This window comes from Ruditapes philippinarum, unplaced genomic scaffold (genome assembly GCF_026571515.1).
Source record: "Ruditapes philippinarum isolate M1 unplaced genomic scaffold, ASM2657151v2 ctg1055_1_1_1_1, whole genome shotgun sequence".
NCBI lineage: Eukaryota > Metazoa > Mollusca > Bivalvia > Venerida > Veneridae > Ruditapes > Ruditapes philippinarum.
The window spans coordinates 1-144,179 of NW_026856538.1; the positions used below are offsets into that span (position 1 = coordinate 1).

At 31.7% G+C, this 144,179-nt stretch overlaps 3 protein-coding genes, 1 long non-coding RNA gene and 1 pseudogene across 6 annotated transcripts; 4 read left to right on the forward strand and 1 right to left on the reverse strand.

Moving 5' to 3' along the window:
• Positions 1-2,452: 2,452 nt before the first annotated feature.
• LOC132746902 (complement C3-like) lies at positions 2,453-32,272 on the reverse strand (the record flags this gene model as incomplete). Its single annotated transcript, XM_060736175.1, is given in 26 exon segments — positions 2,453-2,518; positions 2,992-3,180; positions 3,809-3,916; positions 4,295-4,388; positions 5,029-5,250; positions 5,908-6,074; positions 6,565-6,632; positions 7,943-8,087; positions 10,796-11,011; positions 11,397-11,499; positions 12,296-12,370; positions 13,038-13,187; positions 13,579-13,776; positions 14,282-14,365; positions 15,010-15,108; positions 15,490-15,660; positions 15,892-16,125; positions 16,565-16,667; positions 17,197-17,293; positions 19,847-19,889; positions 20,956-21,090; positions 21,677-21,756; positions 24,231-24,428; positions 28,807-28,867; positions 29,843-29,948; positions 32,015-32,272. Coding segments are annotated over 26 exon segments (3,268 nt in total), but the record flags the coding sequence as incomplete, so codon positions are not given.
• A 12,379-nt stretch (positions 32,273-44,651) lies between these two features.
• Positions 44,652-46,703, forward strand: LOC132746900 (uncharacterized). 2 transcript variants are annotated; one of them, XR_009628050.1, is made up of 4 exons: positions 44,652-45,403; positions 45,786-45,914; positions 46,219-46,306; positions 46,495-46,703. It is a non-coding gene; the product is annotated as an uncharacterized LOC132746900 (long non-coding RNA). The 2 variants fall into 2 exon arrangements; XR_009628049.1 differs by having other exon boundaries at positions 45,786-45,868.
• A 263-nt stretch (positions 46,704-46,966) lies between these two features.
• Positions 46,967-50,146, forward strand: LOC132746905 (uncharacterized). The gene is made up of 7 exons (XM_060736178.1): positions 46,967-47,481; positions 47,741-47,951; positions 48,233-48,844; positions 48,984-49,193; positions 49,398-49,567; positions 49,686-49,816; positions 49,953-50,146. Exons 1-7 carry the CDS (start codon positions 46,967-46,969, stop codon positions 50,144-50,146), a joined length of 2,043 nt encoding a protein of 680 aa, XP_060592161.1.
• An 18,580-nt stretch (positions 50,147-68,726) lies between these two features.
• LOC132746901 (protein disulfide-isomerase A4-like) lies at positions 68,727-84,246 on the forward strand (annotated as a pseudogene).
• Positions 84,247-109,602: 25,356 nt separating this feature from the next.
• On the forward strand, positions 109,603-117,575 carry LOC132746903 (ras-related protein M-Ras-like). Of its 2 annotated transcripts, none has more exons than XM_060736176.1 (6): positions 109,603-110,012; positions 112,025-112,178; positions 112,513-112,612; positions 114,089-114,168; positions 116,075-116,162; positions 117,037-117,575. In XM_060736176.1, the coding sequence occupies exons 1-5, from the start codon at positions 109,823-109,825 to the stop codon at positions 116,145-116,147; spliced, it is 597 nt and encodes a 198-aa protein (XP_060592159.1). In that variant the 5' UTR covers positions 109,603-109,822; the 3' UTR covers positions 116,148-116,162; positions 117,037-117,575. The 2 variants fall into 2 exon arrangements, with proteins under 2 accessions (XP_060592159.1, XP_060592160.1); XM_060736177.1 differs by having other exon boundaries at positions 116,075-116,150.
• Positions 117,576-144,179: the final 26,604 nt, after the last annotated feature.

Below are 144,179 nucleotides of genomic sequence, written 5' to 3' on the forward strand. Positions count from 1 at the left end.
TATCTTATATAAAAAATGCAATAATTTGAATAATAGATACTCAATATTCAAAACGTAAGAAAAATAATGTGAAAGCCACTTCAACCCCAGATGGTAAAATGAAAACAAAATGAAATTAAATTTCAAGTAAAAGGTAAATACTAGTTAAATCAGGTTTAATATATAAATCCATTACTAATTTATTGACATCTATATTCCAGAATTTTTTTTGGCAAAAGCGTCAATATATCGTGTTTCTTTGCATATTTTACTTTGTAGCGTTTCTAGCGCTGCAGCCATTATAAATAGGAAATACAATTTATTCATCATGGTCACGTGTAACAACAGTGATTCGCAAAAATCCCGGAATCCGGTACGCCCGAGGTCGTATATCACTGTTCGTTAATGAGTAGGCCCTAATCACATTTCAAGCTTAAGTTTAAGTCGATATGCTATATATGATACAATTAATCAATTACGATATTTTGTGCCACATATTACTACAAATCAGTTTTTTCGTTTCACTTTATGCTTAATACACAATCCCGGATTCTGTACTGAATCACAGGTCGCGAGATTGTCCTGTTATATTACGTGGTGCTAGAAATAACCCAAATGCAATAAATCCGTTGTATAATAAAAGTAAACCATGTCGGCGGAAAAGCAATCAAAAGTGTTAAAATAAGAACATTTTAAAATGTCATTTCAATTTCATTGTTTTTGAAGACAGATTTTGAAATATTAGTAAGACGGTAGTTTTTCTGTTGTGTCACTACGGTACGGAAATAGACTCAGCACGCTGTAGTTCAGAAAATAGTTATGTAAAATCTGAAGTGGCCCATTTCAAGTCATCCTTTGTTTATATTTTCAATTGTGGCATTTCGGAGTACTTAAAAGCTTGTTGCACCTTTGCAGAATTTTATTTCTGAGTGGAAGGATTCAGGAAATTGAAATGACATTTTAAAATGTTCTTTCATTCATATAAAAATGCAATTATTTGAATAATAGATTCTCAATAATTCAAAACGTAAGAAAAATAATGTGAAAGCCACTCACCCCCAGATGGTAAAATGAAAAAAAAAATGTATTAAAATTTCAAGTAAAAGGTAAATACTAGTTTAATCAGGTTTAATATATAAATCCATTACTAATTTATTGGCATCTATATTCCAGAAAGATTGTTGGCAAAAGCGTCAATATATCGTGTTTCTTTGCATACTTTACTTTATAGCGTTTCTAGCGCTGCAGCCATTATAAATAGGAAATACAATTAATTCTTCATGGTCACGTGTAACAACAATGATTCGCAAAAAAACCGGAATCCGGTACGTCCGATGTCGTATATCACTGTTCGTTAATGAGTAGGCCCTTATCATATGTCAAGCTTAAGTTTAAGTCGATATGCTATATATAATACAATTAATCAATTACGATATTTTGTGCCACATATTACTACAAATCAGTTTATTCGTTTCACTTTATGTTTAATACACAATCCCGGATTCTGTACTGAATCACAGGTCGCGAGATTGTCCTGTTATATACAAGTCTTGGTTCGACAATCAACGGTAAATGGCGGTGATTTTATTCATTTTAATTAAAAAATATGAATGAGCGCTTGTTTTAATAATAAAAACAAACAATTCTAGTAGGGGAAAAAGTATAACCATCCATCCATATTTGTGTTCCTTACAGCGAAGTTATATTAGACCTGGCTTTTTTACATGTAAGCGGCCGCCATTTTTTTAAAGTTGTGTATTTCATGGGAGGAAAATATTTGTGTTTGATTCAGAGGAACATCATGGATTTGTTGGTCATACACCTTTTTTAAAGAAAGAAAACTTATTTGAGGATTGTAACACACAATAAATAAGTATTGACAGAAGTGTAAACATTCAAAAAGCGGCTAGGAAATTAGAAAACTTGGAAAGTTGAAAGGCTGCCTAACGAACGCTGGGTTGTTCACTTATTCTTCGGGCTGATGGCTGTCATTGCTTTTCAAGTTATCAAAAGCATACGGCAGTTATTGCTCGTACGATACTTAAATATGCACAAATGTCATCAAGAGCAGTTTTGCATGTGGAAGGAATGTATTTTTCAGACTGTAAAAATGAGAAAAAAAGAGACGATGTTTGGTGATTGGTAATTTGAATGAATAGAAGTAAGCTTTCTTCTTTTTATTACTTTTGACATTTAAGTTATATATCCATTTTAGCTTTGCTTTTCTCTTATCAGCCTGATATTGTCAGACATTGTCAGAATTGTCAGCAATAATAAAATTGAGGTACCACATGGGCAAAATCTTCAAATAAAGTAGTTTCGTCATTAAAAAATGAGAAATTATATTTTGACAATTTTCACTGTGAAATTATCAAATATAATTTTCACGGATCAGAAATCCACTGAAAAGCATAAAATAAATCATGGTATTAAACTTACCAAACACTTGTTGCTCTGTAAATGCCAGTATGTTTGTCATTATTACAACAGGAGTAGGAGCCATCTGAATGTCGGAACATGCTCTTCTCTCTATTAACACCTACAACGATAGATTCGCGTTGATGAAGAACAGTGCTGTACGACGCTATGATGCAAAACAAACTATTGCTTGTTTGATTTTATTGAAAGGCGAAACTGTTGCGAAGGGTTGCGTCCGTCCACTCCGTTAAGTAAACAAAAAGATGATAAACATTACAGAATAACTGATTTACCAGAAACATTCGTATAGACCCTGTGACATCTGGTTATTAAATAGATTTAAACAACAGAATAACAATGTACTAAAAATAGATATACATAAATGTGCAGGTAATGATGTCTATCTGTGTGGCAAACAGTCTTTCATACAAGTATGTTACGATAGTTTCTTAAACTTCTTTCTCAATTCGTTAAAATTGCTTTTAGTAATTTGTCATGTAAATGAAATTATTATTAACCAAATAATGTTAAAACAACTAGAGCCGGGAGATAACATGACTTAACCTTGCATGCATTTAAAGAATGTATTCCTACCATCTCGAATATGAGTATTGCCGGTGACCTCATGATCTGCAGTGACCTGATTGGTTTGCTTCAGATACATCATGGCGTACACATTTGGGGCGGTTGTGGCAATCGTCTGCTCTCCACAACCATGTGGACATTGGAATAAGCTATCAACGCCGCTAAGTATGGTTTGCACTACGTTATCCATGACATTTGCTTTAATGAATTATGTAATAAATTAACGTGGGTTATAGTTAATGTAAAGTATGCATATACAAAACAACTGCGAGATAATCATAAATTATATCACATCGGAATTTCTTTACTTATTGGAGCCTTATCTCGTTTACAGATGAAAACAAATTTGGTTATGCAACTCAATAGAACATTTTCAAATATAGTTTCTGTAATATAAACAAACATTGTAGAAACTAGGACTGAGTCAAGAAGTGTATGCTTTTTATATTGAGAAAGACAGGTTAATGTATCTTGAATAAATTTGGTATCCCGAATAAATATTTAAAGACAAATATTTTAGACAGACTAATAATTTTAACATTCTGTCAAGATAATTTCGTGGTTGTCTTATTATCATTGCTCCGCGCCCACAGGCACAGAACTATTTGTATTCATTATTTACAGTTTCTACCAACAACAAAATGCAACGTTCAACTAACGTTTACCCCATGATTTACATTACTTTACATGCTATATTCTGAAGTTTATTTCTAAAAGTACTTTTAAATGCAATCATAAAAGTACATGATTCCATCTCCATATATATGCGGGTTCCTATAAATTTTGTATGTTTTATTGTCACAATTCGTCATTATAAACGACATACCTTGTAAATATGCTGTAGCCGATCCGGTGCCTTGGATTGCTATATTTGGTAATGAAAGGTCGACTATAGATACTTGCTGTGCATGTCCATTGTCGGAATATTTAACACCTGTGAATTAAAACATCCTTAAAACAATTTTGTCTTGTGAAATAGGTTTAATCAGAAAAATGACGCCTAAACTTGCAGACTTTGTGTTATTTAGCTTTTTATTAAACTTTAAACAATCAATTAAGGCTTTTATTCCAAAACCAGTAGGTAAAGAGCGTCATCAGACAACACGAATGATATGAATTTATGCTGGCGGGAAAAGCTAATGGCTTTCAAAAGATCTACAAAAATAAAGATAATATCATGATAATTTTGTATTTTAAAATTATTACAGAGGCACAAGAAATTTTTAAAAGTATTGCATGTCAATAGTTTATATTTTACTTGCCGCCCTAAAGGGAACCTTATTATTCAACAGAAAATGTTACTTATTCTCACTTGTCTTAACTCTGTCGCTATCTTCACAATCTTCACGTTGCTCGTTTGGATCTAGACAAGCTTGAATTGTTATAATTTCCTGAATACCCTCGTTCTGTAAATAAAAATGTGTGTGTATTATGACATCTTCTCTAAGACTTCTTCTCTGTTTGTGTAAAATGAACATAAAGGTATGTAATCAACAATATGCATACAAGTAGAATCCCTACTTAAGACCAGTCCAGAATTTAGTAGACCACCCGCTATTAGGACCACTTTTTAAATGGACGGGATTTTCTGTTCTTTATGTCAATGTTTACATGATCTAGAGTAAAGATCTCCTCACTTATACTCTTTTAAGACCACCAGGTTCAGTCCCAATTCTTTGTTTTGTTCTTTAAATGACCCCACTATTGAGACCACTGACATTAAAATACAACACCTACCCGATCTGAAATGTGTTGTTATGTTATTATTATATGCTTGAATGCTCTTAGGCATGTCACTTGACTTCACTAGTTGTCAAAACTGTTATTATTGGGATATTGCATGAAGTAAAGTGTAAGTATTTTTTTAGTAATCTAACATTGCTTAATTTAATCAAGAAAGTCTTTCTTTTGTGGAGAAACAACAGTTCTGATGGTTTGCTATCATTCCAAGATAATTGGAAAACAATACTGCAACAAAAGAATATATATTATTGTTACGCATATGATAGTTCTATAGAAATGAATGAAAGCTTTAATAAGACATACCACAACATAGAGATTTTTTTCGATTATGTCAACCATTGGCATTCCCGCTTCGGTGACGATGGCTGTAATTTTCACCGAAAATTTTCCCGCTTTCAATGGTATCAAAGGAAATCGGACAGTTGTGGCACTATTTGGACCTACTTCGATTACTTTTCTTGGCGAGGGCTTACCCGGTGCTGTACCATAACATAAACCTTCCACTGCCTCCAAGTACATGTTTGCCTTGAATGTAACACAAGAGAATGTTCAATGAAATTTAAACTGCAAGTTCAACTCAAAAATAGATCCAACTTCAATATCAAATCATTTAATTAACCACGTTATGCACAGAAAATGTCCTCGAAACACTTATGATGAATAACAACTTTCGTTCAGAAGCATATAAATATTAGTACTTGTTCAGATTTTTAAATTATATATAGCTATTGTGAGTTTCCTCTACTGATTATTTTAATTGATAATTGAAACAGACCCCTTAACAGTTTTGGCTGTGCTTTATTAAACAGTAACGGCGCATTACAAGATGACAATCCTGATATGACTTTTGGAAAAAAAAAAACATGCCTTCTAAAAACACGAAACTGACTTTCTTTTTATAGGATAGATTAAACCCTCTCTAAAAGTATTTTCCTCTGTCATTTTCTATTTGTAAATTCTTTTCAATTTTATATACATTTTTTACGATTTTACATTGATTGAATCCACTGTATATTTGTGCATTACAGCAGATGTGATTTATGGATATCAAATATACTTTATCCAGAGTCGGAAATAGTATGTAAAATTCTGTTTAGAATTGAACAATATAATGTATAATGTCATTTTGGTTCGCCATTTTGATAAGCTGTCACATAGTAATGATATATTTATTTTCCTTACTGACTTAGGTGGATCATTTTCCTGTCCGTAATTAAACAGTGTAGCTTTCACGTCAAATAATTCAAATCTTGTTGCTTTGTATGGAAGGTCTAGTTGGATGAAGAACTTCCTAAAGACTCTAACATCTACTGGATCAGCAATACACATCCCAATGTTTTCAGTTATTCCTTAATAGGAAAATACAAAGTTAGCCTACTCGGTTGACCAAACTAACTTCTATTATGTCGTGAAACATAGTTATACTACTAATATAATTATGTGCATGTATCAACACCAAAACATAATAAATGGCTATAACTGTATGTATAATGTAATAAATGGCAATTAGTATATAGGTATAATCAAGACCATGTCATGATTAATGACAAGTTTATATCTATAACATTAGTTTTAAATTCTGGAAAATGCCTTGCTTAACCACACATATATAAAGGAAGGGCAGCTAAAAGTCGAAAAGTTTCATTCAATTTTCAAAGAAATAGAACTGGCGTAAACCTGAGTATATTTTGGTTACACTGACTTAACGCAAACGTAGCTTAATTACACTGATAAGAGATTCTTTATTGAATAAAAGTACATACGCGTTATTTGATATTAAAAGTCATCTTAAAAGGGGAAATTAAGAAACTAAAGCAGTGAAAGTTTTAAAATACATACCAATAGCTTGTATCATCCATTCTGTTATTGAATCCGGGTATATATATACTTTACTTTCTTGTCCATTTCTAAAATTGAAAGTGATCTTTATAGTTATCAAAGTGTAAAACTATGAAAAAAGAAACCTTTTGAGCGTAATCAGAATGTTTGTGGCATGTAAACAACAGATCAATAAAAACACTAAAAATACATTTTCTAGAAGTTGAATTAAAACTTATACTGTAGTAATAGAGAGATGTTGCAGTTGACAATGAAACTGGTCAGCAAATGTAAACTTGTTCCTTAACAATACAGTACAGGATCATCATTTTATAAATGTGTTCGTTGTCTGCCCCCTGGATTCAAAAATACTTATCCAGAGTTTGCTGGTTCGATCATCGGGCGAGACGATATTTCTCCGTGAAAAGGTTTAGCGGACATTTATTCCGGAATCTTATAGTCATTTGTCTTCCGCAACTGAATCAGACCTCAAATACTTCTAGATGTCGATCACTATCTATCTATCAATCTATCTATCTCTGGATACTGCCAACCCCTCTTACGAGTGTTACAGGCAGGTATACATTGTATACATTTAAGAAACAGCTTTAAGATACAAGGGAATCCGGGAACCAGTCCCTAGCTCTTATTGAATAGACCCCTTGGTTCTTTTACATGCCCAGTGTATAGCACTGATACATGCGAGGATTTCCTGGATTTCTTACCAGTACACCTCTATGTAGGTGGGAAACACTGAAAGTGTCTCTGAAAAATCCCAAGGGTGTAACCCAGGATCGAACCCGGGACCTGAGGAGTGATAGTCAGTGGTTTAACCAACTGAGCTATTTTTATTCACTTTTATTATTTCTGGTTATTTATTCACACGCGCAGCTGTTGCACTTTTTTTACTATGCGATCCCTCACCAAGTATAATATAGATTATTGCAATGACGGTCTGGTAATTTTATTTTCAAAACATAATCCAAATTGCCTCCTACAAGCACGTGAGCAGCATGACGAAACCGGTTTCTTTATACAAAAATCAAATAGGTAAACCAAATGAAAATCGAATAGGTAAACCAAATGAAAATCAAAAAGGTAAACCAAATGAAAATCAAATAGGTTACCCAAATGCTGAATTACAGTAACAGACGTGTATTGTTACAAATGTATGCTAGAATAGTGCGTCTTTTTTATAAATCCTAGCCCTGCGAGTTTTGGCTTTAAATGTGTTTTCATTTTTCCACTGAAAAAGTGCATTATATTACCCCCCTATTATAATTAAAATGAAAGCAGTTGTTTCAGTGATGATAATAATGATAGCATGTATGTTAATAATACATGTTACTATTTACATGTAAGTAAAAAAAACTGTAATGGTAATTTACTATGTACTAACATATCTAACTGCACTTCTTCAAACATGAAGGACTCCCTGAAATCAGTTCGTTTATGAGGCCTTGCATTCTCGTTTGCGAGGAACTCTAAATCTTTTGCATAATGACTGACGTCTTCTAATGACCTGGACGAAAGTTGAGTAACCTCTAAAATGTATAGTAATTATTATACCCTATGCATAATTGTTATTAACAAAAGAAAATCAAAACTTAATAATAATAATAATAATAATAATAATAATAATTTCATTACAGAAACGCTTTATACCATTGATTGCAGAACACTCGACAATATTTTTTTTCAGAAAGATACGAGGGTTGTTCAAAAAGGAATAGGACAGCAGCTCTACTATTCACATTTTTTAATTTACGTACATAATTGTACAAGAAACAAATATCGGAACATGTTCTCTATATACAGTGAAAAAATCAATACAAAATGTTAACAAATAAAAATTCTATAAAATTTTCAAATGACAAGGGGTACGAAACCCGGCGCACGCTGACACTACAATAAATGACGTTCATGACGTCGTCAAATAAGTATAAAATATAACAAGTGTCATCCATCCTGAAAATATTCTTCCTAGTGCTCTAGGTGTCTGAATCATGTAGCCATGATCAGGTCTCATATGTACAGATTAAGCGAGAAAGAAAGCGATCACAATTTCATTCAACTCTCTAAGAAAAATGCCCGATAGCCGGCCATTCTTCACTTTTCTCGAATATCTGGGAACTCAACAAGCATGGACTTAAAATGCTAATGGAAAAGCGATTTATATAGTTAATGTATGTCATCGTACGTTTTTAAAACAAAATGATTATATAAAGTTAAATAAAATTATTTATCAAATTGAAAATTATCATTTATTAAAACAAATTGGGGGGAAATACAACTAATCATTACCGTTAATCATTGTTATATTGATTAATTAAAACCAATCATATCTATCATGAGATACAATAAAATGGTGTTTGATAAAAACGACTTATATAAATCCTAAGCTGACAACTGAATAAGTAGACCCGAAGCAGACAAAAAAGTACCGGACAGTCTGCGTACCGTTTACCGTCGATCCATTTACAGCGCTTTTGCAATTGACGTCACCAAAGTCCCGTCAATTTTCCGCTTTCATCCTCACACTTTCCTGTTACAGATTTTGAATTCGCCATTTTTAAATTGATTGTACCAGCTAAAAACGAGTGTCCTGATGGCAGGATAATTTTCCTTTCTTAATTTTATCATTTTGTATGTATCTGAAAGAATATTGCCAATTGGTTGGCACAATTTAACGATCGCACGAATTTATGTTTGTTACTGAGTGCCGTATTTTTACATTCAACGGCATGACCACAGCTGTTCAAAATTAAATAATTATGCCATTTCATGCCCGAATGTCGTCAAATTTAGATATAATGTCACTTAAATGTAAATTAATGTGTTGGTGGAATATATTGACACACAATGTATAAATTATTAAATAATTAGAAGTACAACTTAGCTTCAATAACTATTTTTATGTGCTGCGCCGGGTGCGTGTTACCATGGTTATTTAATATTAAACTAAATGCTCGTTCATCACAATAAATTTATAAACTTATGCATAAATTGTAGAAAACATTTTACAATTCCTATACATATGAAAATGTTCTAAATTGGATGAAACATGAATATGCAAGACATTCAGTCCTATTTCTTTTTGAACAACCCTCGTATGTGCAGTGAGTAAAACAGTAAATAATAATAAATTACAGCATACAAAATTTTATAGTATGTAATATAAAAAATATTTGACGTTGAATTTCATAATGGTCGCAATAAATGTATTGTCTACTGACATGTGATAGATCAAATATAAAAATAATAAATACATTTTTTTTTGTTTTGGGGTTTTACGTCACATCGACACAGTATATGTCATATCGCGACGTTCCAGCTTTACTGGTGGAGGAAGACCTCAGGTGCCCTTCCGTGCATTATTTCAGGCACGAACGGGCACCTGAGTAGAACCACCGACGTTCCGTAAGCTAGCTGGATAGCTTCCTCACATGAAAGAATCCAAAGTCCCTGTCGGGATTTGAACCCACAGCGGTGAGGGGCAAGTGGTTTGATAATAAATAGATGTTTGCACTTTGGGCTTTGATACGTTTACAAGCAGCGGTGATTTTTTATTAGTGAAAGCAGCGGTGATTTATATATTAGTGAAATATAATTTCATAACAATATCTATTGATCAATATTAAAAGCAATATTTGATTTTCAAAAACACAGAAAGTAAATTTGCATACATGCTTTTTTTAAATGAATTATATTTAAGTTTCTGATAAACATAGAAATGTTATTTTAAAATTGTATGCTAGACAACACCAGGGTAATTTTGTTAAGTCCGACTATTTCAAACCCATATTAGGGTAGGTAGGTTAAGCAATAGTATAGTACTTGATAATGTCGCAAATTATAAGGACAATGCCACGTGAAATATAACAAGACCTGTCCGCGAACACCGCACTAAAGTTTCCTGGTGATGGATAGTTAAATAAAAGAAACAGAAAACTTTGCAAAAAAGGAATTGTATGGTTATCTGCATTTTGAAGTCGCATCCTTAAATGATAAAATAAATTATATATCAAGTTGGAAATTTATAGCTTTAATATTTTCTTAGAAATTGGAATTTAGAAGAAGAATTTAACCAACACGAGAAGGTCATGACAGTTGTTCCACTTTTTTCTTATGCAAGTGGAGCTTATCAAGACATGTATTACATATACTAATTAGTATGAATAAAAAATTGAAATACTCGAAATAATCGAAATAAAAAGTAATATTTACAATGTGAATGACTCAGTATACTTACCGGAAATCAATGACTCCATCTCATCTATACATGAGTGTAAGATAGACTGGATGCATCTGATTTCATAGTGGTTTGTTTTAAATGATTTCTTTGCAGCAGAGTAGCACAATGTGTACGAATCTAATTTTGCCCTTTCTTCTTTTGCAGTTTCGTTGATAACTGTCTCAGCATACCATCTACCATATATACAACATCGCTCATCAGCACCATTGCAATCTATAATAGAGAATTAGAAATAATAAATGTGAACAAATAATGCTACACATACACCATCTCAGTAGTTAAAAGGGCTAATGCACATTTGTCTTGCATGAACAACTGCAGAAGCAAGAAAATAAGCATATATTCCATGATATTTGATAAATCCTAGGGCCTCTGCGCTCAGGTCCTAAAAAATTAAACTTTGTCTAATAGAAATTACAATTCCAAAAATCAAGTCTCCGAAAAGTAGATGTCTGAATACACTTTGCCTTGTTTAAATTTGAGTTCAGATATAATATTTAAAGTACATAAAATTGAAATAAGGTTCAATATGAAAAAATATTTCTGAAACAAACACTTAAATTCCACAATTCTGATTCTAAAGAAAATAAGAAAATACCATCAGCAGAACGTCTTTTACGAGCGTTTGAATCACATCCTTCTTGTTCACGGTACATATCTGGATCAACATCGGCGTTGGTCAAAATAGAAAATCCTGCGTTCTGTAAAAGAGGTTTTATAAATATGCGTAGTCAATAGTTGAACATTATAGTGATAAATAGATATGAATATAATGCAAAACGTAATGACTTGATGTCAAACCAACCATACCCTTTTTATATTAAGGAGTATATTATTTTTTTTTAATTTGCACGACTAATTTATTGTAGCAACATCAGATTAATGTTCACTTTATAAAGACCCTGATCACAGTTATTGAAATAGACGAAATCGGCTCATTCCAAAACATTTTTTAATTTTTTTGTTTTCTTTTCTGGCAAACATATCTTTCAATTACACTAAAGATGACATTAACAACAACAAAAATACATACCTGAGACATAGCGGTGATACTGTGATAACATATAGTAAATAAGGCTTAGAAATAAACATAAAAAACACAGATGTGGTCTATTATGATACTGTAATTTTGTAACGTCAATTATGACGTTTATATAAACTATATATATGGCTGATGTTAATTTATGGATTAATTTCTTTTTCACTTCGAAGTTTGCTGCATAAAAATTCGTTGCAAAAATTTTGGCACTCCGGTAGAATGAACAGATACACAGTGTAACAAATCGAGAATCTTTATAGGTAAATAATGTAATTAGAGAAAACTTAAATCATAGCGGTGGAAATAATTTGTTGATATCATACTAAGGGACAAACGTGAACAATAGTGACTATTATTATTGTAGAAATTACTCGTTTTGCTGGCGGCTTAGGCGGCGCTGTTGTTCTAATCATTTCAAGCCACTATACTATAATAGACACAATTATTGACACACTTACCTTAAAAACATCTCCATTATTTTTACCACTTCCTTCACCGCATCCAAGGTCATGTGACCTTAAAACATCGAACATCTAAAATGTAAATATCACCGATTGTGTTTGTTTCTTTATCAAAGTTTATCAAAGTTCTATTCAGTATCTACAAAAGTTCTTGGTAAGCCCGATTGATGAATTGCAAAAGAAGTATCTGTTATGCATAGTTATATTCTGGCTCGTAAAAAGGAATTGTGAGCCTTTTAAACAAATAGATTAAGTTATTTTTACGGAATGATTTTTGTCACATAATGGGAAAGTATTATTTTATGTTTTGCAAATCAATTTACTTAATGGGAATCGCATTCACTATATTCTGACACTTTTGGGCACTCGAGCATAAGCCAACTCTCACAGTTTTTGGTCATATATCGGTTGTTGATCTACCTAACCGACTTTCCTGAATTTATTACCAATAATTCCCAATTTCTTCATAATTGATCGACTACTAACCCCACATGCATTTTTGACTAGCGTTAAGAAACACAAATGATTGTCATGGAAATATTTCGCCTCACTGGAGCCTCGCCTGGCATATGAGAAGACGATACAGCAAGACGATTTATAGACTTCTCAGAACTGTTTTAGTTTTGAAATATTCACAAATACCTTACATTAAAAAGAAAATAAAGAAGTTATTTATTGAATCAAAGAAATAGAGAAAGTTAACTATCATAGTGCACGTCTCAAAGAAGATTTATCCTACCTTATTTTTCACCAAAATGTTTTTATCATTTAGAAGCAGCAAGGCCTTATCCATGGCATTGAGGCCAACCCAAGAAAAAGGAGTTCCAGTTATAGTCAGCTTATCCGCTGTTCCAGGTAACGGCGCAACAGTATTAGGTTTTAAAGTTAACTACAATTATAAAAGTAATAACTGTCATCTAAGTGGAAATATGTTTAAAACTCTTTGTTATTTCGTGTATTAATTGTGTAGAACAAACAATCTGCAGTAAGCTAGCTAGTTCCAGATAGAACTCAAAAGCAAAGCGGAGAGGTGCATGTGACTTAAAGATCACCCTGCCACGGATTCCCTTAAGCGTTAGATTTGGCAGAACAAATGCCCTACCTATTTGGATTTGATATGAAATAATTCAAAGGCATCGGCAGAATTCAAATTAACAGATATTCGAGGAGGTCCATCATAAACGCATCTGAGGAATGATTTATACCTTTATTTTAATATTTCATTTTTATCTTAGAAATAAAGCATATATGTTGCATATATATTTGCATGATAAACATACCCCTTTTCCTCTACATTTTGCATCAACGTCAATTTTGATAGAGTCTGCGACAACCTTGTGCGAGTTTTCGTCTACGTAAAACACCAACAGCCTTGCTGTGGGATTGATTAATTCTTGCAAAATTTCATCAATTTGTTCGACTGCTTTGTTGCTAGCTTGCTTGAAAACCGCATGGACAACTTTACCTCTTGTTACAACCTAAAACCAGGTCAATAAAATACAGTTAACATACGGAATATAATAATCCTTAACTAAATATATTTTCTCCGTCTTATTGCAGCTGTTGTATCATTTCAATGTAAGCCATTTTCTTCAAATACTTTTCGGAACATTCATTGTTCGAGTAATTGAAACGAAAAAAATAGATATTAAGATTAACACATAGTTTTACGGCCTGACACTTGTACATGGTTAACTAATACCCTGTGTCACACTAAAACAGCCTAAAAAATCAAAGTACCGAACATTTGTTTCGGCATTGTATACAATTATCACGAGTAATTACGTCAGCTAGCAGCCGTGAGTTGTAAATTCAATCGTAACGTTTTATCAACAGCCTATGACAATTCAAATAGTGAAAGTACTGCAAACCGGTAACACATTAGAACTGAATGAATGTTTGTATGTTAAAATGGATTTTAAATACGTTTGTTAAACCCAGTTGCGTTAAGGTTTCATGCAGAATTACAGGAAAATAACCCACCACAAACAACATTCCAGTGTAACTCGACACGGCACTTCCGAGCTGTACATTTGAGAAGGCATTCATTAACATAATGTTGTCGTCCTGAAAATATAATAAATGTTGAAAAGTAAATAAAAGTTATGATTCCACGACAATGAATTCTGGTACATTTACATTTGCGACGTCGTACTACTAAGGCAATAAAAAAGATTTAGCCCATGTCACAAATTGTATTGCGTGTTTAATAATTTATCACTTGTGTAACACTTTGCTGTAGAAAAGTAGTAGTAAACAGTAGAAAATTAAACGTAAACTATATATAAGACCGAGGAGTTGTAGTTTTGGCAAAAACAAATAGTAAAATATTTACAATATTTCAAACAGATAACCGTCAAGGCCATTATATATATCTTTAATACACTTATCTTATCTTGATGTTTTTATCTTATATTTACAGACAATCGCATAACATACACGAATACATAATAAGGTTTAGATTACGTTGTTAAAGAGCATATTTAAAAGGTTATTTCCTTAATAAACTTTTACATGATAATACAACAAGCAAAATAACTAAACACATTATAATCTAACACGAGAATTGTTTTGAAACGTTCATTTCTGAAAGCCTATTTCAAGTCTTAAAACAAAGTCTTGTTAGATTATTACCATTTATACTTTATTATACGACACATTTTTGTGCATGAGTCTTATACAATACTTGTTCTCCTTTAAAAAAAACTCACGGTGATAACGCGCTCCACTAGAATTTGGTTTTTATCATCATACCCTATAACTTCAAATATATCGCTGTCTTGTCTTTGTGCATCACGTGATCCAATGACCTGTTAAATAAATACCTTTATTGTAATTATCACTGTATTCTGTTATGCGAAAATATAATGTTTCAACCATGATAGTAAGGATATATTTTTTAAAAATATTCTTATGTAAGATATGCGCTTCTATTTTTATAACAAAATATGTCGTTTGCTATCGTATCTTCGTGATTTCGCAATTCGTGACAAAAGATTGGATGTAAATCAGCAACAATATTATACAAGAAGTCCCAAAATCACCAACAATTTGTTTTCACAAAAATATGCAGACATAATTATTAGCCTTTTTTGAAAAAAAAACTATTCTTGGAAGCAATGTGTTTTAATTTTATATTGCGTTTTTTCCTTACTAGTAATGTTACATAAACTTATTTTCATCAAACTAACCTTGAATCTAAGACGGTTACTCTGCGCTGTATTCTCAAAAATAGCAAGTGCTTGTCCGTCGCTATCTGTCTTTGCTTCTTCAGTTTCAACAACCCCACCATTGTCATTAATTTGCTCCACTGTTATTTTCTGATCTTTAGCAGGGAGACCGTTTGGCATGTTCACATCAACCTGTAAGCAATGTGTACAAATAATACTCATAAGAGAGTACCTTGTAGATCAATAATCAGTTTGCCTCTAATCAAAAGAATGTGGGTTTGAATACTGCTATGGACATTTTCATTTTTCTCGTATGCCATAACACTTAGAACGTCCAGGGAGTGAACTCGAGAGAAGTTTAATATAGATAGATACATATCCAACTATTTTTCCAATATTAATCAAAATAAATATCTAAGTTACCTTTAAATAGTAACCCATTCCTGGTCTAAAAAATCGCTTAGATCTAGTAAATTTGAAAATGAATGGTTCTCTAGCGAAAACTGTTTCATCGTTATACATGTTTTCCTCTTTCCCTGTCGCACTTTCAAACACTGTAGCAATAGCTACAAGTCGACCTCCATCCGGATATGGTAACTTCTTAAGCTCCTCAGACCCAACAATGTTTACACTGAATTCAGCTATACCCCGTTCAAGCTAAAACAAACAAAAATATACGGTGAGGTGCGAGTGATTGTTTGTCTCTACGAACTGATCAGGAAGGCCCCTCATCGATATGTAACAAAATGCATTTTATACTGTGAATGTGCATTTGAGATCTAATGTTGATTTTCTTCATGAAATGTTTCGTAAGATATTTTCTTTAATATGTTAGTTTCCTTTTTTCCAGCAATATGCATATAACATTTTTTACATACGAATATGTATAATTATATTAACCAGTTTGTCTCCTTCTCTGTTTAATAGTAAACAATAACATTTTCTTGCCAATGCTCTTACCCCTTCGCCACCCACAAATACAAAAATAAATGCAAAAAAATCAAACTAAGTATAAACACGAAGTTTACCACAAACGTACGACATGACAAGGACTTTATTGGTTGTACTTTAAACGACTAGTATAAATTTCACTTACTTCTTTTCGGTCCATGCTAAAGAGATATTTACTTTCCCCATTCGCATATGTTACATTGAAAGACAATCTTGCTTTTCCTGCTACCGGCTTTCCGTACACATATCTTATTTAATAAAAAAATATTTATAAATAAAACTCTTGGTGAGTACACTACCTTTACTTACGATAGAAGCTCATGTTGTTTATACAACCAATAGAAGCTCATGTTGTTTATACAACCAATAGAAGTTCATGTTGTATATACAACCTCTACTTGCAATGATGCCTCATTCTGTTTACACAACCCCTTTTTGTTCTCGCAACAATATCTCGTATTGTTCATATAATTTTTTCTTGCAAAAATACCTTAATCCGTTCACATACGATGCACTTGCAATGATAACACATGTTTTGCACATAAGTGCTTCTTATAAGAATAGTTCATGTTGTTCCTCTTAATGCATATTATTGATGCAAGTGGCGGTAGACATCCAATAAAGCAGGGGATCGGAAGCTACACAAATTATCATCTAACATGAAACAAAAATCAACAAGGAAGGTTGGAAGTTAATGATGTAAATATTGAAAGTTTGTGTAACATGAATTGATTACTGATATTGATTATATCTTTTATAGTATAAATGTGTACATACTTTCCTATGACTGTGAAGTCAATCGTAGAGTCATTGGGATGTTTCATCAAAATGTATGGCTGTGACACGTCAACGGTGACACCGAATGTTGGCAAGACTGAAAAATTGTACTCATTATAAATATTGTTCTGAAATTTAAAACCAGTCTACTACAAAAGAATTATATTTTTAAGGATGCTTAACTTGGCCATCTTTTCTAAACTGGTTTAAAAAAAGTTTATCTTCTAAAGCAACTGAGTCATAAACATTTATGGTTATTGGTGTAGGTTATTTATGGATATGCTAAGTCCTCATGCCAAATAAGGTACGGTTGCGTATGTAAACCACGTGGTGTAAATAACGCATTTTCATTGGATGTTGTTTTTGTTTAGCGAGAACTTTAATCACGTGTCTAAATAAAAGCATTTCTTTTACATTTTAGATTATTTCATCACGTATTTTTTTCATAATCATAATATAACTAAACTATATGCTGATATTCGTTCATGTTTGAAAAAAAATTTAAATGTCAATTCTCGCGAGATTATGCCAAAACAAAATGGTCTTGTGGTTCCAGTAACCTGACCGATCCTGTATTTCCACACCTAACCTAGAACATTTTATTGCAAAAATGGATTATCTTATAGTCTATATATCCGACATACAGTTAATTTTAATAAAGTACTAATTAAAAAAATAAATTGTATTTCCGACATATCTACCCTATATTTTTTTTCAGCATGTTACCAGAACCTCAAGATCATTTTGTTTTGGCCTGATGACGTCAAACACACAGACCAATTTTTCCCCATGAAATTTTTATCTTATGTATACCATATCACACGCTGGCCTGGAGGCCGGCGTATAATAATGTATATGCAAAGGTAATATGTTTTGTTTCTTCTGTGTATGAGGTTCATTTAGAAATAATGAACGCTCGATTGTATAACTTTGCAGCAGACAATAACGAAATAGATGAAGTCCAAACATATCTGTCAAGATATACAGAAAGATTTTTTGTTAACGTTTAATAACATAAATCATCAAAAATGTTTGAAGGCATGCAGTTAAAAAAAGATCCTTAGATTCCAAGCAAGTATGAGCAAATGCCTACAGCCTTTCATTTAAACATACGGAACGCCAAGGTTCTACTAAGGTGCCCGGTTGTGCCTCAAATAATGTACAGAAGGGTACCTGGTGTCTTCCTGTACCAGTACAACTGGAAAGTCGTCATATGACCTATACTGTGATAGTGCGAGGTTAAACCCACCCAAAAAGGGTATTTAAACATCATTCAGATCAGTTAAACAGTAGATTTTACTTCCCCGCAGTCAGTGTGACAACATGATCTCATGATTTTTTCGTATATATTATGAGAAAACCATGTGGTAAATGTGGTTCTCGAATATTTGTTGATAACTCAATATTAACCGTTGATACGTTGTAAATCGAACTGCATGTAATTCACCAGTTCTCTAACAAATTAATTAACATAAAACGGAGAAGATAATTTATCATAATCAAGGAATTCTGAGAATCTCTAACCATTTATTTCTTTTGGACAAAATTATCACGTATGTGTACAAATATATGGGCCTATTGTTAACACCCTCTTTATCTTTAATTTGACATTAATATTAAAATATTAACGAGAAATAAACTAGCGCTCAAGCTCAAATATCGGGGTATGATGATATCTGTATTATTATAATATTTTGATATAAAGGAACTTTTGTGTACCTCGTTTGATTTACTAATCTATAACTGAAGATTCGTTTTTGAAGGCATAATTAAGTCATATATCTACTCTAAGCTCGAAAAGTAAACTTTCAAGAGTATAAAAAGGGAAACGATTCTCAGTAGAACAAGAACATGTAACAGCTCAAGCAACTGCTAAATCAGTCGACTCGTTAACACGCATGCGTGATTTTTTTAATGGTTTCTAAACTGTGGAAAATAAACTCATTTAATCTGCAGAAAAAGATGTTAATTTTATCGGTGAAAAAATAGAGCAACATTTATGTATACATTGCATCTACTTGTAAATTTACATAAACAAATAAATATGAAGCTTATTGCAAAGAAACAACTGTAAAAAATAATTCAAAAACATGAAAATAATAGAATAATTCACAAATTTAATTCATGATAATTCACTAAGTTAATTTAAATCAGAATTGTTGTTTGAAAGAAGTCGGAACGTAATATCACGAGATAAATTTTACTCGTGGGAAAATGTTAAATCGCAGCTGAATTGTGCGCAGATTGGTTAATAGATAAGGGTTTTTCCAAGAAAACGTACTTTGTAGATATTTTTTGTTCTATTTTGACGCATGTGTCTCAAAACTAGAACCAACAATATGTTTACGATGTTTAAGTTAACATCTTTGCCAAAAATCAAATGTTTGGTAACTTTTTAGTATATTAGCAATGATAATATATTTTGTAAAGGTTTGATCCTGTTCAAGAATTATCGGTCGCGGAATTTTGAGCGGAGCTGGCAACAAAACCTTCAAGTTTAATTTAAAAAATTTCCAAACTTTATAGGAAGTTTGTACGTCTTTATAATTTATCTTCAACGGAAGCATTATACAACAGCAGAAATTTGCCTAAGCATTGAAACAGACATGATTATCATATATACATAATAAGAATCAAATAAATACATTACCATATTCCTCAATTTGAAATTGGGATCTTGCTACTGTTTCATACTAAAAAGAAAAAACCGTAAAAATGATCTTGAACAAAATATTCATGTAGCATTTCATTATAACTCAAACCAATGCTATCGTTATTTTTACATGTGGATTAGTCATAAAACTATACTAGTTTTGTTTTGCAGTACGGTAGCTAGTTAGCTCTCAATAGGAATATACATGTACCAAATGAAATAGATCTGAAACATCTGTAACAAAATGGTTATATTGTTCTGCAATATTGACCTGAGACATTTGAAAATTCAATGACGTTTTGTAGATAGAAGTAAATCAGACGGATTGTAGGTAATTATCAGATTGCGAATTTAATTGAATCATAGGGATTGTAGGTAAATGTTGGATTCCGAAGTAAATCATACGGATTTCGCTGCCTCAGGGACAAGATATTAGACTTTCAGTTACAAATTGAAGGTTGTACGTTCCACACATGGTGAAGCATTATAATATTGTTTTTTAATTTATATTAAACTTGACCACAATGTTTTTATGTGTCCCTAATTGAAATTAATAAGCTACATATTTATCAAAAAATTGAAATGAAATAATTATCAGTTAAACTTATGCCTTCATCTACTCTTGCTGTATAAAATCAAAACTGCCAAGAAAAAAAAGTAATGAAAGAAATCTAAAATATGATTGACATCAAATTATATCGACGAAATAGCATTTCCGTTGTACTTACCACTTGGACATCGGGTCGTAATTGTATTATTTAAGTATCGAGAATTATACTTTCATAAACAAAAACAATGCGTAACTCGTAAAAACAATTCGAAAACTACCCGAAAAAGTCTCCCGAAAAGAACAAGCCAATATTCAAAACAATGCAATAGCAAAGAAATATTCGATAGTAGTAGTCATCTACAATGAAAGTCAATCAAAACAAAGGGTTTCAAACATATACTAGAAATATGTACAATTCAAATGTAAATTGAAGGTCATTTGATAACAATAACTGTATCTCTCTGGAAAAGTTACAGTTGGACACTGTGTCGTGAATAAATTAAGCATAATAAAGAATATTGTACTTAATTAATTAATTGATTTAGAACAAACATACATGGCCGCCGTAGAAGGCACGAGCTGTCCATGTTCCAATTTCCGGGTAAGGCGGTAAGGAAAAGGCATTTTGGTAAAACCCGCTTGAACTTGTGCTCGTAAATACTCTTCTTCCAAGAGTCAGGTTTGAGGGGCTCTGTAAATAGTAAAATAAAATATGTATTTTAAAAATTTGCAAATACTCGGAAATATTTAATTTGCATTTAACAATTTTTTAAATCTTTAAATCTAATAAATGTGAAATGTATAAAGTTACGTAATAACAGTTCTGACTAACGGAACATAAAAGCACAATATTTTGATTGGTGAATAATATAATTATCTTTGTCCGAAACGCTGAGTGTGTAATTTCATTAGTAATAAGGTAATATTCCCGCGGTATATCCCATAAAAAAATTATGTCTTACCATTTAGACCCACTCTGATTAAACAAAGATACATGTACATTATGAAAATTGTTTAACATTTCATCAGTTCTTAAAGCTTTTCCATTACGCTTCTTTTTGTAATAGATTTACTCCGGAATAAAAAAATCTTTCCCGGGATTTACATAAATAAGCGCAACAGATGGACTAAACCGTGATACCACAACGGTAAAAGTGTTTATACTAGGAGGTTAGCTGGTGTAAACAAGACATTTGCCTAGTTCCGGATATTCATCACATTTTATTCTGATATAACGATGTACTAAAAATTATTCTTTTCTTCATGCATCAACTTACGACGATGTCCAGATGTAATTGCCATTGATCACCCGACACCCTCTTCAATGACTCATCAAGGGCTAAAACTCTTATCTTCACTAGAAGTAAAAAAAACAGCGCATTATTAGATAAGTTTGCGAGAGGTCTTTTTGCTGCTGTAGAAGATTTGTTTAATTTGAAAATATTTGGACAAAAGACACAATGAATGGTTATAAATTACAATTATTTAACAAAATATAATTTATTATATAAATTGAATATATAGTTTCATAATGAAAGTTTATTTTACACTTCATTTTTTAATGATATGAAAGATTATATGCTGGAGAAATGGACCTTTTTCCTGGCGCATTAGGGATACTTTTTCGTCAAAGGGAACTAAATTTAAGATAAATGATATGGATATTAAAAGTAGTATCAAAATAAAATTTTCTTGTAAAATTCAATAAGCAAATTTTCGGTTAATGTTTTGGTAAGTATATGGAAACATTTCAAAACACGCATAAAGTATGTTAATCAGACAATTTTAAGTCCAGGATTTACATAAAAAATGTTTTATATCATTTGATTGGAATAAACAGAATATGAAGAATAGATGCATGCCTCCAACCACAATACTTTAAGAAAAAAAACTTGTGTCAAATTTGTGTGGTTTGCGCCTGCGTTACTTAGTCATACCGGTTCAAAAGTTTAAGGAGCAGCAAAATTTCGGTACACGGTTCACTCGGTCATATAATAGTGTAGCTATAATGTTCACTGTAGCTATTTATCGTCACTGTTACTATTTATCGGAACATGAAATAGTAAAATGCTATTCAGAAAACAATACTGGAATCGATTTATACAGTTTAAAAGATTAGAACGAAATGAAACATCCACGTAGCGCTAAGTAACGTAAATGATATTTTCCGATTTTTCTATGTACCGATTCGTTCACTTCGATGTTAATTTTTCGTTTAAGTTAAGTCGTATTTTGAAACGGAGCATGCGCAAAACAAATTTTGTAGACTGCTCCTAATGGTTTTAAGCTGTAAATGAGATTCATTCACTACAATCAGATACGCAAAAATGGATGCCGCCAGCAATCAGTCTGAACACTGTGGAGAGGTCTGATGACTTCTCCAATAAGGTACAAATTTTCCCCTTTATGCATCAAAAGACCTGGCAGTGTGTGTGTGTGTGTGTGTGCGTGCGTGTGTGCGTGTGTGCGTGTGTTGGTGTGTGTGTGTGTGTGTGTGTGTATGTGTGTTGTGTGCGCGTGTGCGCGTGTGTGTAACAATATGCGTAACAACTCATTCCATACACGTCTTCATAGATGGAAGCAGAGTTACGAAACGAAATATAGGTTGAAACAAACAGCAAACATCATTGTGAGTGATTCGAGAAACATTAAATAAGAGTCAAAATTTTAGAACTAAGTGCAGAGACCCTTCTATCGGATAATCTTTCATCGGCTATAATCTTTTTAACCTACTTCATTAGGTTTTTTCTCTTTTTTCTACAAAATATTCACAACAGATTTAGTCTATGAAAATTTGCACAAAGATAATGGGAACCCAGAGATTATTTAATTAAACATCAAAAGAAAGTTCCTTCTACGATGGATGTTAAGCCAAGGAAAGTTTTTTCCTACGATGGGGCTTAGCCAAGGAAAATACTGTCTACCAAAGGAAAGTTCTATCTACGAAGGGATTTTAAAAAAAGATAGGGGGTTTAGCATAAAGGAAGTTTTTTTTCTATTACGGGGTGTAACCTAGGTAAGTTCTTTCTACTATTGCATATAGTCATTTTTTTATTCATTTTTTTTTTGGAACAGGGTTTAGATTTTCCTGCAAGGGAATTGAGTCAAGAACAGCTTTTGCACTACAACAAGTTTTATGCATTTAATTCGAATAAAACCTTATTGTTATTTCAAATGATATTGGCGAAATATTAAGCGGAATCTGGGTATTCTAACCGCGTACCAGAGTCAAAGGGCTTGCCACCATGAAACTTTTTACCTCCAGGCAGTCGCTTATCATCACAATTGAACTGATTCATACAGTACCCTATGACTTTTTCCATATTTGGTCGTGTTTTCCATGTTATCGTCTTTTAAACCCTCCAATTTATATTTGCCGCCATTTTATGGACAAAAAATAGGTTAAATGTTTGCGCATCTACACAATATTATGGACAATTTTTAAAGATCCTATAACATATTTTTTATGATTTTATATCATAAATATGATGCTCAATTTAAGATTAATCAATATTGTAAGTTCCAAAAAGCATTATTTTTACAGATATTACCGAATTTAACATTTCATGTAAATAAGAGGAGGTAATTAGAAATTCATTTTCTATAAACTCTAAGTCCAATTTTTCAATAATAAATGAATGCATATATTTTAATGATGACATATAACGTGCACAACTATTTATAGTACATATTTTACATATTCTTCGATGTTTGAAAATTGTTTTATAAGCATAATTATATACATAATTTATATAAAAGTTCACTTAAGTGTGGTAACATCCTCAATTACAACATACAGGATCTTTAGACGCAATAATATGTAAGACAAACCTTTCTGTAGTGGAGTATATATAGGTTTGTCCGTCTGTACGATCAAATACCCCGTCTTGTAGCTGAGTACTACGTCATTGCATATTTTGTTCTCGTTTCCGCGTTGTGAGCAAAGATTGATAATTCTTGGTTTGTCTTTAATAACAGTGTTGAAAATATCCGACTCTGTCACGTTTACTGTTGTATAAACTGGGGATGCTGAAATCAATTGAATAATATTGAAAGAAACATTTACAAATGAAACCAATTTGTATAGAATGAAGCTAGGACAAACATTGTTTAACTTAAAGGTCTGGGTAAGTGAATTTTATCAATGACTGAACCTGTAAAAACACAGCATGCGGTCCACAATTAGAATATATCATACACATACAAACATGATTGATTTATGCCAGGATATAGGAAATTTTTAAATAAATATCAGTGTGTTATTGTAATACGTTTCATCGATATTGTTGTTTCGGTTAAATTATATTCTAACTAATTCGAAATCATCAAGAGCCCTAATGTGTGTAAAAGTTGTAATTTGCGCTTGGGCATTATAACTTTTGGAAGGTTTCTCATTGTTTTGTTAGGCACGATATTCAGGAGTATGTTTTGCGAGATATGTAGACGTTATTTTCGTGGAATAAAGGGAAATTTTCCGAAAAAGGTTTTTATTTGTTTTAAATCGAACAGAACTGGCCTAATACTTGTATAGAGTGCATGCCCATCAAAGCTTAAATAGGAGAAAATAGATTGGAAATGTGGTCATTTTAAGTATCATAAACAAATTTACTAAGAAAATGCAGTTTTGCAAAGTCTATACCAATGACAACAAAACATCGCGCAAAATCAAATAACAAGCAATGCATAAAAGCAGTCGAGTTTAGAAACCTGTTATACTGTTAAACCATGTTTATGAGTATGGCACACGATAGTTATTTAATTTACAATTATAACTATCATTCCATTTGCCAAGTAGTACAGTAGTATAGGGGTCGGTTTGGCCCCAAGAATGCGCATGCGCGGCGCCAAATTGGATTCCTTATTTAGAATGACATCATCGTTCTATATTTAGAACTTCATTTTAATCTCCCGGAAGTATACGGAGCTGACTCGTATACACGATCTTAGGGCTTGAATCGCGGACATCGAAGGTCAGGTCCTCGGCCCTAGACGGGGAGATAATCACCATTATTATAACTACAGATAACCTTTGTATAAATACGTGCTTAACTACACATATCAATTAATAAAATCATTGTTCGAATAAAGTAGAGTCTCTTTTTAAAAAATGTAAACGGCTTGATTATATTTTTAATTAGTAATAAAAACTGACTAAATATTAATATATCATTTTAAATGTGTTTTTCTATAAACATTCCAAATAAAAGAAAATACATAAGTAATAAGATATAATTGAAAACCGACTGACTAATTGACTCTCTATAATACTATAAATAAGACAATTCTTAATAAAAATTTTAACATATAACAAAATATATGAAATTTATTTTCAATTTAATTCGATATTATGACTCTGTCAAATAATGTTTCTATATAAAATAATAATAAGGACATTTACTGTAAAATAATTTAATAAATATCTGCGTAAAATACATACATACGATGTTGACTCCTCGGCGGTCCGAATCCAAATGACACAAATCATCAGTGTATTATTTCTAAATGCTCTGATCACGAGTGTAAAGTCGTCACAATGTATGGCGTGTGTTTATTTAGGGACGGAAACACTAACAATGGCCTATTGAAATGTTAAAGTTAATCCCTTTAAAGTAGCCACTCGGTCTGACGTATGTTTATTTAGGGACGGATATGCGGACAATGCTCCATTCAACTGTCAAAGTTTATCCGTCTAAAGTAAAAGCGGGTAATTAATTATTTATTGAAGTGTCAGTTTACCACTGGGGCATAATTTTAAACTCATTTTGGAAAAGAAACGTTTTAAAACGTGCAAAATTAAAAAAAAAAACTATTATAACCGAACAAAAATACAACAGAAAAAGCGTTTTTCGTCTTTTGTGCAACATTTTACGATATACATTTTGATTTTTTTCGCATCAAATGATAGACCTGACAGAATGCTTCAAAATAAACCCTAGGTTCTCGATTCGATTTTTAGCTGTTTTCGAGTTATGGCCCATTAGCGGTTTTTAAACCATTTTTTTTCATAAAACCCTTAGATTTATATGCCGTTTGAAAGATCTCTGCCAGTAGATACAGAAAATGTATTATTATATAGATCTATCTTTTACTGTTTCTGAGATAGGAGAGTTTCAATATGGCAGACAAAATCACTCATGCGGAAAAACGCGCATAACTTTTTCGTTTATGAATGAAACACAGTCATGTTTGGTATCAAATTGAAGGTCTTGACGAGTACATTCTGACGCTGGCGATAGTGAAGTTCATACTGGAAGTCAAAATCACTCATGCGTAAAAAATATATATTTTGGTTACTAGAGCAACCGAATCCGATATGATTTTTAATTGTTGACTACCAATTGAAAGAACAGTTCATTACCTTTAATTTACACCCCCATTTTCGATTCGATTTTCAGCCGTTTTTGAGTTATGACGCAAGAGCGATTTTAAACCCTAAATTTCGAAAGTCAATAAAAACGTTACAACTGTTTACCAATCGATTCGTCTCGTCGCGCTGATTAAGAAAATATATAGTTTTATGGGTTTATCTTTTACCGTTTTTGAGTAATTCGAGTTTAAATTCACCGGAAGTGACGTCACAGAAATTTCAAAATCGATTTCTTCGTTATTACTTGACCGAATATATACGTGTTTGGTATCGTTGGAAAGCATTTTACCAAACCTGTTACCTGACGCTATTCAAAAAGCCATTGGACAGGAACTGAAATCACTGAAGCGTAAAAACGTGTTTTCTGCAACCAAAATATATATTTTTTACGCATGATTGATTTTGACTTCTAGTATGAACTTCACTATCGCCAGCGTCAGAATGTACTCGTCAAGACCTTCAATTTGATACCAAAAATGACTGTGTTTTATTCATAAACGAAAAAGTTATGCGCGTTTTTCCGCATGAGTGATTTTGTCTGCCATATTGAAACTCTCCTATCTCAGAAACAGTAAAAGATAGATCTATATAATAATACATTTTCTGTATGTACTGGCAGAGATCTTTCAAACGGCATATAAATCTAAGGGTTTTATGAACTTTGAAAAAATGGTTTAAAAACAGCTAAAAATCGAATTGAGAACCTAGGGTTTATTTTGAAGCATTCTGTCAGGTCTATCATTTGATGCGAAAAAAATCAAAATGTATATCGTAAAATGTTGCACAAAAGACGAAAAAGGCTTTTTTTGTTGTATTTTTGTTCGGTTATAATAGTTTTTTTTTTTTAATTTTGCACGTTTTAAAACGTTTCTTTTCCAAAATGAGTTTAAAATTATGCCCCAGTGGTAAACTGACACTTCAACAAATAATTGATTACCCGCTTTTACTTTAGACGGATAAACTTTGACAGTTGAATGGAGCATTGTCCGCATATCCGTCCCTAAATAAACATACGTCAGACCGAGTGGCTACTTTAAAGGGATTAACTTTAACATTTCAATAGGCCATTGTTAGTGTTTCCGTCCCTAAATAAACACACGCCATACATTGTGGCGACTTTACACTCGTGATCAGAGCATTTAGAAATAATACACTGATGATTTGTGTCATTTGGTTTCGGACCGCCGAGGAGTAAACAAGTACTATTTTTATTCAATGTATATTATTTATTTTGACCATATTAAAAAACATAAGCTATTTGTATTTTTTTTAATTCTAGTTTATTTGCTTTTATTAATTAAAATGTTAAGCAGGTATTTATTTACAGACATTTCTTTTATAAATGAGGATATTTATCTCTCCGTCTAGGGCCGAGGACCTGACCTTCAATGTCCGCGATTCAAGCCCTAAGATCGGGTATACGAGTCAGCTCCGTATACTTCCGGGGGATATTATTTATTTCTATTTATAACGTGATGATGTCATTCTAAAAATAGAACGATAATGTTATTCTAAAAATAGAATCCAATATGGCGCCGCGCATGCGCAGTCGTGGCCCTAAACCGTCCCCTATACTACTTATTATGATATTTTGATGTTTTTTTTTCAATACAAGGTAACCGGGTGGTAAGGCTGTTACTCTTAATTCACCTGTATCATATTATTGTTTTACACATGTCAACCGCCTATATGACTGAAATACTGTTGGAAAAAGGCGTAAAATGAAACAAACAAACAAACAAACACATGTCAATATAGAGAATACATGTCTTATCGTATCTTATTGCAACTGTTTTACAGAGACGGAAATAGTCTGAAAACACACCGAGACATTTGTCTATAAAATCCATGGACATTAAATGGATAGAAAAATTGTAATAGAAATTATTTTGCATATTTGATAAGAAATTTTGATAAGCTATGAGACATACAACAATTAATCCAATAAGTTCTTTTTTTATCTAAATTCCCCAAACAAACACAGTTTGTAAATAAAGTAAATAATTTCATATCAATTTGTAATATAAATTATCAACTTACCCTGATCTGGAACGGTGACAGTTGACTTAGAAAAAGGGTTCCCCCTGTACTCAAGCCAAACCTTGAAACAAGCGTAAAAAATTAAATTTAAACAAATTAAATCAAAAGAAAGTTCCTTCTACAATGGCGGTTAAGCCAGGGAAAGTACTGCCTACGATTGGGGTTTAGCAAAGGAAGTTCCATCCACGAAGGGAACCACTTTCTACTGATGGGATTTAGCCAAGGAAAGTTGTTGGTTGTTTTTCTACAAAGGGGTTTAACCAAGGAAATTTTTATCTAGAATTGGTGTATAGCCAATGAAAGTTCTTTATACGACTGGGGTTTAACCAAAGAAAGGCTTTTTTCTAGGACAGGGTTTACCTAAACTGTAATAGTTCTTTTAGAAAAAGACATCCCCCTGAACTCGAGTCAAACCTTAAACATGCGTTAAATAAAAATAAGACAATTCCACAAAAACAATATTACTAAAATCTCGTTATATATCACCTTTCTTGTGTTAGCATTATTCAATAATCATCATAAAAGGGATCTATTAATATTTGTTTATTAATATAGATAATAAAAAAATCGTTCATTGAAATTAAAATCATAATCTACTTATATACATTTCCTTGTTGCATTTGCTTCTTTTGGAAACAATGTAACAATGAAGTTCCTGTGATATCATAGATTTCCAAGTATGCCCATCAGTGTTTCAAGAATTCTTAGATACTGTTCTTGGAGGAAACTATTTTTTCCAACAAGAAATAACCAAATAAATTTGTTTTTTGAATGGTTGAGGACAAATACCATTTCATCAACTGTCGTTAGCGAATCGTCATTGGAAATATTTTTGCCATAAGCAGAAGTATTAAAATGTTATACCCTCTTGACAATTTTGTATAAAACAATTACAAGAAAAGTCAAAAGGACGCCTTCGTCTAGTTAATTCAATGTAAATTAATGTCGTGATTCGGAGGGTTAATTACCAACAACACCAAAAAGACGCCAATCATACTGGGTAATCAAGTTAGAGAATAATAACAAAGGTACTTACCGATACCTGTACATTTTGACTGTTGCCAAATATATTGACTAGTACTGTCTCTGGGTTATTAAACCTTATCACGTTTGGAGCAAGCACGAAATAATAATCATTAGCACTGAAAAATAAGACATACAATGACATACGAGCATTATCAATAGTGAGATAGATCTAGGATGTTCATAATTCAATGTTTATAGAACTGACACTATGCCTCAAAAATGAAAAAAAAAATGAAATAAAAAAAAAATAAAAAATCCCCCATGAATGTAAGTTTGTGTTTGCCTTGTGCCCTGTTCTGATTTTGTTGAAAGCCGCTCTTCCTTGATGATTTTGTTTTTCATATTTTGTTATTGTAAAGGGTTGCATCGCTCGTGTTGTTTCTGCCAAGCTGTATTCCAACTTGTTTTACCTAGATGTCCTTAAATGAGTGTACCGAGCGTATTATATTTCATTATTCGCTTGGACAATATAGCTATTGCAAGGTTCTCCCTTACAATTGTTTTTATATAAAGAGATATTTTTAATTAGTTACTTTCGTGAAATAAAGAGAAATTTAGTTGTTCGTTTTCATTTTTTTCCTTCTTTAGAAAAGGCAAACGTGTTTTAATTGCATTGAAATAATGGTTTAGAGCATGTTAGATGCCTATCACCTGAATAAAGTGGCACTGAATGTGAAATTATTTGTCATAAGCGTAGCAAAATGAAAACACAATAGAATTTTGACTTTTATATAAAATACTTTATCACTATAATTGTACTTACAACCAAAAGGCAAAAGGAACAAAAATTTGTTTAAGTAATTGGTCAATGCGTAACGTTTCAGAAACTATTACATTACACACGATAAAAAACAACTTTAAAGTTGTGAAAAAATGGAACAATGTTTTGTTGGTGGTGTTTGCACCAAACACTAAATAGCGGATATGCAAGATTTTTCTTCAAATACAACATTTATTTTCATCGAGTGGTATGAAAATAAATATTTCAGGAGTGGCGGTAGCCACGAGTGAAATATGATAACTTTCATAGAACAAGATAAAAAATCCTGTATTTCTAGAAAAAAACTTGAATTTTCTGTTTATGATAAGTATACAATTTTTTCTTTATTAATTAACTCTATGTATACTATGCTGTATACATAACATAGTGTAAGATAAGACATGTAAGAAGATAAATATGTGATTTGTAAAAATTAACAGAAACTCCTCGAAAAAAAGGGGTTTAACCCCTCGTAACGTTGTAGATAGAAAAGTTCGTGTAATAGATAATTATTAACTAACTGTTTCCAGAATGATTTTTTCTTTATTGACATTACATTTTGCAAGACTTTCCCTATTAGCTGAAATTAGAAGAAAGTAGTCCGGCAAGACACAAACTATGTTTCACTACAGTGAAAAATAATTTTTTATAGTGAAAATACGGCAAATGAAAATACACATTTTATTTCATCAATATCTGACAATATTTCATTTAGTAGTATATAAGTAATCTCCAGGGAGATATTTCAATGACCTTTTAGTTGGTTATTATAGAAGTAAAACGTTTGTAAAGTGTACACATGTATTGATTTAAGTGAGTCTTACAAACTTACTATATACAGACAGTATATGCAATGAGTCAAAAAGTGTTGCTACAATTGCTATAAATACAAAAATATTATTGCATTAAAACAACATGTTCTATAGCAAAAAGTACAATTTTCAATACAAAGAAATAAACCTTACTACGTAAGTAAGTAACGGGGTTGACATATGAAAAGAAATTAAAAAATCAATCTAATCGAGGGTTAATCATATTTCTTTAACATTTATACTAATCATTTATGCAGTTGTCTGGAGACGTGTAGTTGTAATTATATCACGAGACCGTGAACAGATATATTCGGATTGTTTGTATATTTTGTCATCACGACTTTCCCAGATATATTTTTTGATATGTTTATACAAAGCTGAAATGATCCGGATGTTCATCGATATTGAATATATTCGACAATTTATATTACATTTCAATGTAGAAAAAGCCAGTTATTATACAAAATTGTAAGAAATAATCGATGCATTAATGAATCAAATTTTATCAACATAGTATTGGGATAAATCAATATTTATGAAGAAACAATGCTATTGAAGTAATTTTTTTATAAATATTGTATCTTCTAAAGTCGATGAAAAAAATACAAACCCTTCGCAAGAACCGAAAATGCTGCCAACAAGCAAACACAATTTAATCCATTCCATCTCAGAATTATTCCATCAAATGTTTACCAGATTTCTTAGACACTCACTGTTATATAGTTTGCCGTTTGAAATTCCTGGAAGGCTAGCAGAATGTTTTACAGGAAATAAGATACTGTGATAAGAAATTCAGAGAAATTATCAAGCTGGTATGATTTTTCCCCAGAACTCTGGTAGTTTATAAGCCTTTCGTCAGATATAGACAAAGTTATAGTCAAGGACATTTTCCTTCCAATCATATAATGCTTATAAGCCCGTGATGACATAAAAACCATATTCACAAGATAACGAACAGTGCATATATTAGTATACAAAACATTATTATGACAATAAAATATCGCAATAAAATAATGACTTTGAGAACATCATTATGACTACTTAGAACATAGAAGACGTCAAATATATTTTTTTTTTACTCATGTTTTTCCTATCTGTTAAAGGGACTCAACTGAGGTTTAAAAGCCTAAAAACATAACATTTGAATTTCTTACATAAATGAGCTGGGGCACTTTAAACAGAAATATATGCAAAGATAGTTAGGAAATATACTTTGAAATAAATTGAAAATCGTATTTTTATGCTTTTCTTAGCCCGATTTGAGTAAAAAGCTTTTTTAACGCTTTTCATTTTGGGTCACTTTTTACAATTTGAATAATTATTCTGGAAAAACGAAGTGCGCAAATGATCTGAAATTTTGCACACATATTAATGGTCTAAACATACATCAAATGGTACATTTATCTGGAAAAAATATTTTCAGTCCCATCATGTCAAAAAAACCTTAGTGGACTCCCTTTAAGGCCCTTGTGACCTTGACCTTTGACTTAGTGACTGCATTGATTTTTGACTTGCTATGAAAATAAACAAAGATAATTGTCCTGCTTTTTAACTTACCGGCAGTGTAACAACAAACATAATCAATGTTCATTTAATTTACATATTTCATTATAAATTAGCTTTTCTACATATTTTTCCTGAATAGCGATGCAAGAGACGTAGATATTAATATATACATGTCTATTATAATGTTCGGTATTGTATTGAAACGAAACTCTAAGACAGAAATTTTAATTACATGTAGTTCATTGGGAACGGACTTTATAATTATATAAAGAATTTGTAAAATTGTACAGCTGCGATCTACATTGATATGTTTCTATAATATGCTTTTGTTTATTATCTTGTAAATTCTATTTATTACACTATGGTATATACTTTTTATTAATAATATTGTTTATTCTATTAATTATGTTATCAAGTATTCTATTTTTTATCTTATTTTTAATTATATGGCTATATTATAGGTTTGACCACGGGGTCTAAAACAAGGGTATATACAATAGCCTTATTCCGTAATAAAATTTTTATAGTAAATAACTTTATAAAAAAGATAGAAGGTGGTATAACATAGGGGATTAATCCAGGTTATTGTCTATATTGACCTGTTGACTGCGTTATTGTTAATTCTTTAATTCTTGTTAATTCTAAAAATTGTTTTGCGTATCCTATTGTTTACGTTATTGTTAATTCTATTCATTAAGATAGTATGTATTTTATTTTTAGAATTAGTTAATTCCTCTATATAAGAACTGAACAGAACAAAACAGAAATTTTATTCAAGACTTGTACATGGTACACCATCTTACAACTTGTACAATTTAAATATTCTATACAATAGTCACATGACATTTAATGTACATAAATATAGCTATAGACCTTAACATATATACTATTAACAATGAAAATATAGATAGAGAATACAACATGAAATATTCTGTTTACTTCCTACATAGAGGATTAACCATTCATTATTACATATTTTAAGACATGGATGTTCTTTTAGCCATAGCATCTCTGATATAGTAAGCAATGTTACACAATATTTTCTTATTATTACAATTTAACAATTCAATAAATTTGAACACACTTGGTCTAACATAGTAGTATCTCATAATATATTTTTTTATGAATTGCAAGAAAACAGGTACATACTAATATAAAATGGTATTCATCTTCGATATCACGAAGGTTACAATATTTGTTTGTTTGTTTCATTTTCCGTTTTTTCCCAACAGTATTTCAGTCATATAGGCGGGTAGTTTCCTAACCATCGTTCCTGGAGAGTTACACCAGTACTAGACAACTTTCTCTGTGCTAAACTACCAATGCATCTGCCGGGGTTCGAACCCACGCCAGAGAGGTAACTGGATGAGAAGTCATCGACTCTAACCCCTCGACCACGGAGGCGATAGGTTCCAATATAATTATACAATATCGGTCATAACTAGAAATTCTGTTTATACCATAACGTCCGGTTTGTATCAGTTATGTATGTGAAGACATTTTGACATACGTATTCTACATATATAAGTTCTAAGATTTCCTGGTATAAGATCTAAATATTGTTCATAACCAAGCACACTCTTTAAATTATTATACAAATTCAAAACTGGGCTACCATTAATGTCAGAATGCCAGTTTTGTAAAACGTTATCTATTACACGTTGCTTAAATTCGGAAATAAAAGATTTATTACAGACACAACCTTGATTTTCCCATACATCCATAAAGCCATAAGTGTATACGACATATCTTTGACATTAGATAATTAATTACGTTTACCACTTGTACAATCATTATAAGACATGTGATATATTTCTTTCAAAATAATATTATCAGCCTTGTTGAAATATTTAAAGTATTATACAGAATAATAAACTAATGAAAATGCTTTTAAATATCATTTCACCTTAAATTTATAAAAACTGTCGTGAGTGTAACATTAGCCTATTTTCTTTCTATTATCTAAACTCACTAATAAAATTGTATTATATAACAAATACTGCATGTTTTACTTCTAATATATTTACTAAATTCGTCCAACATTTAGAATGTAAAGCAATCCTTTAAAGTCGAACGTAAAACATTAAGCAAACATTGATAATTCTTAAAGGTATCATGTAAGAGTAAATCCAACGCAATCGTAAACTCTTTTGATATATTTCCCTCAGGTCAGTTCGAAAGTTTGGATTGAGTAGAGAGGATAAAACAAGAAAAGTTGATACTTTTGCCTTCGCACTAGTGATAATGTTTTTATATAAAGAGTACCATAACCTTGTCAAGTTCATTAACAATGGGAATTTAAACTACAAGGACATAAATTAACAATCGTTAAGACAGGTGCACAGGGAAGTAATAAAACTGGCGGGAACATTTTTTTCCAGACTTGCCTAAAATCTCAACGTTTGAGTATACAGTACTATTTATATCAATGAAATCAATAAATTTCTAAGTAAATTGCCATACATTGAATTGTAAAATCATGTTAGCTCTTGAATACTAGTAAATCAGAGAAGGAATAGAAAACTAATTTTCTGTTTTCTTTCTGTGAATACATGTATTGAAGTTGATAGATTAGCCACTTGATTTAAAAGGATGCACTCTTCGAAGAAGTATGTGCATATATCGCTCTATACATCGTATGCACAACCACAGACAGTCTATTTAAAAAACGCATCGTTTACAGTCCATTTAATTGTTGAGACCAGTTGATCTTACAGAACCAAACCATTATAAAATAATATGGCCGGTAATCCTCAGATTTGGGTTGAATATTGGTCATGACTAATAGATTACCCCTACAAACATTGAGGTCTATTAATGATTGTTCACCGTACAGAAAGCTTGTCTGACCGATTATCAGCTAGAGAACGAACATACCCATAATCGTATAACTGTGTGTATCATCAGCAACAGTAGCTTTTTGTTGATTTTTTTTTCATGCAGAAAGATTTTTATGCGGCCTAACCTTTGACGATAACAAGAACAATAATGGAAAATCCACTAAAGACTACTAATTTATACTTTCATCTACATTCCTAGCAATTGGTTGAAGTGGATCATTCGTTCTGATGTACGTTGGTCAAAGTTAATATGACTATTACTACTTAGAGTCTGTCCTACCAACAACTTGTGACCGTTTTGGCAAACAGGCCATTAAGGTAGTGTTTCCATAATGGGCACTATTTTGAAGTGAAATATTACAAACTTAGTTGTGTTGCATTCCTAAGGATACCAATATTATGCATATACAAAATTTGAAGGAAAAATAAAACAGATTAGTTTGGACTTAACAAAAATGAGCTCTTTTTCAGGAATGGGGAAATTCTTCCTAATTTCTTCCTAATTAGATTATCATGCTCATAAATTTCAAAGCATTTTTTCCTGTTAACCTATGGCTAAGAAAACAAATTATAACATACAGCAAACACATCATACAAGGCAAATCATTATTTCCATTGAAAATATTTGAAATATTCTACTAAAAATGTTTGAAACATACAAACTATTGCATGGGACAATCCACAACGAAATCGAACGAATGTGTAAGCAAAGGCGGACTCCGGAATTTTGGCATGCTTCTCCTTAAAAGTTTATATATGTGCACAAGAGATCGCTGAACAGCCTTGAGCCTATGTCACTCCGGTGTCATTTGATATTTTTTTGGCAAACAAGAGCCACCAAGCTAATGCACTTGCCAACCTGCAATAAGATATGACTATGATTATATAACGCATGCCTCCGGAAAATGATGCGTTTTTTAAAATGTCATACAGAGATTACAAACTGCCGCATCGATTAATGCGAATGTCATGCGAGCATCTCACGGCAATATGTCTTAGACAAAAAATAACAAGAAAGAAAACTATTGCACTAGCTAATCTTTGTTAGTAGCCACTCGTGAGAATACTGTTTTTAAAGCCCACTCGATGAAATAAAATTTCATCTTACACACAAACAAACAAATATCCTCTATATAATTATATAAATAATTTGTAAAATTGTACAGCTGCGATCTACATTGATATGTTTCTATAATATGCTTTTGTTTATTATCTTGTAAATTCTATTTATTACACTATGGTATATACTTTTTATTAATAATATTGTTTATTCTATTAATTATGTTATCAAGTATTCTATTTTTTATCTTATTTTTAATTATATGGCTATATTCTAGGTTTGACCTCGGGGTCTAAAACAAGGGTATATACAATAGCCTTATTCCGGATTAAATCTTTATTTTATATTATTGTTATAAAAGATAGATGGTGGTATAACATAGGGGATTAATCCAGGTTAGTGTCTATATTGACTACGTTATTGTTAATACTTGTTAATTCTAAAAATTGTTTTGCGTATCCTATTGTTTACGTTATTGTTAATTCTATTCATTAAGTTAATATGTATTTTATTTTTAGAATTAGTTAATTCCTCTATATAAGAACTGAACAGAACAAAACAGAAATTTTATTCAAGACTTGTACATGGTACATCATCTTACAATTTGTGCAATTTAAATATTCTAAACAATAGTCACATTGTAATAGGGGTGGTTCGGCGCAATTTAAAATATAACTATCCGAGCCCCTGAGGGTCAAGTAAGTTCGGGATTAAATCAAATCAACAAACAGCTGTAAAGTTCTATCTTGTTTATATACTGATCCAATCAAGTAGATTCTGTAGGTACAAACAACAACACTCTGAAATAAGTATATAACAATATGTAAATATAAAGTAAAATAAAGTAGAAACAATGCATTAATTATTATCATATCTTACATAATCAATTACATGTCTAGTGGCCAATTTAGTTCGTTACCCTCAACAACAGTCCTTTAAATATAATATCATAGCTTATGGAATTATACACACAATTAACATATTTTATCTTTTAAACAATACACAATAAAGCACATGTAACTTACCATCTGAGGGATTAGTGTAGTACAACAATCTAATCACTTACATTTTTTTCTTTCACACCAATGACTGTTAACTGCAAGGTTAAATATTAATAGTGAATAAAAGATGAAAGGTGATTTGATAGATACATGTCATTCTGAAACTCATACTTATTTACAAATTTCACAATCAATGGACTGATCCAAAATACAACAGAATCACAATAATGCAATTCTATATATTTACAATAAAGCATTTAGCAGCAGTCAGGATAAATACATACCAACTTATGAAATAAAGAACTTGGCCACAAACACTAATTTTTCTAACCTCTCTTTTACAACACAACAAAGACACAATGACTTTTTCCCACCAAGAAATCACATGACATAAAAATAGCTTAAAACCAATGATCCGTGAACCAATCATTTGAATTCTTAGAATACTGACCAATGTAAACAAAAGCTAAAATCAGTTAAAACCAATAGAGTAATCTCCCTTGAAAAGTATCAGACAAGACCGGCGGATTTGTCTCCCTTTGCTACATTATAAAATCCAACAGTAAAGCAAGAGTATTGTCCCTTAGACCTGATCCTAAAAATAAGACCCTGTTACAACATGACATTTTAATATACATAAATATAGCTATAGACCTTAACATATATACTATTAACAATGAAAATAAAGATAGAGAATACAACATGAAATATTCTGTTTACTTCCTACAAAGAGGATTAACCATTCATTATTACATATTATAAGACATGGAAGTTAACATAGTAGTATCTCTTAATATATTTTTTATGAATCTCAAGAAAACAGGTACATACTTATATAAAATGGTATTTATCTTCGATATCACGAAGGTTACAATATTTGTTTGTTTGTTTTACGCCTTTTCCCAACAGTATTTCAGTCATATAGGCGGGTAGTTTCCTAACCATCGTTACCTACCGGCTCCTTTGTTAAAAGCGGTCTAGTAAATCACTTACCGACCGGTTAACAGGTCTGCAAATAGATACCGACCGGTTATTGTTCTATTGTTCTCTATACAATAGAAAATATGTGAAGTCGAGAAACTCGTGCGTGCATTACAGTACACAATATTCACCATAAAATAACGCTGTTTTTTGGGGAGGGGGGGGTATAATGACCACTTTGAATAGGAAAAAGGGTCGATATATATTTTAAAGATTAAACGAAATGAATTAGCGCATACGGCTGTAAGTACCCTCATAACTTATATTCCAGATTATTTGTGAGAAAAACGAACTGGCTACTGTTCTGGCGTTGAAGTTTTGTGTTTCGCCATATTAATGAGTATAACAACGCATATAAAGCCTTTCTTTAAAGTTTGCTTTTCGGTATACCTAACACATTTCCCGAACTATATAGCTTAATAAGATACTAGTTATTTCCACAACTATGTCTGAATTTGCACAATCCTGCATTATTTTAACAATTCTGCATTATAGGATATTTACGACGATTATATTATTGGTGCATATCGAATCAAAGTCAACTTCTGCATCTTTCTTTCCCAAAATATTACTTTCAGTGAGAGTATAGTTCATCTTAAGTATAAGACCGTTTTTCTCATTTTCCCAGTTATTTTTACATTACAATTTGGATTTTGTATACCAGTACCAAGAATACGACTTGCGCTTTCATTCTAGACCGCGTGCTTACATATGCGGTCTTATAACGGATGATGCTAATTAAGAATACACGGAAAGAAAATTCTTCCAAACATGGATGAAATTCTAAGAACATTTAAAATCAGCCATCATAAAAATCAACAACAACAAAACCCAACTTACATAACTGTGTAACTACATGTATTACTAATATTGAATCATATAACCCCGTCTTTTACTTTCCTTTTATATTTTAAATATATAAGAAATAGCCTGATCATCTATTTACCATGAAATTTATTATATATAAAGATAAAGTGTTCCGTTTTTATGATTAGAAAACATTTTTATCTTCCTCAGTATTTGCTTATATTATTAATATGTTATGTATTCATATATCAAAATAATGATCTTACCTTTCCCTATTCGACAAGTTCTGTTTTAATTTTCTGTGACTCAACTCAACAAGTACATTACCTAATGAAACCCCACGAAAATCACGAGAATATTCAAATAACACCTGATTTGTGAACGAATGAATTACAGGAGCGTAGCGGATGGTATCTTTGCTTGGCTTTGGAATGCTTTCTTAAACATGATAAAGCACATAAATAATATGTTACTTGTGAGTAATATATTAATAAATACTGAGTAAAAAAAACTGATGTATGGATAGAAAAACAAAAGAGCATGTAGGTAAGATAGTTACCGCACTCGGAATAGGTCTGCCTAGAATTTACAGACCCGGTTGCCTTTTAAAAACCTCGATCGCTACGCTCTCTCGGTCTTCAAATCGCCACCCGGGTCTGTAAATACTATGCAGAACTATTCCTCGTACGGTAACTATTACTTCCTGGAGAGTTACACAAGTACTAGACTAATTTCTCTGTGCTAAACTACCAATGCATCTGCCGGGGATCGAACCCACGCCAGAGAGGTAACTGGATTAGAAGTCATCGACTCTAACCCCTCGACCACGGAGGCGATAGGTTCCAATATATACAATATCGTTCATAACTAGAAATTCTGTTTATACCATAACGTCCGGTTTGTATCAGTTATGTATGTGAAGACATACGTATTCTACATATATAAGTTCTAAGCTTTCCTGGTATAAGATCTAAATATTGTTCATAACAAAACCCACTCTTTAAATTATTATACAAATTCAAAACTGAGCTACCATTAATGTCAGAATGCCAGTTTTGTAAAAAGTTATCTATTACACATCGCTTAAATTCGTAAATAAAACATTTATAACATACACAACCTTGATTTTTCCATACATCCATAAAGCCATAAGTGTATACGACATATCTTTGACATTAGATAACCAATTACGTTTACCACTTGTACAATCATTATAAGACATGTGATATATTTCTTTCAAAATAATATTATCAGCATTGTTGAAATATTTAAAGTATTATACAGAATAATAAACTAATGAAAATGCTTTTAAATATCATTTCACCTTAAATTTATAAAAACTGTCGTGAGTGTAACGTTAGCCTATTTTCTTTCTATTATCTACACTCACTAATAAAATTGTATTATATAACAAACACTGCATGTTTTACTTCTAAATTATTTACTAAATTCGTCCAACATTTAGAATGTAAAGCAATCCTTTAAAGTCGAACGTAAAACATTAAGCAAACATTGATAATGAGTAAATCCAACGCAATCGTAAACTCTTTTGATATATTTTCCTCAGGTCAGTTCGAAAGTTTGGATTGAGTAGAGAGGATAAAACAAGAAAAGTTGATACTTTTGCCTTCGCACTAGTGATAATGTTTTTATATAAAGAGTACCATAACCTTGTCAAGTTCATTAACAATGGGAATTTAAACTACAAGGACATAAATTAACAATCGTTAAGACAGATGCACAGGGGACTAATAAAACTGGCGGGAACATTTTACAGTAGGACGGGGAAAGTAAGGGATCGGCACTTCCAAAACTTTTTTGTTACTGTCCAACTAAATCGAACAAAAATACATTTGTACTTTAGAACTATTGACTTGTGATTAAATGTGTCTCTCAGTAGTTAGCTAGAAGCATAAAAAATGGAAATTTGTTATTTATCCTGTCTAGCAGTTGATCTTCCTGATATCTTTGCTGATTTAGAATTTGTACTTAGATATGTAGATATCTAATTGTTGAAGTTTAAGTTTTTTTTCCAGACTTGCCTAAAATCTCAACGTTTGAGTATACAGTACTATTTATATCAATGAAATCAATTAATTTCTAAGTAAATTGCCATACTTTGAATTGTAAAATCATGTTAGCTCTTGAATACTAGTAAATCAGAGAAGGAATAGAAAACTAATTTTCTGTTTTCTTTCTGTGAATACATGTATTGAAGTTGATAGATTAGCCACTTGATTTAAAAGGATGCACTCTTCGAAGAAGTATGTGCATATATCGCTCTATACATCGTATGCACAACCACAAACAGTCTATTTAAAAACGCATCGTTCACAGTCCATTTAATTGTTGAGACCAGTTGATCTTACAGAACCAAATCATTATAGAATAATATGGCCGGTAATCCTCAGATTTGGGTTGAATATTGGTCATGACTAATAGATTACCCCTACACACATTGAGGTCTATTAGTGAAGGGTCACCGTACAGAAAGCTTGTCTGACCGATTATCAGCTAGAGAACGGACATACCCATAATCGTATAACTGTGTGTATCATCAGCAACAGTAGCTTTTTGTTGATTTTTTTTTTCATGCAGAAAGATTTTTATGCGGCCTAACCTTTGACGATAACAAGAACAATAATGGAAAATCCACTAAAGACTACTAATTTATACTTTCATCTACATTCCTAGCAATTGGTTGAAGTGGATCATTCGTTCTGATGTACGTTGGTCAAAGTTAATATGACTATAACTGCTTAGAGTCTGTCCTACCAACAACTAGTGACCGTTTTGGCAAACAGGCCATTAAGGAAGTGTTTCCATAATGGGCACTATTTTGAAGTGAAATATTACAAACTTAGTTGTGTTGCATTCCTAAGGATACCAATATTATGCATATACAAAATTTGAAGGAAAAATAAAACAGATTAGTTTGGACTTAACAAAAATGAGCTCTTTTTCAGGAATGGGGAAATTCTTCCTAATTTCTTCCTAATTAGATTATCATGCTCATAAATTTCAAGCATTTTTTCCTGTTAACTATGGCTAAGAAACAAATTATAACATACAGCAAACACATCATACAAGGCAAATCATTATTTCCATTGAAAATATTTGAAATATTCTACTAAAAATGTTTGAAACATACAAACTATTGCATGGGACAATCCACAACGAAATCGAACGAATGTGTAAGCAAAGGCGGACTCCGGAATTTTGGCATGCTTCTCCTTAAAAGTTTATATATGTGCACAAGAGATCGCTGAACAGCCTTGAGCCTATGTCACTCCGGTGTCATTTGATATTTTCTTGGCAAACAAGAGCCACCAAGCTAATGCACTTGCCAACCTGCAATAAGATATGACTATGATTATGTAACGCATGCCTCCGGAAAATGATGCGTTTTTTAAAATGTCATACAGAGATTACAAACTGCCGCACCGATTAATGCGAATGTCATGCGAGCATCTCACGGCAATATGTCTTAGACAAAAAATAACAAGAAAGAAAACTATTGCACTAGCTAATCTTTGTTGCCTTTATTGTCGCAAAGGGAAACGGACATCCAAGCTATTGAATGGTCATTCTGTAAAGGAACTTGAAACAAAATAATTTATTTCGTACTCATTTTTTTCGTTTTTGTTGTTTTTTTTATTATTGAAATTTCGATTTTTTGACGAAGAAGGGCATAAATGTCGTGTTAAAAAGACAAATTATGACGTGACAAAAGTGACGTAAATTCTGAACAGACGACTGACGGTCTGAGGTAAGGCATCATACTTTGAATACTGTCAAACAATTCTAGAAAATATTATCATAAAGGTAATTCATATAGATCTACGTGTATATGGTTTTCATACATGATATCTATTTCCCATAATATAATATTTTATCAATATCACCGTGCATATCCAGCAACGCAGGAATGTGCAATTATCGTAAAAGTAGAGCCGAATCTGTGCAACACTATTGCCAAAACGAATACACAGTAAACGAACCAATATATTTTATTCTAAAGAAACGAATTAGCACATACGGCTGCTACTACATTATACGTTAAGTAGCATTTCATTTTTTTCAGGAATTTGTTTTTCTTTCTTAGATCATTCGGGAGAAAGACAACCTGATTACCTTTTTGAAGGTGTCTTTCGTGTTTCGTCAAATAAATATGTACATTTAACATATTCAAAACTTTATTTTTTCATATTCTGTATATCCAAGACATTTGTCAAACTACAACTGTCGAGAAAGCTGGTCAAATAAGATTTAGCTGCTTTTAATGAGATAACCGCCGTTGCTTCACTGATTCATTCCCGATCTCGGTGTTACCTGGTAAAAATGGTCTCAATTACGGTTTATCAGCTAGATTAAGTGTAATATGACACGAGTAGAATGGAAAATATCTCAGGTACACGGAATATAAAAAAAAATCATAAATAAATATGTACGTTATTGTATTTAAAGATATCAACGAAACTAAAAATCGCCATCAATACGCTAGTCAGGTCGTCAATTTCACGAATGATCTTGAAAAATAAACATTATCATGGAAATATTTTTGATGAGGTTTAAAGTATAATGTCTCAGCAACCGTATGCGCTAACTCATTTCTTCCAATTTGGTGCACAATAAAAAGTGTTGGTCAATATACTTATCGCGGTGCTAGTTTTAGCCACTAAATTGCACAATGCACAATTCCTGCGTTATTTGCACATTCCTGCACGGTGAATATAGTTAGTCTACATAAACAGTATTGTGTGTTGAACATTTATTACGAATCATTTTTAAATGAAATTTAAAGTTTTGTATTATGAAACATATCAGATAAACAAAACTTACACACTGTCTTTAAGTACATTTGTATATATTAGTGTTCATCCGTGCTGTTCTATTAGAAACTTCGACCGGAGCGATAGCGACCGGAGAATGTTTCTAATTTCTGGATGAATACTAACATATTTACACAGGTACTTGAAACACACTATTTTTAATGTTCTATGTAGTCTTATTATAGTATTTGAAATATACAATTTAAAAAAATAAATTTGAAAAAAATCTATGTTCCCAGAAAATCAAGGGTTCCCACGTTGTCCAAATTCAAGATGGCCGCCAAGATGGCCGCCAAAAATTAAAGAAAATACCATTTTTGCTTAAAATACAAATACAACACTCTTTTTTCACCGTTTGAATTCATTTTTTTATCAAAATGATCGGAACCGCGTAGAATTTCGGATATATAAGCAAAGTTTCACTATAAAAAGCGTAACTTTTTGAAAAATGCCTTAAAATATGCCAAAAAGGGGGTAAAAACGTGTCTTTTTTGGCATCTGGCTGCTTCCAATTCGGCTCAGAAACTTATTTTACCTCTTATACTATATTTTTTCACATTTATTTACAGATATATGTTGACCAAGTACAAAGAAAAACATAAAGTTCAGATATGAAAGGAAATATGAATTTAAGGGACTCTCAATATAAGTCGGGTAATTACCTGAAAATACCCGAAAATTACCTGAATAATACATGATGTATATATAATAATTTATTTCTATATATATAAGAGTTTTATTATAAATACAAAACATGTATGTTGTCATTGTATTTCTCTTTTAGTATTGTCTCGATATAAAAGTAAGTCAAAGCCATTTTTATAGATGGAAGGTAGATTCACAAATTACGCAGTTACTCCCCTTTGATATAATTAAGCCATGAAATCATCTGAAAGTTTCCAATGTCATTGAAGAACACACGAAGTTTACCGACGAATTTGCACAGATTTTTAGAGTAGATTGTACCAGAAGGTATGAAACATTAAAAGCCCAGTATTTAATCTTTAATTCTCAAAGAATTTCTTATAATTTATTAATATAAAATGTCAGATTTTAATGTAGAAAGAAATGCACCAGAACTTCACATAAACAAAAGCTTTTGAGCGGTTGAAATGCTGCAAATTTGTAAAAATATTTGAGTATTAATGTTTATAGCTATGATGTATTATAAATAATCATTTTTGTAAAAATATGGACATTCTCTAAGAGGATCCCTGTTTAATTTTCTTAAAAAACTTGAGTAGTAGTCGGATGCATACAATATCCGGATAATTTGTTTTTTGCCCTCTTTAACAATCTGAAGGGGTTTGAAGACATATCATGTCAAGGTTTACATGTTTTTTTTTGTTTTCAGGCAATGATTGAGGATAGCTATTCATACTGATAATTAATCTGACAAGTGGCTGTAGAGTCCCAATGCACCACCATGTTGACATGGTACGTGCCATAAATGCATTATAATTTATTCTCATCTGTTTAGAAGGTATGTTGTGTACCTTGTTATTTTTATTAAATTAGATTACCCCTAAACATTGATAATTATTATTAACAAGTATAAAATAATTGCATTTACAACATAGAAGTTATTTGAATATAACATATATAATCATTTATATTTATCAATGCATGTACATGTAGGTAATGATAAAACTATTTATGTGGGACATTTCATATTCTTTATATATTTTAATGTAACAGTATTTTAAATTGAATTTATACAAATATTTACTGTATAAAATATATTTGACATACTTGAAAACCATTCTGTCAGAATTACTTTATTTCAGACACTTCATTTGGCTTAGTCAGAATGGGACCTTAAATGAAGATGCATTATTGTACCGTATATGAAACAACACAAGAATGATCCAGAAGGTCAGTGTGTTTTTCAAATGTGTAATGTCAATAACTTTTTCTGTAACTGTACAAATATAAATATTGTAGGTTTCTTTTCCTGAGGTGTTAGTATTAGACTTATATAAAAGAATAAAAGATAATTTACATATTATTGCTATTTTATACCAAAATAAAACCCTAAATTCCTATTTTTTTTTTGCTTTTAGAAGTAAAACTACTCTGCACATACTCCACTACTGAGCCCTGCCTTACAGGCCTTGTTCCCAAGCTAATGCCAGCTGAGCTGTGGATACACCAGTAAGTTTGAACATAAAATGTGTAATTCAACCATTGGAAGTGTGGGTTGGTTGATGTTGTCTCGCTCTCAGACAGTTTTAATAATTTATTAGAAATGTGAAAAATGTGCATTGAAATAAAATTCTTTATGCATTAAATCTGTAGAAATAATTGTTTTACCACGAAAAAGGTGCAATTTAAGTCCACAATGCTAATTACTATACTTAACAGTGTCACAAAAACTAATTTAACTTTGTATTAAATGTATTCAATGATTAAAATACGTTTATTTTGGATTTTAATTTTGAATTTCCTAAGTAAAAAATAATTTTTGTTTTTTAGATATGTGGAATGCCTCCATCATCAATGACGTGTAGTGTTAAATATTAAACAAATGAGAAAATGTCCAATAGTAAAAAACGGAAGTACGACGAGCAGCTGAATATACCCACAGACTTTAGGTGCATTATTCACAACAGTGGACTTAGCAATCATGGTGACTGTGTAACACTAAATTCTACAAAATTAAAAGTCTCTGCTGAACAAAAACTAGATCAGCTGCACTCAATTCGCAACAAGCGATTAGCTGAACCATGTGACTCACCACATCGCATGCATGACATATGCAAGAGCATTCCTGCCTCATTATGTGGAATAGACCTGAACATCACTGGTTACCACCGTGGGTGCTACCAGGCCTTTACCAAAAACCTAGATAGGTTAAGTAAAGCAGAATGTACAAAACATTCTCAAAAACACCATTCACCAAGAATTTTTGCTAACTGTAGTAATCAGTTTCCACCAGAATGCATCTTCTGTAAAAAGTTGGAAGTGAAACCAAAGAAACATGAAATACAGAGCGGTGTGTTCAATTCACAAACACAACATGGCAACAAATTGAGTCGCAGGCTTTTGAGGTGGGCGATTTTGCCTTATATCGAATAGTACAAGGTGAAGACCTGGTGGCCAGAGAGGCAATGTTTCATACTTCATGTCGGAAGGATTTTGAATTGAAAGTGTTTAACCTTTCTAAGCGCCAAAGGCTACAAACAAAGAGCACTTATACAGGTACTTTTCCTTATAAGTGGCTGTATTTTTTATGTTTTTCAAAATATTACTTACAATGATTAACCTAATAATACATATATTTAATAACAATATATTTTATTAAAACAGTTTGGCTTCTGGAGCTCCAGTTCCCCCTGATGCTGAGCAAGATGTTGTTCGGGCAGAGGTGATGGGAAAGGAAGCCAAGCAAAGATTCATAGCCGAAAGACTTACACACGGAGCATCGCCTATCAAGTTCTTTGACCCGATACCGAAGTCAAAATTAAAGTCAATGGAAGCTTCGAACAAGACAGTGAAACTTACTGCTCCCCAGGGAAAAGTAATAACTACGTCTTTCAAAATTTCTTTTGTGTCTCGTATTAAATTATTAAATTTTAAAATGTAAGTGTCGAATTACGCTGAACCATGAGCTAGGCGGAGAAGGATTGACAGCTGTCAGCCTCTTAAACCAGAACAATCAAAGCGTTCTGGTGACATTTTCATATATCTGTTGGGTGTCATTGTTTAGATTGTTTTGCTACATTATTTGTTGCTACATAAAGTTGACTTGTTTTACTTGTTTTATTTTAGATTTAATTATTTGTAATATATCCATTACAGGTGATTCAGTATCAAGAACAGAGCAACATAGCATTTATGCTTTTGGTAAAAGCTCAATCGTTGAACGAACAGTTGGACCTTGAAGAACTGATGCGGTTTCCTTTGACTCCCGTACCTCATAGCCTTGGTACACCTGATGGGTTCTTTTGCAAGAGCAACAAGGCGGCTTTAATGAATGCCATATTGCAGGATGTGCCACAAGCGACAACTCCTTCAGAATCCACCATTTACATCCAAGATGGTAATGCTCTCTTTCATGAGCTTACAAACCTTGCACCAACGTTTGGCGGAATATGTCTGCAGATTCTGGACATCATGGTTGCAAGGAAGAACTTTATTTTTTCGACGGACAGCTACTTCCCGAACTCTATAAAGGCACAGGAGAGAGTGCGCAGAGGCTGCAGTCGAAAATTCATCGTTGATGGACCTGCAACCCGTAGACCAGCGGACTTTAAAGAATTCCTATCCAACGATGACAATAAGACACAATTATGCAATCTTATTCTGCGTGTTTGGGGCAGTGAGTCAGCAGCATCCAGACTAGATCGATGTGGAACAGCAGTGGTGGTCGTTGGTGGAAGGGCTTACCAGTTAAAAAAGACAAATGGTGATGTAAGTTACAATAATGTTAAGCTTTATACCACAGTCTACATAAATTGTAATGTTACCTACTAATATTTTAGTTATTGTATACAAAAAATATTTTATCCAGGCAAAAATCTAGTGGTCGTTTTGTTTTCGTTTGCTTCAGGTGAGAACGGAGGAGATCTTCAGTTTAGTGTCCAACCAAGAAGAGACAGATACCAGAGTAGTTTTGTACATGCACTACGCATCAACGATTGGCTACCAGTCAGCTATTGTGCGTACACCCGACTCTGACTTATTCTTCATTACCTTGTTCCATGCACAGTCTGTACCACTGACAGTTTATCTCGACGTTGGTACAGGAAAACAGAGACAGGTAAAAATATATACCATGCATTAAACGTATCTTTAATTTCTAGTTACTGAATTTCATTAATGTACCAAGTAATTATTCCAACAGTATATACTTTTTTTAATCTAACAGAATGTATATATAATATACCAAGAATTAAAACTTAAAATAAATTAAATTTCAATACATATTTAACTTTTGAATGCATAAACTACTTTGTCATCTTAGGTGGTGAATATTAGTGAGCTGGCAGACTCACAAGGTGCTGAATACAGTGAGACTCTACTAGGACTGCATGTGTTCACCGGTGAAGATGTCACAAGTGCATTTAAGGGCAAGGGAAAGGTCACACCGCTCAGAAAGCTGCAGAGTAATCCTAAATACCACAAAACATTCAGGTAAAATGTTTGTAACTGATTAAAAAAATGAATTGTCTGAAACAGTAACACATTTCTAACAAATTATGACAGTAAATAAAAGTATAATAGTCATTATTTTTAACTGATATGTCTGTAGGATGCTGGGTGATACTTGGACAGTTGAAGAAGATGTTATGCAGATGTTAGAAGCGTTTGTCTGTGTGATGTATGGGTGTCCAAGGGAGAGGTCTGTGAACACATGTAGGGCAGTTCTTTTGAAGAAAAATGGTAGGAGACGACGAACAGCTGACCATGAAGTCAAAGGTGGAATTATCCAAACTGCCACCTTGCCAGGATAATTTATGCCAACACATCAGAAGAGTCAACCATCGTCTCGGCATCTTGAAAAATGCTCATACACCAGTGATAGAACATCCGGAACCACATGATGAAGGGCAAGGGTGGACCAAAAAGAACGAAGTGTTAGAACCATTGTGGGCTGAGGGTCCCATTCTTCCACCAACGTTAGTTGACCTAGTCGAAAATGTTCAAGCAGAGATGGAAGAAGAAGATGATGATGGTTGTCTAGAAATTTCAGTGTCAGATGATGATGAGTGACATTCAGTAACCGTAAACTTTTGTGGGAGATTAGTTATGTAGTGAGATGATTGGTGATAGTTATACTTCCAATTGAGTTGATTGTGTTTTTATAAATCTGTGGATTTGTATTTATTGTCTGTCTTTTCAGACGAATGAATATAGCTGTCATAATCAGAATGTATGGCACGTTAATGAATTCTTTGTTTCTACTCAGTGTATTTGTAAGATATTGTGTTATGCTGAGTCAACATCTTACTGATATTAATTACTATAGTTATAATCCGAACGTTTCAGAAATAGATTTTGATCCCCATGAATGTAATTATATAATGCAACTGAGGGTATTTTCTATTATTTTTTTTACAATGTGTCAACATTACATTTAATTATTAAAAAGTTCACGTAAATTGATAAGTTCCTAAATCCTCACAAAACGAAATGAGGAAAATGTAGTTTGTATAATATCCCTCGCACTATTAATACTAAAGTATACAAACATGTTAACTAATGGTCAAAAGCATCATTGTGAATTGTTCGAGAATAACTGTGTATCTATGTATTTATTTCATTGGTGATTATTGCCCCACCCACTTTTAGAGATGGGCATTGTGAACAGTTAAATGTGACATATTCTGTTGTTTAAGAATGTCTTAAGAATGTCTTTTCTTCATTTTATTGTTGTATGTTCACATTGGACGATATATGGAAGGAAGAACATTTTGAGAGTTATGGTAAATTAAGAAATAAGATGTTCCCGCGATTAAGAGACATTTACCATAAAAATGTGTTTTTGCCAATTTTGCTGCAAAACGTTAACCTTAAGTTTTAAAAAAAAATTGTTACTTCTAATAAATTACTGAGAAAATATGGAAATGTCACAAGAAAGATAAATAATGTTTTGGAATTGACAGAGAAGACTTCCATAACTTGTATATATAATTATGCAGGTTTTGACTTTTTTTCAATGTAATTGTATGTAATTACCCCACCCACTTTTTATGCTGCACTTTGTTAAATCTGACATCTGTACTTTTAAAAATATTTATATCTTTGTATGCTATTGTATTTTGATGATTAAAGATAAACTCAACAATTTAATGAGCATTTATGCAATTTTAAGGTAAGATTGAGATGGGCTTTTCATTAAAAAATGAAATTTTCGGCCATTTTTAAGGCAAAAAGTTCACCTTAATGTGTGAAAAAATAAGTTTGCACCCTTTAATTACTAAAAAATAGATTAGGAAATCTCAAGAATGATTAAAACCATGCATAGAAATTGCTGTAGAAGACCTATATACTTTTTGATGTATTTTAAGTACATGGCGTATTTTTCACAAAATGGATGGCACTTACCCCACCCACTTAAATAGTCCCTTAAACTAAAATTTAACTTTTTATCTAGACTTAAATATTTTTTTTCAAATTCTTTATCATGTATCTGTAAAAAAATGTGAAAAAAAATTGTATAAGAGGTTAAATAATTTTCTGAGCCGAATTGGAACCAGCCAAATGCAAAAAAAAACACGTTTTTTTACCCTTTTTAAGCATATTTTAAGGCAATTTTCAAAAAGTTATGCTTTTTAAAGTAAAAAAAATGCTTATATATCAGGAATTCTATGTAATTCCGATCATCTTGATGAATAAATGAATTTAAAATGTGAAAATGAAGTGTTGTATTTGTATTTTAAGTAAAAATGGTATTTTCTTAAATTTTTGGCGGCCATCTTGGCGGCCATCTTGAATTTGGACAACGTGGGAACCCTTGATTTTCTGGGAACATAGATTTTTTTCAAATTTAGACATTCAAAAACAAAATGAGCCTGGTTTAAAAAAACCTTCCTGACATGCATCGTAGGCCTTCGTTCCTACTAAGCTATAGTTGCACCCGCTCTAAATAAATATCATGTATACACCATATAATAATAATAATAATGATAATAATAATAACAATAACACCAATAATAATGATAATAACAATAACAACAATAATAATAATATAAATAATAATAATAATATAAATAATAATAATAATATAAATAATAATAATCCGTTTTCTCCTGTGTCCAGTTTATTTTGAAATATGTCCAATCATAAAGAATCAGCTAAACTGTTTCGGATCTTCGTACAGGTACCATGCAGTAAGTGTCTTATATGATAGTCATTTCTCTACATTATAGCCATCGCCATCAATGCGGGTGAAATTAATTTGTATATAAAATATGAACGTACACATGTCACATTTTAATACATGTAATTTATGGCTAAGTGACTTTGTTTGAAATATTGTGGGACTATCCACGATAACTATACCAACCATCAGAAGAGCACATTTGTGTTATTTTCCTTTTTAATTTCGTTTATTAATCTTCAATAAAATACGTTAAATAAATTTAAACGAAATAAAAAGAATTACTATTTCTTTTGATATTTCATTCACCTTTAGTATGCCCTGACAAAATTGAACAATTCATTTTTATTAAACGTGGTAGATTGATGAAGAAGAAGATTAAATCTTTCAACAATTAGCAAAATACACAATTAGCAATACCTTTATAGTCATAGTCGCATTGTCACCTTCATCATCACCTTTGTCGGGATGCTTGTCTGACGAGCTATTATTTTGATCCAAATATCCTGGAAATTTGTCTGAAAGTTTGTTTTGATGATTTCTAGGTCAAGTATGAATATGGGTCACCTTGGGTCAAAACTAGGTCAATAGGTCACACCGCCCAAATATGGAAAACATTGTTTACATTCTAATGGTCACATATTTTTGACTCAAATATTGAAAAACATTGTTTACATTCTAATGGTCACATATTTTTGACTCAAATATGGAAAAACATTGTTTACATTCTAATGGTCACATATTTTTGACTCAAATATGGAAAAACATTGTTTACATTCTAATGGTCACATATTTTTGACTCAAATATGGAAAAACATTGTTTACATTCTAATGGTCACATATTTTTGACTCAAATATGGAAAAACATTGTTTACATTCTAATGGTCACATATTTTTGACTCAACAGTTTACTGCCATCAGACTTGGTCAGGATACTTTTCTAGTTTATTGCTCAGAGGAGTTCGAACATTTGTCATCTTGGGTGAAAAACTCGGTCACAGGAGCTAAAAAAATGAAAAATCTTGTTAACTCTTTAGTGGATACTGTTGTTATCCAAATATCCTGGAAATTGGTCTGTAAGTGTTTTTCTTTTAATCATTTCTAGGTCAAGTTAGAATATGGGTCACCTGAGGTCAAAAATTAAAGGAAATGTAAACTGCCAAAATATGGAAACACATTGTGAACATTTTAGAGTTTACAGTTTTGACTCAATTGTCATCAAACTTGGTATGCTTGTCTAAGTCATTGCTCGATGTTTGAAGGGTCAGGTGAGCGATCTAGGGCCATTTTGGCTCTCTTGTTTCATAATACCTCATAAACAGACTCAGAAAAACCGCGTCTACAATTTTCATGTAATAATATTGTTTTAATGCATCCGAGGGATGCACATGCGTATGTATATGTATGTGTATATGTATGGTTACATAAATGCTAGATTTCTAAAATTACTCAATGACTCTTCTGTCGGATAACAATATAGTGTCAAGTTGTAACATTCATACATCTATTCACTCCAGAAAAATATGGGGCGTCCGTGGCCAAGTCAAACTACTTGCCCCTCACTGCTGTGGGTTCGAATCCCGACAGGGTTCTTTGGATTCTTTCGTATGAGGAAACTATCCAGATAACTTACGTTGGTGGTTATACTCAGGTGCCCGTTCGTACCTGAAATAATGCACGGAAGGCCACCTGAGGTTTTCCTCCACCAGTAAAAGTGGAACGTCGACATATGACCTATACTGTGTCGGTGTGACGTAAAACCCAAACAAACAAACCGAATAATAGTGTTAAATTTTCTGTTTAGTGAACATTTTATTTCGAGCAGTTAAAGAATATTTCTCTTATGTCTATATGTTGATCTTGTGTTTCGTTTCGACAAGATCAGGATATTTATAATTCACAAGTAATTACCTAAGACAACATATGTTTTATGTTTCGTTTTCACAAGGTCGAGAAATGTAGCTGTCTCTAAAAAGTGCGAATCTAATGAATGCTTTATTCCTTGTAGTTTTGATGTGAAATCAAAATATGATATACTGATTTAATAACATTATACAATATATATGTACACATTTGGTTCAATGTCTTTTGTATTACCAATCACCTATGAATCCCGCCTCAAGTATATTACCTATGATTTCAATTTATCACATATGAGTTCTATCTCAATTTATCAAATATTAGTTTTACCTCAACTTATCATATATGATTTCTATTTCAACATATCATATATGAGTTCTACCTCAATTTATCACATATGAGTTCTACCTCGATTTTTCACATATGAGTTCTACCTCGATTTTTCACATATGAGTTCTACCTCACTTTATCACATATGCATTAAAGTATTACATATGAATCCTACCTTCATAAGCCAGCTGAATTGATTTTTCTGAAAGGTGTGTTTCGGTAGGAAAACTAATTTAGAAACTAACACTACTTTGGTTTCTTAAGAAAATTGAAATATTTGATTTCATAAGTCTCAAAAGTAATTTGTCACTTAGATATTTGCATTTAAAAACTTTATGCCAGCAGACGACCAGCAGAAAATTTTCAATGAAAAGGGGAGTAATTGCCTTTGAAGTCACATTACAAAAAAAGAATTGGTTGGCTACCTTTATATGACAAGATCACTTTATATGAGTCTGGCATTTCATTCTCATGGAAGAATTACCTCTTTAGCATCAACACTAAATTTTAAGGTAGGTTTAGGGATTATTGTCCCCCGCATTTTCGAAGAAAAAAGGGGATATAGAAATAGGCTCCGTCCGTCCGCACTCACAGGACAGTAATTATGTGGCTAGAGGGACAATAGGTAACTGTTCTTTCTTATTATAGAAAATAACAAAAGAAATAGCCCCTTATTCCATTTCGGCCGGATGTCCATCCGTCCGTCACAATTTCGTGCTCGGTCCATAACTTTGTCATTTATCAAAGGAATTTGAAATAACTTGGCACAAATGTTTGTTATAATAAGACGATGTGTCATGCGCAACAACCAGACCCCTACCTCCAGGGTCAAGGCCGCACTTGGTCATTCAAGGTCAACATTGTCTATTTGAGGGTATAATATATAATATATGTCGTGTCTGGTCCATAACTTTCTTATCTTTGAAGGGATTTTGTAAATCACAGTTGTTCACAATAATGAGACAATGTGTCACGCGCAACAACCGGTCACCTACCTTCAAGGTCAAGGTCACACCTGGAGGTCAAATATTAACATAGTCTGTTATAGGGTAAATTTTGTGTCTGGTCTATATCTTTTTCATAGTTTAAGGAATTTTGAAAATACTTAGCACAAATAGTAACAATAATAAGATGATATGCCATGCACAACACCTGCACCCCTACCTCCAAGATCAAGGTCACACTTAAAGGTCAAAGCTTAACATGATAGATTTTTAAATTCTGTGTTTCATTTTATTTCTTTAACACATTACCGCATGGGCATTTTGTGAAAAATGGCTGTTTTCATTGAAAAGTCTCCCGTTACAAGTTCAAGTTGCTATAAAACTATAAAAACTGCTTCAATACTAATCAAACTTGGCACAAATGTTGACTGGGCCATTGCCTTGGCATCTCAAAATTGCCAAAAATCACTTTTTTGGGTTGATTTTTTTCCATCAAAAAATGAGGGGGACTCCCGCCTCCCTTCAAACCCCTGAAAAAAGTGGTCACCATTTGAGACAACAAATAAGGGGGTGAAAAAGGCGCAGAAAGGCGTATATATCTGGTAATGGGTTAATAAATTTATTGTTGTATTTGCAGATCTAGCATTGATCATAATTTTGGACTGAAAGTTCTGAGATCCATACCTCAATCTTTTGAAATAGCACAATTTTATGCTTCATATAAAACTTCCCTGAGGCGGGGGGCATTGGATATTCTGTTAAAAATTCTTGATCTATAATTTTGGTGATTGAAACTTGTGTATTTTACAGGAAAGTGACAGAGTTAATTTCTCCTTAGTACATTTGCGAAAATAAAGACGACATGTACTCATAGACTACCAACAATTTGGAAAAATTCACTTAAACAGTAAGTACTGACAACCAATATAATGTACATCATATCAGCGTATGAACATACATATAAAAATTGTCTTCTTAACAGTAAAATCATAACAGAAAGATAGATGCATCTGAGAAAAATTCCCTGGGTTAGATTCAAACATACGTCACCACTGAGCGAGATTTCTGTTCTGAGTCTGATGCTTAATAAGTTAAACCTTCTTTTAATGTTATATACATGTACCCAGTACACAAAAAATAAACAAATATGGGCAATATCTGTAGAAGCGAAATTCTGACCCTGAACAAAAACATCACAGACCGTCAAAATATTTTGACTATACATGTATGGATGGATGGATTGGTGGATGAATGGGTGGATTCTAGGCTTAATGAGAGTCTTTTCAGGCACTGAGAGTTCGGACCCCGCACATGTCACCATTCATGTTCTTAAATTTTATTATCAACCAAAAGGTGGCCTATAAATATTAAATGCAGTAATGCACGAAATTAATCTGTATGCCAGTCGATTTTTGTGATGATACAATTTTGATGCAAGGGAGGCCAATAAGACCATTATATGTATCACAGAGAAAAATAAATGGTCATATCTTTCGGATGATCTCACTAACATTGCCAACTTCAGCCAGTAATCACTGCAACACTTTGATTGGTTGACTATAATATTGTATATGCGATATATTATTAGTTATAAAGATTGTTGACAGGTTATATGGCCCTATATAAACGGCTATTTGAAAATATTCTGCAAACAGCCGTTTATATACGGCCATATAACCTGTCAACAATCTTTATAACGAATTTATAATACAGCAAGCATAATTTTTTAAAGAAAAAAGGTAAGATTTCTTCATGAGTCGACAGCAGCCGTGTATATAAAACTATATAAACGTCACGATTATCCAATGAAAAGTGACGTTACAAATTACGTGCAGTATTATAAAATAAATTATAACTTACTTAGATTAACTGTTAACTTAGATTACCGTAAGTTATCTTCTAATATAAAGTAGTTGTTGTTATAGTGAATATTTTACTCTTTTAGTATCTTCTACATCATTGTCTAATTTACTTCATCTTATATCAATATATATCTAACTTATAAGGGAGACAACTCCCAAAAACCGTCTTTAATGCAATACAGACTTACCTCCCTTATATACACGGACTACCGTGCATATTACCCAATACCACATCCCGTGTTTTTTTTTTACTCTTGTTGCAATGATTTTGCGACTTATGTCCCGACTGACTTTCAAATGATTTTGCAATACATCATGATTCGTTAAAAACTGATTATAAAGTCATATTCCTATCAAGATGTATAGAGGATTGTGATACACACGTAACATAAAATTGATCCTTAATTATTTTGATCTGATTACTATTGTATGCGTTTGGAATTTCATCTATTTTATTCCAAAATAGAATTGTTTCTTTGCAAGTCATCACAATTTTTTATTATGGTTATGTACCATTCAATTCTAGCAAAATACGATCAATTTAAGTTATATAAAACACTGAAAATAAAAACTGGATCACTTAATCCTGATGTTTTCTTAGTGAACACAGGGCCAGAGTTGAGCCACTAATGTACCCTTTTAATTGCTTAATGATATCATAAGATAATAAATATTTCAACATCTGCAGTGGTACAATCACATTAACAGAGAATTCTACAATAATGTTTAAGCTAGAATGCAATTATTAGGATAAGAACTAAACATATTAGCCATTAACTGTGAACAAATCTGCCTGGTTGTCATTTACATATTTTATTAAATACAAGAAATTCTTAGATAACAAGTTGGGCAGTTTGAAGGTAATTAAGGCAAATTGTTAAAATATGCATCAGTGGTGTATTTAAATATACAGTTTGTTTGGACTTTAAAGGCGCACTATGCCTCCGAAATTCATATCAAAAAAATCTTTGGAAAGGTCAAATTTGTGTTAAATATTGCTTTAATATGGATTTAGGGCATGTTAGATATAAAATACCCAGCAACTGAAGAGAGTAGCACTTTACTTTCAGTTGTTGTAAAGATGGTAAAATGTAATATTTTGACTTCTATACAATATCACTGTACTATACCACAGAAGCTTGACATTCTATCAATAATTAAAAAATATAAGCAAATAATTAAGAAATAATGGCAAATGTACAGACCCCTCTATATAAGAAATAAACAGTGTTTGTTAATATTATAGAGCCTGTGTGTTTCAATTTATTCCTTATTTGAATACATATATACCAATTATATCATAGTTTGGGGACCTTTCTGTTGAAAATGTGTTAGAGTTAGATCGTATACATATACATGCACAGTGCGTTACCAGTAACCTGAAGTGCAGGTATTAGTGACCAGCACTCCAGCGCATGCCCATTGATTGGCTCATTTTTGCTGGGGTTTACTTATTGGGACGACAGAGAAAGGGCAAGCGACAGAAATATCATATTCAGATGCTCGTTCATTGTTTTTTTTTTTCTGGGGTTTTATATTATGACAAAAGGAAACGTGTTTTTATGTTTGACTATAGATAGTTCATGGCCATTAATTAACTTTTGAAAACTTGAACTAGATACCAGAAGTAAAAAGGATTTGAGAAAAAATGTTTAAAATGATAGCATTTTGGTGAAAATGTTTTTGTATTTGATTGATAATAATGTTTTCTGTTGAAGTATGGTCTCATGTGACACTATACACTAGTTACTGTAACAACCAGAGATTTTTTTATGTCAACAGGTACATTATATATATGCCAGTGACTTACATCGAGATACACTCAATTTTAAAATGCATTCTCAAACATTAAATAATTAATTCATGCTAAAATCAAGACAAGCGTATAAGTGGGTTTTCTTTTTGGTGTTATTGTTTAATTTTACAGTTTAATTCAATTTTTTCATTTTTTGTCACTGTGACTTTGTTCTGGGGCAAAATTGTGGGTTTTTTTTGTTCTTTCATGGTCAGCTAAGAAACCGTGATTAAGATGGAAATATATTAATGTTGGAATTGCACTGATCAAAATGCATTTACTTTCTTGGGTAAATAAATATTGGAAAAATGAAACACAAACAATGAAGATTTTAAATCAACACTTTTATATAATCATAAGAAAAATAAGTAAAAAAAAAATTTACAAAACATACCATAGTAATAAAAGTATTGAAAAAATAAAAGCGAAACAAATAAGTACAAAAAAATACAATATAATGAAATATTGAAACAAGAGGGCCATGATGGCCCTGAAGTCGCTCACTTGTATATAGGCCCCCGGTGTGGGTCCAATTTCACCCAGGGGCTTTTATTTGAATAAACTAAATGGTAGACACCCATTTGAAGATGTTTCATGACGGCCGGACGCTGGACAGAAAGCGGTCACAATAGCTCACCACGTCACTTTGTGACAGGTGAGCTAAAAATAAGTGAAACAAATATTTACAAAAAATACAATATAAATGAAAATATTGAAAAACCTAAGTGAAACAAATAATTACAAAAAATACAATAAAAATGAAAATTTTAAACACAAGAATAGAAAATAAAACTAGAAATGTGTCTATAGAACACTGATGCCCCCACTTCAAAAAGAATGTGCATTTCGCTCTCGTCTCATTAGTACAGTTTGAAATATAAGAAACGACATTTTTCGATAAATTCGTGATTCTCGTGCAATATACAATTTATCTCAAATTTCCCGAAGCATTAACTTATGACTGTACGGGAGAGCATTAGTGCCAGGTGTGTGTTTTTTATTTACTCGAAATTTTGACTTATTAACTCGAAATTTCGACTAATTTACTCGAAATTTCGACTTACTAACTCGACATATGTTTGTCAATCGAAAGTTTTGAGTTAATGATTTATAAAGGCTCTTTAGAAATATTTCGATGAACGAAAACATTTATTTGATTGAATAAATCCAACAAATCCGTGTTCTTTGACAACGCTATTTTTGACTTTGTTTATATTTAGATCTAGACAAAGATTGGCATATAAACTAACGTAATAGATAATTAAATAATTATCTGTATTAAAATATTAATCAAATCATAACTGAATTATAAATTAATTATTTAATTATTAATTTATTATTTAATCAATTAAAGTGTTGTTTATTTTTGTTACAGAACAGAACAGTTCCTTTATTTCTTTCCCAGGGTACATGGCAATACAATATGGGGACACTTTATCAGCCGATGAATAGCGTTTTGATTCAAAATAGCATGAGGATTCAGTAACATTTAAAGATTAAAATGTTTATTTTTGGGGAATCCTTCACGTACATTATTTATCTGATGATATAGTTCTAATTTATATAAGTATCAAGAAAAGACTAACTTTTTTATCGACATATCATGGAGAAGAAACCTTAAAGTTAATGTGTTCAAAACATTACAATGATTAATTTCTAAGAAGCTTGCGAGAGTTTCTGAGTAGTCGAAGTGTTTCTCTGCCACAAATTGGCGATATATTAAAATTATATGTAAAATGTGTAATCAAAATGTAGCAGAAACGGAATATCACTTTCTCCTATGTTGCAAAAAATACTCTCAAATTCGCCAGAAATACATTGGTAACATAATATGGCCTTCCTTGAATAAATTTAATAGTATTATGTCTTGTAACAGCAAAAAGAAACTGATTCTATTATCGAAGTTTATTAAACTTAAAAGAAGCTTTTTGAATTGCGTAAAAATACCCATGAAACTGTAACTGTTTCATAAGTCTATGTTTATATGAATGTCTATTGTTATTACTATTTTGTATTGTATGTCTTTGCCATACTTCATGTCTCAAAGACTTTTTGATCAAAATTTATGGTTGAAATGTTGTCAACATTGAAAAATTACCCTGAGTCATTGAACCACCTGATTTAGAAAACTCGTGATTTAAATGGATTTTGAGCAGCGCATAGTACACTTAACAAGTAAACCAAACATAAACGATGATATTTCTACAAGGTAAGTTTAGACTAGATTTCATAAAAAAAAATTAACGGCGTTTTGCGATCTTTGATCTTATATTTTTGTTCTCATATTTCCGATATGAATACCCAAATACTAAAATTTATGATATTTCCATCAATTTTACTAAATGATATAAGTCAGTTCAATTTCTCGATTGGATATTTCTTTTTTCAGGGGGTCGAACGTATGGCAGTGCGATACTTCTTTAAGCGGGTGAAATCATGCGATACGGAACAATAAAATTAAAGTTGGTATATATGGACATGTTGTGTTTTTTTGTTTGTTTTTCAAATATTTGTTGTATATTGTAATTTCTTGAAGAACAGCATTGTGCATGCTGATCAGAACTTATAATTGTCGTCAAAATGATGATGGCATATATTGTTTTACTTATGTTACGGTTCCTATGGAGTCCTTTTACATGCTTCTAATGACCTATTATGCAAGCTAGTGCCTTTCTATATGTGAGTGAACTGCTGTATGTTCTTACACAAGTAGCAAGTTGGTGTTAAAAACATTTGGAACTTGTATGAATGATGTGCGCTGTAGAAATTCTATATACCCAAATGATGTGCATACCGAGCTGTCAATAGGATGGGATACCTTTATTTAATTTCATATGATTTCATATGAAATGTTATGTTTTGTACAGAAATAATGACACATTTAATGTAGGATTTTAGATTTTCTTTCTGTTAAAATTTCTGATTATCCATATTTGCATTGATAGGCGCACAATGAGTGAGGAGAAATACTTATACCAAAACCTCAATTATGAGTTTAAGTTATTCTTCTCATTCAGGAAATCAATTAAAGATATTTAGTAAAATGAACATAAAAGTAATAGATATGTTTGATTTGCTGTGTCTGAAACAATAAAATAACAATAAACAATAAAACTAATGGGATATTATTGAGCACTAAGAATACAGAACTTTTCATTAGAAAGATATTACTTCATGTGTTACATAATTTATAAGTTTGTTTTAATAAAACTTGCCTACAGTGCAACTTTTTGGAATGATGATACAGTAGCTATGAACGTTGTTAAAGTTGAGTGATGACAAGAAATATAGTTATCTAAGATCTTAGAGTAAAGGTTACTTTTTCCAACTCCTAGTTGTCATAGGTAGATATCTTATTATTAAAATTTAGTTCAAATAGTAACACTTATGTAGATGGTGATACGAAACTTTTATTTTAATTAAATAATTAAATCCTCAAGGAAAGAAGAAGGTTTAAAAACTTTTTTTTTCAAATATCCGGAATATATATATGATAACGATGAAACACTTTGAGCCACAATAAATATTGAATAATTATTATTACGTTACAAGTCAATGATTACGTACTTAAAGTCAAACTGAAAACCATTAAAGTAGCATGCCTCCATGCAGATTCATGATAATTTTCGTGAAAATTTTATATTGTATTTAAAAGTTAAATATTGTGAAGTGAACGAAGAAAGTAAGTTTCACATATACATCCACGTATAAGTTACCAAAAAAAGAGGTCAAAATATGAAGAAAATAAACCTTTACTACTACGTTAGTCACGAAGTAGAAATACTGTGATAAATGCTGCAAAATCATTAACCACAAATAACGTGTACATTTTTATTTAAATCTATAATCTTTTTTACTTTTTTATTATTATAAAATCTTAGTTTGTAATTCTTCATTTTTTCCTGGCTCGCCTGGATGCATACTTGTAAATGAAGCCATATACTTGTTACAAGTCTATATGTTGAAAATATCATTTGTCAAAATTTGAAACAGGTCAATTGAGTATGAAATGTAGATCTAACGTTACTTAATTCGATAAAATACTTACGAATCTTCAGTAAATTCCATGTAGTCAGTTTAGCATATTCTTGAAAAGAGTTTCACTTTGAATCAATGCGACTTTTTTCTGAAATTGCTAACAACGAAAATTAAAAGCTGTATTTTATTTGAAAATTTAAACAAAGCATTTTACCCTAGGCCAAAAAGGGTTTACAGGGAAGGGCCCATTGAGGCCCCTTTTAAAAAATAAAAATTAGTTTAGATTTAACTTAGAACTTTTTAAAGAACTTAGGTTTAGCTCTTAGGCATTTAGGGGTTTCCCATAGGGGGGGGAAAACCCCAAATTTTTTTTGTGCAGTGGACAAGAAGAGAAATTTGGATAAATTTTTTAAAAATTAAAAATTTTCTTAAATTCAAAAAATTTTTCATTAAAAAATTGGGAAGGAAAAAAAATGCCTAAAAAAAAAAAGAAAAAAAAAAAGGAAAAATTAAAAAAAAAAAAATTAAAAAAAAATAAAAAAACCGGGAAAAAAAAAAACCAAAAAAATTTAAAAAATAGGAAAACCAAACTTTTCCCCAAAAAGCAGGGAAAAATTAATCCAAAAAGAAAGTATTTTAAAGAAAATTCTAGCAAAAAATTTAAAAACCAAAAAACCGGCTCCCAAAAAAAAATCCCCATGGGGGACACAAGTTTTAAAAAGGTAAAATCTTTCCCTGTATTAAGTAGAAAATTCCCCAAAATTATCAAATTTAAAAAAAATTGGAATTTTTTAAAAAATTAAAATTTAAAAAATTTAAAAAAATGTCGGTTTCAAAAATTTGTATAAAAATTTGTTTTATTTTTAAAAAATTGCAAAAAATCTTCTTTCACCCTTTTTTTTTTTTTTTTTACACAAAAATTTTCTAAAATTGGCTTTGATTTTGGAAATTGGCTATTATAACCCCCGGTGTTGTGACCCAATGGCTTAGCTTCATTAAAGAGAGGCGCATTTAACAACATAAAAACTGATTAAAAAATTGTTTATCCATAGTATTTTTTACAAAAAAATTTTTTAAAACTAATACGAAAGCTTACAAAATTTCCAACGAAAAACCCACTACAAAATGGACAGGGAAGGGACCCTTTTTTTTAGTAATCTAGGGGATTTGCCAAGTGTTTTTGGGTTTTTCGATCGTTTTAGCAAAAAACGGGGAGACGACAACCGTTGCAATGTTGGGGTTTCCCCCGGGGGAAATGGGGGCCCTTTGCCCCCAAAGCAACCCCAAAAAAGAAAAAATAAAAAACGCAAGGCCACCGAACCTCGGCGAAGAATGTCTCGAAAGGTCTTATTTTGTGGGGCCATGAAAAAGGGTCACGGCAATTTTACGCAAATAGGGATTCTGCATCCCCCCGGTAAATCAAAGGGAAACACGAAAATTTTTATGTTAAAAAGTACAAAAGCAACAACTCGCCCCATTGAATAGCATCATATTGCCCTTGACACATTTAAACTAATTAGGACATTTTACAGAAATGTATATATCCAAGTTTCTTAGTTAATAAGTTTTATTTTCTACATTTCGTTATCTCGATATTTTTGACAGTCCCGATGACTTCGAGATGACGAGAGTCGGCCTGTATTTTTCTTTGACTCTGAATATATGGCTTGACCTTAAGAGACTATACGGCATTGACCTAAAGTTTGACCTTGATCTGAAATAATATTTGTTTATTACAGTTACCAAAACTGAGTATTTCTTGGGGAACTTGTTTTGGCTTATACTCACATATACCCATCAAAGATTGGATTTTACCATAATTTGAGCATTTTCTTGACCTTTTTGTCTCATGGTATCATACGAATGTATTTCTATGAATATTTGAAATAGACCTATAGATATCATTGATCTTTACCAAAAAATGTAATTGTAAAACAGAGCTGAAGTATTAATGGTTTCTGAAGTTTGCACGCTATTGACATTTCTTGTCGAGATTGGATGATATTTTTTTTGTAATAAATGAGACAAGTGTCTTGTATCCATGTTTTGTAGTTTACTGTTACTTGAATAAAGTTTTATGTATGATAACGGAGTAAGTTTCCTTCTTTTAGCTCTTTCAAAGCCGATTTTTTTTTTAATTTTTAATAAAACTAAGTTCTAAAATAACTTAGTTCTAAGAACGTAGTTCTAAATGTCTATGTTCCAAATAAATAAGTTCTAAGAACTAAGTTTCCTAAAGTCTAAGTTCTAATAGCTAAGTTCTAATAAATAAGTTCTAATGTCTAAGTTCTAATAACTAAGTTCTAATAACTAAGTTCTAATGTCTAAGTTCTCTAATGTCTAAAGTTCTAAGAACTAATTCTTTAATGTTAATTTCTAAGATAGTTGGACCGTGCTTAGGCCACTTTTGTAGGTTCGCTTCACTGCCATACGGCCTCCCTTGTGGACCATCTGTTTTGAGCCCATATTTCCCGCTCGATCGGCCTCCCGATTTTGTCCGCATTTACATACCCCGTGTTAAACTAGTCGAAAGGCAGGCGCAAGTGCAGATGTATCGTGTAGAAAATCAGTTGAAATGGTTCCCTTCTGAATGCGACACTTCTCTTGACAAAAGGGCAACATACACACATTTAACAATAACAATCAATAAACGTAAATGCATATAAACAAAACTGCTTTTGCAATCTTGATTTGCCTATCACTGCAATTTAAGGCAACTATAGCACAATAATAGCACAGGGTTTTTATATAAAATCGCTATGGATTCTTTCATTACTTTTTCACGCTTTTAATCTAGTTTTATGGCTTAGCCTAGTTATACAACAATTGCTTGATAAACCATCATTCGTACCCCCCTGCCAAATTTAACGACTATAAACTTAAATTGTTAGATTATTTTGTTTTCTATTTCAGTAATGAAATGTCCTTGTGAATATACTGCTGGCCCCAATTTGAAGCCAAGAGGCATGTCACACCATCAATCATTTGTGCAGAATTACTAGTATGCACTTTTGTCACCTTAAGAAAATTGTAGCAAATGACACTTTATTTCAATACTTTTAATATACATATGTATCATGGTTACCCAAAAATCAGTATTAAAACGCTGATAATTTCATCGAATATTAATACAGAAGTGCACTTCGTTAAAATTAAGGCAATTGTTATCTTTTATTACGTGGCAACTGTGATCTTGACCTGGTAGAAATGGAAACACGGAAGAATTCACCGCTGATACAAAGTGAACATAAATGTAAAATAGACACACACAATTTGATCGGACTATTTATTGAAGCTCTGACTACACCATGCGTTCCTCAAAACAGTAATCTTGAAGCAGTTCAATAGAGTTCAACACAAGATTTCAAGCAAATCATTTAGCACAAAGGTATTTATATTGGGGGTCTAAAATCACATAACTATATGTTAGAATATAATATATAATCAATAAAATAATTAATATAATAATTAATAACTAATATAATTTATTATTTATAATTATGAATGCCAACAGGAAACCCAATAACATGTTCATTGTAAGTCATTGTAAATGCTCCACAATCATCTGTAAAAAATTCAAGGTAAAATGTTAAACGATTCGATTCATGGCTTCAAAGGCTTTCTGTTATCCCGAGGACAACACTCGAACAAGTTTCTCGGTTTCGTTTCAATGAGGCCGGGTAAGTGATCCGTAAAGTTTCTGGCACATCTTTATGTCTTCTTGTTCAACATGATAACCAAAGTTATGCCCACCATAGATTCCAGGTACAAATACATTATATGAAGGTTTTCCGAAAGTATTTCAAAAACTCCTTTTGGTTATCTTACATGTATACTTCTGCTTGGATCAACTCCAATAAACAATATCTCTTAAAGGCATTCAATGTGTACACGATTTGTTAATAGCCAAACTTTGAATGAATGAGATCCTTGTAAAATGAAATCAACCAGTGCAACCTTGTCTACGAAGTAATCCCTACCAGAATTCTAAAAGCTGATTTGCTACACTTTTTCCCATACATAAAACTAATCAACCATGATACGCTTTCTGTGCCGTTAATTTGAGAATATTTTAAGTTCCCTAATGTGTCTTGATATTATGACGTTTTCACCTGCCGGCGAGTTGTCGCTGTTTGATACTGTTTGTGCCAGAAAAATAAGTCGACTGTACAGATCGCTACGAGGATGCAGAATCAACATGTCTTTAACTTGTCGTAACCATTTACATACCACATAAAGTTGATCGGTTCTAGTCTTGTTACCATGCGCCCCTTTAGAATGGCAGCTAAATCTGTGATTACAACACTTGTTACTGGTGTTATAACAAACAGCCAAACTCCAAACCTATATACTAATTTAGAAACCATTTACGTCGTCCGGAAAAGGGCGAAGAAGATACTGAAATAGGAAAAAAAATCAAATTATTTAAATACATTAGAAAACCGACCCCATTTCAAATTATCATAAAACTAACAGATACACAATTTTAAATACTGTTTTAAATTTAAAAATTGATAATAACATAAATATAGGCAAACATATATCAGGTTCAACGCTTGTGCCCTCATCGTAGATTTTTGGTAGCCAGATTTCGGCTAAAATAGCTAGAACTGGCTAAAATAGCCACTTATGGAGTTTGTACTGGTCAGCTTTTCGAAGATAGCTTGTTCGACCTTGTCTCCTATTGAAATTTGTTGTTTTTTACCCGGTCCTATTTATAATATATAAATCCTTAATCTTTTAACGTTCCTAGCGATTTTTCTGCAATTCTTTAAATGAAAAATAGAATTTAAGAAATATAATATTTTTTTTTTAATCTCACTTACATCTTCTTGTCCATCTTGCATTAAATAAAATGGCGTTTTCCCGCCAATATGGAACCTCTTAGTTCTAAGAGCTAAGACCTAAGTTCTAAGATCTAAGTTCTAACTTCTATCTCAAAACGGCCTCAATGGGCTTCCGTAGTTTACCCTACTTATTCCTATGATAATGTTTAAACGACTGTTATATAGCTGCGTGTCTAAAGCTATTTATAGGGCCTAGTTTTTTGGGACTTAAAAATCGTAAGTCCTAGGGTATTTAGGCCTATATCTATATAGATATTTTGTGCAAACGCAGCCATCGTTCCTATTTTTGTTTTGTTTTATTTTATTTTAGCGTGAAAGATATATTGGGTTGGGAATTATATATTTGACAAGATAGACTAAAGTTTATCAGATAAGAATAAGACCAACTTTGCTCGTTGAACATTATTTTATTACCAATAATCACTCACATCAAATTGCCAGTGACGAGTCACTTTTGTCAGAAATTACCGGTATTAAGTGTAAATTAATTATGTAAAATTAAAAATTGTACAGTCAGTTATAATTATGAAGCTTAATCACACATATCTTCAGTGTTTTTACCCTAGCTACATTTAAATTAAATGTATACATGTATGTTAATTTGAGCTACTTCAAGCCCTTTGATTACGTGGCCAGGACTTGGCAACTTTTCATTGGCTAAAATATTGTATTAGTGCGCAGTTACAATACATTAAATAATGAACCAACGTCAAAAAAACATACTTTAAAAACTGTCTTTAAAAATCTTTTAAAAGAAATAAAAGTGTTGCTTAAATCTCCCCTTTGATAACGTTCAACAAATAAAATAGTACAGAACTATATTTAAAATGCACGTATTTCCGGTTACTGTGTTGTAAGGTCACCGAATGCGTACATTACCGGCGACTATGGAAGTGTTAAAAATATATCACTTTATTTTTCTTGCAATTTTGATTTTGACAGCTGCTGTTTCTTTTGCAGAAGATACAGAAGAATCTAATGATGAGGACAGTAAGTTGAATTTCTTATTCTAATGATATCTATTCGTTTAAAATTTATCTTAACATTGAATATCCAAAAAATATGCGGTGTCGTCTTAGATCCTTGCTAGGTTGATTTGTCCCTATACTTGAGTGTTCTTCATAAATCCCCAGTCCGGTTAGTTTAAATTATAGGTGGAGCGTTTGTCTGCGGATGAAGGTAAAGGTCATGTTCGTTGATATGATATGTTATTCTGATTGCAAGTTAATTTTATATGCAGATGACAGCACAATATTATTTTCGGAATCCGGGTCAGCTCGGCCCTAAAACATACTCGGCCCCCGAGTCAGCTCGGCCCTATTCCAACTCGGCACGGGTCAACTCGGCCCACTTTTAAAAATGGGTAAAGGACATCAAAGGACTCCTATTGCCACGGGCTATTATTATCAATCAATGTGTATGTTAAAGATACTATAGTAAATTTATAATGGTATAACAAACTTACATAGATGTTTAAGTTTTTTGGATACTTTGACACACGGATGTAATTAGATAGATTAATTTAAGCAGTTTATTGCTTGTTTATTTAACAAAAAACCAAAATGTAAACTAAAAAAATACTAAAACGTCCCATCTCACCAAGGTTAAACACCACTATATTTTGGTAAGGTTAGTAACCACCACAATACGGATTAATTAGGTGATAATTATGATTGACTCATTCATTCGAATTTGATTAGTGACCACCTGCAATTAATTAATTAGAAGCCTACAGTATGCTATTAAGTATACACATTTTTGTTGTTTCATATTTTTTTGAAAATTATTTTACAAACAAAATGCATCTAAGGAAACCAATTTTTATCTATATATTCACAAGCACAAGTATCGGACCTGGGAAGAAAAAATATGAAGTTATTTTATCAATCTGTTCATATTTTTTCTTCCTAGGTTCGATAATCGTGCCTGTGTCTACATTAATTTTACCGAATCTGCAATACAAATAAATAACTTTTTTTTTCTAAATATACTTTATTTCAGCAGAGGTACAATGTATAAATATATAATAATAATAAGATATTTCTTATTATTCATTTACCTTAACAACATGCAACGCAAAGTAAATACGTTATAGGCCTATATATTTTTGTAAAGTGGGCCGAGTTGACCCGTGCCGAGTTGACCCGTGCCGAGTTGGTATAGGGCCGAGTTGACTCTTTTCCTTATTTTCGCATAAGGATCCAAAAATTATAGCCCAAAAACTTGGAAAGGTATTGGAACGATGCTCAGATTGGTTAGTTGATAATAAATTATCTCTACACCTGGGCAAGACTGAATGTATGCTATTTGGTTCTAAATCGAAAATTAATAAATTACAAAATTTTTCCATTTCATGCAATGATCAAACAATAAAGTCTTCGTCTGAAGTTAAATATCTTGGTTTGAATATCGATTGTTACCTATCAGGAGGTAAAATTGTCAAGAGCATTCTTTCAAAGGTGAATGGAAGATTACATTCTATACCGTTACAAAAATTGTTTTATCGGAAGAAATAAAGAAACAGTTATGTCCTGCCCTTTTGCTGTGTCACTTTGATTATTCTTCATCTTCTTGGTACGAAGGACTGAGTAAGTCACTGAAACACAAACTTCAAGTAGCTCAAAATAAGGTTGTGCGCTTATAAAAAGACTACACTCCTAGGACTTCAGTGACAAATAAGGTTCTGTCCGATCTTAAATTATTAAATGTCAATGATAGAGTAAGACAGTTAAGACTCAACCACATTCATAAAGTTTATTACAACAAAAGCCTTCCTATTTAAAGGAATTGTTTAAAGGTTTGTAGAATATCCAATTTAAGATCCAGTAATTTTAATTTTGTTTTACCTCAAAATGATTCTTATGTTAAAAATACATTTTCTACAATGCCATTAAAGACTGGAATTCTTTACCAGACAACATTAGATCAATTGACAATATCCAAACATTTAAAACGAAAGTAAAACTTTTTTTAAGTAATGAAAATGATAAAACAAGTGAATAATATGTTTATTTATTATTAAATTGATGTGTAACTTATATAAGGTTTTGAAACATGTTTATGTGTACTTGATATGTTTTAGTTTAAAAGAAACTTTTTTCATTTTGTTTGTGTACAATGTACTTGTCTTATTATATTGAAAAATGTGTTTTGATTATTGAAAATTGTCATTAAGTTAACTTCTTTATAATTCATTATCATTATGTAAGTTAGTGTAATAATTTTACAGAAAATGGACCCCATTGGAAATAAGCTTTTAGCTTAATGGGCAAATCCTAGGGTTACATAGAACATACTTATTGATTAATCGTATAATTATTTTTGTGCATTTATGTGTGTGTTTTTATTTATATTCAAGTTGATATCTGTGATAAAATTGTATGTGTATACATGTATGTCTATTCCCTGAATAAATCGATACGACGAAGGATACCGATTAATTAGGTGATAATTATGATTGACTCATTCATTCAAATTTGATAAGTGACCACCTGCAATTAATTAGAAGCTTATGCTATAAAGTAAACATGTTTTTGTTTCATGTTTTTGAAAATTACTGTACAAACAAAATGCATCTAAGGAAACACATTTTTATTTATATTATATCTATATTCACAGGCACAAGTATCGGACCTGGGAAGAAAAAATATGAAGTTATTTTATCAATCTGTTCATATTTTTTCTTCCCAGGTTCGATAATCGTGCCTGTGTCTATATTAATTTTATCGAATCTGCAAGACAAATAAATAACTTTTTTTCTAGATATACTTTATTTCGGCAGAGGTACAATGTATAATTACATAATAATAATAAGATATTTCTTATTATTCATTTACCTTAACAACATGCAAAGCAAAGTAAATACCTTATAGGCCTATATATTTTTGGAAAGTGGGCCGAGTTGACCCGTGCCGAGTTGACCCGTGCCGAGTTGGTAGAGGGCCGAGTTGACTCTTTTCCCTTCTGGCTCATACATGTGAACTTTCTCTGGTAGCAAGTAGGGAGATTTGACCCTAAAAGTAGGTAGATTTTCTGGAACAGGACTTTTTGCGTACAGGAAGGTCTTAACACACAATAATTGAAAGCATTAACTACAAGTTCTTTAAAAACATTTTATTTTGCATGATATTTAATTAACAACCCACTTTTATCATTAAAAAATTTCTTTATAAAACATACATGTTTTTTTTTCCGTTTTGATGTTTATGTAATTTACTCAACTTTCACTTACACACTTTCCACAATTAGAACTGTCTTTATATGTCATTCATGCTTTTTTGACAGCACTTATCATTTCTTTGTTCTGACATGTCCATGTTGTAACACTCTGAATCAGAATCTAATTTCATACACAACAGGGAGTTTAATGTTTTGTTGGAGAGATTGTCTCTGTGATCTGTTTGGATTTTTCTTACCATAGAGAAACACCTTTCAGGGTCAGCATTGCTGTGGGGAAGTGAAAGGGCTGCCAAAGCAACAACTGGCAGATTCTTAAATCTTTTCTGTCCATCTAACAATGACATCCCCTCCATTTCTAGCCAGTAAGTATCAAGTCTGGTTTCATCTGGACTGAAGTTAGGCAGCTCCTCATTTGGTGTTAGTTGATAGTCCAGGTATTCATCAAGGAGCTGATCTTCGTCATGGTTACACTGAAATCTCTTGGCAAGCCTCAACACTAAAAAAAAGTAAAAAATATATCAATACTAGTACAAACAAATTTATTAAGGTACAATTAGAATATGTTGTATCATGGTGCCTTTAGATTTTAGCCATTATACATGTAGTATATTAAACTCTGATTTCATTACTGATAATTAAATCTTAATACTGAATGAATTAATGTAGACACCTGTCGTGGATGCGTGTTAATCCCCATGACAATTAACAATTTTCATTCAAAATAACATAATTGGCATTAATTGACAGTGTATTTGTTTAACAATAAACGGTACTTACCGTAAAATTCCTATTATACGCCCCCGGGGGCTAAACATTTTCCAAAAGGGGGGCTATTATTACAACATGTTTTTCCTCAATCCAAAAATCATTGAAAATACATTTAGTGTAACATGGGTTGGTAATAACATTAAAATGTGTTCAGATTTTAAAGTTCATGTGATACATTTTTGTGTTTACTATGAAATAAAATGGATTCTGAAGGATTTGAATAAAATTACGGATTTATTAACCCTTTACCACATATATACGCGAAACAACGCACTTTCGACCCCCCCCCCCCCCTTTTTTAGGCCTCAAATAGTGAAAAAATGTCCTATGTGGGCCCCAAACACATGTTTTCGTTTGAGAAATGTTGCTAAAAAAAATGAGCACTTTTTCGGCGCCGCCCCCCCATCCAAAAGATACATCAGGGGGTTGCCAGAAGGGGGATGTGCCCCCTTCTGTTAGGGGGTTTGAAGGGGGGCGGAGTCACCCTCATCGCCAAGAAAATTTTGGACTTGTGAGAGGCTAAAAATGACCCGAGGTCGATCATAATGTAACGTTTAACCAACGCTGAAAAGCCTTTGACTCTATCTCAATCCCTTGAGAAGTTGCAGCACTTTGAAATAAATTTTGATGGAAAAAATCGAGGCAAAATAGTGATTTTTGGCAATTTTTAGATGTCCCCTCGTTGCCATGGTAACAGTAAATTTAAGACTGAGCATGTCGTTACAAAGGCAATGGTCCAGTCAACATTTGTGCCAAGTTTGATAAGTATTGAAGCATTTTTCATAGTTTCATAGCAGTTTGAACTTGTTAGAGGAGGCTTTTCAGTGAAAATGGCCATTTTTCACAATATGCTCATGGGGGAAAGGGTTAAAGGGTTCACCACTCATGAGCAGATATTTTTCCATATCAAAAAGCCTTGGGGGGGGGGGCTTTTATTAGGGGAGCGGCGTTTATTAGGAATTTTACGGTACCAGATTTTAGTCTCCCTCGCGTGTGCCTAATCACTGTTATCAGCAATTATAAACCCCGAAGTCAAGCTGTGAAAAACTGACAATATACAAACAAATTTGCCGATACCAAGGTCAAGGTAATTAGACTGTGTTACATTTTTAGTGAAATAGACAGACTGTGGATGGGTGAAACGAATCTATATCGGTAAACCAGTCAATAAATGTTTACACTGATCATGATTACTGAAACGCTTGTGTTGTAAAATTTATTATTGCTTTTGAAATGAAATATCGGTAGTTTGTAAACCCCGAGCTGTAGGGGGGTCTTAGTTGGCCAAAATCGGTAGTCTACCGCCCAAATCGGTAGGGTTCACATGTATGCTGGCTCTGCTGTGGCATGTACAGAACTCTGCATGGAGATGTCCGTTCCTTGCAAAAGTGATAACAACTATCTGCCTTGAGTGACCATGAGCATGTTTCAAATTTCCATGTGTTCAACTTGACCTCAAATAATTTTGTTAAATAATAAAAATTAAAAAGACTTTATATGACTTTTAACTTATGATAGAGCTGTCATTGACACCAATAATATCGATGTATCATTGATATTTTTCTGTTGATCAGTAATCGATACACATTTCAAAAAATCGATAATTTTGACCAATTTAATAAATGTCTAGGAAGTATATGAAAATTCACCCAAAACATATGAGAAGCAAGTGTCCATGTATAGCACTATGCTGTTGTTACATAGTGAAAATATCTTTTAGTAATTCACGAATTCGAAAACCTAGCTAAACGCCATTTTCCGGTACTTTCTGTACATAGCTCTGGGGAATTCACCTAATGGAGTGTAATAGCGAACTCGATGTTTTCGGCCTTTTTTTAAATTAAATTGAAATAAAACAGTTATTTCTTTATAAGAAAATAATTGAATATCATTGTATGAATAATTCCATACAAAAAAATAAAGTAAATTCACAAGTTTACGCAGAAAATCATCTTATTTATTATGGAAGATGTTTAAATTTTATTGATTTTCATTATAAACAATTTATTTTTTACAAAAATTTGCAATAGATATTAAAGGAATATTGATAATTTTCAAAAACATCAATTTTTTTCACCTTAAACGGTAAAATAATGATAGAAAAATAGAAATATCATGTAACTGTGTTATGTACTTCATTTGGTGTAATTCCCCAGAGCTAAATCCGCAACGTACCGGAAAACGGTGTTTAGCTAGGTTTTCGAAAAGGTCAATGATGACAAGAAAATGGTTAGGAAAAAATCATAAAATGGGAATTTATAAACTAGACAATGGACAGAACATGTATTAATTATTAAACAGGTATGATAGTGAATGACAGACGAGCAATTATTGGTAATTATCAATATATTGGTGTATCATTGATATTTGTCATTGATTTGATGAATGCTTTGCACTGAATCAATGACAGCTCTAACTTATGATGATATTGATCTTAAAAGTAATAAAATTTGACATAATTAAAATTACAGTCTCTGAGTCAGCCATGTCCTTGAGCCACTGTCTGCCCTGGCCCAAAAGACTGTCATGTCAATATATGGTCTACTTCGCAATATATTGTCTACTTTGGTAGGTTCTCCCTGTCTCACAAGCCCCCATCCTTTATTTTGTGTTGTAAATTAAAGTCTTGACGGAGGCATCAGGATACTTTGCAAGTTTTTCTGGAAAATTACTGCAAAATCAGCTAGAAAATGTTCCAAAAACTGTTAATCTTATCCTCAAATTACAAACTTATTTTTCTCCTATTTCCATGGTTTTAAGTTATGTCACTTTTATTTTCACATTGCGTGACAGTTAAGTTATGGGTCAACCCTATTTGCAAAGGCTACCAGAATTTTGGCAGTTTGTGTGCCATACATAAAAGCCTATAAAAATTACCCTTATTAATCAAATTTGGGTCAAATAAAATACCATTTGATAAACATATCAATTTTGAATCAATTTATGTTTTGTTTTTAAATGAAGCTTCATTGACATTTTGTACCCAACTATTTGTTAGGGAAATATGTAGAGGATGTTTAGCAATATGGAGTCTGCTTTCAAATGAAATCTCGCGGAACTTCAAGTTTTGGGTATTCTAGCATCTATTTTTAGTAACGGACCATACACTATTTTTAATAAGTGTATGATTTTAAATTTAAAAACAAACAAATGATTTATGAATCATAACTCACAACAATTTAAATCCAACATGTTTTTGGTCCAATGTCTGTTATTGAAGAAAAGCACTGTTATTCATAATTGCAACACCATGTTTTCAATTAAAAATAGCATTTGGGCCACGGGTCATCAAATGTCATGCAAAGGTATCCGAAACTAAATTCTCGTTAGTCACGTGATAATTGGGGCAGCAATGGCGGCAAATTTTATGAAATGTGAACCCACTGATAAACTTTGAGGCATTATTTCATCAATCTATCATTCTATGTTAAAAAATATAGACTGAAGAGTCACAAATATATCTAACAACCTGTAGTTAAATAGTTTTTGTGTAGATCACGAAAATTTATTGAATTACAGCATGACATAAATATGTCACGGTTCTGGTTGTTTTCTAATACTTGATTGGCTCCAGCAAACAGGTCTAGCAGTACTAAAAACCTGTTTGCTGAAGTATCTTTACATACATGTGAACTTTTTTTGATGATCAATTGGGAGATTCAAAAAGAGGGAGATTTTAGAATTTGCAATAAACAAAGAAGGAAGTTCTGACATCATAGGAAAAAAAATTTTATTTGTGAAAATACCCCTTATTTTAAGAAAAATCTTTGAAAATATGACTGCAGAAAGTGGGAGAGTTCACATGTATGTCTTTAGCTACATGGTTTGGTTTATAATAAGTTAATTTTTTTTTCGTTCATTTTATTGAAAAAATACTTGATGACTTACACATTGATGATTGAGGGGAAAGCATCCAGGTTATAAAAAATCTGATACTTGATATGTCAAAAACCTTTGTTTGAAATTATTTTTTAGATGACACTAGATCTAGCGATGATGAAGATGTGAGAGAAGAGGAAGGCGTTCTCTATCTAACTGATGATAACTTTGATAGAGTCACAAAGAAATATGAGACTTTTTTAGTTGAATTTTATGCTCCTTGGTATGTACAGATTTCCTATTTTGCTCAATTTTTAGCTCGACTATTCGATAAGAATAAGTAGAGCTATTGTAGTCACCAGAGCGTCGGCGTAACCACTTACGTTAAAGTTTTTGTAATACCTCAAATATTTTCAAAGTCCATTGACATATGGCTTTGAAACTTTGCACACTTGTTCACCATCATGAACCCAACCTGTAGACAGGAGGAGGTAACTCTATCAAGCATTTTGACAGAATTAAGCCCCTTTTTCGACTTAGAATTTAAGTTTTTGTAATACCTCAAATATTTTCAAGGTTCATAAGGCTTTGAAACATGTTGAAATTTTATACTCTTCTTTGACAGCATGATAGGACTCTCTCCAAAGCCTATAACTGTAATATGGATTTAAAGAAAAAATTTGCGTTTTTCTTTACTGACAAAATTTTACCTTTTAATCAAGGCTTTTTTTACTATCAAGCACTAAGAATAGTCGAGCGTTGCTGTCCTACCGACAGCTCTTGTAATATAGGGACTTACAAATGTTTTATGTAGCTCTTCTGCTATTTTAATACAATTTCAAACTGTATACTTTTGTTTAGCCATGGTTTAGCCGTGGTTGTTATACGTAAGATGTGTTAAGTAGTTCCAGAAATTCTTGAGATGTTAGATTAATGATAAAGAACAGAATATGGTTCTTTTAACAGTTGAATAATGAACACATGCAAATCAAAATCATCAATTAAGTGAAGGCTTTTCATGAGCCGAGTTTTGCATGTTTGACTGGACGCAATGATATATTTGTTAAATGCAGACTATCTTAGGACTATATATATATTCAATATTGAAGAAATTATTCTAATTTGATACCAAAGAAAAGATCAGCTTTTTATACAGCCAGTAAAGTTTTGCTGATTCAGCAACACTAAATCATAATGTGGAGTGATAAAAATTGAGCCGTGTCATGACAAAACCAACATAATGGATTTGCGACCAGCATGAATCCAGACGAGCCTGAGCATCCGCGCAGTCTGATCAGGATCCAGGCTGGTCGCAAACCCATTATGTTGGTTTTGTCATGACACAGCTCAAATTGTATGTTTTTGTCCTTCAGGTGTGGTCATTGTAAGACTTTGGCACCAGAATATTCAAAAGCTGCTTTTCGCTTGAAGGATGCAGAGGTTGCTGTACCACTAGGAAAAGTTGATGCCACCCAAAACACTGATCTTGCTACGAGGTAATACAATTTTTCATATGGCCATTTAAAATATATCATAGTTAATGTCAATGATAGATGATTAGGAACACTTATTTTTGCTATGTTATTTGCCAAATGTTTGCCATTATTTTTCACTCTGATAGCTGATTACCTTCAAGCAATTATAAAAAAAAACATATCTGTAAGGACATACCTTGAAACATTAATTTTTATTTCACAAAATGTTTATTAAACTGCGTGATTTTGAACAAATGATAGTTAGAACTGTATGAATTACTGTGGAATGTACACAGAAAGATTTTCATGCTTTATACCAAACAAGGCATAATTTTATAATCTGACAGTATGGTAATCAAGAAATGAATTAACTTTTAACTGTTTAGCTATTAACATTTGCCTTTATTTCGTTTCTACATTTTGATATGTTGTTTATGCAAGGGAGACATGGTCTCATTGAAATTGTTTTTGTCTACTTTGATTTTAGATTTGGTGTAAGTGGGTACCCAACTTTGAAATTTAAAAAAGATGACACATGGATAGAATATGATGGTCCTAGAGAAGCTGATGGTAAGTAAGTTTGATTTACAACAATATCCTAAATTATGACAGATACAATAAAGGATTAACCCATGGCCTGTTGAATTTCTTAAATGGACTTAACTATTTCCTATTCTTGGACCATTTTTATAAATGTTTAGGATATTAAAATGACAGTCTACATTTGTGCAGCCTGGTCTGACCAATGGCCCTTCTCTTAATCATCAGGACAAATAATTCTATTTTCCTGGGCGAAAATGCCTGTTAACAGCTCCTGCTATTCAAGGAATAAAGCTCTGATTAGCAATTCAATATTGAAGTTTTTGAGGATTAAAATAAACAAATATTGTCTCCTTCATTATAGGTATTGTGGATTGGGTTAGCGAGAAAGCAGATCCTAACTACAAACCAGCCCCAGAGACCGTTGTCACTGTTACCAAAGATAATTTTGAGGAATTTATTAACAGTGCTGAACTTGTTCTATTAGAATTCTATGCTCCTTGGTAAGTGTGATAAAAGAGCTTTTGGTATGTACACAATTTACAAATGGTAACATTAATTATTATGCTCAAAGTATTGAATGTTAAAAAGGTCTTTTATTTTGTAATGAGATTTAAATAGTTCAACAGTATATAGCTAAATATTGTTAAAGTGTATAAAGCTCTATATCTGCTGCAAAAATTATTGTCTGAATTTTTAAAAAGAATAGTTCCAAAATGTGAGTGTGAATAAAACACCTTATTTCCCTTAGAGGGATAGGTGCATGCACAAAATCATTGCTGAACTGTTAAACACTACTTAGAACAGCAGTATTATATCCGTATTTTGATCAGGTACATACAATATTTATGTGTGCTAAATAATGGAGACATTTTGTGATACAACTATTTTGATAATCAACCATAAAATTGTGGAAAAAATACCATTTTACTGTAAATAAATTTTACAAAAAAAATATTTCTTTAGATATAGCTGTATACCCTTTAATGTGTATCATGTAAGGTTTTGTTGTAAAAGTCCTGTTCCAGCGTAGTTTTATAGAGTTTGAATTGATTTATTTGCATATAGGTGTGGCCATTGTAAAAGACTTGCTCCAGAGTATGAAAAGGCTGCTCAAAGATTGATACTTCATGAACCAGCAATTCCTCTCGGCAAAGTTGATGCCACTGTTGAAACAGAATTAGCTAAGCAATTTGATGTTTCCGGATACCCAACATTGAAGATGTTTAGAAACGGGAAACCCTCAGACTACACTGGAGGACGTGATGCTTTTGGTATTTATATTTGATTAAAGATATTTGTATTGCTGGTGACGAGGAAGGACTGGGTAACTAACTTTATGTTGCAGGTCCTTATGACTGTAAAGTTGAAATTCTGTTGGGGTTTGGGGTGGTAGAGGGCTTTGGGGTAGAATACTTGCATATAAGAAAGTTGTACCGGTGGTTTTACTTGGATGCCCATTTATGCCTGAAATAATGCCCAGAAGGGCACCTGGGGTCTTCCTCCACCAATAAAGCTGGTCATATGACCTAAACTGTGTTGGTGCTATAAGAAAAATGTTGTTACTTAAGATTAAATTGACATAAAAGAGTAAGTGAAGCAAGATTAAATTTTTTTATAACTTCAATGCAGAATGTTTTTGCAGTACCTCAAATGTATCTGAACCTTGGCATATAACCAACTATGACATATATAGTAGATCTACAACTCAGGGTGTTTTAAACAGCAAATGTAGTATATATTTTATGTTTAAACAGATTATGAACTTGCATGATTGTATTTTAAACTTAATTTTAAGGTATCGTTGATCACATGCACAAATATTCTGGCGAGGCCGCCAAACTACTGCCAACACTGAATGACGTGAAAAACATGATCAGCAAGGAATCAGCAACTATCATTGGCTTCTTTGATAACCTCGAGGATGAGAAATTGAGAGCATACATGAATGTTGGTAAGTTAAATATACTTAATTTACAGTATAAATTAAATTAATTGTTATCAGTAATTACATTTAACAGTCTATACAGTTTAATGAGCTTATAAAAACTGAGGGATTTATAGTATTCAACTCAAAAAGACAACACTGTGGTAGATTTTAGCATTCTGTTAAGAAGGTTGACAACAGTAATGACAATATGCTGATGTAGACATTTCATCCTTTTAAATCATTAATGGCAGAATTTTGATCAGAAAATAAAGTGGTGTGTGATAAAGGTGTTGGTATTCTGCTTTTGACCTTATCTGTATTGATACTACATGAACACCCACAAAAAACAGAAACAACCCCCCCACCCCCACCCACCCAAAAAAAATAATTAAAAAATGAAACAATGTTTATTATAAAAATGAATTGTTTCTGAATAGATATTTTTCATCATATTTGTTAAAATATCTAATAAAACTTTTACTTTTTTTATCAGCAAATGACAGGAGAGAAGACTTGACCTTTGGTTACACCTTGTTGCCGGAGGCCCGTGACCTCTACAAGGTCAACCCTGGTAGTGTGGTTGTGTTTAATCCGGAAAAGTTCTGGACAAAATATGAACAGAAGTACAGTATTCTGAAAGTGGTAGGTTTTAGGTGACAAGTGTAACTTGCAGGTTCACATTTATTATATGGTAGTTATTATTATGGTAACATATTATTTATTATTATGGTAACATATTTGAAATTTGATAGTATTAAGAAACTGACAGCTCCAAATTTGGAGTAGAACAAGTTAGATACACAATGAAGGGAAGCTTATGAGGTTAGATTGTTTCAAATTGCACTTTTGTAAATTTTTCTTTCTTTCTCTTGTTTGTACATAGGCAGACAAATCTGAAGACGATATAGCCGCATTTATAAAGGAGAAAGAGCTGCCTCTAGTTGGTGAATATTCTCAGGCAACATCCAAGTTCTATGATGTCTACCAGAAGGACATACTTTGTGTCGCCTTTTTTACTGTTGACTGGACTTTTGACCATAGAGAGGGTAGGTGTATAAATGGCTATGCTTGGTGGACGTTAAATCTGTCAATTTGTCATGTTAAGAGATTTTACCTTAGCTTCACTTATATTATATTATAATATTTGCCTACTTGTATAACATGTACTACGTAAAATGGACCAGTGCTTGTTTCATTATTTTTAGGGAAAATATAAAGTAAAATTTACTAACTGAATAACAAACAGTGCAGACCATGATCAGACGGTTAATCTTAGCCTACACTCGTCACTTATAGAATATATTGCTGCCAGCAGGCTGAGAATTAAAATTAGTAATATAGATTTTTGACAGGTTATATTAGTGACAGGTTTTATAGACCAGTATATATGGTAGTAGCTTTCATTAGAAGAAGTTAATAAAGGAAATAACTTGATGAATACAAAAAATGATAGGTCATAATTTTCATTATCATTTTACAAGTGGTTCTGATACTTTCATGTGAGGAAGCTATTCAGCTAGCTTACGGAATGTTGGTGGTTCTACTCAAGTGCCATTTCTTGCCAGAAACAGTGCACCAAAGGGCACCTGAGGTCTTTCCCACAAGTAAAGCTGGAATGTTGTCATATGACTTATACTGTGTCGGTGTGACGTAAAACCCAATTAAACGAACAAACTTACAAGTGGTTCTGTTCTGTTTATTTTTTAGCTACACAGTTGTGGAGAAAGAAGGTTGCAAACATAGCAAAGGACTATAAGGACATTAAGTTTGCTATAGCCAATGAAGAAGATTATATTGGTACTATGATGAAAGAGGTTGGTCTTGATGACTCGCCCGAGGAATTTAATATTGGTTGTGTTAGACACAGTAAAAAATACAGGTACCTTATTTGATTTATCAGAAGTTTTGTCTAGGAAATAGATTTTGATATTTAGTGATTTCAGATGTACATTATATTAGAAATCAAATCACAAAGGTTCTAGCATTTGATTCATCTCTCATACAACATTTTGAAGGATAAACCATGCATTATTTTACTACAGAAACAAGAATGATTCAACTAAATTTATAAAATACTTTGTAGACCATCATGATCATAAATGAAAAAAAAACTACTCTTGTGAGTTTAGTACATTTCAAGTAACTTTTCATGAAATTTAAACAATCTGATAGCAAAAATTTATATATTTGAAGTTTAAGTCACCAAAATTTAATGACAGCTTTAAGTTGCAGAATTCTGCATGTACATATTGTATTGATATTTTCTAAGTTTTGTCTATCAGCATGTTATGGTATAAATGTTGGCAGAACATATTACATTTAATGGTTAATTATTATGGTTTCCTTATTTAGATGTTGAAGGGTATTAAGATTTTAGGGAAAATATAGCAAAACAAATGAAGAATGAACAAATGTAATGAGCTGTTTTGAGATGAAAGAGGAACAATTTATAAGATATTTATCTTTTTTAACAAAAGCTGCCTTAAAAATCCTGTTCTTTTAATAGGGAATGGAAAATGAAAGACTTGAGTCCATTATAACTTACATATAGTAGACAAATTCACATATTTGATAAATTTACCCTCACAATTTATTGTTTTGTTGCTTTTTTTTTAACAGAATGGAACCAATGGAATTGAATTTTGAGGGGGGAGTTTTTTTCGAAATTTCCCCTCAATAAATTTAAAAAAAGGTCAGTGTTTTTGTCTTGTTTTTAAGTGTAACTAAAGTTTTAAAGAAATAGGGGCCTCGGGTGAACTACTTTTCCCTTTCATTCCCTAGTATAAAAAAAGGGACTATTTTCCCTTTAAAACATTTAAAATTTTTCGCATAATTATGGCAAAAATGTTCACTATGTGCAGCTGTTTGGGTTTTAAAAATGAAAAAAAGGATGTCTTTTGCTAAGATTTTGGGGTTTTTTGATTTGTAATAATTTTCCCCCCATCAACTTTTTCTAAATGTTTCCAAAAGGGACGAGTTTTTTGGTACACTGTTTGATTTTTAAATTATGAATCATGGTTTATATGATTTTTGTTTTACGATAATTTTTTTCTTTGTGAAATTGGAACCCATGGCGGTGTGCGGCAAGACATTTCAGGTCTTTTTTCTAAACCAATTGACAATAGACGCCAACCCTAAATATTGATCAATGCATTAGATTGTTTCAGTGCTGTATAATTATTCATTATTATCATTCATTATTGTTACAGTAGGTTTCTTTTGTTTGCTTTCCAGGTAAATTGACACCACAGATTAAGTCACAGTCCATTCCAAAGAAGAATTCTGGACCAGTCAAAGTTGTTGTGGGAAAAACATTTGAAAAGATTGTTCTTGATAAGAAAAAGGATGTGTTTAATTGAATTTTATGCCCCATGGTGCGGACATTGCAAAAGTCTAGAGCCAATTTATAAAGAACTAGGGAAATCGTTAAAGAAAGAGAAAAATCTTGTCATTGCCAAATTTAGATGCAACAGCCAACGATGTTTCCTGAAAGTTTCAAAGTTGAAGGCTTCCCAACCATTTATTTTGCACCAGCAAACAATAGAGTGAAAACCCATTAAAATTTTTGAAGGTGATAGAAAAGTTGAAGGGTTTACCAAAATATTTGCAAAAAGAAGGGCAGCTGTTTCATTTGGCAATGAATTTCCAAAGAAAGAATTGTAACCCCAGTCTAAAGTTTTAGGTACCCTAATCATTATTATAATTCACCTATAACAAGTACCAATATACAAATTTAGTCTAATGGTGCAGTAACTCATTTTATTGTGGCTTGCAATGTTTCAATTCAAGGTTAATAAAATTAACAATTTGATGCTTTAAGTTACTTTATGATTGGGTCTTTGGAGAAAACTGTTTAAATTTGATTTTTAAATTTTTGGGCAAATTTGATTCATTTGGTGTTTTAAAATTCACATTAAATTGATGATTGTAAAGGAGAAAGGGGTGTGAAATGTTTGGCATTAAACTTCATAATATATATAATCAATAGGCAAGATATTAGCCTATATTTTAAAAGAGCATGAACGGTAACTCTACTTATGTATTAGGAAATGTACCTCCGTTTTAAAGATTTTTAGAACTGTGAATTCATTTCAGATTATTTATTTACTTTTTTCATTTTAAAAAAGCAAGAGCAGTAAGTCCAATTTTAAAAAGAACGATAACACCATTTCAAGTAACCAGTACAGTTAATTCGTTTTGAAAAACTTAACTTTTGGTAATGGAAAACTTACTGTAAAATGACTGCTCTTTTTTTTTTCTTTACATCATGTAAAAGCATTCTTTACCAAACGTTTGTACTAGCAAATGTGTTGAAAGGTTTTGAAAGTGAATTTGTAAAAGTCTAATATCTATATTATGCAAGTTATGTTACAAAAAATCTGTCTAGTTAAATGGTTGTTAGAAGAGGGGTGGGGGGTTTTAAACTTACTTAAATTTTGATAGGACTGTAAAGTTGTTGGTTTTCTACACTTGATGTGTCATTAGTCTATGATGAATGTTGGTCGTATTATTTGGAAGGAAACATTCCAACAGATGGACCATAGTCTCCTCTGCATTATACTAACTGTTAGCTTTTGATAATATTTGATATTAAAGCCCTGAAAATTAATTATTGTTGGTTTGAGCTGAAGATGAATTATTTAAAATTCTAAGGGAATGCGGTTGGAAAAAATGTATGATTTTATTATTAATTGTGAATATTTTTTTTTTCATTTATTTCATGTTGTGTTGACAGATTTAGTAGAAACCAGACTTATTTTTATATTTGTATGTTGTTAAAGTTTTTTGATATTCTGTGATTTGTAACAGTCATGACTTAGTAAATTGTATTTCACATTACATAGATGCATTCATAGTCAACGTGTGCCTTTCATTTGATTACATTATATTTTTCCTTAATATATGCTGTTTATGATTAGATATTTTCATGTTTCGACCATTTTTTATTGACATTCAGTTAAGTAGAACCTGTACTATTGACATGGATTCTGTTAATATTACAAATATAAGGAACTCATCATGTTTGAAAGTAAACTAGGGTATTTCCTAATGGTTGGTACATAGTTGCAAAAGAAATTATCTGGAAGAGCTTTTTGACCGAACATGTGTTACTTGGGAATTTGCTAACTTACCATGTCATAGTGAAACATCTAGTTGAATGTGTCTGTTAAAATGAATGATATCGATGTCACTCTGTTTTAGTTTAGTTAAAATGATTGTAAGTAAATCATATTGATTTAAAAGGTTCAGTGTTGCTGTTATGATAAAAAGAGTAAAATGTAGGTGATTGAAACAGTTTCATCATGACATATTGTTTGTAAATAAGCTGTAGCCTAAATAAAAGATATGTATATGGAGTATAATTATGTCCAATATTGAGTCCACATGAGATATATTTAAATGATTTATGATCAGGTAATATGGGAATTCCTTTTATTTCAAGAACATCTGTCGAAGGCTCAGTACATATAACACTTTATCACAATTGTGTAATATATAAATCTCTACGAAAATACTGTGAGTACCTATATATCTATATATGTGTAGTACAATGTAAGTTGATAGTAGATTGATGTTCTGTTAAATTCGGTGCCCAGTTATGTCCGAAATAATGCTCTGATTGGACATCTAGCTTTCTTACCATTATACCATTATAGTTGGAAAGAGGTTGATTACTTAATTGATTTGAGACTTTTTTACATGACTTGAATGGACTTTTGTTTATCTTTCATTCATAGGTAGATTTTATCATAAATTCTGTAGTAAATTAAAGTAAATTTTATTTTTACTACGTTCATTAATGATTGCATTGTATAAGGTATACAAAACATATACCAAGGCCATAGTTAAACATAAAAAGTTAAACATTCACTTCTTTGTACAAACCCATTTAAAATACTGTTCCAAACAAGTTTTCTGTAATTTTTAATAGTTGAATGATTTAAAAATTAAATGATGTATGTTTTATATTTGTTAAAGCAGCGTTCTTGTCTGATGTTATATATGTGTGTATGTATTTACGTATGATCCATGAAAATGGTCAAAATAAATGATATAAAATGTTATATATCTTTCTTGTTGTTTCACCTGGACATTGAGTGCCGATTGTAAGTTATAAAGGTGCAGAAAGGTATGTGAAATTATAGTTAACCCGGGGCCAATGAAGAATTTATGAAGAGTAAAAAATATACCATTCTGATATTTATTAAAATCGGCTACTCAATATACACGTATGTATTATGGAAAAACAAATGACAACTAAACTTCGATCAGACTGCAGTTTATGTTTATATCCAGTATGGATGCCTACGTTCTTACGAATAAGTTATTATGACCTTCTCCTGTAAAGTCATAATTATATTGTGATAATGTTTTTATTTTAACATATGCACTGTTCGTTTAAATATGCTGTATTATGTCATCGTGGGCTTATAAAATGTATGTCTGTCTGTCCTACACTTTAGCTGTTGGGGAAAGATGTGTAGTTCTTTAATCTGTGAAAAGGGGCGTCTATTTTATGCAAACACCTACATTAAAGATGAAAAAATAATCTCTTGCAAATTAGTCACTTTGTTCAAAAAATACAAAAAAATACCAAGTTTAATAATTCGAGCTGCACTTATCTTATAGCTCCTATTCACTGGCAAATACCTTAAAATGTGCAGTTTTCTTGATTAACTTAATATACTTTATGATGTACATAATATACTTGATTTCGTCCTTTTGACCTATTTTATATTGTAGTAAACGGACGCTGGATACCAATTTTGTGGGAGATTACTTAATGATAATTTGATCATTATTGGCAAAGCATATGTGCCTTTGGTCCAATGTACATATAGTTTTATATTTTTTTATTTTTGTTATTATTTTTTTTTGTAAACGACCATTTGCCATTTCCTTGCTAAGTCACACACTTCGAATATATAATGCTGAAGTCGAATTTAATCATTGTGCCCACGAATGACAGAATATATAGACAGTTTGGTGTCGTCTGCAAAAAGTTAAGCTGTGCACTGGTAAATCATTTTTTTAAAACGAAACAAAATAGTTTTGTGTTATAAAATGTAAATAAATTGCATGTATAATGGAACTAGCTATTATTCAGACACCAGCATTAGGATCATTCTTCATGTTGCCTCACTGTTTAATGACATTAAGTGTGGTCGTTATAATAAAAAATAAAAACTATGTTGAATATGTTTGTTAAATTTGGACCATGTGTTACGAGGCGGAGTTCATGAATGCAATATATATGTCTTGTGTTAGTATCTGTAATTTAATTAACTGTTTTACACCACAGGCAATCGGTGCGTGGCTTGGATAGTATACATGTACATGACCATGCACGCCCACTTATTTTTTTATAAATATTTTTTTTTCACTTATAAAATATTTTTTTATTCAAAATGTTTTTAAAATATTTTATTTTCAATAAATCAACAAAGAAAATTTGTTTTTAAAAAATTTCATCCATATATACTATAAATATAGTAAAGGTAGAAAGGTTCGCCAGCGGACCTACCACCAGGCCTTATGTTACCTCCCAGATCTTTGTTAATTGTCAACCAATTTTCACCAAATAAAGTGCAATCTACGCAGAAATGATTTCTCTTTCGAAAAATGTACAATATTAGAACAGTTGGTTCGACAAAAGATGGAATTTTAAAGCGAAAATGCACTTTTTGTCTAGGTCGGCCATCGCTTGACCGAGCCGAAAGTAGACGATTTTGAACATAAATCGATCTTTTTCTTAATAATAAACTAATGTCAGTGCATGCAAACAGTTGAAACAGAAAGGGCAGCTATAATACTATCGCTTACCGGTCCAAAGTTAATCCAAAACGTCTGTAGGTACGCACTTTCGGTAGTTATTTGCACTAACTTTTTAAATTCCCTGACATTACATGTATACAAATGCTGACCCGGATGTACCTGATGCGTACCCCTTTTCGCATAATAAAAATTGAGCGAAGCTGGGTACCAGCGGGAACCGAGCATGCGTACCTTGAATATCCGGATCAGAATTTGTATACATGTACAATGTCGGGAAATTTAAAAAGTTCGTGCAAATAACTACTGAAAGTGCGTACCTGCAGACGTTTTGGATTTACTTTGAGAATTTTTCTCTTCCGGTTTGAAAAAAGTGTAAACACAAAAATGAGATAGATAGAAAATTTGTGAAATAGGACCATATAGAGGGGATGATCGGTTAAAATAGTAACGGGTATATTGGTCCAATTTTCGGACACTATTTTGGTAAAAACATTTTTAAATTGAAATTGTGAAATGTGCTTTTAGTAGTCAAAAACTTTTCGCTTCACCTATTCAGAAGCGGGTGGGGTGATAGTATTGGAAAATTCAAATTGTTTGGTGAACATATGATCAAAAATCCGTCACGCTCCAGTGGCGCGGCCAATTACCGGTAAATCCAGTATAGCGGGACATTAAATAAACCAATGTACATAGTATACATAGTAATACGATGAGTGATCAAAAGAAAAGGGCATACTCTTCAACGACTAGCGAATTAGACACTAGTGCGAGTGCACTTGAAACATCGTTGCTTAATAAACAAAAAAAGAAAAAGAAAAAGTCCGAAAAGCAAATGCAGCAACATAAAGACTCTGATCCCAAAACACAAAAAACAATGACTGATTTCTTGGAAAAAAATCCCCAAAACCCCCCATATCAGAAAATTGAGAAAATGGAAAAAACTTTAGAAGAAATAAATACAAAATTAAATGATGTCCTGAGAAAATCTGATCAATCTTTTATTAAAGATCTCATTAAAGAGACGGTGAATGAAATGAAAAAGGCCATCCTAGAAAGTGTGGAGCAAAGAGTTGGGGTTCTAGAGGGAGAAATTCATGAGTTGGCAGTACAAAATGATAAATTACACAATGAATTAAAGGGAAAAACAAAAGAAATAAATCTTTTAAAAGAAAATGCAACTGACTGTGCTAAACTTAAAGAAAAAATAGTCAATCAAAACTCAGAAATGCAAGCCCTGAAAGACAATAACCAAACAATGAGAGATAGACTTAACAGAGAAATTAATTACAATGAAGGGGCGCAAAACGACGCAGAACAATACAGTAGAATGAACAATATTCGTTTATATGGCCTCAAAGACGACGATCCCAAACAGACATCAGGCATGACAGCTGAACTGGTAGTTACTGAATTGAATAATCAGCTGAAAATCAACCTCACAATGAATGATATCAGTATCGCTCACAGACTGGGCCGATATCTACCGGGTAGAACCAGACCAACAATAGTGCAGTTTGTTCGCAGGGAAGTAAAGGGAACAGTTATGAAAAATGTGAAGGAGTTGAAGAATTCAGGAATGTCGATAAGTCATGACTTAACCAGGCTTAATCAACAAGTTTTACAGTCTATTAGACTCAAGGATAGAGATAAAGAAGTAGACGATGTTTGGTATTCAAACGGAAAAATCTTCGTCAGTAAAAGGGCTCCAGGAAAAAACGGAAAACTTGAGAACCGAACTTTCCAAATCAAACAACGTGACTTTGCGTATTGGTTACGGAAAGACTGGCCGGAGAAACGTAAGATAGAACAGGAAAGTAGGTACGCAGACAAAGTGACAATGTCCATGACTATAAACAATGAAAATGTACAATTATAAGATAACGAATTTCAAGTGTAAATGACTATTACATTTTTTAGATGACGAAATATGTTTATGTTTTTGCTGTGTTTTTATGTTAAAAATGTCTTTAAAATTATGAGTTAATAATTAATAAGTAAAAAATTATAACATGAATACTATGTAGTAAAGATATCGCATATTTAAAAAAAAATATGAATACACGTGTACTATATCAAATATGTTTAATGAGAATCTTATTTAAATAAAAACGTAACAATATATCATAATATTGAACTCACTGACTGTTTTATGTATCCGGATATCTATCAGTCTTAACTTTCAAAATATATTCTATTTTTGTATAAAACGATAACATAATTATGAAGCAGACGACAACTTTATAAGCAGACGACACTTTTGCGATAGTATGCATCAGTTTCATTATTTTTTAATGTTAAAAATCTTAAAATAAATATCATTTTGATATTAAGAATTCAAGAATCACTGTTCATGTTTTGTACACTGTAGTTCAAACTGTTGTTGTTGTTTTTGTTTGTTGTTTTTTTTCCTTGTTAGAATTACAATAAATCATTTAATTATACACTATATAGATCTACGTTGAAGTTGAATTTTTTTTCCTCGCTGCACGCAGAATTGTATATGCGTTTTGCTATGATGTTTACATGTTCTATATTTTACCATGATTATTTGTATGTACAATGTATAATAATATCTTTAGATTTTTGGTACTGATTCCCCATGTGCATAAAAACTCATCAGTTAATTAGTTAAAATAAAATATCTTTACCTTTAAAGTCTGTGTCGATAATGAGCCCATATATATTTACTTAAAGGCACATTGTGCCTCAGAAAATTAGAAACATTCATGTAGCATAATGGACGTTAAAAACATGGATACGCACTGGGGGATAATTACTTCCCCTTGACTGATATATTTTTTTTCATACATGCTGTTATAAAAATAATGAAACTAGTAAAAATAACAATGAACTTTAAATGGCAGAAATAAAATTCAGGTTATCCCGTTGTGTAATTATGTACATGGAAGTCTTGTAAGAACTTTGCATATTTTTGTTCGTTTGTTGTTGTTGTTTTCCTTTTTGAGTGTTCTTTTGTGTGTCTTTTTTGTCATTGGTTAAAGTAATATTTGATACTGAGCTACTATGTCAGGAATTAATATTAAAATAGTGAATGTATCAAAGATATATTAAGATTATAAATTCTACTGAGTATTACATGAATTTAATATACCGCATCAAAAATCACCTTTTTTCGTTTCTGAGGTGATAATTGGTGTTTATATTGATAGCTGTCATTAATGTTTTGGCCCGTATTGCACAGTTTGTTAGTTATAGAATAATTGCTTTATATAGTCTTCCTAAACGTTTTCGTCTTTCGTTTTTTGGTGCTTCGGAAGAAGAAATAGTTGCATATATAGTGGTCAACTGTAAACAATAAAATTATCAATCAGTAGGTTTTATCACTTTTCAAAGTATGCAATACATATTGTCTCATTTTGATGAAAAAAATAACTGTTTTGCATTTAATATCTCCTTATATGGTTCCTATTTTTGAATTCCAGGAAAGATGGAATATTTGTTTGTAAATGCTATGTTACATTTTTTTTACGTCCTTGTGTTGTTTGTTTTCTTGTACATGCCTGGCCAGGGCAATCAAAACGAATGTGTATTTTACATGTACTACTATATTTTACAAACATTTTTTGTGATAATTGAAACTTACAGTGGTGCCCTTTTAACGTGGTTTTATGGGAGGTCTTAAAATATTGTCTCTAAACTGTAGAGGTTTAAATGGTATAAAAAAGCGGAAAGAAGTATTTCGTTTTCTAAAAGAAAATAAATCTGATATTTACTGTTTGCAAGACACTCACTTCACTTTAGACATGCAAAAATCTATATACGCTGAATGGAACTGTGAATGTTACTTTAGCTATGGAACATCCAATTCCAGAGGTGTAGCTATTTTATTTGGAAAAAATATTGAATACAAAATTAAGAACACAATTATTGATAAGAATGGAAACTACATTATTTTAGATATGACCATTTATGATAAAAACCTAACACTTGTAAGCATTTATGGTCCAAATTCTGATCAACCGCAATTTTATGAAGAAGTTTTTAATAACGTAAGAAAAATTAGTAATGAATATTGTATAATATGTGGGGACTATAACTTGGTCATTGATCCGCAACTTGACTATTACAATTATAAAAGGTTAAATAATAAAAATGCAAGGAATACAATGATAAAGTATATGCATGAGCACTGTCTGGTTGATATTTTTAGAGAACTCTTTCCAAGTAAACGGCGATACACCTGGCGACGAACACGGCCAATTCAACAGGCAAGATTAGATTACTTTTTAATATCTGAAGCTATGCAACAATTTGTAGAGCAACATAGTATTGACGCAAGTTTCCAATCAGATCACTCTATCATAACACTGAAATTGAAATTTGATGACTTTAAACATGGTAAAGGTCTTTGGAAACATAATAATTCTCTTTTAAAAGATCTAAAATATCTTGAAACAATAAATGAGGTGATAGATAAGATAAAGATGCAATATGCTCTACCGGTTTATAATATTGACAATATAAAGAATATTCCAGATAATGAAATACAGTTTACAATAAATGACCAGCTATTCTTAGAAACGTTACTTTTAGAAATTAGAGGGAAGTCAATATCTTATAGTTCATACATAAATAAGCTAAGAAAAAACACAGAAAGTCAAATATTAAATGAAATAAGTTCTATTGAAGCCAATTTATCAGATCAAAATGTTGATAGACTGCTCTTACTAAGAGATGAATTATCTCAGATAAATAATGAACGACTTCAGGGATATCTTATAAGATCAAGGGCTAAATTGTCCCTTGAAGGTGAAAAACCTACTACATATTTTTGCAATTTAGAAAAATATAATTACATTTCAAAAACAATTTATAGAGTACAAAATGAAAATGGAATTTTAATTGATAATCAGGAAGACATTTTAAAAGAAACAGAAAGATATTATGAAGCTCTGTTCAAAAAAAGAGAATCTAATGAAATAATTAATTTTAATGATTTTACATATAATATTAATTATAATAAACTCACAGATACAGAAAGCCAAAACTTAGAAGGTGAAATAACTTATCATGAGGCATCATTTGTTTTAAAAAACATGTCAAACAACAAAAGCCCCGGCTCATCTGGCTTTGGAGCCGATTTTTATAAAGTATTCTGGAAAAAAATGGGACATTTTATTGTAAGAGCTCTAAATGAAGCATATAATGTCAACCAGTTATCCATTACTCAAACACAAGGAATAATTACATGTTTACCTAAGGAGAATAAATCTAAACTTTTTCTTAAGAATTGGAGGCCAATAACTTTGTTAAATACTATATATAAGATTGGATCTGGATGCATTGCAAACAGAATTAAAATATTTTTAAATAAACTTATTAGCAAAGATCAAACGGGTTTTATAAAAGGAAGATATATCGGAGAAAATGTTAGACTGATATATGATATTATGAATTATACAGAAGAAAATGATATTCCTGGATTACTTCTTTTGATTGACTTTGAAAAAGCATTCGATTCGCTATCTTGGGATTTTGTACAGAATACCTTATCTTTTTTCAATTTTGGTGCATCAATTAAAAAATGGTTTAATATCTTTTATAAAAATGCAACATCAGCTGTTTGTCAATGTGGATTCTTATCCAAATTTATCAATGTACAGCGAGGCTGTCGTCAAGGCGACCCTCTTTCATGTTATATATTTATATTATGTGCAGAAGTTCTTTCCCTTAAGTTGAAATCCGTAGAAAATATTAAAGGAATACGTATTAAACAGACTGAACATTTACTGTCACAGTTTGCTGATGATACCACTGTAATGTTAGATGGAACAGCACAATCTTTAAATGCCACTCTTGATGTTTTAACAGTTTTTGCTCAGATCTCGGGGCTCAGGGTGAACTTTGAGAAGACAAAGGTTGTTTGGATAGGCATTAAAAAGTACAGCAGTGATAGCATAAAAACTAGATGGAAACTCAATTGGAACGAAACTAGTTTCAAAATGCTTGGTATAACATTCCATGTGGATCTTGAAAAAATGGTAGATCTTAACTTTAAAGAAAAAATATCCAATATAGAAAAAATGATTAAACAATGGAATAGAAGAGCTTTGACTCCCATCGGAAAAATAACAGTAATAAAAACAATACTTATCTCACAACTAAACCATTTATTTATAATGTTGCCGAATCCTTCGGATAAATATATACAACAAATTAATGATACATTATATGCTTTTATTTGGAATGGAACTTCAAAAATTAATAAAAATGTGTTAGTTAAAGATTACATGGAAGGGGGTTTAAGAATGGTAAATATAAATGCTTTTATGAATGCGTTAAAACTTACATGGATAAGAAGAATTATTTCAAGTGATGGTTGTTGGATAAGTATTTTAAAACAGGGTATTGATGTACAAAAATTAGTCACGTGTGGAAAGCATTATGTCGAGAAAATGTCAAAATCTATTAAAAATGAATTCTGGAAACACACTTTAAATGCATTTTCATTGTTTATTGAGCATCAGAAATTTGATAAAGAAGACATTTGTAACTTACCTTTATTTTACAATCAGAACATTACTATTGGCAATAAAAGTATTTTTTGGAAATCTTGGTATGATAAGGGAATTCGTTGTATTTATGATATCTTACAAGACAATGGCCAGTTTTATACACCAGAAGAATTAGGCAAGATCTACAATATAAATATCAATCATCTTTTATATTTAGGAATTAAAAAAGCAGTTACAAAATTTTTTCAAAATGTCTGCTTCAACCCCTTAACTTTTAAGAGAGAAAAATTGCCAACAATTCCAATACACATTAAAGGGATACTTAAAGACCAAAAAGGTTCAAAATATATGTATGATTCGCTTAATCTCAATTTCAGCAAGCCCGTTTGTCAGGTCAAATGGTCACAAAAACTATGCCTCCCAAATAATGATGAATACTGGAAAAATATATATAATTTACCATTCAAATTGACAAAAGATACTTATTTACAATGGTTCCAAGTAAGACTTATCCATAGGATTTTAGGTACAAATAATCTTTTGTTCAAAATGAAATATATTAACAGTCCCTTATGTAGCCTTTGTAATCTTCATGATGAAACTATAGAACATATCTTTTGGGAATGCATTCACAGCAATAAATTAATACACGAAATTTGTATAGATAAACTAAACATGCCAAACTTGAATAAAGAAACTATGCTTTTTGGTTACACTAAAGGAAACAATACAATAGATATTGTAAACAATTTAGTTCTTTTATATGTCAAAATGTATATTTTTAAATGTAAAACTAATAAAACAATGCTATCTTTTGCTGGTGCTATAAAGTATATTTCATATGTTTTAAAGGTAAATGAAGAAAAAGCTATCCAATGTGGAAATATTGATCAATTTAAAAAAGACTGGCATACTATTTTAAATATATGTCATCAATCATCATAATATAATAGAGACCTATCCAAATTTTTTTGTTCCAATCTGATAATGAATAATGTGAAAAATCATCGAAATACTGTTTCGTATGTTGATGTTAGGAGCGACCTTTGTCTTTTCAGTTTTCATACCTAGCTTTGTTTGAGCATACATGGAAGAATAAATTCATGTTTGTAGTATTTTTGAACGTGCCCTGGCCGCAAAGTATTTGTCTTTGATGTTTTTGTTTGTATAATATTGTTGTTTTCTTTTGTAAATAATCATCCTTTTTCGTATGTCTATTCATTCTATCTTCAAGCCTCCTAGCTAACCCCATTAGTATCATTAGTTTGTGTATTACTCATAAATATAGAAAAAAGTAATTATGTTTTCTGTTTAAGGCATAATGTAGATTTAGTAATATTTTTCTATATCTTGAACTTATAACCTCCTTTACATATTCAATTTTTCAAAAAAAAAAGTTTTGCCGTAAATTACTTTATGCAAATGCTATGTTAACTTTTCATGTTTTAACACATTATTGTAAGACTGTTAAGGATGGACCTCCGACCCTTAAATAGTCATGCGACGGAGGCAATAAATGGGGTCACCTTCGGGGCCAAAAAAAAAAAAAAAAAAAAAAAAAAAAAAAAAAAAAAAAAAAAAAAAAGATCGATTTATGCTCAAAATTGTCTACTTTCGGCTCGGTCAAGCGATGGCCGCCCTAGGCAAAAAGTGCATTTTCGCTTTAAAATTCCATCTTTTGTCGTACCAACTGTTCTAATATTGTACATTTTTCGAAAGAGAAATCATTTCTGCGTAGATTGCACTTTATTTGGTGAAAATTGGTTGACAATTAACAAAGATCTGGGAGGTAACATAAGGCCTGGTGGTAGGTCCGCTGGCGAACCTTTCTACCTTTACTATATTAATAGTATATATGGATGAAATTTTTTTTAAAAAAATTTTCTTTGTTGATTTATTGAAAATAAGATATTTTAAAAACATTTTGAATAAAAAAATATTTTATTATTGAAAAAAAAAAATTTATAAAAAAATAAGTGGGCGTGGTCATGTACATGTGGGATGTACTATTCTCCGGTCCGGTCCCTTCCGGTCTCCGGTCTCTCCCGGTCTATTTTGACCGGAATTTACGAGAGACCGGCGAATAGTATCATATTTACTGGCCCGGTCAGTGCCGGTCTTCTAAAAGTTATCGATCTTTCTAGATGAAAAATGTGTTGATATAAGATTTTTTTCCCTATATAATGTATTTCGTTTCAAATAAATTGTTTTTATTATGTGTTTTGTTGTTGTTTTTAATTATATATTTTCATTAAAGAGAAAAATGTAAAAGTATTAATTACGGGAAAAGATATTAATTAATTCATGCGAGCATAAAATGTTAGAAATGAGAAAGCATATCAATTACGGGAGAGTCTTTTAATTGGTTAATTTTATAGCGGTTTGTATTTTTTTTTCATTATTTGATAAATAAGAGCAGCATTAATATTTTAACGACTAATATAGATCAAAGAAAAAAATAATCCGACCTGTAAAAAGAAAGTATACAGCAAATAATGACAATTTCTAAAAAGATAAAAATTTCAAATAAAAGTATTAAACAATTAAATGGTAATTAAATAGTAATTAAATAGTATTTTTGTATTATTATCTTCATTGAGATCAAACAGTGAAACAAATTTAATAGATGTAAGCGCATATTAATTGAATTGAATTGAATTGAATCAATTACGGAGGTGTCAGTGAATTAGTATATATTCAGCTGTTTGTTACGTGTACATTAAATTAATTGGTTACTAACTGCTACAAATATTATGGTGACGGTACATCAAAGAACAAAACCGGCCTGAGAATTACACACGTGTCGCACGTAATGAAAATGTTTAAAAGATAAAAGTATCCAATGAAAGGTTTTTAACAATTAGATGGTATTTAAATAGTATCAAGCAAATTATTAAGGTAACAAAAGCTGTGAAAATTATTAAAGTTGCATGTCCAATCAAATCGGCGTGTGTACATGAGTAAAAAGTAAGTATTTTAATTAGAGTTATTATTCTGGCTATAAAAATAAGATACTAAATCAACTCTGCCTTTACTTATATAATAGTATTATTGTGATTGATATTGAATTTTGATTCAACATTTAATTGGATTGTATTTGCGTAGTGACTTTTTATTACTAAAATTTGATTCCAAAATAATTGTGTTTTGTGTTGGATAAAATTGGTTAAAAAAGTTTGTGACAATGGCTCTTGTGTTAGGTCACAGTCAAGTGAAATATTTGGGCGAGTACCTCAGGAAAGATTATTACAGTGTATTCTCTTATCCAGGATATCGTGCTCTTGAATTCATACAAGAATCTGTTGTTTTCGAAGTGGCGCCTTTCTTTTCGGTAAGTTGTAGATAATGTATAGATTTTTTCGTGTCTGCAGATACTTTGATTTTAAACATTACATTTAAAATTACACGAATATTTATTTTACTTATCCGGAGGCTTGGCGCTTTAATGAAATGAAGATTGTTGTACTGAAACATTGCATCACCGCGCCCAATAATTCTTAATTGCACGTGTATCCTGCATTGTCACATTTTCTTGTTATATATTGTATTTCACTTTTTTTTAAAATGCACAGCTTATGTTGACTTAAGGAGACTTCATGTATTTAGGTATTATCATACCCTCACAAATATTATCTAAAAGAGTATCTTATGAAATATTTTAATAAAATTTATCAACAGTAAAATGTCATTGGTTCCATTATTATATATGCGCCATTTGCTTTTAAGGCAATATATTTCCATATTTAATTCATACAAGCATTTTTGAAGTATGCTTTTTTAGAATACAAATAATATTTTTTGGCCTCGATACTTTATGTAAAAATGTAATTTCAAAAAAGTATTTTTAACATTATTTTATTATCCATACAGTAATTACTTGCAGTAAGCATTTTATCTTCAACAACTTTAGAAAGAGCGCAATGTATAAAGTACTATTTTTACTTCCATAAACTAGTTATTTACTATAACTACTTATTGCCAAAGAATGCAAAAGATATAAAGTTGGTTGTTCTGAAACATAATCATACCGCGTCACAATTATATTCTTAATTGCACGTGTTATAATTTTTATTCCTCAATGTATAACTTTTTTTTTTAATTTGTAACTTTATTTTCTGATTTCACATACAAACATTATAACATTTCTTGAAATTCATATAATATTTTCTAAATTCATATAAACAAACCATTAGACACTTTCAGAAACTTATATATAATTTATAGTTTATATTTGAGCTATTCTCTATTTTACCATATATGAGATTTTTTTTTTGAGCTCGTATAATCAAAAATGATCTTACACTGAACTAAACAAATATCCTCTATATAATATTCTTAGTCATTATAAAAGACATTAAACAAAAGTTGATATTTGGATATATATCGATTACTTATAAAGAACTAAGAAAACAAAGATGGCTAGAGAGAATATTACATCCATTTACTGGAAAAGAAAAAAACACAACAACAATGATATGTCTTCTGAACAGTTTTGAATAATGACTAATGTCTCTGTTAAAATTATTATACATGTAGTATATATACCTTGTAAACGTACTACCTATCCTGTGTCGGTGTAAGTGATGCTAGTGGGGCCCAAATTATATTAAACTTATTTAGATTAAAAGTTTGGACAGCGACCAAATGTTCTGCTCAATGTATTCATTGATTTATTATCATCCAGTGATGTGTATATTTTATACAGACTGGCAAAATATCTAATCAAAGCATTTAAAGAAAGAAAGACTCTCTTAAATACAAATAGTTAATTAAAATACTTAACTTAAATACTGTGTCATATGAAATAACAATTACCAAGTTTGACATTTTCGTTATCATAATTGTATATGAATAGTTAGTTATAGCAAAGGCGAATCTCTCAAATCTATCGAAAATACGAAGACGAATACGAAAAGTTTATTTGTATAAAGCATAGTACAATGCTTATAACAAGTATAAATTGTAATATATACAATGTTTGGAGATCAAAACATGGATTTTTCCAGCAAACATAAGATGATTCATGGAATATTATGTTCAATATTCAATATGATATTTAACATGTTTAATATATATGTTGCGCTTGCATGCATAAGTTTCAAATAAACAGACGCCAACCTACAATATCCTGAATAGTCTGCACTTAACTTATTCTATCATTTTCTAAAATATAAAGACATGAAGAACACTAAAGTCCTTTAGACTAAAAGTAATATTCACTGTTGCAAGTCAGTTCTTTTGAAAGATATACATGCAAACGCAAACATCTTAAACAATAAGTTATGGTTCGAATATATTTCATTTTCAAATATTACTAGAAGAGATATTATGAAATACGTTGTCTATTTGCTAAGTAAGTAAATTTAGACAAAGCACAATATAGTTTTCATAGAATTAGAAGACATTAGGCTACCGAATTTTATAACAAGTATTAATTGTAATATATACAATGTATGGAGATCAAAACATAGATTTTCCAGTAAACATAGGATGATTCATAGAAAATTATGTTTATGGTCCGGGAGATTTGTTGTTATTTTGGGAAAATACAGCCGCACGTATTTCTTCCTCAGAAATATCACGATCTAAAATATCGTTTCGTACATTATTCTCAATGGTCAAATTATTGTTATTTATATCCAATCCCGCGGGTTCTCCAAATAATGACCTGAAGTGGTCATGAAGTTGCTCGACATTTAGATCGTCAGCTTCCGCCGTTTTCTTTTTAAATGTTTTTCTGATAATTTTCCAAAATTTTCTTGGCTGAGTTTTGGCCAATTGGTTAATTTTTTTTACCCTCAGCTATTTTATGTTTTTTAATCGCTTTACGTTTAATACGATTGTAGTTTGTTCTCGCGCTAACGAAAAGGGTCATATTTGTATCTGACTTATCTCTATTAAAGATATTACGCTTTCTTTTAAAGTCGCGTTTTGCATTAACGCAATCAGCATCAAACCATTTTTGGCTAGATCGATGACCAGTGTCGCGTGTATACCTATGAAACTCTTTATTAAATACGGCACGTGTTTCACGTAATAATAGATCGGTAAATTTCTGTAACACGTGGTCTATCGGTTCATTGCGCACAATTTCATTCAATGACTGTATAACGTCATAGTTATTATTCAATATATTCGACCTGAACAGGGGTACTTTATCCGCGTCCCATATCAGTTTAGTATCGTTTTCGATATTTGACTCTTCACAGTTAAAAATGTTATTATCATTTTTTCTTGAAAACGAAAACAGCAATGGTGCATGATCCGAATATTCATTAAATTAAATATGTAGGCTTTGTATTTATCTTCGATACATTGATTCGTTATTGTATATGCTCTCATTATATACTTTTATGCATGCATGTAAAACATTATTGTTTATTACATGCTTTTCGGTGGTTTATAGAAATATATCAGTGATATAAAACTGACTGTCTGTCTATAAAACTGGTAATTTCACTGTTTGAAACAGTGAAATTACCACTTTGATAATTTCACTGTTTTGAATTTAAGCTTTTCATTCAGTATTCAGTATTAGGTTTAATGTTTTTTTAAAACGCATTAATACGATTTATTAATAAACTTATGTTATGTTCTGTTTTGTATAACTTTGTGGATACTTTAAAAGTACGCCGAAATTAAAATACCTTTATTAAAGAGGCTGTCGGCAAACCACTGAAGTGTGGAAAATGGGGAAACATGCAAAATCATAAACTATTTTTACTTATAGCGTTTTCATTTTAATTTTAGACAATTTTCATTGTCGTCGGTGCTAACGACATTTCACAGAGCAGAAGTACTCACGAAGTCGCAGATGAGATAATGTTGCTATGCGACAGCCTCCATCAGTGCAGTCCAAGGTAATTTAATTATAATTGTACTTTGCAACTTTTAAATTGTTGAAGTTATATAGAGGATATTGAATGAGTGTAAGTTCAATACTGAATTTATTGCACGAGTTGAATAAAATTATATTATTCTATTTATCACATACCAAAAATAAAGACGGTTTTAAGTGAAAAAAGAGTAATTTTCGCAAAATCGGCACGGGTGTGTGATAAATAGAGGATATTGAATGAGTGTAAGTTCAATACTGAATTTATTGCACGAGTTGAATAAAATTATATTACACGAATTTAATATTCTATTTATCACATACCCAAAATAAAGACCGTTTAAAGTGAAATAAGAGTCATTTTTCATTGACGCGCCAATAGTATAACGCTAACATTTAGCGCGTCTTTACACTATGTTTGTATAACGCTAATGACGTCACGTCAAAATATATGCACGGCTGTGCAATACCATATTTACGGAGTCGCAAAATCGGCACGGGTGTGTGATAAAATGGCATACAGACCAATGACTTTGTTTCACATTTTATATAACTTATATAGCATACATGACAGATATAAGTTTTCCATATTTCACGAGATTTAAATGTTCATTCATATTGTTTTATTATAACACGGAAACTCGTGTAGACGGTCTTAGTCAAACAGTAATTGTTGTGAGCGCCATCTATGTTTTTCTTTATCTCCCTTTAAAATTTCTTAAGACATGTTATCTGTATGTCATTCAGTACTGTACTATCTGGTAACGTGAATCAAAATAAACATATTAGTTTCTGTATAAAAATATGATTCCAATTTTTTAAAACTTTATTTCATGCCTTCCGTCATACATACATCATGTTAAAAATGTTTCCTCTATACAATGTCAATCTATACATGCAGTTTGTTTTTTTAATTACAAATTCAATACTTTAACATTTTTTATGTACAGTGCTACAATTTTGGTGTCAGAGATTTTACCTCGGGGACAGAACCTTTTTAGTGGTTGCCAGAAGAATATAAAATTTCTTGACGCTTGGAATCACGATGCCGGCGAGGTAAATAGAATACTTCGTCGGGAACTTAGTGAGGTGTCATGGGCTGAAATGGTACATCAACAAGAGTTCCATACTTTATATGGTAAGATTTTTTTAATCAAATTCAATATACATATAAATTTTAAAGGGACTCCACCGACTCCAGCTGTGGTGACATATATAATTTTCTTTGTGTTCGTACGTTTGCATTAGTACTAAGAATAAAAATAGAAGAAGTCCTATTTGAAGTCTTTTTGTAACACGCACTATTATGGACTATTATTCGTAAATATATATGTTATAAAATACATAAAAAATAAAAAACAAAAAAGTAGTGGTCGACATTATCATTATTGCTTGTTTCTGTCATGATCTTAAAGGCACATTTTGCGTTAGAAATGAATTTATAATACATGAGATGATTATCACATGAAAAATGTCAAAAAAATCTGTCATTCGGGGACTTGATGGGCCTTTAATAATACACTGGCATAATATTGTTAAAAAAAACTTTCAACCATGTGCATTTATGTTTATTTAAAACAATTTATTATTTTTTCAGGTGCAAAACGCCATATGCTGAGTACTGACGGGCTTCACCTCAGCTTTGAGGGAACTCAGGCTCTGGCGTCCAGTGTTGAGAACTCTGTGCACTCCCTTAGCACACTGCGGTCAGCGATCCCGACCATTCCAAATGAACAACCTCTACAGCGCACTGTCGGCCCTAGAAGGTACAGCGACGCCGTACGTTCAGCAGTAACCTCTTCTTTAAAACCAACTCGTATAACTCCACCAGTTACGCATTCTTCTAGACCAACTCGTGTAAGTTCACCAGTTACGCATACTTCTAGACCAACTCGTGTAAGTTCACCAGTTACGCATACTTCTAGACCAACTCGTGTAAGTTCACCAGTTACGCATACTTCTAGACCAACTCGTGTAAGTTCACCAGTTACGCATACTTCTAGACCAACTCGTGTAAGTTCACCAGTTGCGCATACTTCTAGACCAACTCGTGTAAGTTCACCAGTTGCGCATACTTCTAGACCAACTCGTGTAAGTTCACCAGTTGCGCATACTTCTAGACCAACTCGTTTAAGTTCACCAGTTGCGCATTCAGTGTTAACGTCTGATAAATCTGATATAGACAAACTGGTTTCGTGGATAAATGGGAACGGAAACATACCCAGGTTCATAGCATTATCGTCGTCACAGTCAGGGGGTGGGGTGGACACCCCGGAGTCTGATTCAGAAAATAAGTTGTCTGATGCAAAGAAAAGTGTTAATAATGTATACCGTGAGTCTGTCCAGGAACCGATAGCTGCTGAATATGCTCGGGGTGTTCTACAAATGTGTATTGACGGACATATTGATAAAAATTTAATCTGTGAAAAAAGACCAATAAAACCACTAGCAGGACAGATTATTATAATTGACACTTTAAACATGACTAACAAGTTGGATCGGCGTATTGACGATTATCAGTGGGTGAATGACGGAGTCAAAAAATTACCTAAAAAGTCACCTATCGTGTGCAAAGTAAGACATAGAGTAAAAGTATCAGATGGTGAAATTATTACGGCTTCAAGTGATTTCGTGCGAACAGAATGGAATTTAATTGACAGTGATCGTTTTTATTTATTTCACTATACGGGTGATGAGTCTGTATTCAAACCAATAAAGCACGGCAATGCTAAGAAAGGGAATAAAAAAGTTTTCACCCGGACATGTCCCTCAGTGTTAGATGAGATGAAATCTCAAATTGAAAATGAAACAGTGCCTTCAAAAATATACAACGATATGAAAATTACCGTGGATGGTGTAGCGGCAGCTTCTGGTGCGCCACGAAATTTAAAACAGGTTCAAAATCAAAAGTTATTGAAAGACCATAAAAACGACTTTCACAAGATGATATTTACAATACACTTGAGTTGGCATATCAGCTAGACGGTTTCATTCACCAAATTGATTTATACCCTTCACTTACAATAGTATTTGGCCTTAAGCAATCCATTGAAGATTTCAACAATTTATTAACATTGACTAGTGAACATAAAATATTCCTCTCAATAGACACTACATTTGAATGTGGAAACTTTTATTTGACACCCGTAGTTTATAAACATTTCTTATTCAATAGTGAGCCGACCATACCTTTGGCTTTCCTTCTACATGAGAAAAAAGATCAAAAATTTCATGAACGCTTCTTAAATGTGTTGAAAGAACATTGTCCAAATTTATCAACTACTGAAGTAAATTTTGTAGCAGATCGTGAGGTTGCGCTAACGAAAGCGGTGCAAAATGTTTTAAAAAAAGCATCAATTTTTCACTGTTGGAACCATGTTAAGAGAGACGTTCGTGAATGGCTTAGACAACGCCGGTCTCCAACAGCAAATACAGACCTATATCTCTATAATCTAGACACATTGTTAAGGCAAGAATCACCGGACCAATTTGAAAGTGTGCTTGAAGAGTTAAGTGCGCCATGGTGTGAATCATTTCTAGATTACTTTACAACACATATTAAGCCAGATATCTTAAATTATTCTGGGAGATGGCTTCTAGAAAAGGCTGGCATATATGACAAAAAGTCTGGTGTAACGACAAATGTGTCTGAAAGTTTTAATAACACAATAAAATGGGTTAACAATCACAAAAAACTTCCCGTTGATATGATGACATTGAGTTTGTTTTATCTACAGAACGGAATACATTCTGAAGTGTTACGTGGCCGAGCTGGTCTAGGAAATTACTCCCTTAAAGAAGAATATGAACATTTCCAAATCGCCCTGGAAGATTTGGTGTTTCCGCATAAAATAATTAAAACAGATGACATTTTATCGCATGTAAAAAGTTTTTTAAATGAGACAAAAAAAGACAGTGAAGCGCTCTGTAATAATCATGAGCAAATTATTGAAAAAGTTGAGGAAAAAAGTGAAAACATAACCAACAAATCGAATGACTCACAACGAGGCAGCATGTCTCAAGAAGATTTAGCTAATAAAGTCATACAAAGTGACGGTGTTAAACACATACCAGAAATGAACGCTTTTATGGTGAGAGGTACGAGTGATAATAAATACAGTGTTACATTGTTTCCAAAAGAAAAATGTCAATGTCCGTCTACTGGTACATGTTACCACATTATAGCAGCCAAAAAAAGCATAGGTATTCAAACTAAAACTCAGGTCAATGATAGGAAATTAATAAGTCTAATGCGTTATAAAAATCGCCCTAAAAATCAAAAAAGATTAGGTCTAAAAAAACAAAAACCAAGTGATTATGAAACAGTAATACCAGCACCAGATTCGAAACTCATTAAATCACAGGCTTATGACAGTAATGAAAATAATGAAAATAATGAAATAAATGATAATGTTTATAGTCCAGAAGAAGAGCCACAAAGTATCACATTCAATGAAAGCAATCAACTCAATGAAAATCAAAATAATAATGAAAATACTGCAATCAATGATAATTTCAATTCACATAATGAAGAATCAAAAACTATCAAATGCAATGAACGATCAAATGATAATCCACAAAATGCTAAAAATAAAAAAATAAAATTAGAACTTCCACTTCCACTTTGTTCTCCCGAAAAACATACTATATTGGTTGATTGTATAAATGACAGAACATCTGATGCAACTGAACAAACTTTCAAACCATGGCTCTCAGAATTGAATTTAAACCTAAATGACAAAGAAGAAATAGAAAATAAGCATTGGCTAACGGATAAACACATGACTGCGGTAACAAACATACTAAAAAGACAATACACACAATTACAAGGTTTCCAACTCACAACAAATACACCATTCTTTGTAGAGAAAGATAAAAAATGGAATACAGATAAAAAATTTTACAAGCAATCAGCACCATCAAGATTTTCAAGATTCAAAATATTTATTGGCAAAAACATTTTACAATGTCCATCGCCATCAGTTCAACTTCATTTTGACGGACAAAATCATTGGGCAGTAAGCATGCAGCAATTAAAAGAACCACACTACATCTATTACATTGACAGTTTAAGTGATTCATTAAAAATGTTAAAAAATAATGTTCAAATTCAGTTAAGCCAAATATATACCAGTCAAAATTCTATACTTCAAATAAAAGTTCCTAGGGTTCAACAACAACCGAACAGCTACGATTGTGGATTGTTTGCAATAGCACATGCGGTGGAATTTTGTTACAATAATGGTCAAATCAATACTAATGTATCTTTTATTGTAGAGGAAATGCGCAAACATTTGGTTTATTGTTTAGAAAATGGTAAATTTTATCCATTCCCAAAAGAAATTAAAAAAACACGCACAGCTGCATTCACAGGCATCCCTAAAATATTTAAAATTAAAACTTTCTGTTCATGTGAAATGCCCGAGTTTGTAGACAATCTAGTTTATTGTGGTAACAGAACATGTAAAAAATGGTATCATCATAAATGTGTTGGAATCAAAAAGAATATAAGAAAATCGCTTGATAACTGGTCTTGGGAATGCACTAAATGTAAGAAAATTAATAAGTGAATAAAAAGATGAATACATCAATACATAAATGATGGCAAAAATAAATAGAAGATGAAAAAGTTTGAAATAACAAAATAAGTATAGCTAACTATATAGATAAATATATATAAAATAATTTCAAGGATATTAATTAATTGACTTTGATGCTATTTTTTGTTGTTGTTGTATTGCATTGTATTGTTTTGTATGAAAAAGTTTGAAATAACAAAATAAGTATAGTTAACTAAATAGATAAATGTATATAAAATAATTCCAAACATATATATTAATTGACTTTGATGCTATTTTTGTTGTTGTTGTATTGCATTGTATTGTTTTGTAAGTAAATATTTCGTTATATGAATAAAACAATATCATTATCACGTTACATTGCGTTTTTTAACATTTTGTAAATGATAAAATACATTTATAATGTTATATTATATGTATATGTCATTATTTATAATTGCTTTTTGTGCATAATGTTGATGTATATATGTTTCGTGTTGTTCAAATTATAAATGATTGACGATATTTAATGCCGATTTTGCAAAAAAAAATAAAAAATGCAACAGTCTTTTCTTTTAAGTTATAACATTTTATTTTATACTTTTAATTATTAGTTTTTTTATGCTGATCAATGTTATATCGTGATTATCAATGGCACCGGACATATACAATCATTTATATAATCTTTTTGTGTAACGCATGATCAACACCACACTTGTTTATTGTCCCTTATTATGTAATCGCTATTAGCGAAGTCCCTCCTTATTAAATATCTTAAGATATCCGTTCACACTTAATAAAAATATGACACTGATTAAATTACCATGTTGATCATGTTGAGCATAATTGTTTTAATATACAGTAATTGTAATATCTGTTTTAATATGTCTTTTTCTTCATCTTTTTTGAAAAATGTTTTTTTCTTCTTTTTTATGCGCTATTTTAATACTGTGTTATTACGTTTGTTACAATTTTTTTAATTTTATAAATTTTAAATATTCAATTGTCATGATGACCGACGATTATGAAAATTATCTAAAATTAGCTGGAAAAAGTCAGTAAATTATGATTATTCTTTCAATATATTATATTCATTATTCTTAAACCATTTATTTATTTATTATTATAATTATTAAAAATATCAATCAATTAAATAATTCATAAAATCTACTTTTTAACTTGAATCTCTTTACTAAACGCGAATAGCAAATTAAATAAAATGATACATCAATATCATAAAAAATGTACCTTTTTATTCAATGATTGTATGTATTTATTGTTTTTTATCATATATAAATAAAATGTACATGTTATTATTATTTTTAGAATTGAAAGTTTATGTATAGTTATATTAATAATAGATCTTATTAATAAATAAATTTGAGAAATGATCTGTGTTAATTAATTATTGTTACCAAACTAAGTGACAAACATTCAATTTTGGAGAAAAAAAAAACTTATTTATTTGTCACGATATCAAATAAAATATCTACTCCTAAACCGGGAGAGACCGGACAATAAACGTGTGATACTATTCGCCGGTCTCTAGTAAAATCCGGTCAAAATAGACCGGGAGAGACCGGGATTTACCGATAGGAGACCGGAGAATAGTACATCCCTGTACATGTATACTATCCAAGCCACGCACCGATTGCCTGTGTTTTACACATCAGTAAATAGCCACCTATTAAAAAAATGACTATTTCTGCTAACAAATAAGTAGAATATACATGTATATACATTGTATATTAAGCAATAGGTAATAAGAACTATATGCGCATTGTGCAAATTGTGCAAAAATCCATATATGTCCTGGGACTTAATTTTAGATATGTCTGATCATAATTTAATTGTTAATTGTGAATCTAGAATAAATAAATGAATACTGGTCAACAGGAGATTTTAATAGCTTGGCAATTTATTTTTTATTTAGATTTTATCTGTTGTTCATAAAATGCCATTACAAATATGTCGTAACACTAAGTACTCACAATTAAATAAAATTAATCCACCATGGCATGACGATGTTTACAAACAAATTTTAAATAGTAGGCCTACATGTTTCTGTTCAGTTGTGTCCTCACTTTTTTTATTTCTATATAAAGTTATGAGGCAGTCAAGTATTGCGAAGTTATTTAAACTATTTTTGAACTTTAAAAATTATTAATAGCAACCAATGGTATTGACAGTACAGTAAACTATTTTTAGAAGTTAACCATATATCTCTTTAAATATATTCTAAAATTGATTATTCCTCTTACAATTGAAAACGATTTTGTGAAGTAAAGAAGTCAATTTATTAAGTGTTTATTAAGTCACACCTTTTCAACCTTTTAAGCTTTTTAAAAGCATAGCAGTGTAAGGGGAAGGAACTCCATGATAAAAAGCATAAATATTTCGTTTACGATTATTTTTCATTTAAAACCCGGAAGTTCAAGGTCGTAGTAATGGCCGCTCCCATGAAATTTATTGCGAAAGTTGTGTTTACATAGTAATTTCGCGCTTTCTGATTTTAACGAGTTATATTTCATGGATTTAGATTCTGTTTCTCCATAATCGGCTGTTCGAGTAAAAAGCCATATTGATAAAAGACAATGTCACGAGCTCCAAACGACAACAATTTGACAACTTACAAACTTGTGGTTGTGGGAGATGGAGGTGTTGGTAAAAGTGCACTCACCATACAGTTCTTTCAGAAAATGTTTGTTGTTGATTATGATCCAACAATTGAAGACTCATACATTCAACACACGGAGATAGATGGGGAGTGGTGTATCTTAGATGGTAAACTTGTTATTCATTTTCAAGATAATAGAGTCTAAATAGATTCCAGTAAATTTTAACAATATTCAACTGTCAAGTCCATGAAATGTACTTCATGCTTGATTTTTAAAGTAAAGAACTTGATATTAAAACATTTATATTGTACAATAGAATAATTTGAATCTGCTAAAATTATGCATGTTCTGTTTTTAAATATATGTATCTTTCCATGTACAAAATATTTTGATGTTTAGTAAGTGGTGACTCTTTACGATTGATTATTACTCAGCGTGAATAATGAAGTTTCTGGGACATATCTTTCCCGCATTATTAGTCTTTGATCTTTTCATCACAAGGACATTTCTTTCGACACTGGTCTTTACACAACCAGGAGGTTTCTTACTACATTTGTAGCCAAATAAAATTGGCATTAATAGTTTAACCCATTTCACAGATCGTTTTTTTTTCTCCTACTGTCAAGCCCTTTGGAAAAAGCATTGCCATTCCACATTTGACTCTGGTCTTTTCACCTTTCTGAATATGTTTCAGCCCTTGTCTATTCACCTCCAGGGCATTTTGCCTTTAATCTATTCATCTCACAGACATCTCTGCCTTGGTCTTTTCATCTCCAGGACGTTTGGGCCAACTCATTTTAGATAAGGACAATTATATATGGTTATATTAATAAGTGTGTGTGACATGAGTTGTGACATCATAGCTTGATTGGTCACTTAAGTGATCTCTATTATCAAATTATCACTTACAGTAATAAATTAGATCTTGAAATGACATTTTAGCTGAACAGTTGGACTATCCAAATCACCCTGGGTAATTTTTTGATAAAAGTTGTGATACAACCAGATGAGCTGTACTGGCATGCGAGCAGTTCCCGTACAAAAATCGTAGTTACTTAAACATTATTTTTTATTACGCTCACTCACCAAAATTTGAATGTTACACATCACTAGTCGGCTCGTCACACAAATCATGGAAATTCCATCATGTTCTAAACATAGAATAACCCTTAGTTATGAGGCCTCATATGGGGTACCGAAATTATCCATTATTTTGTAGGAAGAGAAGTAGTTCCCGTACATAAAATTTAACCCATTATAATTATACAATTTTGTTATATCGGACCTATTTTACAATTATAATTGTTGAACAGACCATTTTCTAAGAGATAAATAGAAGTAGTTCAGGAAATAGAGCGTAGACTAAACGCTGGTATCTATTACCCGGTACCGTTACCCCAACGCATTCTCATGCAATGGCATGCTTGTATGCATGATATTTTACGCATCAAAGCCATAAAATTATTTAATATAGTAATATTGATCAAAATTCTGATAATTAAACAAGTTTTCATCAAATTGGCTACTTATCTGTAAACAGGTGGTACTAGTGGAAAACCCTTTACCAGGCCTCACGTGTAAATATTTTAGCGCATGCGCGCAAGGACGGAATCCCCCAGAGAAAACAAGGTCACGTTTTGACAACGCACAGGTGAAAGTGATTTAAAATGAGACTTTTATACGTACTGCCGAACTGACACTTAGATTTGGTCTCTTTTATGCATCTGCTTGATTTGAAATGAATTTTTGAAGAATGCAAGTAAAAATCAAGCGTTTAAATGAAAAATACGGGTACTGCTTCTGTACGGGAACTGCTCGCATGCCAGTACTGTGAATTAATTGTAAAGAGAATGTATTTCAATACATAACATAAAAATAGCTTAAAAATAAACAGTCATAAACCAGTTATTTAATTATTCAAACATTAAATGTAATGTTCATAGAATTTAATTTAGTTAAAATGGTTTTAACTTAATAAATAAAGTAATTTTCCTTTAAAAGTATTAAACAAATCAAACAAAGTTAACCTTTAAAAAGTATTAAAATTTAACAGTAATGCAAAAGGTTTTTTTCCTGACACCAAATTTGAAAAATGATACCCTTTTATATGTACAATATTCAATAATACAACAACATGAATTTATTTTGAAGTATTGATATATTGATGGATGATTTCAGTACTGGACACAGCAGGCCAGGAAGAATTTGGTGCAATGAGAGAACAGTACATGCGTAAGGGAGATGGCTTTATGCTAGTTTACTCAGTTACAGATCCAGCAAGTTATGAAAATATGCGGAGCTTTCATACACAGATACTTAGAGTTAAAGACAAGTTTAAGAATATGAAATGAAGTTAAGGGGGGTATATAGGAGTCAGCTTGTTGGTCTTGCCTTCTGTGACAATAACTAGTTTTATTTGTATTCTTCTGTTACTTTTATAGACATGTATTGGTAAAATTGTTTAATAACTGAACAGGTGATTGTTTTGATAGTGATACTGATGCTTGAAAATAACTTCCACATTAGAATGTGTAAAGAGACAACTATGGCAACTTTATTTACTTATATCTTAATTTTCATTAAAGTTTGCATTTGCAATCTTTTGTGTATAATTATGTCAACTGTAAAAATTTGCTGATACTAATGTATATAAATTTCTCTTTTAGAGATGCATACCCTATGCTGCTTGTAGCTAACAAAATAGATTTAGTACAGCAGAGAAAAGTGTCAGAAGAACAAGGAAGATCTCTTGCAGCTCATTTAAAGGTAGTCTCTGTTATATTAATATCATCACTCTTACTTAGTGAATGATTATTAAGATAAAAAGTAGTGGATTAAATTTACCAAATTAAATGTTATTTCTATTATATTCATTTAATATTATATCAGCTACAGTTGATTATAAAACATTCTAACATGACCCGCATTTTTCCCTATTGAACATAGAAGAACCGAAAGTGTGTGTTATTATGCTATAAAATCACTGTTTGATGTTCTATATTTAGATATGTGACGTAATCATTATACACGTGACGTAACAACTAAAATGTGACGCGCTGACAATAAGTACGGAGACAAATCATCCGCAATTAAGCTTATTATAATGCACGGCAGCATTTATTTGTTGATGTCGTGTTAGAATCGAAATAATATATCCAAATCGATGATTTTATTACTTGATAACTGTTTGTCGTTCGGAACTCCAAACTCTGATGTTATTGAGCAATAAAATCACAGTTTGGGATATATTATTTCTTAATTAAACACAGATATATATATTAGTTTCAGTTATTCTTGATTTTACACTTTTTTGATGGTCATACTTTTGGTCTCAGCAGTCATTCTACCTGACAGGTATCCCTTGATAAAAAAAACCCTGTAATTTCTAATTCCTTAAAGATCCTGTAACACAATTTTTTTATGGTTTTATATCATAAATTTAATGCTGCGATGAAGATTTATCAATATTGTAAGTTCCAAAAAGCATTATTTGTAAAGATATTACTGAATTTACATTTCATGTTAATACAAGGAGGTCATTAGAAATTTATTTTCTATAAAGTCTAAGTCAAATTTTACAATAAGAAATGAATGCAATAATCAATGCATATATTTTAATGATTACATATAATGTTGACAAATATTTGCAGTACATATTTTACATATTCTTCGATGTTTGAAAATCGTTTTAGGAGCATAATTATATACATATATAAAGTTTCATTTGAGTGTGGTAACAACCTTAATCATAACATATCTGATTTTGCTGAATTTCTTAAATTGACTTGCCCAGCTTCCATAAAATTTTATGAAACCGACCATTATCAGTTTAGCAGATACCAAGATAAATGTACAAAGTTAGTCAGCCAGTTGCAGTGAAGCAAGTGGAGGTTTGAAGACAGCAAAATAATGGAGACATTTTGTCATGGTTATTCTGTTCCTATATTATTAGTTTGAACCAGTTTCATGTTAAATACTTTCCTTTAATAAAATACAAACACAAAATGGCAAATATCATAAAAAATTGTAAGCCTTTAACAGGCTATATTTGTGTAATGGATTTGCCACAATCAGATCAAATATTTCAATATCAAAATACAAAAATTGAGCTATCAACAGTTCTGTTTTTATAAGGTAGTAAATTTTATGAAATGTCGAGAAAGTGGGAAAATTCTTTTTGTTCTGACATGCATGGGGTAATACAGAATAAACTTAATTGATTTTGTGATTAACTTTTTTCAGCTTCCATATATAGAAACAAGTGCTAAAGATCCACCAGTGAATGTAGACTTAGCCTTTCATGATGTTGTGAGAGTTATAAGGTAAGAGGAGAACCCTGTACACTCACAGTTTACTGGTAAAATGTACCCTACTGGGATCCTACATATTACCGGACAAAATACAATGTTTTTGCGCTGTAACTTTTTTTTAAAATAATAAAAAAGAGTGGAATTTTACCCAAATATTTTTGGGTTCTTAATACACGTAAACATTCCTTAATCCAACATGAAATTAAACATTTGACCGTAGAAATGTGTCTTTAAAGTAGGGCAATATAAGAGGAAAACAATCGTGTAGACAACTCAATTTACCGGACAATGTTTTAAAAATATTTGAAGTTGTGAATTGAAATTAATCTGTAAATAATCAGCAGGGAAACTACAACTATTGATTGGCAAGGATAAGATACTGGACAAACCCAGTGTGTCACTGAAATAGACACGGCAGCCATGCTTGTTACAAAGAGGCCAATTTAGGGATGTAATTGAAATTAACACTATTAACTCAGTTAACTTATTGATTCTTCATGATCCTTAAACGTATGAAACATTTTAATATTCAAATGGAATTATGTTCTTTGTCATACAGTTTCCTTTTGGTCATCATGTAGCATGTTATAAAAGGCATAAAATCTATTTTATTTTTATTTCATGTAGAGTTTCCTCCCATGGCCATAACCCGTCTCTTATATGTTTTTTAATTTGCATTTCTTTGTAAAAGACAACAACGAGATACTATTTGAACTAAATTTAAAATTACTTTTTATCATTAAATATGCTACGATTGTCTCCCAAGATAGCGTTGAGAAGAAATAAAAGTAAAACCTATCTAAAATAACCCATTAAGGGCCTCAATATTCGTGCATACGCAGAACAGATTATTCCCCCGCATGACCAGGTCATAAAATAACTAGTTAACAAAAGGGTATGTTAGTAAATGAAGAACTGAATCAAGCATATTTACATGAGAATGGTTTTGTTGTTATTTACTTTAAAATAGAAAGTGTGTGTACGATTCAGACCGGAACATTTTTTAATGGAAGCAAAAAAATAAAGCCTTATTTGACCATGTTGACAGGAATAGATTTTGTCTGGTAAACTGATTGTCCTGTAATATGTAGGATCCCAGTAGAGTCAAAATTTGCACTGCCCCAAGTTCAGTTGATTTTACATAGGCTCATATAGGAAAAAACCCTCTATAATTGTAAGGGTTAGATTTTGCTGTGAAATTTTGTAAACTGGACTACTTCCAAGTTTGATTATGTGCCTGGGTTTGATTGGCCCAGCCCTGGGGGTCACCTAGGTAAACTTTTTAAACAAATTCTTCTCTTAAAACCCAATACCTTCAGCTTAGATATTTGGTGTGTAAAATTTTGTGGTGGACATTTACAAACTTCCTTCAAATCATATCCTTAGGATCAAAATTGGCCTTGACGTTGGGGGTCACTTGTTTTTACATGGTCTCAATTTTAGGAAAAACCTTTGCAAGTCTTCTCAATAATTGCAAGGCCACAAGTTTTGCTAGTGTATGTGTATCAATGTACATTAGATCTCTATTAAGTTTGATCTTGCCCTTGGGGGTCACTTGATTATATGTAGACTCGTATTGGGAAAGCCTAAAACAATCTTCTCTCGATGCATAAGGCTTATAGCTAAAATGATCTAGTGTGTTGCATAATGTTTAGTTAATTTCTATTGAGTTGACTCGAAGGCAATGGATTTCAGAGGAGTGATGTAGGGTCGTCATGGCCCTCTTGTTTGATTATTCACTTCAGACTTTAAATCCGATTTCTTAGAATCAGAGTAACGATCTATTTCTATTGAAAATATTGTACAAAAACAGCTTTAAGATAGTCACAGGTTAAGATGAAACAAGGAAAACTAGGAATCAATAGCAAGTTTGATTGTAGAATATTATTTATAATTTATATTATTAATTATGTTGCAGACAGCAACCAAAAGAATTCAAGAAACAGCTCAAAACCCACAAAGGCAAAAGACGGAGATGTACAATATTATAACAGGTGATATAAAAGGTAATGATAATCTTGTCTTAACATAAATCATATCAGCTCATCCTGTAGTAAGACTTAACACTAAATTTAACCTTAGTTTGAGCACTACCTCAGCAGGAGCATTACCTCAGCTTGAGCATTACATCAGCAACAACCAAAATATCTGTTATCTAAAGGGGGTTGTCCTGCAGAGGTTACACTGAACACATTTTCTTTTACGTAATTCTGTAGAACTTCTATACATTGTATGTTGAGGTAAAATGAAAGTCCTGATTTTTTTAACTCTATAAAGCCTTTATTAAAACTATTTATGAGTTAAAGTTTTATGTGTCCATTTTATCCATGTGTCGAAGTTTTTATGTGATCTGTAAAGAATGATTCGAGAATATTTTACTTATTCATAAGTAGAAGTGCAATGATTTGTTTGATACCTTTGATCTTGAGATGTTTCTTGAAACCATTTCTACCTGCCAAAATGATTGTCGATCAACTTGTATGGCAGATGTGAATTACATGGTTACTAACAGCCTTTGTTTGTCTTGTTTTTTTGTGAGAATATTCTTGAACTGTTATCATTCTAATTGCTGTTGTTGTATTTCAATATAAACAGTATAAATTATTTTCAGTTGAGATTTGTCGAGACTTGGTGTTGCACGATAATCACAGGGGATATATTTCTACATGTATAAGCTGGTTATCACCCTTTACTTTTGTTATGCCTTTCGTAACATACTTGTAAACATCGATGGCACAAAGTTTTGTCTTTAAAATGAGACCGCTTTATGAGTGGAAGTCCCGATGTGTTGAAGTTTTTATGCAAGTCCCTTCAACTTTGACATACCTTAGATCTACTGTATTTTTTTTTTTTAATGTTTTTTTTCTTGCTGTATTTCAGAAAGATGTATTGAAGAACTGTTTATTTACCTGGAAGATGTCCCTATATGCTCTTCCTGGCTTAAAAGAACTGTTTGGTGATGAAGTCATTTAAGTGCCATTGGTTGAAAGACCTAGAAAAAAGTAGTGTTTAGTCATATAGTAAAATGTTTTCAATGGCATACATTTTTCTTGTTTAGATTTCAGAAATAGCATTTAATTTGATGACTCAGGTTGTTGTATTATTGTTTTGTATTTGCAAAATAATAATTGTTATTTTGTGATACCTGGATATTTGTATTTGTTTTAACCCTCTTGTCAAAGAAATTTCCTTACTTTTTTGTCATTACTTTCTATAGAATTTTTATGAGGAACAGAAAAAATCTTGTTCAAGTTTGTGCTAAAATGTTTACTTGTATAATTTTTAAGCCAAAAAGTTTCATCTACGAAAGAGAGTTATTGCTTATAGGTCTTACAAATTTAATCATATAAGTACTTTTTACATTTGAAAAATATTTCTTTTTTAGTTTAAGCAATAAGATTTGTGGTTGATGTCACTTTGCATAATTTGCAGGAAAGTAAACCGTCAGTTATATCATAGAACAAAGACAACATTTCCATGCAAGTTTTGTAGTACTGTATATACATGATGTTTACTGTAAGTGCCTGATGTTGTCATGGTTGTCCAGGAAACTACTGTATATTGTACATTAACTTACCAACCCTATTACAAGTAGAGAAACTGATAGCAAACAGCAGGGATCATGACCAGACTGCGCGGATGCGCAGGCTGGTCTGGATCCATGCTGGATGCAAACGCACTATGAATTTTACTTTTGAACTGAACACAAGAACAAGTTTTTGCAATTTTCCACTAAACAACTTGGGATCATGTTTGTTCAGTAAAGTAGGGAAACTTTTACCTGTTCCTATAGTCTCTACATGATACACATTGAGATATTACAAAATTCAAATGGACTTTTATTTTACCTTTATTATTTTGCAGTATAATGGCTGCAGAAATAAGATTTTTATTTTACTTACACCAAATTTTTTATGTTAAATTTAGAATGAATGAATAAGAAATGAGATTTTTATGGAAATGTTAATCTGTTCCAAACATTATGAAATTACTTGAATAATTCAGAAACTTAATTTGGAAAATTGTTTCCTGTTCCAAATGTCTTTGAACATATTGCTTGAAAGAATCAGAAAAAAAAATATTTTGGCTAATTTATATTTGTACATTGTATTACAGTCGTTGAAATTGAATGAATAAGAATTTCAGTCTGAACAATTTTACCTGTACTAAAACTTGATATATTGGTTGATGGAATAAGGAATTCAGTTGGAAATTGTTTATACAGTACTAAAATCTCAAACCATATTTGTTGAAAGAATAAAGATAAGTTCACTTTGTTTTAAATAAATGCCTTGTTTCTGTGGAAGCAATCAACATTGTTACATTGCAATAGTATTTGAGTTAAGTCTGCATTGTCTTGAATGGAAATGTCATTGTTTCTGTTAAATTGAAAGTAACAATTAAAACTGTTAAAATGTTAAAAGTTAAAATGCAGTCATTTTGCAATTACTCTATATGTAATGTATTTGTATTGTTTTTGTATGCAAATCTTGTATAAACTAGAGATTTAACCAGGGACCAATATGATCTCCTTAACATGTGCTGAATGTCTTTTGTAATTGTTTGTATAGTAACATTTATATGTGGTATATAAAAACATGTTTTGAGGAATTTGTTTTTACTAGCTCTTTTCATGTGAAAGCAATGTATATTTCTGTTTGTTTTTTTAAAATTTTATCCATTTAATATTTTTTACTATATATTGTGATCATTTTTTGTCATAGGTTTAATTTGTGTAGCTGTACTTTTTAAGTAAATTTTCCAATAAGAGACTTCCAGCTTAGTTAATGATAGCAATATTGAAGGTTTGTAATTTTGTAACACAAATTATACTGATGTGCTTGTATGCCTTAACAAACAATTATTGACTAGTATGCCATTGAAAATGATGTGATATTCACCAGCAGATGACATATTGACCGAGGCAATAGCCAAGGTCAGTATGACTTTATGCCGGTGAATATCACCATCATATTCAATAGCACACTAGTCAATTATTGTTATGCCCCCACAAAGTGGGAGCATATAGCGTTGCACTTGTCCGTCCGTCTGTACGTCTGTCCGTATGTCTCGAAATCTTGTGAACGCAACTCCTCTTAAACCGGATGGCAGATTTTGCTTAAACTTACAGGGATTAACAACCTTAATGTGTAGATGGTAGTAAAGGAAGGAATTTTCGCTGCGACCGAATTTAACAGAATTATGGCCCTTTGTTTTTTTTAACTATATACTATGTAGAAATTTTGTGAATGCAACTCCTCTTAAACCGGATGGCAGATTTTGCTTAAACTTACAGGGAAGAACAACTTAAATGTGTAGATGGTAGTAATGGAAGGAATTTTTGCTGCAATCAAATTTAACAGAATTATGGCCCTTTGTTAATTTTTTCACTATATACCATAAAGAAATTTTGTGAACGCAACTCCTCTTAAACTGGATGGCAGATTTTGCTTAAACTTACAGGGAAGAACAACTTAAATGTGTAGATGGTAGTAATGGAAGGAATTTTTGCTGCGATCAAATTTAACAGAATTATGGCCCTTTGTTAATTTTTTCACTATATACCATAAAGAAATTTTGTGAACGCAACTCCTCTTAAACCGGATGGCAGATTTTGCTTAAACTTACAGGGAAGAACAACTTAAATGTGTAGATGGTAGTAAAGGAAGGAATTTTTGCTGCGATCAAATTTAACAGAATTATGGCCCTTTGTTAATTTTTTCACTATATACCATAAAGAAATTTTGTGAAAGCAACTCCTCTTAAACCGGATGGCAGATTTTGCTTAAACTTCCAGGGATGAACAACCTTAATGTGTAGATGGTAGTAAAGGAAGGAATTTTTGCTGTGACCAAATTTTACAGAATTATGGCCCTTTGTTGATTTTTAGTTTTCAACTTGTGGCACATGTAGTCTAAAAATGTTTGACCTAGAGTCATAAGATTGACAGAACAGTGGCGTGTGGGGGCATCCGTGTCCTATGGACACATTTCTAGTTTTATTATATGATTAGGCTATAATAATTAAAAAAAATCACAGAAAGTACAACTTTGTACATGTACAACTTTTGCCTGTTTCGTTGAAGCGCGGGAAAAAAGACGAACATGTAAGGCGTGCAACAACTATGTGAATGCTGCACATACAAAAGTAATTCAAGTTTATACTCATCATCGCGGTGTAACTTTGAACTATAATAGTAAAGTAATGCTATTTTAATCGAGAAATATACCATAAAGAACAAAACACAACAATTATAGATCATATAATAACTGTTAATGTCATACAGCCCTTGTCATAAAATATCATACATTGTTCAAAAGAATTCAGTAATGCTAATTCAATTATAATGTAAACAAATATTATTGTACACTGGACTTTACTTGAAATGAAATGAACAAACTCTTTTTAAAATGTACATAACATTATAAATGTTTATTTTGTAAAGTTTATGATTTTATTGAAATTAATTTTATTATATATGGCATACAAATGGCAGAAAGCTATAACTATACTGTTTTTGTTTTATTATTGTTTTTTTATATAAAAGGGTGCTGTTTTTATGTCTTGACAGATAAGATTTTATGAGAGAGGTTGTTATTACCCAATAGCTGATTATTTGAGGTTGTTTAACATTTTTTTATAAAGTTTACTTTTAAACATACGTTTTTTAAAACAAGTTTTTCGTGTTTTTGTTTAGGCATACTTCTAAGGTAAAATCACATAACATAGGTCAACTAAGACACTTAAGTTATATTGAAAATCATTTTGTGTGCGATTCCTGGCCTGATTTGAGTTAAAAGCAATACTTATGTAATACTTCTTAAGTTTTTTGTGAATTTTCACAATAAAGTTGATTTTTCTGGAAAACATGAAAAATGATTTGAAATTGTGTACACAAGTTAAGGACCTAGACATCAAATGGTACACAAATCTCAAAAAGGTTAAGAAAGAAAAGAAGACAGTACCATTGTGTCAAAAATCCCTGTGAAGTTCCTTAGAAAAGCATTATTTAATCAATATTTACATTACGAAAACTTGAGATATTTTTTAGGTTGTAAGAAAATCCAAACTGTAAGTTGCTCTATTTTGTTTATTTAGTTTTGATTCTATATCTTAATTGTTTACATATAATCACATACTGTAAGCATAGTTTTCACATGTACTTTATTGTGGTATTATTTCTGTTTAATATTTTCTTTTCAATATTTGTATCATAGTTTGGAGACCTTTCTGTTGAAAATGTGTCAGAGTTAAATCGTATACATATACATGCACAGTGCGTTAACTGGAGTGCGGGTATTAGTTACCCGCACTCCAGAGTTTGCCCATTGATTGGCTCATTTTTGCTGGGGTTTACATATTGTGACGGCAGAGAAAGGGAAAGCGACAGAAATGTCATATTCAGATGTTCGTTCATTGGTTCATTTTTGCCGGGGTTTCATATTGTGACAACAGGGAGCGTGCTTTTATGTTTGACTATGATACAAAAGAGAAAGAACACCAAAACACTCGGCAATTTGATTAATACTCGGGGGGCTACGCCCCCTCGTACAAATCAGATAACCTCGTGTTTCGGTGCTCTTTCTATTACATATATAATTTTAATTGTACAATGAAGATGTATATTGTTTTATTGTTTCAGTTCTTTTGTTATGCATAGGATAGGTTTTCAATAATTTCTATTCCATAAAAGTGGAACTCTGAATATTTCACTATGAATATATTTCATTAGCAGTCATATTTTATCATTACATAATGAATATAGTTTTGACAGGCCTTAAGCTAGTTAGTCTGTCACACTTTGACATTGTTAAGAATACAATGATTTTGTACAATTTTTTTTAAACAGTAGGTAAATAACACAAGTAACAAAGTAACTATAATTTCATACGAGCCCAAATGGATAAATCAACTTTATAAGTTTGTTAATAAACGTTTAATATTGCTGAAAATGACACCAGAGAAGACTGTTTTGCAATAAATGGACAATATCTAATTACATACACATGGACACTATCTAATTACATACACATGGACAATATCTAATTACATACACATGGACAATATCTAATTACATACACATGGACAATATCTAATTACATACACATGGACAATATCTAATTACATACACATGGACAATATCTAATTACATACACATGGACAATATCTATTTTCATACACATGGACAATATCTAATTACATACACATGATCAATATCTAATTACATACACATGGACAATATCTAATTACATACACATGTGGGGTTGGTGATGAGACTTTCTAGAACAGTTTTAAAGTGCTGACCTTCAACCTCTTGCCTTTTATTTTGTAGGTTTGAATTAGATAATGAATTTAAAAGAAACAAATCATGAATTAATTGAATTAGAAAATAATTACTATTAAAACTCTTTGATGAAAGTAGATGACTCTATTCAAGTTCTTGCTTGTGCTAGAAATAATAAGGTAGGGAAATATGACATTTAAATATAGAAGACATTCTTATTCTTGAAAGTCACAATAAGACCATAGGTTTTAAGTTGAATACCAACAGCTCCCTCAATCACCTCCCTCAATAACACCATCCACCCACCACAAATAAGTACATGTACACAGTGAATATAATTGCTATAAGCATTGGGAATCAATACCTTTAATGAATTGTATATAAATATGTTATTTTTTGTTAATATTTTATTCAATGAAATATAAATCCATTCCTTTGTTAGTTTAACTTCAAAATATCCAGTATTAAAAATGTGCATAATAATACAAGTATGTTGTTGTACATGTTAATTAAATTGTAAAATATATCCATTTAAAGAAATCAGATATAAATAGGATTCAAAAAAAGAAAAACAAAGCAAAAACTTTGTTCTATTTCAGGAGTAGAACATGACTTTGTATTTATCAATAGTTATTAAGATCATGTTAACATTTGAGATTTCTGTAGGGACAACTTTATCAACCTGGCTTGAAAGTATATATATTTTGTAGCATAAAATAGATTGATATGGATGGACTAAATTTTGAATAATTTATTGATTTAAAGCTCATCTGAGAACCAAGTACTCACAAGTTGAGCTGATATGATGGAGTACTGTCTGTTATCCACAATTTATTTTAGCATCACTTACTTCATTTTTAGCTCGACTATACGAAGTATATGGAGAGCTGTCCTACTCGCCTGGGCGTCCGCGTCCAGATTTTAGATTAAAGTTTTGGTGCAGTAAAATATTTTTCACTATAACTTTCTCATTTCTTAAGGTATCAACTTCAAACTTCAAATATATGTTCCTTATCATCAACCACATCTTATGTGACAAGGTTCATGACTCTAGCGCCAATATTTTCAGATTTATCTCCCCTTGAACTTAGAATTTTCCTCAAAAAGTACTATTTCTTACTGTTTCTTCTTTATTTCTTAAGGGATCAACCTCATACTTCAAATATATTTACGTTATCATCATCCCCATCTTATGTGACAAGGTTCATAACTCTAGTACCAATATTTTCAGATTTATCTCCCTTTGAACTTAGAATTTTCCATAAAAAATATTATTTTTTACTGTTACTTATTTATTTCTAAAGGGATCAACTTCATACTTCAAATATATTTACGTTATCATCATCCACATCTTATGTGACAAGGTTCATAACTCTAGCACCAATATTGCAAGAATTATCTCCCCATAAACTTAGATTTTTTTACTAGAAAAATGTTATTTTTTATTACAACTTTTTTATTTTTAAAGGTATCTACCTCAAACTTCAAATACTTATTCCTTATCATCAATTACATTTTATGTGACAATGTTCATAACTCTTGAAGCAATATTTACACATTTATCTCTCTTTGAACTTAGGATTTTCTTTAAGAAATATAATAACTTCTTTACTTTTTAGAGTATCTACTTCAAACTTCAAATATATATTTCTTATCATTACACAAATGTTGTGTGACAAGGTCCATAACTCTAGCATGACTATTTCTAGAATTATTCCCCTTGATCTTGGAATTTATGTTAACAAATATTATTTTTTTAATATAACTTAATACATAATTATACATAATTGATTTTTCTTTTATAGTTTTGTCCTCCTTACTGCGTCCAGTATTTTATTAGTCGAGCTTCGCTGTCTCCTGTGACAGCTCTTGTTTTAAATTTAGATACAGTAGACATAATAGGAATTATCCCTAGGTTGTAGGTAAAATGTTTCACAATTCTGCATTTGTATCCTTAATAAAGTAATGAGATATATAACAAATGTATTCATGTTTATGTTACAGTTAGTATAAACAATTTAGTTAACTATTTGAACTTATCATAAGCACTCCGTAAATATAAATTGCATAATTATATGAATATGTCATTGATCAATGATATTACCGCTTTACTGATACTGTATAATTTCTTAACTTGATAAGAAACCTACATGGTAGAGTGGTAAGGTTGTTGACTTCAAATCACTTGCTTCTCACTTGTAGGTTTTAAACCCATTTGAGATTTTGTATTCTAAAAGTTTCTTTCATCTAGGGAAGTTATCCAGCTAGCTTACATAATGTCAGTGTTTCTACTTGGGTTCTCGCTTTTGTCTAAGGTCTTTGTATGTGTGAAATAATACACCAAAGGGGAACATGAGGTCTTCCTCTACTAGTGTAGCTGGAAAGATGCTGTATAACCTTAACTGTGTTGATATTGATTTAAGTCTAACTTTTGATAATAATGATTAAAAAGTGCATAAAACTTTATAAATGCAGTCTGTGGATTGTAAAATTATAGTTTAAATTGTGTTTAAAATGATCACAAAATACATTTGTACCAAGAATGAAAAATTAATTTCAATATATTTTATAAAAAGCGGGCGGCCATGTGCAAAATCATCTCCAAACTTAGTAACAATAGCAGAATATTTTGTTCTTGGACATTTTATACCATTTACGTACAATATTCATGTATATTAGATTACATAGACATTCTAGTATGAAAACAACCATAAGGTTACATAATTTTTCCTGTTTTTCCTTTTTTTCAAAAATATTTCATCAGATATAACTATTTTTATTTGATTTAAATGTATATTATTATTGTTTGATTTATCCTTTATGCTGTTATTAAATGTGCTTGTATAAAGTATTATATGTATTAATAATGCCCATGTATTGCTCACACCTGTTAAATTATACCTCAAAAGCATTTCACCAAAATATATTGTCTGTGACAACATATTTCATTTTTCTTATGGGAACAGCTTTTTTTCCATTTCCTTGTACATTTGTGTTTTAAACCTGTAAGTTGGTTGTAAACATTTCAAATTTATCAGGTATATTGCTGCTTTTTGCTTTTTCACTTGATTTGTACTAATCTTTTCTTAGCATTGATATTAATCAAATTTTATATAATACAGAAAAATGTTGAGCTGTCATATCTATTTAATGTTGTAAGCATATAAACGTATTGCCAAAAGTTGAAATGCTTTTTATAATTTCTTATAGCAAAGTGCTTTTTATTTCATGGAAGACCAGGTCAATTAGACAGTTATAGGATGTATCTTGAACTTGTTTTATAGTGCATACATGTAGTTGCTGGATTTAATGTCAGCATGTAGAATAGGTGGGTGGGGGACATATAGATATGTAGATGTCAACCTGTCCCATTGTCCTGCTGTATGTCCATAGATTGACAAAATAAGTGAAACATTGGGTCATTTATGGTCTGTGAGCTCATTCCTATTCAATGCTAAATAGTGCTGAAAAATGAACAGTTATAAGTTCTCATTCAGTTTGACATCATTTGGCAATAGAACTTGTGATTTTGTTGAATTTAAATAAAAATGTTTTCAGATTAGTGTACATGTATCACTTGTCACTTAATTGTCATTTGTCACATATAAACCCCAACTTTTCAGCCCATAGGGGGGATTTCCAAAACTTGACAAGTTGTTTTAACCTGTACAAGTATAGCCCTCTCTTCATTACTGTATATCATATCGCAATGGGCTTGCTTTGGTTTGAAATTTGGACAGTCCATTGTTATTCTAAGGGGGTTTCAAAGTAATAAATCTAGAAATGTTGTCCTGAATAATTACTTATAAATGTTATAGCCAAGTTATTATATTTTCTAGAACTGGCAAGATTAATTAACCATTAACCTACAGAATTTATAAAATGTATACACCCTGCTTTGAATTGGAATATCCCATATCAAAATTAAGGCACTTCATTAATACAAAAACACAAAAAAATAGCTATCAATGGGGTATTATACTGGTGGCAAAGGCTAATCACTCTCAGTTCCAGTGAGTGGCACATAAGGTTGCTCCACTGAAGTCCAAAAGCCTAAACACATACAATTCAATTTTAGGAGAACTTATAAGAAACTTCAACAAATAAGGAGTTTGGGGGGACTTATAGATTAAATTGAAAATCCATGATTATTGCATTTTTTTTGCCAACAACACTTCTCATCTTTAGCCCATTTTCCATCATGGATTCATTAATGTTTCTAAAGATTCATCTAAAAAAAGTAACAAATCCAGTCTAGTCATGTAAAAAAAAACAGCGGAGTTCCTTTTATATTTGACCTGGTCTTCTGCTTATGTAGTTTTGTATTTTATGTTGTTTCCATAGCAAGTAGTTGCTAGTCAGCTTTGTGAGGGTAGTGCAATAGTAGACCTTTTTAAATAATCAGAATTGATTTAATATAATGATAGATAGGTAAAACACATAGAAGATGAAAAATACATGGTTTTGTAGGAAGATAAGAAGATTGTTTATAAATACAAAAAGGGAGATAATCTAGTAGAATAACAGACTTTAAAAGTTTGTTTAGATCAGTTGAAACATTATCAGACTTCACAATAAACATAAAGACCTAACAGCAAGAGGGTAAAGTAACAACAAGTATAAAAATACACACACACGAAAAAATACAACAACAAAAAAACCCAAAATATTGGGCGTCTTGTTTGTCTAATGTTAGAATAAGTGATGCAAAAGCATTCTTTATATTACAGAATATCTCTCAATTAAGACAGTCCAGTATTCACTTAGCCTATAGGTTTCTGCCTACCTAACCTGATCTGATAAGTCGGAAGGTGTTGTCAACATATTAAGTAAAAATATCTATCAAAGCAATGTTATTAGTATATGAAACTTGCAGACTAGGGTTGATTGAGACTGTTGATGAGAGACTATGTTACAATGCAACATCTTTCATTCCCCCTAGCACCGGCTTAAGCGGAATTCAATAAGCCTTAACTCCATTTCATTGGAGAGTACCTTCTTAGAAATATTTACATGTTCATGTACCCTATAAAAGCAGACAGTTTTATCTGTATGTGTTCATATACAGATTAACAGATGATAGAGTTGAATGTAATGAATATAATATCACTACTTTTTCATAATGATGTATGCAAGCAAGATGTTGTTATTTCAGGTCAATATTTAAGTAAAAGTTCATGAACTTTGTGTGGTAAATGAACTTTGCTTGATTAGCTTTTGGTCATCTTTAATAACTATGAAAAACAATATGTTGCTGTTTAACAACTGACACCAGGGAGTGTTTGAACTTTAAAACCCTAACAATACTTTACTTCAACAGCCTAAAGTAAAGTTAATATCAAAACTTTACAGATTGATATTAAGATTGATTTTAAGGCCTGGCGTTCACTGACATTCTTAAACTGAGAAAAATTTCAATCTCAGTTATCGAGTTGAGAATAATCTTAGATCTGACTTTGAGAACGTTTGCGAAAGCCGAGTCCGGTTAACGACATTGTTTCATCAGTATTGTAAGACTGTCTTGTTTAATTTGATAATTTAAACGTTATTTTGCTGTATGTTTGTAACAGAGTTATCCTGCTTTGAATATGAAACATCATAGCTATAGATAGATTCAGGGCTACGTTTCATCAGAAATACTTGGTGTATTGTAAGTCCTAGGACTTATGACCAACTATAGGACTAACTCAAGACCATTTTAATAAATATTTTTCTCTTTAGTCAAAGACTTGGACATAAATTTATTTCATTGTCCTGAATAAAAATTTAAGAGATACAATGCCACACACTATAACTCACAATCTGTTCATGCTGACATCTCTGGTTATTAAGAAATTGACTAAATATTTACAAAGGAGTCATATAGGAGTCACAATTTAGGACATTTTCTTTGAACCACAAAACTGTCTTAGTTTTGGTCTCTTAAGACTGATTTTAGACTTAGTGCTTTCCATGAAATGCAACGCAGACTTATTTCTTTACACAAATCAAGAAAAGTTATGTGTTTTATATTCCTATAGAGAAAAATTATTATTCTAGTGAAAGATGTTGCATCTTCTATATTTTCTCATGAACAGACTCTGTGAGTTCAACCAAGTCTACAACTTTCACATTTTTCCTATGGTTGTCTATGATTTGCCTTTTTTTAAGGTATTATTTTTCCTGTTTTGTATGTAGAATTATGAATATTATTAATATGTTAGCTTTTATAATACTGAAGTGAATTATAATTTTAAGGTACCATGCTTTTTGCTTTTTAGAAACACAGTTCATTAATCGCTGTAGTATTCACAAAAAACAATTCCTTCTGACAGGATCATAGGATCTAATAATTTCCCTATTTAAAACATGTGTTCCAATTGTAAGGATTTAAAAATATTTTAGTGGTCGGAGAGATAACTCCAACACATAGATAACCCCAACACTTGTTAAATATAATTATTATAACTTTGTTTTTCCACAAACAAGCACAGAATGTGATGATTTTTTTAAGTTGGTAAACTTTTTAATGTTTTTCAAGTAACGTAAACCTTTAGTAGACAAAAACTGCTTCAAAACGTTCTTTTTACTAAATTTAAATTACAATAAGGTAGTTACAATTGAATTGACCACAGGCCACTTACTTGGGAAATATTTTTTACAAAAAAATTGTTTAAATATCATCCAAAAAAAGATAAAACAAATAAGATGTAAAAATAAATTTTTGATTTTCCAGTCATTTTTTACTTAAAAGTTTAAGACTAAAGTGTCAACTTTATCTACTTTTGTGGGGTAAAAACACCATGTTTTGTATACCTCATTCAGGACCTGAAAGAAGTACCAGTGTCCATTTTAATACATAATTTTTGTAGTGTAATGTAAAGTCTTTGAACTGAACTTTGTTTTGGTGGTTCATTATTTAAAATATACAGGAAGATAACTAAGCTATTGCAAAAAAATATGTGATTTAGTGTCGGAGTTATCTCTCCAACCAGTATATTATTTTTCATAAATACATTTGTATTTGAATTGAACATATTTTTGTGTCAAGCTGTTTCCCTATTTAATTATTCTTATATACTACATACTACTATAGTATATATAATTGTAATGTATTCAGAACTGAGACTTGACTTTCTTTGTCAGATGACAATCACATTATATTGTATATGTACACTTTGTACTCAATGCTACTATTATAAGTTAATAGTGTACTGGTAGCTGCCCATACCATAATTATAATACTCTTAGTTCCAGATCTTGGCAGATTTCTTGTAGAATATACCCACAACAATCATTGTCTTATTCTTTACCTTATACTGCAAAATTTGTGAAATATACAAGCCCTATTAAAACGTTTGAGGTGATGATAATTTTTTTATCAAAAATGATTTTTAATGTCAAATATCTAATATTGATTAGACAAATTGTAGAGAGTCTGTAATGTTTGTATATGTGCATGCGTGCCTTTCAATATACTGATGGTGGTCTGATCATGGTCTGTACTGTTTGCTATTCTGTCAGCATTGACTGTGAAATTTTTCCCTAAAGATGGTGAATGATTGTAACCAGAATGAAAGATGGAGCAAGCCCATTTTCTAGATATTCAGAGTTAAAGGGGTTTCATAAATAGCCCCAACTGGTATCATAAAACATTTAATATTTGACGAATATGCAAATGAATAAAAATTCAGTTGTTTTGTTTCATAATAAGGTTATGTTGCTGAAAGCAGCTTGCCTCCAAATTGAAGATTATTTTTATAATTTTCTTAAAAAAGGGTTTAAAATTAAAATATTGTGAAGTGAACATAGAAAGTAATTTACACAATGCAAACAAAACTTGCAATTCATGTAAATTACCAAAAAGAGGTCAGTATGTGCAAAACATGCCCTAATGCGTCACACAGTAGACAATAATATGGTGATCAATACTGCTAAATCAGTCATAAATCTGACATAACATGTAAATTATTAATTGAATCTTTATACTTTTCCTAAACTTTTGGTACATTTTTTTTCAAGTTTTTCCTAAAATTTTGGTACATTTTTTTTCAAGTTTTTGAAATATTCTGGCTCATCTGGAGGCAGGCTTCTCTTACATCAACAACAAACCTCATAATTCATAATGACCAAATATTAGATACTATAACAGAATTTGGTGGCCAAGATTATTAAAGTCTTGTAATAAAGGGTCAAAGTTGTTTGATATAAGTGACTCTAGTGAGTTATCTTTGGATATATCTGCTGGAAATCTGACAAGATCTGTCTTCCTTTGTGTCTTCTTCTATTGCAATAATTACATTTACACTCATTCTGCCTTCACTATATTATATACATTATAATATTATACAATACAATACTCTACCATCCTATTATCAGCATTTGTATGAACTTTCTTGTATTAAGCTTATTTTTTTTTCTGTTCTCTTATATGATAAAAGTTCTAATTTTTGAGATCCAAAGGGAAATCATAAGTTTCTATAGTCATCATTTACCAGATAGGAATCCTTTACTGGGGAGACAACCTCAATCACGGATGCTTATTACTCCAAGGATATCAATGTGACTCTAGTACAAACATAAAACAAAACAAACAAAAACAACAACTACAAAAGTTATAAATAAAATTGGAAACTATTAAATATATTACATAGTTCTGGGCAGCATTCTTCTTTCTTTTTAAGAATTTGCCTGCTCTTTGTAAGCCTTATTATAATTTTAAAGAGCTGTGCTTTTTTTTGTCTAAAAATACTTCTTTTTTTTTGAAAACCTTTTGTATGCCTAATTTTGCTTTGCTTTGTGTAATTTTCTTTCTCTTCACCTAAATATTACTGGTTGTAATTTACATAAGATTTCACATATTATTTAGTCTTATTATAAAGATGTACATTTGTGTGCACACTATAATATTTTTCTATGAAAATGAAATTATAATAAAGGCATATTGAATTATATATACATGTTGTGTTTTTAGTAACTCACCTGAACACATCGTGAGCAGAAGTTAGCGTTTGTAATAGAAAGTTGTCCATCGTTCTTTTTTATCTACAATTTCTTAAAAAAAACTAATCTTCAACATGTTTAATTTGACATATCCTTACGAAAGTTCAAGTCTGTTAATTTCTTACATTCAAATAGACCTGATCATGACCAACTCTAGCTCGTCTCACAGCTGATTGGAGTTTTCAATGGGATTACTTTAAGTAAACCACTTAGACAAACATTGACAAAATCATCACTATCTAAAGAGACAGACAAAATCTGGAAAAAGGTGATCCCTCGGAAGCATTTATCACAACACAAAATTACATGAAAATTGCAGACTCACTTAAAAGTCTAAAGACTGAATCCAGTTTGATGCATAAGTAATATAAGAAATCTCAGAATCTCGTCAGAAACAGCAATGCTAAGAGCTTTAATATTTGGCATTATCATCACCTTTTGGTACTCTATGTACAACAGTTTATTAATGAGGCCCCTTTGGTCAAAACTGAAGCTAAGCCCTAGGGGTAACTTAGATTATATAGACTCATATATAGAAGTCTTCTTGGGTGAAAATAAATGAGCTGATTATGTCGTATTGTCTGACAGACCTGTACAATATTGTAGGGTTTAATGAATATCTTTACCAAACTCTTTAAAAACTACCAATCTATAACAGAGAAAGACAAGACAATCGCCACATATTAAACGTAACGATATTATATTACGATTTTTATCCCTGGACAGGTACTTGTAACATGTGTAAACTACCTGCCATAAGTCAAGTTTTCGAATGTATATTATTTTAGGGTTTTACTACAACGTCCATGCATATATACTGATTGCAATTTGTTTGATGTCAAGCTACATATATTCATAACATTAGTGGCCTATTATGTCGCGTGTAGCAGCAACAGTATTTGAATTAAGGGGCATGGTAATGAAACTTGCATGAATGTATGTTCACCTGAGGTTTATCTTGTCGATTCCCGCAGTAATGCCGTCACATAATACAAATTTACAATGTAGCCCACACAGTATATGAGCTAAGGTCAAGATACTTGACTAGGGTATTACACAAGATATGAAGTTGTGTACATTGAGTTTTGCTTGTCAATTTCCCGCCGTTATGCCAATGTTATTGTCCTTTACTTAGTCGAAATCCGCAATTTTCAACTTGTCATGCATTAGAGCTAGGGTCATTAATTTTTTTATCAATGTTTGTAAGCATATACATTGTATATTGTTTTGCACGTGAGGTTTCGTGTGGATTTGAAATTTTCACTTGTGTGGCTGACTAACTTAAAGGTGTTTATTTAAGCAAAAAACCTTACAAGAATGTTGGTCAGCATATGTTGTTGTGCATCCGGGATTTCACTTATAGATTTGATTAGTGTTGTCACAGTTATAGCCCTTGACTCATGGAATTTTGTATAGAAGACCGGTAATGAGGGCATATGTGTCCTATGGTTTTAATAAGATTAATTGCCATGTTGAAGTTGTTTTTTTTTAAGTATTAAATTTCATGATTTTATAATTCTGTTTTACAAAATCTCGTTAATTTATATTTGATAAATATCCAATATTATTAACATATATTTTCGGACATAGCTATTCACTGACCACCTGTAGTAGTGACACATTCCGATGTCGTCATTAAATTTTATTAAAACCGATTTTCCCCCCAGATTTTGATATGTAATTTACATATTACGCCGTGACTTAGATATAAACAAAATTACAACTTTTTTAGTCACGGATTTTTGAACATTTTCATCAATCATTTTATTCACGTGTAATTTTACAGTGGTGAACATGAGAGGAGAAAGTATGAATGGCGTTCTTTTCACTCCACATTTATAACGTATTATTCCTAAAACCACCAATATAATTATCATGGTAATTTTCGAAATGATGATAGAACGCGTTGAAGTTGTTAGACATATTTTAACATGCATTCTAACGTGGTTGCAGCATAATGTACCATTAAAGCTTTAGCTCTCTTTCCTGATGAATCACAGAGTAAGGAAAATACAATGGTAAGGGGTAGCGGTGACTTAATGGCTAAGATGTTTGCCTCTTAACCCCAGGATTATGAGTTCGAGCCCAACTCGGGTCACGACTATGTTTTCTCTGACACCAGTACTGGCTAGTTCCAGGAAGTGATAAATATAAGTTGAAACCATCGAGCATAAATAAATATGTTTAAACTAATAGCGTGTAGATTTATTAAGGGTCCTTTAACCATTTTGTTCAAGCGGCAAGAAATATAAAAAAACGTATTTTAGTCCAAGACGAAAATGTATTCTTGTTTACAGGGATATTACAAAACGAACTATGCGTTTCGCTTATTTGGTGAAATATTTGTTTATACACAAAAAAATCGGTGAGATATTTGTCTATTATATACTTTAAAAAAATTCGATGAAATATTTGTTGATTATAGATCTACACTTAAAAAATCGGTGAAATATTTGTTTATGATACACTTTAAAAAAAATGGTGAAATATCTTTTTTTATCACACACCCGTGCCGATTTTGCGACTCCGTAAATATGGTATTGCACGGCCGTGCATATATTTTGACGTGACGTCATTAGCGTTATACAAAATAGTGTAAAGACGCGCTAAATGTTAGCGTTATACTATAGGCGCGTCAATGAAACATGACTCTTATTTCACTTTAAACGGTGTTTATTTTGGGTATGTGATAAATAGAATATAAAATTCGTGTAAGTTCATTACTGAATTTATTGCACTCGGTGAATAAAATAATATTATGCTCGCCAGAGGCTCGCATAATATAATTTTATTCAACTCGTGCAATAAATTCAGTATTGAACTTACACTCATTCAATATCCTCTATATCATTACTTTTAAAAAGATCTTTGAAATATTTCTTTTTTTTAAACTTTTAAAGAATTTGGTGGTATATTTTTTACTATACACTTTTAATATCTATGCTATCTCATCCGCCACAATATCATCACCATCATCATCATCTAATCATTATCAGTATCAGCATCAGTGTGATCATTATGATCAAGATCATAATGATGATGATCATCAAACTTTGTCATCACTTTTAATGTTCTTCACCTGCAGATATGTACTTTGATTTAAGAGATCAAATGAACTTTTATAATTTTAATAAACAAGAAACTGGTATAACTTTTAAGCTATTTTAAAGAACATAATAACATAAGACGTTTAATCTAGTGACAATCGTTACAAATCTTTGTAACAGTTTTTCAGAAAAAAAAAAAAACATACAAATATACTGTCGACGTCACAATTTCACTGTCACATATATATATTATGTCGATTATATGATACCAATAAATGCCACTCATACGCAAAACGGAGCCAGGCATTTTGCCAATTTTGGGTCATTTTTTATTTCTTTTATTGCTAAAGGCCCGGTCACATAGCCCTCCACGGGCGTATCGCGTCCGGATAACGGCCAGAAATTTCTGCCCGTGAAGCAGACGCTGTTGGACGCTTTGAGGTCGCGATAAAGACGCGATACAACCGTACTTTACCCGTCGTTACACGCGGTAAGAAATTCACACGCGGTTGGCCGCGCGAAAAAGTTTTGGGCTGCCCAAAAATTTAGACCGCGGGTAATCGCGGGCGGTACACGTGGTACACCCGCGGTAAAGACGCGGTACAGACGCGGAACGAACGTGCTAGGACGTGCTACTGTAAGCCACCAAGCTTACAAGCTGACTTTTAAGGGTTTTTAGCTAGTGTGAAAACTAATAATAAGAAACACCATTAACGTTTAAATAATCTCTTCTGTATTGATGAAGATAACAAATTCAAGTTTATATCATCAAATATAATAATAAATTATGTAAGAACTTATAATTTATCTACTAAGACGTGCGGTTGTAACAGCAAAGGGGACCACCAGTTGCATAGTGTTGATGTTAAAAAGCTTGACTACGGGGTTGCTATGTAAACAAAACTCGGCATATGTAAACAAACGGAATTAATTCGGTTTATTGTAAATAAACGGGACTAAAACACTTAAAGGATTGTTGTTTTCTTTAGGGATAACATGTTTTGTTTGTAACTTACTGAATAAAATAGATTAATAAGATGTTTCTTTGAAAATATTCCCCAGTGCCTTGGTTACTATGGAAGTTTTTGGAAGCTTGCAACTGGTGCCATTTTCGGTTACAGCCGCCCTTATATAGCTGTCGGATGTTGGCAAACATAGCGTCAGCCAATCAGAACTTGCAAACATAAAAATACGTAAACAGGTTCTACAATGTTTTCAAATAAATAAACATCATTCACTCGACATACATACAATATAATACATGTTAAACATTACGAGAGGTTCCTAAATAATGACTGATAATCATTAATTTATCAATATATCAAAAATACTCTTGACATATAGAAATAATAGTTGCCAACATTTGCCAACTTTCTTACGCACAAGTGCCCTAAATAGTTCCTTAGAATCAATCACTCTCAAATACAATATAGCATTCATCCATTGTAGTATTTCATATATAATGCAAAAATATATGTTAACAATCAATTTCTAATTCAACTTGTAACACAAACTTAAGTATTAGCATATATATCAAGATGACAACAATATTCTTGCACCGTAGTAGAACAAGTCAATATGGCGGCCAAATTCGAGTGCAAAATGTTCCGTATGATTGTACACAAAGTAATGGATTTAAACAGATACAAAATAATTAACAATGTTCTAAACTGTGTTGTTTAAGTGTATAATGACATAATATAACTAATAATGGAAATAATATGGATTAAAATTCTGCAATAAGGTGAGCATTACTTGTACAATTCATGTTCGGACAATTCATGTTCGGACAAAGCATATGAATTGGATAACACATATTACATTACGGACGCGGTTAAGACGTGGTTACACGCGGTAGGACGCTAATTTTTAGCGGGTAATCGCGGGAGGAGCACGGTCATAACACGTTTGTTCCGCGTCTGTACCGCGTTGTTATCACGTGCATTAGCGTGTGTACCGTGTGTAAGCACGGACAAACGCCTTTCTCCGCGTAAACAGCGCGCCCCAATACCGGCCTTATCACGTTCAATTGCGTCTTGTACACGTCCCAAATACGGTTGTCCACGGCCTAATCGCGTCCGTACAACGTCTGATTTTAGGTATATAAAAACCGCGATTTGCCGAGCCTTCGTCAGTTGTGCTCCAGGCGTGAAGGGGTGAACATGTCACCGTAATGACCTCGTCTTGCTGCTCCTCCACTCGCATGGCGCCCTCCCCAGTGTTGGCAGCGGGTGTGGTCACAGGGGTGGTGGTGGCAGCAGTGGTTGTGGCAGTAGATGTAACACCTGAAAAGGCAGAATAATAAAAGTATTTTTTAATAAACAATAATCGTTTATAAAAAATATACATACAAATATTTTTTTTTGGGGGGGGGGGGGATAATTTCTTCAGCGACACGCTTTTCATTCCAAATTTGGCACACGAGATAAAATATCCTCCCATTAAATTGTTTCTAAGAACAGTATGCATTGCACGTAACTCAAAATTAATAGTGTACACAAAATAAATTTAAGAAAAGATTTCCTACTGCTATCTTCTATAATGCATAACAACTTTTTTCTTTAAATGAATGAATTTTGAACGAACAGTGGTTCGCCATTCCTTGACGAAGATTTAAATATTTAAAAAATTATAACATAAATTGTACTCACCATCAAGAGATTTTTCCTCCTCTTCTACTAGACTGGCAGCTCTTGGACTGACAGCAGGACTGACATCGACCTTGTTACGAGCACTCGGAACTTCGGCAGCAGAGTGGACGACAGCTTGCATCTCCACTGCGACTCCTGCCTTGGGCTTCTTGGCGGCCTCCACTGGCACTGGGATGCCTTCATCTGCTGCCTTCGCCCTCGGCTTCTTGCTCGCACGCTGCTTCTTCTTCTTGGCCGGGGAACTCTTCTTCAGTGCCATAGCTTGATCTTCACGGGACTGTGTCTTGAGCGGTTATGATTTCTACAGCCCGGTTCGGCTGCTTTATTATATACCCGTGGTAGGCCGCGGTACCGCCGCGCTTCACCCGCGATAAGGACGCGGAACAGTCGACGGTGTCTGTTCCGCGGGCATACCACGGGTAAGCCAATTTTGCACATTTTCCACCACGTGCAACCGCGGGCAAAAAAAATCGCGAAATTTTACCCGCGATACAGACGCGAAGGGCGGTGTGTCCGGGCCTAAGATGAGACCACTGTTTCTGCCTGCACTTCTTAGCAGAAAACGAACACTTACCGGATTTCGATTATTCAGTTGAATATCTGGTGTTATGAAGACTCCTGGCTTTTGCATACCTATTAACTTCAGTAACTGTCTGAGGTGACCACCGACCTTGGCTAACACAAACTTCATTGCTGGATTTAAACGAATGCAAATCTTTAAACTTTCGATCTGAATGTGAATTGGTAGAATTAGAAATAGAAATTTTGCCTTCGCTTCTATGCTCTCCTATTTTCTATAATGTCCCTTACATCTCTCAGGGCAATATTTTCAGTGACTTTGCCGTCTGAATCATTAGAGTCGCGAGCTTTGTGGCCATCTCCGAGTATACTTTGTGATCTTTTGCTGTTTGCAACGTCGTCGTCGCAAGGCACATCTTCGATGACGATGATACGACGGTGCGACGGCGATAACACGAAGGTACGATGATAAGAAGATGATGCTACAATAAAGCATCGTATAATTGCCATCATGCCATCATACCATCGTGTATAATCGTCATCATACCATCGTATAATCGAGTCTATGCAGGTATATTTTCTAGAAAAAAACCCAACCTTTTTTAGTTAACAAAGAATGCTTTTCGAATATCCATTATAAGGAACATTTGATTATATAAAGATATACTACGCTCATCTTAGAGTAAAATATTCTTATCTCAGAAATTAATCGAAATCTATGTAATTCTTTCTGAATATGTCTAGTGTTATTAAAAGAATGTACAAACTGTGTGTGGGAAGCTGCATATCTTATTACATGCCAAGTAAAGTTGGTCCTTTCTTAAAAATAACTGCCAGTGTTTGTTATGACACTATATATTCTTATTGTGTCCACCTTTAGTGTTTAGAATTTAAAACATAATATATCTACTTTGTTGATAAATGGGACAAAGATAAAATTATAACAAACAAGCAAAAAAAAAAAACAAAAAAAAAAAAAAAACAACAACAACAACAACAAAAAACAAAAAAACAAAAAACAAAAACAAACAAAAAACAAAACAATAATTAAAACTCATTCAACACATCAAAGTTTGTCTTTAAATAATAGTATTTCATTCAAAAAACAAAGCGTATCAAACATTTAATTGTATTTTGCAACAAAACAAAGGCACCATTAATGTGTAAAAATGATAATACTTTAAATATATATGTTTATATGAGTTATGTGTGACGGTAGACGATGATACGATGCCGATGACACAAAGGAACGATCGCGATGACACGATGGTACGATGACAAGAAGTTTCGCAGACAATGGTATAATGACGTTGACACGATAAAGAAGATGAGATAAACTAGCATGATCTCGTTATCGTATTATCATTGTCGTCAAATCACGTCATAGTCATTGTACTATCGTAACACCTGAACCATCGCCTTCCAGGCGTTTACATTTAAATATGATGGCCCTTACGAAATTCCGTACAATTTCAAAACCTAAACTATGCAACAAATCAGAAAACATTAAATTTAATATAGGTAGGTAGGTAATTACGACAGCCCTACTTATAAACAAGATCAGTGGTGCAACAAATAACTCGTATGTCCTCGGATGCATTATCCCATATTTTTCGCCTCTCCCATTTGAAATCTGCAATTTTCGACTTTAAAATGTAAAAAAAGTGAGTCATTATATATGCACCGTGCACAAAAAGTGAATAATCATTTTCCACAGCATTGGTTTTGATGGTGTCTAATTTGATTTTAGATTTTATTTACATACCACTTAATCCATATTCTAGTATTAATATTCTAGTATTAATATTCTAGTATTAATATTCTAGTATTATGTTTGTAGTTTGTGATATTGGGAATTTATCAAAGATATGGATATATAAAAACCTGAAAAATATCAGTCAATAATTAAATCGAAGCGCACATATTATAGAAATATGATTTTGTTATTTACATTTATTACCCTTGAACATAATCCTTAAATGATCATTTATGTCAGAAAAATACTGAAACTTAAAGTACTTTGAACAATTTTAAAATATTGACGTCGATTATAATCTGTAATATATTTCGTTGTGAACAGAAAAACAATGGGACAAGTGAATGCAATTTCTCTCACAAAGTCAATGCTTGATAACCAGATAAACGACACCATTTATTGAAAAGTAGTATGTTTAAATGACAAAAATACAAATGGAAAATCGGTAAATTAATTTCAAAGTTGTAGCCTAGACAAACAAATGCTGACAGACGGGCGAACAGACGGACATCCTGATAACCTTATGGCATGCACATTCCCAGAATGCGGTACCATTTATAAATAGTACATCAAATAATCAAAAACTATTTGAGCATAAAAAAGTTGTGCATTAGTTAGACCAAATGACGTATCATTACATTTGAAATGCAGATCATTGCAAAGCCGAAATAGCATAACACTTAACTTGAAATATTTCTTTCCTGGCAAAGACGACCTTGGCCTTTAAGGTACACATATCAAATCATATAGGTGTCTTGCTGACCTTATATTGTTAGTAGGAAGTACATGCAAAACTACTTGAGTTCTCACAAAGAATGTGTCAACGGATAGTCTTTACTGACTTTTGAGGTTTTAAAACAGAATATGTAAAACTCTTGAATTATCACGTTACAAAGAAAGTGTTATTGGGCGGACGGACGGACGGACAGGCAATGTGATTACTATATGGAAAAATCATTCAAAGAAGAGACTTTTAATACTTCTTGAATACCCACAACTCTGCCAGAATTTAAAGGTTCGGTAATGCTTTGTTCAAATACCTTTAAAATTAATGGTTAAGATACCATTTCAAAGTTTTTGTCATTTGTGAACTGTGCAGACATTTTTATCATCTGACAATGAAAAAACAAAGATATGGCAATACAATGAATAAGTTTGCGGGGCATCGGCTGCCGATACCGACGCGCATAACTGATCACAAGGTGGAAGCAGTTTGTAAAGATGCCAGATATATAACTTTTCCTTAATATAACAAAAGAAATAATAAAATAACAAACCTAAATAATATGACATATTTTAAATATTTAAAATTACTTACTGTCCAGAATTCTTTGTTTTTACGAAAATCACAACCGCCAATTACGACCGTCAGGTCAAATCTCAAATGTGGCTTCTGAGTAAAACTCGTGTAACTTTCCCGCCTTTCGAAAGCGAAAAATCTTCAAAGAAAAAAATCAAGTATTGATGCACCTCATCACGACAAAACACGTACAATAGAACAGTCCTTTCAACGACCTCAGTTTTTACTCCGTTCGTGCAGTACTGAAAACAACGAGCAAATAGCGAACATGATATTCTAAGTATTGGACAAAACCTAATCGTATGCAAAAGTTCGTATCTTGTTCTTACGAGATCTTCAGACGGTCAGAATATGTTTAACATGGTATAAAAACATTTTCATAGTGCATTTTGATTAGCCAATTGTTTCGTATGCACGACATAGGAACTACTGTTAATCACTATGGCAAGGTATAATAACACTTCTAGTAGCCCTACCCTACTACTTGTAGTACTACATTGTTGTTTTTGCTATAAATGCTACTGCAGCTTGTGATGCTGATAATGCTGATGCTGATGATGATGATGGTGATGAAGATGGCGGTTGTGTTTACGATTCCGTCATTAGGGTTATTTTTTTTAATAAACGGTATTGTGCATTAAAGTAAAAAAAAACAAAAAACAAAAAAAAAAAACAAAAAAAAAAAAAAACACATGTGACATTTTCGTTGGTATTTTCATTTTTATGCGCATTTTTTGGTAAGTGACAAATACGTTTTGGTGAGCATTAAAAACTCAATCAAACGGAATATCGCACATTTTATGTTCCATATTCGGCTGAAGAGTGACAAATTTGAACCGAATATATCACACGTGTGTCATATTCGGTCTGTGCCATATACGGTCCGACATTGCTCACTGACGTAGCGTTTTTAATTATGTAACACAAGAAACCTTTTTTTTCTAACTAATGAATATAGTCCTAACAGTAAAAGCAAATACTTCCGGTTTATGCTTTGAATGTAGGGGATTTTTTTCTGTTCAAAGATGGTTATCATTTATGAGAATCGTATACTTGTTTAATTTACACTTTTAAATTAGTAATGTGTCAAGGAAAACAACTGACTCATCAGATAAAATGATAATTCATAGTATATAAATGTTGTATACCAGTTTGTTTAGAAATACTGTATACGTATTATGTTATCTACTAGTATTTGGTTTTTTGTTGATATTTCAATACAATCGTTTATTACTTTTGCTCATATATGTCTTTTATGTAATAGTAGTTTTATGTTCCGCTAGAAAAAGCAACAACACACAAATAGGCATGACATGTTGTGTGTATGTGGGGTGTTACTCAACAACATACTGTTTTTGTTAATACTGTTGTTCACTACATAAGTATCTATACATGTACATTATGCCTGTTCATAATTAAGTTACATGATATGACAGACCTGCTTATAATAATGAAATTATAAGTGATTATGTAAACATATACTCTTGCTCTTATAATACATGTAAAACATTTATAATACATTGTCATTAGAAACAAAAATTTAAATGATCCAATTTTATTTTTATATACTCTTGGTCAAACTTATAACAAAATTTTCTGTCTCATGCACGTAAAAGAAATTTGCGAATATCTAATTATCATATTAAATGCATTCTAAGGCATTGGTCTCTTATTTATTTTATTTCGACATGACTGTTTGGTATGTTAAATAATAGGAGTGACAATGACTTATAAAAACAGTAATGTTGTGCCGTTGGTAATATCCATCAACCATTTCTTGTCTTTTTTTGTTGTCGGACAAGACTGGTTTTCCTTATGGGCAAACTTGAAAACTTTAAATAACAATATACATATGCTTGTAATATTGTAATAGTCACTGTATTATTTTGTATAATATCTCTTGGTGTTAATCTAATTTATTAGTGTTAAGAAATTATTGTGCATGATGTATTTTTGTATATTTTGTATGTTCTGCTCTTCATAATTGGAGGAAATAAAATAATCTATCAATCTATCCTATCATGCACTCATTTTAGGCCGGAAAATATACGACAGTTTATAAAGTTTACACTTTTATGGACTATCTATATATCAACAATTTTGTTATTTCAGTGCATAGGTGTCATTATCATTGATCTGGACATGTAGTTTAGCTTACTTTACTAGACAAGTAAACCGTATGAGGACATTACGCAAGCAATAAAACCAGCAAAATATGATTAAAAATAGAAAGAAAGAAATAAACGTTTCGTGTTTTAAACACACATGAATTAATTCACTTTAATTTAAAGCTTTTATACATTTAACTGGATATGAAATGCATTAATGCATAGATAAAGCGTTAATTTAAATTTCTGTACCCCTCTAATCTTTTACATCGCACATTTTGCAAATAATTTGTTCTTAATTTGTTAGATTTTCCTATTGATTAGAGCAGAATGCTTTTAAAATGGTTCGATAATGTTTTCACAAACTACTTACTTTTTTTGTCCCAACCAGCTATAAGCTTAGTTAGACCGAAGCGAATAAACTTTGAGCACTACGTCTTTCTTTCCTTTTTTTGTAGAACGCGATAGATAAACGTATACAAATTGTGTACAACTTATGATCATGTACTATTGTGCAGTGTTTGTATCACTTTTGTTTGATCTTTACTCATTTTGACGTTTTGATGTTACGTTCTACTTACAATATCATGACGTCAATGGCTATATACCTGTCGATTTTGAACTAATATTAAAAAACTTTTTAAAAACTCAAAGAATATAAAAATTGAAAATTATTGTATTTCCATAAAATTGTAAAAAGTAAAAATGTTTGCACTATGTTGGTTTTCACATAGGGCGGCCCAAATATTGTAGGATGGTCAACTGCCATGTATTTTTTCAAATCATTATCGACTGATTTAAAGTGGCCATGTCCTGCAGTCACTTGATTTAACATAAACTTTACAATATTCTTTACTAAAACCTGAATGTCTTACTTTAGCTTGCTCATACGGATTTTGTACAAATCATTACCCCCCTACTCGAAAGACAAAACTTGCCCAACCCTTGAGTTCATTTGAGTACAGGAAAAGCTTTAAAAAACTTTTTTCTCTAAAATTCCGAATGTCTACAGGTTAGATTGTTTGAAGGTAGCATGTTATAATGCACCTTTACTACCAGCTTTGAACAACTCATGGCCTTGCGGATAAAAATGTTGCTGCAACCCCATGGTTACCTTATTTTACATAAAAAAAACCTTGAAATTGTCCTTCTCTATAACTTAAGGACATAGAGCGTAGATATGTTGTGTATAGCATTGTATATCACTGTCAAATCTGTTTAAATTCAAAATAAGCATAAAGCAGAGGTACTCAGTGACCTATATATTTGTTACTTGATAAAACTTTAAAATTTGGAATATGTACACAGTATCAGATGCAAAAATAAATTCAAATATCAGCCTACCTAGATTTTGACAAAATGACATATTAAATCTA

Excerpts from the sequence above, each read along its gene's own strand:
- LOC132746905 (XM_060736178.1), top strand. The coding sequence starts at position 46,967 with ATGTCCAATAGTAAAAAACGGAAGTACGACGAGCAGCTGAATATACCC. Across the intron at positions 49,194-49,397 it reads GTACAGGAAAACAGAGACAG|GTGGTGAATATTAGTGAGCT; the intron begins GTAAAAATATAT and ends TTGTCATCTTAG. Across the intron at positions 49,568-49,685 it reads AAATACCACAAAACATTCAG|GATGCTGGGTGATACTTGGA; the intron begins GTAAAATGTTTG and ends ATATGTCTGTAG.
- LOC132746903 (XM_060736176.1), top strand. The coding sequence starts at position 109,823 with ATGTCACGAGCTCCAAACGACAACAATTTGACAACTTACAAACTTGTG. Across the intron at positions 112,179-112,512 it reads ATACTTAGAGTTAAAGACAA|AGATGCATACCCTATGCTGC; the intron begins GTTTAAGAATAT and ends TTTCTCTTTTAG. Across the intron at positions 112,613-114,088 it reads CTCTTGCAGCTCATTTAAAG|CTTCCATATATAGAAACAAG; the intron begins GTAGTCTCTGTT and ends AACTTTTTTCAG.